The sequence below is a fragment of the Oncorhynchus nerka genome, linkage group LG9b (genome assembly GCF_034236695.1).
Source record: "Oncorhynchus nerka isolate Pitt River linkage group LG9b, Oner_Uvic_2.0, whole genome shotgun sequence".
NCBI classification, from domain to species: Eukaryota; Metazoa; Chordata; class Actinopteri; order Salmoniformes; family Salmonidae; genus Oncorhynchus; species Oncorhynchus nerka.
Window position 1 is genome coordinate 32,116,279 of NC_088424.1, and position 144,179 is coordinate 32,260,457.

Below are 144,179 nucleotides of genomic sequence, written 5' to 3' on the forward strand. Positions count from 1 at the left end.
TCTTCTGAAGTCAAATCTCATATACCCAAATACTTATCTGCAGCTGCCACAACAACATCTATTTTCTGTGATTTACATTATATTTATGCGGTTGATAACCATTGCTATGAAAGCTAAGAAGCCAACCTTACTGAAGGATATATCACTCGTTGCCCTATCGCTCTGTGCTGGCATCAGTAGTGTTAAGTACTTAAGTAAAAATACTTTAAAGTACTACTTAAGTCGTTTTTTAGTGTATCTGCACTTTACTATTCATATTTTTGGCAACTTTTACTTTTCCATTCCTAAAGAAAATAATGTACTTTTTACTCCATACATTTTCCCTGACACCCAAAAGTACTTGTTACATTTTGACAGGAAAATGGTCCAATTCACAAACTTATCAAGAGAACATCCCTGGTCATCACTACTGCCTTTGATCTGGAGGACTCACTAAACACAAATGCTTAGTTTGTAAATTACGTGTGAGTGTTGGAGCGTGCCCTGGCTATCCGTCAATAAAAAAAACATACGAAAATTGTCCAGTCTGGTTTGCTTAATATAAGGAAGTTGAAATTATTTATACTTTTACTTTTGATACTTAAGTATATTTTAGAAATTATATTTACTTTTGATATTTAAGTATATTTAAAACCAAATACTTTTACTCAAGTAGTATTTTACTGGGTGACTTTCACTTTTACTTGAGTCATTTTCTATTAAGGCATCTTTACATTTACTCTAGTATGAAAATTGAATAATTTTCCACCACTGGCTGGCATAGATCTACTATTCTCAGGGATCCTCTCAGGATCCTTCTCCCTTGACCCATCCTCCTCTACTTACTTCACTGCCTCAGCATGACACCTAATACACTACTCTGACTCTAGCTACCCCAGAAATCACACCTTTCAAGAAACATATCTTCACCCAAGTTATTTGACACTGCTCGCCTGCTCCCCCTGCTCAGAAGAAACACAAACAAATATCACAAGTCCACTACAGGTTACCTTCACGGATTCAACTGCAACTCCTTTCCCACCCACCCTGAAACCACAAATGGTTATCCACACATTCTCAAAAAATGTTATTTCTACTGGACCAGATTATTTTTTATTTCCATCGATGCCAGGCTCGGGTTCCGAGCTATTCACCACACTTTCCACCTCACTTAATTAGCCCTCATTCACTTACACTTTACCTCCAGAACTCTGTCTGGTGCACAGCTCACTCCATTCATCTTTTTCTTCTTTTTCTTCTGTGGATTTTAATATGGTGGTTGGCAAAAAACTTTAAGGCGCGTTACTACCACCAAATGGAATGGAGTGTGAAATAGAGACAGGGGTCTAAATCAGGGCAACCCAATCCTGGAGAGCAACCATCCTGTAGGTTTTCACTCCAACCCTAATCTAGTGCACCCGATTCTAATAATTAGCAGGTTGATAAACTGAATCAAATCAGTTACAACTGGGATTAGAGTGAAAACCTACTGGGAAAAAAACTCAACACCATTACTCATTAAATCTAAGACAAATGTCTCCCTTTCCCTCCCATATTGCTGGCACTGAAATTGAACGTGTTCCGCTGTATCCATCTCCTGCTGACAGTGATCACACTTCCCAGTCTGAAGTTTTCTTACCAGTTTTAATGTACTGTTGAGCCTTGTGTGTCCCATTCTCATCCTTGTGATTACACTTTCCTCCCTTCTCTCTCGACCTAAGGACCTCCCTGCCTCCACCTTTTCCTGGATCTTATACAGGTCTTCCCTTTCCATCCCTGTTCCACAACTCTTGCATTTTGTTATTAACCAGTGTTCCTATCAACCACTTGGCATCTGCTCCCACATATGAGCTGGTTCCCAGTGGAACATCACAACTACCCCATCTGTCTCACATCACACAAGCACTGAAAAATCGCATACAATACATCTAGTCTGCTCCGAGACACAAATGCATTTAAGCTCATCAGTGCTGCACAGGAGTCAGAGCAGATTACTACCCTGTCTGGCCTCACCTCCTCCACTCACTCTGCAGCCAATAGTATGGCCAGCAACTTCATTGTGTAAACAGATAAATTACCAGTTGCTCCTTTTGTCACTGCCACCTTAAACTCAGGAACACTAAAAGCTGCACCTGTCCTCCCTGTTTTATGGTGCTCAGATCCATCTGTGAATATATTCAAGACAGCATAGTACTGTGTTCTTAAATGTTCACTTACAATATTTACTGGATCTACTCCTTTCTCACCAGCTCTTACCCTCTTAAGCAACCCTAGGCATATCATTGGCTGAGGGAGCAACCAGGGAGGGATAGCAGGAAGAACCACTGAGGGGCTCTCTCTCGCCATGCCATTACCCATCCACCCCAAACTTGTATTCAGATTTTGTTCATGCTCCCAGCCCTCTAGGAGCACCTTTTTTGTAGGATGTGTAACCCTAAATTATTGTAGATTTACCCAATATGTCAAGGCTAGTTGTTGTCTTAACTTTAAGGGCATGTCTCCCCACTCTACCTGCAGAACTGCCACCGGGGAGGTCCTGATTGCTACACAACATATTCTTAGAGCTTTAGCCTGGATTACATCTAGCTTTTTCAAAGATGTCTGAGCTTCTGATCCATATGCTACAGTTCCATTGTCCAGGGATGAACTTGACAGTGCAATTCACCGAGTGTACAAAACATTAGGAACACCTTCCCAATATTGAGTTTACACCCCCTTTTGCCCTCAGAACAGCTTCAATTCGTCGGGGCATGTACTCTATAAGGTGTTGAAAGCGTTCCACAGGGATGCTGGCCCATGTTGACTCCAATGTTTCTCACAGTTGTGTCAAGTTGGCTGGATGTCCTTTGGGTGGTGGACCATTATTGATACACAATGGAAACTGTTGAGCGTGAAAAACCCAGCAGCGTTGCAGTTCTTGACACAATAAAACCGGTCGGCCTCGACTTCGGTGATGTCATCTATAAAATAGCCTCCAACACTCTACTCAACAAACTGGATGCAGTCTATCACAGTGCCATCCGTTTTGTCACCAAAGCCCCATACACTACACACCATTGCGACCTGTACGCTCTCGTTGGTTCAAATCAAATCAAATGTATTTATATAGCCCTTCATACATCAGCTGATATCTCAAAGTGCTGTACAGAAACCCAGCCTAAAACCCCAAACAGCAAGCAATGCAGGTGTAGAAGCACGGTGGCTAGGAAAAACTCCCTAGAAAGGCCAAAACCTAGGAAGAAACCTAGAGAGGAACCAGGCTAGGTTGGTTGGCCCTCGCTTCATACTCGTCGCCAAACCCACTGGCTACAGGTTATCTACAAGTCTCTGCTAGGTAAAGCCTCGCCTTATCTCAACTCACTGGTCACCATAGCAGCACCCACTCGTAGCACACGCTCCAGCAGGTATATCTCACTGGTCACCCCCAAAGCCAATTCCCCCTTTGGTATTATTTCCTTCCAGTTCTCTGTTGCCCATGACTGGAACGAATTGCAAAAATCTCTGAAGCTGGAGACTCACATCTCCCTCACTAGCTTTAAGCACCAGCTGTCAGAGCAGCTTACAGATCACTGCACCTGTACATAGCCCATCTGTAAACAGCCCATCTATCTACCTCATCCCCATACTGGTATTTATTTATTTTGCTCCTTTGCACTCCAGTATCTCTACCTGCACATTCATCCTCTGCCGATCTACCATTCCAGTGTTTAATTGCTATATTGTAATTACTTCGCCACCATGGCCTATTTATTTCCTTAACTTACCTCATTTGCACTCACTGTATATAGACTTTTGTTTTCTTTTGTTCTACTGTATTATTGACTGTATGTTTTGTTTATTCCATGTGTAACTCTGTGTTGTATGTGTCGAATTGCTACGCTTTATCTTAGCCAGGTCGCAGTTGCAAATGAGAACTTGTTCTCAACTAGCCTACCTGGTTAAATAAAGGTGAAATAAATAAATCAAATAAAAATGTATGGGGAATATTTCAACCTCTCTTCCCCAGCACCCCGTCATCCGCAAACAATGACCTCCTAATATCTGGTCTAAAACTGGGAGAATACATCGTCAATCATAATGGAGAACAAAAGACTAATGACAGTTCCCTGGGGTGGTACCATTATCTACCTCAAAACTTTCAGACATAGAAATCCTCACCCTCACTTGTACTGATCGCCCAAAAAGAAAATCCTTTATCCAGTTAAAAACCCTTCCTCCAACCCCCATGATATCCAGTTTGATAAGTAAGCCTTCCTTCCACATCATAGGCCTTCTCTACATCAAAGAAAACCACTCCCACCACTTCCTTATTTGCCTGTGCCTTCTGTATGACTGACTCTAGGCACAGTAAAGGATCCATCATTCCCCTTCCTTTCCTGAACCCACTTTGATCTGGTGACATTAGGCCTCTGCTCTCCAGGAAGAACATCAGCCCTTCCGTTATCAAATCAATCAAATTGTATTTGTCAAATGCTCCTAATACAACAGGTATTACCTTACCATGAAATGCTTACTTACAAGCCCTTAACCAACAATGCAGTTAAAGAAAGAGTTAAGAAAATATTTACTAAATAAACTAAAGTAAAAATAGTAAAATAAAAATAAAAAGTAACACAAAAATAACAGTAGCGAGGCTATATACAGGGGGTACCGGTACCTAGTCAAAGTGTGGGGGAAAGGTTAGTCAAGTTATTTTGTCCATGTAGGTAGATTGACTATGCATAGATAAAAAATAAATAGATGCATAGATAAAAAATAGCTACCCTCTGTAGCGCCTTATGGTCAGATGCCGAGCAGTTGCCATACCAGGCGGCGATGCAACCGGTCAGGATGATCTCTATGGTGCAGCTGTAGAACCTTTTGAGGATCTGGAGACCCATGCCAAATCTTTTCAGTCTCCTGATGGGGAAAAGATGTTGTCGTGCCCTCTTCGTGACTGTCTTGGTGTGTTTGGACCATGATAGTTTGTTGGTGATGTGGACACCAAGGAACTTGAAACTCTCGACCCGCTCCACGACAGCCCCGGCAATGTTAATGGGGGCCTGTTCGACCCGTCTTTTCCTGTAGTTCATGATCAGCTCCTTTGTCTTGCTCACATTGAGGGAGAGGTTGTTGTCCTGGCACCACACTGCCAGGTCTCTGACCTCCTCCCTATAGGCTGTCTAATCATTGTCGGTTATCAGGCTTACCACTGTTGTGTCGTCAACAAACTTAATGATGGTGTTGGAGTTGTGTTTGGCCACTCCGTCGTGGGTGAACAGGGAGTACAGGAGGGGACAAAGCACACACCCTTGAGGGACCCCAGTGTTGAGGATCAGCATGGCAGATGTGTTGTTGCCTACCTTTACTACCTGGGGGCGGGCCCTTAAGAAAGTCCAGGATCCAGTTGCAGAGGGAGGTGTTTAGTCCTAGAGTCCTTAGCTTTGTGATGAGCTTTGAGGGCACTATGGTGTTGAACAGTGAGCTAGTAGTCAATGAACAGCATCCTCACATAGGTGTTCCTTTTGTCCAGGTGGGAAAGGGCAGTGTGGAGTGTGATTGAGATTGCATCGTGTGTAGATCTGTTGGGGCGGCATGCAAATTGGAGTGGGTCTAGGATATCAAGGATGATGGTGTTGATGTGAGTCATGAACAGCCTTTCAAAGCACTTCATGACTACCGACATGAGTGCTACGGTGTGGTAATCACTTAGGCAGGTTACCTTTGCTTCCTTGGTCACAGGGACTATGGTGGCCTGCTTGAAACATGTAGGTATTACAGACTCGGCCAGGGACAGGTTGAAAATATCAGTGAAGACACTTGCCAGTTGGTCCGCGCATGCTTGGGTACCCGTTCTAGTAATCTGTCTGGCCCTGTGGCTTTGTGAATGTTGACCTGCTAAATGTCTTGCTCACATCGGCTATGGAGAGCGTGATCACATAGTCGTCTGGAACAGATGGTGCTCTCATGTGTCGTGACTTTGGCTATGCCGGATTAATTGATAAGACATGCTATTCTATAAAATAATTTATCCGTAATTAATATCACCTGATTGAGCTAATCATGTAAATGCAATTAACTAGAGAGTCGGGCACCACGAAATAATATTTATAGAGCTGTTATCTTCCGAATAAACTCTTAATGACCTAGTAATATTTTACATCAATAGCAGTCAATATCAATCGTCATCTTACTTCAGTCTCATAATCTGAAAGTTGTAAATTCTTGGTTATCTGCAAGAACCCTGGCTAACAAGTTGAATCAGCAATACAAAATTGGGTTTAATGATTTATTTACTAAATACCTAACTAATAACACAGAATTTACATACACACAATTAATCATAACTTGATTACAAATGACGTCATAAAGGAAAACGTCCCTAGCGGGCAGAACAGATATGACAGCTTGTTACACAAAGGAAAAGGGGCTGGGTTGAGTGAAAGAGCGGGAGACTGAGGAACAAAGGGAAAAAGCTGTGCTATCGTAAATACAGTATCTTATGCATTCTAAATTACCACCCATTTGGAAAAGGAAAATGCAATAAATATTTACTCTGAGCTGCGCTTCAGTAGGTTGGTGGTAGATGGAAGACCGTGTTGCCAAACCGAGTCCTTTGAAGAATGTCTCTGGTTGTCAATTGGATACGTTGTAGTAACGTCGTTGGATGATAGACGGGATACTCTGTCTGTTCCTTCCTAAACCTCGTTGCATCTGCTGTTGCTAACTCAACGGCTAGAAAATGTTTTTGCAATATGTAACATCAGTAGGGCAGAGAGAGGAAAAAGGGGGGAAGAGGTATTTATGACTGTCATAAACCTACCCCCCAGGCCAACGTCATGACACATGCATGCCACTAGGAGCACCGCTTCTGGATGAGCATTTTCCTGTGGCCTTAAACAGCTCGTTGAGTGCTTTGTGGTGGTAAATAGACGGCTATAAATAATATAGATGAGAACTCTCTTGATAGATAGTGTGGTCTACAGTGTGGTCTACAGCTTATCATGAGGTACTCTACCTCAGGCGAGCACGTCGCATCGGTCTCGCTAAAGAAAAAATATATTTGTCCAGTTTGAGGTGAGTAATTGCTGTTCTGATGTCCAGAAGCTCTTTTCGGTCATAGGAGACGGTAGCTGCAACATTATGTACGAAAAAAGTTTAAAAAATAAGTTACAAAACACGCAATAAAACAAACAAAATATCACAGTTGGTTAGGAGCCCGTAAAACGGCAGCCATCCCCTCCGGCGCCATTATATATCCTTTCCATAAGTTTACATGTATGAATTGCCAATGCTATCGGCCTATAGTTTGGACTAGTAGGGTCTTTCTTCCCTGGTTTGTCGGCACTACTAAAGCTTGCTTCGAACTGTCAGGCAGTTTCCTCATTGTAAAAGCCCAATACTTTCCCCATTGCAGTGTCATTGAGATGAGCCATCATGATGTAAAACATCTCATCCTTCCCATGAGATCCTACCCCAGCTTTAGCTATAACTCTCTTAATCTCAGCCAAGGTAAAAGGAGCATTCAATGCATCCTCCACCACTTCTCTCTGTTCCAGGACCCCAGGATGTTCTCCGCTGCCCCTATTCTGTCAGATTACTTGAGCTGTGTACCTTCATAAATGCCTGAGCTAACATTTCTGCCTTCTCCAGATCTCTCACTGCAACAGCCTCCCCACTTTTCTGCATTGGGAGATCCCAATCTCGTCTGACCCCACTCATCCTCTTAATTGCACTTCTGTTTAACTGGTGAGGTAAGTATTTGTTAGCGTAAATATGAGACTGCAACAGCCCTTCAAATTTGTCAGAGTTTAGCACTGGCAAGGCAAATATCAGGGTGTTTTCTAGGCCAATCGGCCACAAGATGGCAGTATGATTCCTTTTATGTCATTTGTCATCTTACAAACGGCTGTGACTAGATGTAGGACCGACAGGAAGTTACTTTTCATAGCAGGTTAGGAGAGCATTTTTGCTAACCCTAACCCTTTTCCCAACCTTAACCTAAGTGTCCTAACCTGCCACGTTAATTATCCTAACCTGCTGTGTAAGTTCTCCTAACCTGTTAGGAAAAAGTCACTTCCGGTTGTAGCTGTACTCCCTCTAGTAAGAACCCAGCTATATCTATTGACTAAAAAGAGAAGACCTTAAAGACTTTGGACAGTCTATTTTTAGTAAATATATATGGCTACATGCAGGGGAGAGTGTAATGCAGTGGCTCATATGGTTATCAATGTATAAAAGGCAATATGCATTGATAATGCACAACACACTGTGGTAAAATACAAAAACACTTCAACCATTTAAAAAAAGTAATGGTTCCTTATGAGTCTAATGATGCCTTCATGAACGATTGAACATAGGCGTCATCTCCACAGCCTAATGAAACCATTCTGAAACTGTGGTATGGTATTTATTAAAGGATTGAAAGGGGATATAACTTATTTGACACACAGTTGGGAAACAAAACTAGTTTCATAGAACCTTCAAATAAACTGAATTTCATTGTATATTTCAAGTAACTATTGCATAATACATGAATTATTGCTGATTTACATTGAGGTCCTTCTCTTTGGTTTTTAAAGGCATGTACATATATAAGTGAAGGTATTAGATATAAAGAGTATTGCATATTAGATAGTGTGTAGAAGAGAGCAAGTAGTGTTGATTGAGCTGCACGAGAGAATATGCATAACAGTACAGTAGTACTGATATACAGGTAACTGCCAAAATAAAGGAAGAACCAACATAAAGTGTTGTAATAGGGCGTTGAGCCACTACGAGCTAGAACAGCTTCAATGCACTTTGGCATAGATTCTGCAGTCTTGAACTCTATTGGAGGGATGTAACACTATTCCTCCCTGAGAAATTCCATCATTTGTTGTTTTTATTGATAGTGGTGGAAAAGGCTGCCTCAGGCCCCGCTCCAGAATCTCCCATAATTGGGTTGAGATCTGGTGACTGAGACGGCCATGGCATATGGTTTACATCGTCTTCATGCTCATCAAACATTCCGTGACCATTTGTGCCCTATGGATGAGGTCATTGTCATCCTATGGGGCACAGCCATGGTAGCCAAAACAATGTCCTGTTCCGCATTTTTATACATAACCCTAGGCATGATGGGCTGTTTATTGCTTAATTAACACAGGAACCACACCTGTTTTCAATATACTTTTGTGTCCCTCATTTACTCAAGTGTTTCCATTACTTTGGCTGTTGCCTGTATCTTTGTGAGAGTAAGTGAATTATGATTGCATGTGTGTCTGTGTGTGTATACAATAGACAGGATTCCATTGACCCAGGTTTATTCGACAAAAGCAATGTCGCAACATTGTGACGTGTAATGGAAACATAGGAGACATTTCTAAAGACATTTTAAAAGGTTCGACAGCGGTGGATTTTTATTTAGTCAAACGTCATTTATTGTTTAAGATTATGGTCAAAACACTTTTGAAAAAATGATGATTGCCGAATCATTTTTGAAGGTATGCAAGGAGCGAGATGTCACCTCGTAACTATAAAACTCCATTCACAATATGTATCAAAATGTGTATGAGTATGCTGATGGACACCCCGACACCCCTAACCACGGCTCTGGCTGTTCTCTGTGACTGATAGAGGCCCTCTCCTCCTGCTGACATTTTGGCCCTCTCACTACAGTGGAAGTCAATTGAATTTGATGTTATCTTGACTACAGGCCTGTTGTAGAACATGAAGCCTCTGAGCCTGACCCCACCGCTTTATACCCCTGACCCCGGACCATCCCACCCCTAACACACTGTCATTGTTACTCCTCACAAGTTCCGGGGTGACTGAGGTAAAAACAAAGAATAAGAAAGAGAGTTAAGACTGTTCCTACCTTCACTCTGCACCAGCACAACCAAGCAGCAGCAAGTGATAATGCAAGAAACACCTAATCTTCCCCTGTTGACTTCCTACTCTCTCTTTCTCTCTTGCGTTCTCTCTATACATCTCCCTAATTATCTCCGCCTCTGCTGATTGACAAATCATTGAACCAGTAAATCATACAAACTACCAATCATATCAATCTATTTCTCTAATCTATTTAGCCATCTACAATATGTAATGAGCCTCGATTAAGATGATCAGTGGTGTCAGTTTAGACAATGTTCACAGTAAAAGTGTAGTTTCCAGATGTAAAATGTAAAGTTGTATGAACATGTATAGCCTATTTGACTGAAATAAATATTTTATTGCCTAGTTTTGAGACTACATAAGGCATTTTAAGGCAGCATAGTAACTTCAAAATATAACTCAGAAAATCCAAATTAATTTAGTTATTAACTTGACCTGATATGACTGTCCCTTGTGGCAAGAAGTGACATCCCAGATAGTCAAATACTAACTAGACAACACATTCTAAATGGCTCCTATATAGAGTGCCTTTGGAAAGTATTCAGACCATTTGACTTTTTCCACATTTTGTTACGTTACAGCCTTGTTCTAAAATGTATTAAATCGTTTTTCCCCTCATCAATCTACACACAATACCCCAAAATGACAAAGCAAAAACAGTTTTAGAAATTGTAGCTAATTTATCAAATATAAAAACTGAAATATGACATTTACATAAGGTCTCAGATCCTTTACTCAGTACTTTGTTGAAGCACCTTTGGCAGTGATTACAGCCTCGAGTCGTCTTGGGTATGCCGCTACAAGCTTGGCACAACTGTATTTGGGGGGTTTCTCCCATTCTTCTCTGCAGATCCATTCAAGCTCGGTCAGGTTGGATGGGGAGTGTTGCATCACAGCTATTTTCAGGTCTCTCCAGAGATCGGGCTCTGGCTGGGCCACTCAAAGACATTCAGAGACTTGTCCCAAATCCTCTCCTTAGTTGTCTTGGCTGTGTGCTTAGGGTCGTTGTCCTAATATAAGTTGACCCTTCACCCCAGTCTGAGGTCCCGAGCGCTCTGGAGCAGGTTTTCATCAAGGATCTCTCTGTACTTTGCTCCGTTCATCTTTGCCTCGATCTTGACTAGTCTCCCAGTCCCTGTCGCTGAAAATCATCCCCAAGGCATGCTGCCACCACCATGCTTCACCATAGGGATGGTTCCAGGTTTACTCCAGATGTCACGCTTGGCATTCAGGCCAAAGAGTTCAATCTTGGTTCCATCAGACGAGAGAATCTTGTTTCTCATGGTCTGAGAGTCTTTAGATGCCTTTTGCCAAACTCCAAGCGGGCTGTCATGTGCCTTTAACTGAGGAGTGGCTTCCGTCTGGCCACTCTACCATAAAGGCCTGATTGGTGGAGTGCTGCAGAGATGGTTGTCCTTCTGGAAGGTTCTCCCATCTCCACAGAGGAACTCTAGAACTCTGAGTGACTATCGGGTTCTTGGTCACCTCCCTTTGGCCGGGCGGCAAGCTCTAGGAAGAGTCTTGGAGGTTCCAAACTTCTTCCATTTAAGAATGATGGAGGCCAGTGTGTTCTTGGGGACCTTCAATGCTTTAGAAATGTTTTGGTACCCTTCCCCAGATATATGCCTCGACACAATCCTGTCTCGGAGCTCTACGGACAATTCCTTCAACCTTGTGGCTTGGTTATTGCACTGGCATGCACTGTCCACTGTGGACATATAGACAGGTGTGTGCCTTTCCAAATCATGTCCAATCAATTGAATTTACCACAGGTGAAATCCAATGAAGTGGTAGAAACATCTCAAGGATAGTCAATGGAAACAGGATGTACTTGAGCTCAATTTCGAGTAACATAGAAAAAGGTCTGAATACTTATAAAAATAAGGTATCTGTTTTTATTTTTTATTTTACTTTGCAAAATCTAAAAATCTGTTTTCACTTTGTCATTATGGGGTATTTTGTGTAGATTGCTGAGATTTCTTTTTTAATTTAATCAATTTTAGAAAAAGGCTGTAACCTAACAAAATGTGGAAAAAGTCAAGGGGTCTGAATACTTTCCAAAGGCACTGTATTATTGATCTAAAAGCGCAGATTGACTCTTTCATTAAATCAGTTTGATTGAATATAATATGGTTTTATGATTTTGTGGTAGAAATACACATTGTTACCAGTTGTAAATAAGTTGTTAAAATGAAAACGAGGAGCAGACAAGAGTCAAACATGAAAATCATTTCACAAATCAATTGGAAGAAAAAGCTTATCAACATGTCTCAAAATACTTTCTGTACCACATTTTCACATAGAAAGTGTTAAAGAAAAATGATATGATTATGAACTATTTGTTCCATCTAGTCTGAGACAACATTAAACTTGTGTGTGGATCCCCAGGGTATGTGGGTGCCCCGTATTGAGACACTGGACTCTCTCCTATGTGAGTTCTTTGATGTGACTTCATTTTGGAGCGCTGGGTGAAGCATTTCCCACACTGTGTGCACTTGTAGGGCTTCTCCCCGGTGTGGACCAGAGCATGTCTGATCAAGTTGCACTGCTGGGTAAAACTCCTGCCACACTGTTCGCAGGTGTACGGTTTCTCTCCGGTGTGACTCCGGAGGTGTACTTTGAGCTCGCTGAAACGCTGGAAGCTCTTACCACAGAAGGTGCAGCTGAAACGCCTCTCGGTGGTGCTGCCTGATCTCCACTGAGTCCTCATTCTCTTCACCATGTTAAAACTACTGTGACTCAGGCTGTATCCAGAGAAGGTGGAGGTGGTGGCCATGTTTGACCCTGTCATGCACTCACTCAATCTCACTGTTGCTTCTGAAGCCCTGTATTGATGCTGCCTTGGCTGTAGAGCTAAACTATTTCCTTCATTACTTGAGTTCAGCATCTCACTGCTCTGTCCCTCTGGCATCTGTTGTCTAGTCTCATCAGCCAATGTCCTGACACGTCTTGTCATGTGTTTTGCTGCACTGAACATGTTAGCATGTGGTTTCCATATAGAAGAGTGAAGCGATGGCCCTACTTCATCTGTCATAGTAGGAACAGATGGCAGCCCACTATGAGATGGGACCATTGAGATATTCTGAGAGTACTCTTCTGTGGAATGAAAGGAGAAATCTGGGTGGCCATCAGGGTCAGTGTCTCTGCCTGGACCCACAGAGGTCCACAGCTGCCCATCAGACTCATCCATAACAAACTGGTCAGATCCTGTCAGGACCGTGGTCTGATCTAACTCCTCCTCTTTCTCATCCTTCACCATCACTAGGTCTAATGAGTCGTCGTCCTCGTCTGGCCGGTGCTGCTCTGTACTGAACACCTCTGTAGATGCGAGCCGGGGTGTTCCTGGTTCCTCTGGACGATCAGAATTGGGGTAATGTTCCACGGAGTCTCTGGGAGATATATTGGGTTGTGTGATGAAGTCCTCATCACAGTGCCGTTGCTCAAAGGATGGTGGTTTCCCAGGCTTGGAACCAGACTCTAATGATTTGGGGATCAACATCAATTAAACATTACAAAAGACCCATAACAGTTGCAAAACATGACTGCTTTTGAACTGACTGTGTGTCCATGCGCTACATATGCCAGAACACGAAACACCCAACCCCAATGCAGCGATTTGGAACGTGCATACCACCACACCCACACAGTCTTCCATTGACAGACTGAGCCGTACCCCTTATGGTCACACCCACCCTCTCCAGTGATCCTGAGCTCTTCCTGAGGGTCAGTCTTCCACACATCCTCTGCTGTCTCCTCATCTTTGATCAGTATGGGTTCAGTCTCCACTCTCTGCTCCACATCTGTAGGCTATAACAGGGGGCTGAGGTTATTACTCTGGACACACAGCATATCTAACCCTTTTCATACTCATGAATCACACAAAAGCAATAAAATCTCTTGATAATCCAATATCAGAATTGATCATAGATGTAAAATGTGATGTATCACACCTGGGGTTGAGAGTCTTCTTCAACAGCCAGCTCTTCATCTCTGCACTGTGAGCTACTCCTCTGCCTGTTCAAAACAATCTTGACTGGATATGAAGATCTCTCTGATGCCATGGGGTAAAAACCTGGAAAATAATTGTTTTCAATGAAATATCAGGGATAATCACACATTTTTGTCCCCAGTTGTTCCATGGTGCAATCAAATAGCTCTCAAGAACCCAAGGGGGCATAGCCAGTTTACAGCCAATCCCCCTTTTGGGTTCTCAGCTGATGGGACGAACCACAGCTGGCTCCATATGAACTACAATTCCGATGCGCTGTTTAATCCCAACACACTGTCTACGCAAATATGCCTCACTTGCCATACGGTTTTGGAAACCTTCAGAACATAACTTTTATAAGCGAGAAAGAATCTTTCAACTACGAAAGATACACTTACTATGCACAGTTTAGCAAAGTTGCACCCGATTGTTTTCACACACCGCCTCAGCTACAACACATCCTCACCTTGCTAGACACCACCGATCCATGTTTCATTTTCGTTTTGTCTTGATTATTTACACACCTGGTTTCCATTCCATTAATTATGTTCATTATTTAACCCTCTGATTCCCTTCTCTGTTTTGTTGCGTTATTGTTTGTCATGTGGGTTCTCGTTGTTTGTGCTTTAGTTTATTGTATATGTTCCTTGTTGGAATCTTACCATTTATTGAGTAAATTGTGGATTATTACTCAGAACTGTGTCCTGCGCCTGACTCTGCCTTTATTCAATTTTACCAACGGCCTCACAACTAATGGTTATGATTCATTATTCCTGGTATATACAAAATGTTATGATTGCAGACAGAACCCAGAGAATGGGATGGTGCAATATTGAATTAGTCATATTTTGATAGGGTGCATGCATGGAGATGTCAACGTCAGCCAGAGGTATACCCATGCTGTAGATATAGTGGGGCAAAAAGTATTTAGTCAGCCACCAATTGTACAAGTTCACCCACTTAAAAAGATGAGAGAGGCCTGTAATTTTCATCATAGGTACACTTCAACTATGACTGACAAAATTAGAAAAAAAAATCCAGAATATCACATTGTAGGATTTTTAATGAATTTATTTGCAAATGATGGTGGAAAATAAGTATTTGGTAAATAACAAAAGTTTATCTCAATACTTTGTTATATACCATTTGTTGGCAATGACAGCGGTCAAATGTTTTCTGTAAGTCTTCACAAGGTTTTCACTCACTGTTGCTGGTATTTTGGCCCATTCCTCCATGCAGATCTCCTCTAGAGCAGTGATGTTTGGGGCTGTTGCTGGGCAACACGGACTTTCAACTCCCTCCAAAGATTTTCAGACGGGCCTGGACATGTACTGGCTTAAGCAGGGGGACACGTCTGGCACTGCAGGATTTGAGTCCCTGGCGGCGTAGTGTGTTGCTGATGGTAGGCTTTGTTACTTTGGTCCCAGCTCTCTGCAGGTCATTCACTTGTTCCCCCAGTGTGGTTCTTGGATTTTTGCTCACCGTTCTTGTGATCATATTGACCCCACGTGGTGAGCTCTTGCGTGGAGCCCCAGATCAAGGGAGATTATCAGTGTGCTTACCTATTGCAGATTCAGTCTTCCCAGCCTGGTGCAGGTCTACTATTTTGTTTCTGGTGTCCTTTGACAGCTCTTTGGTCTTGGCCATAGTGGAGTTTGGAGTGTGACTGTTTGAGGTTGAGGACAGGTCTCTTTTATACTGATAACAAGTTCAAACAGGTGCCATTAATACAGGTAACGAGTGGAGGACAAAGCAGCCTCTTAAAGAAGAAGTTACAGGTCTGTGAGAACCAGAAATCTTGCTTGTTTGTAGGTGACCAAATACTTATTTTCCACCATAATTTGCAAATAAATTTATGAAAAATCCTACAATGTGATTTTCTGGATTTTTTTTCTCATTTTGTCTGTCATAGTTGAAGTGTACCTATGATGAAAATGTATTACCTGTATTAATGGCATCTCTCTCATCTTTTTAAGTGGGAGAACTTGCACAATTGGTGGCTGACTAAATACTTTTTTGCCCCACTGTATACACCTAGCGAACTGAAACGTCATAATACAGCTAGTGCTATCTAAACTAGCGCTGGCAAACAAATCCATTACATTAGCTACCTAAATGTGAAGTAAACACAACTGAGGAGTAAAAGAGAATGGAGACTTTTAACTGGGTTTTAAAAAATACTGTGTTGTGCTTGTTCACGAAGCACTCCTCACAAGCCGTTTGTATGTTTATTTGTTGGTGAGATGAAACTGCCAAAATGCTGAAAGGTATTATTGTACATCAGCATTGCAACACAAGATTTTATTTTTATTTATTACAAAAAACACAAGGAAGGGGTAACATTAAAGTATTAGAACATGAAGGACAAACAATACAGCATCAAGACATTATCAAACATGTATCAGTCTTTCCGCAACAGAGCCATCCTTATGTGTGAGGGTGTCTACTACTACTATCAAACATGTATCAGTCTTTCCGCAACAGAGCCATCCTTATGTGTGAGGGTGTCTACTACTACTATCAAACATGTATCAGTCTTTCCCCCACAGAGCCATCCTTATGTGTGAGGGTGTCTACTACTACTATCAAACATGTATCAGTCTTTCCGCAACAGAGCCATCCTTATGTGTGAGGGTGTCTACTACTACTATCAAACATGTATCAGTCTTTCCGCAACAGAGCCATCCTTATGTGTGAGGGTGTCTACTACTACTATCAAACATGTATCAGTCTTTCCGCAACAGAGCCATCCTTATGTGTGAGGGTGTCTACTACTACTATCAAACATGTATCAGTCTTTCCCCACAGAGCCATCCTTATGTGTGAGGGTGTCTACTACTACTATCAAACATGTATCAGTCTTTCCGCAACAGAGCCATCCTTATGTGTGAGGGTGTCTACTACTACTATCAAACATGTATCAGTCTTTCCGCAACAGAGCCATCCTTATGAGGGTGCGTGTGCATGATAGTGATATAAAATATATGTCATAGTTTCCTTTTTCATGATCACAATCTTGTGAAACCCGAACCCTCCAAGATCACCCCCCCCCCACAGTTCCCCAATAGCTGTCCCTCAACCATTCAAGACCCCTCCCACAGCCCCCTCCCCCCGGAAGAAAAAATGAAAAATGAATTTCATTCCACACCCCCAAGAACCCCCCAATGCACCAACAACCAAGATAATGAACTAAAGAGAAAAAAGGAAAAGACAGAAGAGAACAGCAAACAACAATGCAATAGAAATAAAACAAAATGATACATTTAAAACAAAGGACATCAAGGACAACTGAAATCATAACATCAATGCCAAATGTATATGTTTGTGTGCATGTCTGGCACTATTACATGTATGTGTGTGTTCTTGTATGTGTTTATTTGAATGAGAGTGTGTGTATATGCATGTGTACAAACACCTACAAGGCATCAGCCTCAGGCAAACCCGACATTAGTTGTAAAAACACTGCCACTTAGTGTCATTCAAATGTACTTTTATTATGTTTTATTTTGGACTTTTTTCCCCCTTTATCTTTTGACCATCATCCTCTCTCTCACATAGCAACTCCACTCCCACTTGTCTCCAATTCCACATACCAACCCTCAGCCCATCCCATCTATCTCTGCTGGTCACCCTCAGCTTCCCTCAGCCCATCCCATCCCAACCCTCAGCCCATCCCATCTATCTCTGCTGGCCACCCACTTCGTGTTTCTACGCATCACATATCTTTCAACTATGCTATGATGTTTAACGTACAATTTCAATCTATCTAATCGAATAGAATCTACAGATTGCGTGTTGAAGATAAATACTTTTACTAAGAGTATTAGTATATTATTAATTGACTGACCCGGTCTCTCCAAATCGCCTAACAGTACTATTTCTAGGATCAATTGTAGATCAATGCTATGCATTTTCAGCCATTCCTGAACCTGAGACCAGAAACAGGCTACCTGAGGGCAATACCAAAATAAATGGTCTATTGATTCTGTGTCCTCACAACAAAATCTGCAGAGCTTCGATGATTTTATGACCCAAATATTCAACATTTTGTTGTTGGCAAGAATTCTATGTAATAATTTTAGCTGAAAAGCACAAAGTTTTGAATCTTGCGTTATTTTATATATCAACTCATACACCCTGTACCATGGAATCGGTACATCAAAAATCTCTTCCTAACTATTTTGCAATCTGTATGGCACAGTTGTCAACATCCTGGTCCTCAAAAGAAACTGGTATACTTTCCTATTTATGCTATTTTTATTCCTCCGCTAGTTTTGATCCTTTATATTAGGCAGACAGACCATTTCCCTTCCTCCTCCCGCTGCCACCCGCCTCCTCCATTTTTGGGGCAATGCTGTAATCAATTGGTTGTACTCTTGGATTGAGCAGACCTTCCCGTACAATTCTGATAACTCCATGAAGGACATAACTCTACCATTACAATTTACAATATCATTTAAGAACAAAATACCCCTTTCAAACATCTTTCCCATAAATACAGGTATTTTATCAACCAGCACATTTAATTCAGCCATAATATTTGTAGTAATATTTGTTCTATCTTTTCAGGGGGATGAAAGTGAAATTGTAGCCAGCTTTGCAATGCTTGTTTGAAAAAGACAGATACTTTGAAAAATGTTTTTTGCTCATATGATTTGAAAAACGAATCATCAGGACTAGGCAGCGCCAAAAGTAAGTGAGTAAACTGAGATATGATTAAGGAGTTAATCAGGCCAATTTTTCCATATATAGACAAGTATTTACCTCTCCATGGTTGCAGGATCTTGTCTATTTTTACAAGTTTTCTATTGAAATTCACTGTGGAGAGCTTATTTATATATTTTGTGATATGAATACACGAGTATGTCTACTTCACCATCAGCCCATTTTATAGGTAAGCTGCAGGGTAATGTAAAAGTTGTATTTTTTAAGGGTCCAATAGGTTTTAGTCCAGAGAGTACAGAAAAGTTATCTAGATTTTAATGAGACATTGCAGGGATCTAGCTTGCGGACTTAACATAAGACTTGACTTGAGTCATCGGCATACATGGACACCTTTGTTTTTAAGCCTTGGATTTCTAATCCTCTAATATTGTTATTAGATCTGATTTTAATAGCTAGCATTTTGATGGCCATAAGAATAGATATGGTGACAGTGAACACCCTTGTTTAACTTCTCTTGACAATTCAAAACTCTCTGAGCAGGAGCCGTTATTTACTATTTTACACCTGGGGTTGCTATACATTATTTTTTACCCATTTTATTTACACTGCTCAAAAAAATAAAGGGAACACTTAAACAACACTATGTAACTCCAAGTCAATCACACTTCTGTGAAATCAAACTGTCCACAGGAAGCAACACTGATTGACAATACATTTCACATGCTGTTGTGCAAATGGAATAGACAACAGGTGGAAATAGGCAATTAGCAAGACACCCCCAATAAAGGAGTGGTTCTGCAGGTGGTGACCACAGATCACTTCTCAGTTCCTATGCTTCCTGGCTGATGTTTTGGTCACTTTTGAATGCTGTCGGTGCTTTCACTGTAGTGGTAGCATGAGAATGAGTCTACAACCCACTCAAGTGGCTCAGGTAGTGCAGCTCATGCAGGATGGCACATCAATGGAGCTGTGGCAAGAAGGTTTGCGGTGTCTGTCAGTGTAGTGTCCAGAGCATGGAGGCACTACCAGGAGACAGGCCAGTACATCCGGAGACGTGGAGGAGGCCGTAGGAGGGCAACAACCCAGCAGCAGTACCGCTACCTCCGCATTTGTGCAAGGAGGAGCACTGCCAAAGCCCTGAAAAATGACCTCCAGCAGGCCACAAATGTGCATGTGTCTGCTCAAACGGTCAGAAACAGACTCCATGAGGAGGGCCCAACTTCCAGAGGTGGGGGTTGTGCTTACAGCCCAACACCGTGCAGGACGTTTGGCATTTGCCAGAGAACACCAAGATTGGCAAATTCGCCACTGGCACCCTGTGCTCTTCACAGATGAAAGCAGGTTCACACTGAGCACATGTGACAGACGTGACAGAGTCTGGAGACGCCGTGGAGAACGTTCTGCTGCCTGCAACATCCTCCAACATGACTGGTTTGGCGGTGGGTCAGTCATGGTGTGGGGTGGCATTTCTTTGGGGGGCCGCACAGCCCTCCATGTGCTCGCCAGAGGTAGCCTGACTGCCATTAGGTACCGAGATGAGATCCTCAGACCCATTGTGAGACCATATGCTGGTGCGGTTGGCCCTGGGTTCCTCCTAATGCAAGACAATGCTAGACCTCATGTGGCTGGAGTGTGTCAGCAGTTCCTGCAAGAGGAAGGCATTGATGCTATGGACTGGCCCGCCCGTTCCCCAGACCTGAATCCAATTGAGCACATCTGGGACATAATGTCTCACTCCATCCACCAACGCCACGTTGCACCACGGACTGTCCAGGAGTTGGCGGATGCTTTAGTCCAGGTCTGGGAGGAGATCCCTCAGGAGACCATCCGCCAACTCATCAGGAGCATGCCCAGGCGTTGTAGGGAGGTCATACAGGCACGTGGAGGCCACACACACTACTGAGCCTCATTTTGACTTGTTTTAAGGACATTGCATCAAAGGTGGATCAGCCTGTAGTGTGGTTTTCCACTTTAATTTTGAGTGTGACTCCAAATCCAGACCTCCATGGGTTGATAAATTTGATTTCCATTGAAAATTTTTGTGTGATTTTGTTGTCAGCACATTCAACTATGTAAAGAAAAAAGTATTTAATACGAATATTTCATTCATTCAGATCTAGGATGTGTTATTTTAGTGTTCCCTTTGTTTTTTTGAGCAGTGTATAAGAGAATTACCGAAATTGAAAAAATTCAGGCATTTATAAATAAAATCCTGCCTTACTTTATCAAATGCCTTTTCAAAATCTGCTATAATATGCTACATTCCTGGCTTCTTATATGTTTCATGATGTTCTATTATTTCTAGTAGTTGTCGTATATTATCTCCAATGTATCGTCCATGTAAAAAACCTGTCTGATCAGGATGAACAATACCTGGTAAAATCCTTTTAATTCTGAGTGCTATGCATTTTGCTAGTATTTTTGCATCACAACATTTGTTCAAGCCTAAAATGTTAGTGCTATGCATTATGTTTCAGGCATGAATTTTCTTACGATACTAACAATTTACATATTGATTTTATTATGATCTTAATGATACGTACGTTCAACCTTTTGGCAGGTATCTCGCTACATAAATGCACCTCAGGTGGCAGACAGCTTCGTGAATAGACCACAATATTTAACATTTCCATCTATTGCAGGGATGGGTACCTTTGTTGTGGTGGGGGATACAAAAACTCTGAACTCATAATGAGGGGCTGCAGTGGCTGGTGGGTCTGCGTATCCACATCCACACATGCAGTTAGCATCCTCTACCTCATTCCGTCAGTAGAGGATGCCTGGTTATTCTTTGAAAGTGGTTTCCTCACCATCTTAAATAAGCATGCCACTTTCAAAAAATGTAGAACCAGGAACAGATATAGCCCTTGGTTCACTCCAGACCTGACTGCCCTTGACCAGCACAAAAACATCCTGTGGCGTACTACATTAGCATTGAATAGCCCCCGCGATATGCAACTTTTCAGGAAAGTTAGGAACCAATATACACACGCAGTTAGGAAAGCAAAGGCTAGCTTTTTCAAACAGAAATTTGCATCCTGTAGCACAAACTCCAAAAAGTTCTGGGACACTGTAAAGTCCATGGAGAATAAGAGCACCTCCTCCCAGCTGCCCACTGCACTGAGGCTAGGAAACACTGTCACCACCGATAAATCCACGATAATTGAGAATTTCAACAAGCATTTTTCTACTGCTGGCCATGCTTTCCACCCGGCTACCCCTAACCCAGTCAACAGCCCTGCACCTCCCACAGCAACTTGCCCAAGCCTCCCCCATTTCTCCTTCACCCAAATCCAGATAGCTGATGTTCTGAGAGAGCTGCAAAATCTGGATCCCTACAAATCAGCCGGGCTAGACAATCTGGACCCTCTCTTTCTAAAATTATCTGCCGAAATTCCTGCCACCCCTATTACTAGCCTGTTCAACCTCTCTTTCGTATTGTCTGAGATCCCCAAAGATTGAAAAGTTGCCGCGGTCATCCCCCTCATCAAAGGGGGTGACACTCTAGAACCAAACTGCTATAGACCTATATCTATCCTACCATGCCTTTCTAAGGTCTTCGAAAGCCAAATTTAACAAACAGATCACCGACCATTTCGAATCCCACCGTAACTTCTCCGCTATGCAATCTGGTTTCCGAGCTGGTCATGGGTGCACCTCAGCCACACAAGGTCCTAAATAATATTATAACCGCCATCGATAAGAGACAGTACTGTGCAGCTGTATTCATCAACCTGGCCAAGGCTTTCGACTCTGTCAATCACCACATTCTTATCGGCAGACTCAGCAGCCTTGGTTTCTCAAATGACTGCCTCGCCTAGTTCACCAACTACTTCTCAGACAGAGTTCAATGTGTCAAATCGGAGGGCCTGTTGTCCGGACCTCTGGCAGTCTCTATGGGAGTGCCACAGGGTTCAATTCTCGGGCCAACTCTCTTCTCTGTACAAATCAACGATGTCACTCTTGCTACTGGTGATTCCCTGATCCACCTCTACGCAGATGACACCATTCTGTATACTTCTGGCCCTTCTTTGGACACTGTGTTAACTAACCTCCAGACGAGCTTCAATGCCACACAACTCTCCTCCCGTGGCCTCCATGCTCTTCAACCGATCGCTGCCTAAACCTGCCCCCCGTCCAGTATCACTACTCTGGACGGTTCTGATGGACGGTTCTGACTGAATATGTGTACAACTACAAATACCTAGGTGTCTGGTTAGACTGTAAACTCTCCTTCCAGACTCACATTAAGGATCTCCAATCCAAAATAAAATTTGGAATTGGCTTCCTATTTCGCAACAAAGCATCCTTCACTCATGCTGCCAAACATACCCTTGTAAAACTGACCATCCTACCGATCCTCGACTTCGGCGATGTCATTTACAAAATAGCCTCCAACACTCTACTCAGCAAATTGGATGCAGTCTATCACAGTGGCATCGTTTTGTCACCAAAGCCCATATACTACCCATTACTGCGACCTGTACGCTCTCGTTGGCTGGCCCTCGCTTCATACTCGTCACCAAACTCACTGGCTCCAGGTCATCTATAAGTCTTTGCTAGGTAAAGCCCCACCTTATCTCAGCTCACTGGTCACCATAGCAGCACCCACTTGTAGCATGCGCTCCAGCAGGTATGTTTCACTGGTCACCCCCAAAGCCAATTCCTACTTTAGCTGCCTTTCCTTTCAGTTCTCTGCTGCCAATGACTGGAACGAACTGCAAAAATCACTGAAGCTGGAAACTCATATCTCCCTCAATAACTTTAAGCACCAGCTGTCAGAGCAGCTCAAACATCACTGCACATGCACATAGCCCATCTGTAAATAGACCATTCCAACTACCTCATCCCCAAACTGTTATTTATTTTGCTCCTTTGCACCCCAGTATCTCTACTTGCACACTCATCTTCTGCACATCTATCACTCCGGTGTTTAATTGCTATGTTGTAATTATTTTTGCCACCCTGGCCTATTTCTTGCCTTTACGTCCCTTATCCTACCTCATTTGCACACACTGTATATATATATTTTTCTATTGTATTATTGACTGTATGTTTGTTTATTCCATGTGTAACTCTGTGTTGTTGTTTGTGTCGCACTGCTTTGCTTTATCTTGGCCAGGTCGCATTTGTAAATAGCCTACCTGGTTAAATGAAGGTTAAATAAATAAAAAATTGCATTTTTTTTGCCATAGGGTGGAGAGAAATGTTTGGCGTTTTTAATATGATATATGAGCGAGAGTGACGAACAAAATCAATGCAGATTCCATCGGTAATTCAACCATGATTACTACAAGTTTATTCAGGCTCTTATGGAAAAAGATTGCAGTCAGAGTGCAGTATAACTGTAGTTAGAATGCGGTATAACTGCAGTATGCTGCAGTTGTGAACAAAATAGCACTTTTTTTTTACTGCAGTAATTTTGCAGTTCAACTGCAGTTATTCTGCAATTACTGCACACAAAATACCACAGTTGACAGCAGTTACTGCACTTTTACTGCAGTTTCAAAACTGCAATCTTCTTTTCTAAGTTGCTGGCTAGACTAATTTACCAGTCTAAAAAAATGTTAGCTGACATGGGCTGATTGAGTGACTGTCAGTGACTGACATACGATAACTGCTGATGCACAACTCAATTTCACCTTGTGTATTCTACTATTCTAACTCTTCAACAGTAAATTGAGACCCCGCTAGTTGCCCATCCCTGGTCTATTGAATGTGCAAGCAATCAAATTACCATGAATAAGACGTCATCAACTACCTTTTCTCCTGACTCGTTGTGTTTTCTTCAGCTCGCTCTCCATCACTTGACACTTCCTTTTCAGTATGCCAATATCTCGCTGGCTTTGGGTCATTTCCAAACGTATAACAGCACAGCTATCATCTACACGTTGGTTTATTTCTGCTACAGCTGCTTTAGCTAAAACCTCCATGAAGGAGACCAACTGCGCCTGAAAATTGCAGCTGGCCATCTTGTTCAGCCAATATTCTCTGTGATTAAGTAAATAGCCTACAAATCTCGAGCCAATGTGCAATAAACAATCCGTTAATATCAATTTCTCACACTATGGTAAATGTTATTTGCCCAATTTGGCATTTGTTAAGAGATCGATTGAAGCAATAGATGTTGATCAATTCCAACAATGTTCAAAAGGGAGATACGTGCGCAATCGCACTTCCGTTCAACTTGTGACGTAAATATTTATTACCGTAAATATGAGACCGCAAAAGCCCTTCAAAAATGGGCAGAGTTTAGCACTGGCAAGTGAAATACCAAAGTGTATAGGACAGCCATATCTATCGACAAAAAAATGATACGTTAAAGTCCAGTGGCTCACATGGTTAGAACTGCATAAAAGGTTATATGCATTTATAATGCACTATTTAAATGTATAATGCACAACACACTGTGATAAAATACAAAAACACTTTATTCAACCATTATTCAAAGTTATGGTTCCTTATGAGTCTAATAATGCCTTTATAAAGAATTGAACACAGGTGTCAGGAAATTGTTAAACATTTAAAATATTGCCATCTCTGTTGTCATCCACACAACCTAATGAAACCATTCTGAAAATGTGGTATAGTATTTATTAAAGGGATATAACTTGTTTGACACAGCTGGGGATCAAGGACAATAATCTAGTTTCATGTAAACTTAAAATAATATGCATTATAGCTGATTTACATTGAGGTTCTTCACTTGTACGTGTTTTTAAGGCACATACATATATAAGTAGAGGTATTAGATATAAAGAGTATGCATATTAGATAGTGTGTAGAAGATAACATTGATGGAGCTGCCTGAGAGAATATGCATACGATTACAGTAGTACTGACATATCCGTGTGAGAGTTAGTTAATTATGATTGGATGTATATGGAGCAGTGTGTGTATACAATGGACTGTGTGTGTACACTGGGTGGTTATTCTCTCCAGGAGAGGAAGTAGAGCTCGCCCAGTGCATCGCCACACACCAGTTCACTGGAGCAGTGGGGGTTCAACTCCAAGACCATAACAGGACCCACACACCCACCTGTACAGAGTTAGAGAGAGAGGGAGTGTAAGCATATATAAACAAAAAGTGCATTGGTCTGACTTTTCATTTGAGTGTGTGGAAACTGAAGAGTTAAAATGACATGAACCTGTTTCTTGGTGTTTCTGTCCCACAGTTTTGTCATGGGATGCTGAGATCATCGTGCTGTTGTTGAGTCACAGTACACTTATCCTGTCACTGTGTGCCTAGGGAAAATCAATCTTCAGTTTCATCAGAGGAAAAGGGAGAGCTCTTACAGGTTTCCTGCTGCTCCAGGAGTTGATGTTTGGTGGCTGCTTGAACCACGTTTCCCTTGGAATCTCCACACACCACCAACTCTGGAGACAGGACACAAATTACAGTGCAGTTAACAAATTATTCATATAACAATTTGTTTACAGATGCTTCACAATATGTATCAAAATGTGTATGATTATGCTGATGGTCACCCTGACACCCCAAACCATGGCTCTGGCTGTTATCTGTGACTGATAAGAGCACCTCTCCTCCCTGCATCTCGTGGCTATTTTTGCCTTCTCATGAAAGCGGACATCAATTGAACTGTACGTCGTTCTGACTGCAGGCCTGTCGTAGATCATGAACCTTCTGAGCCTGACCCCACCACGTCCCCATCCCCCTGACCCCTACCATTCCACCCCTAACACACCGTTACTGTTACTCCTCTCAAATTTCAGAGTGAGTTTGAGGTATAAACAAGAATGAGAAAGAGTAAGAAAAAGAGTTAAACTATTCCTTACCTTCACTCTGCACCGGCACAACCAAGCAGCAGCAAGCGTTGACGTAAGAAACCACTAAACTTCCCCTGTTGACTTCCTGAGTCTCTCTCTTTCTCTTTCTCTCTCCCCCATTATCTCTGCCTCTGGCAAATCAATGAAACAGTAAATCCTTCAAACTACCAATCAATTTCTCTCATCTATTTAGCAATATACAGCATCTAATGACCTTTGATTTAGATTACCAGTTTTATACAGTACCTGTCATGCCCTGACCATAGAGAGCCATTGTTTCTCTATGGTATAGTAGGTCAGGGCGTGAATAGGGGGTGATCTAGTATTTCTATGTCTATGTTGTGTTCTAGTTTCATTTTCTATGTTGGTGTTTTGTATGATTCCCAATTAGAGGCAGCTGGTAATCTTTGTCTCTAATTGGGGATCATATTTAAGTTGTTATTTTTCCCACCTGTGTTTGTGGGATCTTGTTTATGTTTAGTTGCCTGTTAGCACTTCATTGACTTCGTTCATTCTTTATTGTTTTGTGCGTTTCACTAGATAAATATGTGGAAACCATATCACACTGCACCTTGGTCCGATGATTCTTACAACGAACGTGACAGTACCAGTGGTGTCAGCTTAAATAAGTGTGTCGTTTCCAGATTTAAAATCTAAATTTGTATGAACATGTATAGCCTATTACACTGAAACAAAAAAAATGTTGTCTAGTTTTGAGAAGACATACTTAACATTTTAAGGCAGCAGAATAACTTCAAAATCTAACCGAAAATCAAGTTGAATTGAGTTATTAATTAACCTGACCTGATATGAGACTGTCCCTTGTGGCAAGACGTGACATTCCAGATAGTCAGACACTACCTAGACAATACAGACTAAATTACTCCTACATATTATTCATCTAAAAGCACAGATTGTACTTTCTGGAGAAATGTCCTCTGGTCTGATGAAACAAAAATAGAACTGTTTGGCCATAATGACCATTGTTATGTTTGGAGGAAAAAGGGGGAGGCTTGCAAGCTGAAGAACACCACCCCAACTGTGAAGCAAGGGGGTGGCAGCATCATGTTGTGGGGGTGCTTTGCTGCAAGAGTGACTGGTGCACTTCACAAAATAGATGGCATCATGAGGAAGGAAATATATATTGAAGCAACATCTCAAGACATCTGTCAGGAAGTTAAAGCTTGGTTGCAAATGGGTCTTCCAAATCGACAATGACCCCAAGCATACTTCCAAAGTTGTGGCAAAATGGCTTAAGGACAGCAAAGTCAAGGTACTGGAGTGACCATCACAAAGCCCTGACCTCAATCCCATAGAACATTTGTGGGCAGAACTGAAAAAGCATGTGCGAGCAAGGAGGCCTACAAACCTAGCTCAGTTACACCAGCTCTGTCAGGAGGAAGCCAAAATTCACCCAACTTATTGTGGTGTCATGACGTTGCCCTCTTTGGGTACAGCAAGCCCATACCCCTCTCCCTGCCTCCTTCAACTAGACTGTTGTGGTCAGATAGAGGTCGTAAATTCCTGAGAAGACCCTGCCTCATGGCCACACAGTATAAGAGACCGAGTGAATTTTCATAGAGAACAAAGGAATTTCTTCCACCTCACAGAACTTGAGGTTCGAACAAATTTCATGTTCTGGATAAGGTATAAAAGTTCGGTGAAGAATCCAGCTACGAACTGGTCCGTTTGTTACATTTTGGGGAAGCTCATGGGAGACGGTGTGGCCACATTGCCATAACGCTGTTTCTATAATAGCCTCAGATATGAGATTTACATCTAATTGTTGTATAAGATGAATGAGTGAGAATGATACTGTTTGTAAAATTGTGTGATGTGATTTTGGACTGTTTAATGAAGGAAACTCCAATTCCCTTTTGAGTTTAATTAAATCAGAGGAACGCCCCTGAGCCCAGTTAGGGTCAGGCATGCTGGGACAGCCCTTTTCTGCAATTCTGAATAAAACCCAACGTTGAGAAATTATCACCAGACCATGTTTCTCTCAATCACGGGAGTACAAAGGTTGTAGACCATTGCTGAATCTTTTAACCATACCACGTGGTTAAACTCTTAGACTATCGAACAAGTCTTTGATATTAATTACTAGTCTGCAGCTAAGAATTTGATATCATTGAACGCGAAGGACAACCGCCGAAACATCCATTCTATTACGGACATGAATGAATGCCACTCTGAACGATCCATTATAACCACAGCAGAGAGAGAGAAACGGACAATTCTACAAAAGAAACAAACTTTTCAACAGCGATCAAGACGAGACACTGAGCGTAAATATATATATTGATTGCAATTGTTCCCGAATGAGTGAGCGTTCATGCGTAAAGGATTAGCATTTCAATTGTTATAATTATCAACTCTGTAGTGACTTCTCAACTGACCATCCTACCGATTCTCGACTTCGGCGATTTCATTTACAAAATAGCCTCCAACAGTCTACTCAACAAATTGGATGCAGTCTATCACAGTGCCATCCTTTTTGTCACCAAAGCACCATAAAAGCCCCATATACTACCCACCACTGTGACCTGTACGCTCTCGTTCGCTTGCCCTCGCTTCATACATCTACAAGTCTCTGCTAGGTAAAGCCCCGCCTTATCTCAGCTCACTGGTAGCAGCACCCACTCATAGCACGCGCTCCAGCAGGTATATCTCACTGGTCACCCCCAAAGCCAATTCTTCCTTTGGCTGCCTTTCCTTCCAGTTCTCTGCTGCCAATGACTGGAACGAACTGCAAAAATCACTGAAGCTGGAGACTCATATCTCCCCCACTACCTTCAAGCACCAGCTGTCAGAGCAGCTCACAGATCACTGCAACTGTACATAGCCCAACTACCTCATCCCCAAACTGTTATATATTTTGCTCCTTTGCACCCCAGTATCTCTACTTGCACATTCATCTTCTGCACATTTACCATTCCAGTGTTTAATTGCTATATTGTAATTACTTTGCCACCATGGCCTATTTATTGCTTTACCTCCCTCATCCTACCTCATTTGCACACACTGTATAGACTTTTTCTACTGCATTATTGACAGTATGTTTGTTTATTCCATGTGTAACTCTGTGTTGTTGTATGTGTCGAACTGCTTTGCTTTATCCTGGCCAGGTCGCAGTTGTAAATGAGAACTTGTTCTCAACTAGCCTACCTGGTTAAATAAAGGTGAAATAAAAAAATGATATAAGGTGATGTACCACACATTGGGTTGAGAGACCTCTTCAACAGACATCTCGCTGTCTCTACACTGTCTCTACATAGCTGTGCTGTACTCCTTTGCTTGTTCAAAACAATCTCGACTGGATATGAAGATCTCTTTGATGCCACGTGGTAAAAATCTGGAAAATAACTGTATTCAGTGAAATATTAGGGCTATTCACACATTCTTGTTTTGCACATGCAATCAATATTATAATGAATAACACATCGATTAACAGTACCTTTTCATCTGCACGTTTTCTTCAGCTCGCTCTCCATCATTCGACACTTCCTTTTCAGTACATTAATATCTCGCTGGCTTTGGGTCATTTCCAAACGTATAACAGCACAGCTATCATCTACACATTGGTTTATTTATGCTACAGCTGCTTTAGCCAATACCTCCATAATGGATAATAACTGCAGCTGAAAATTGCAGCCCACCATATTGTCCAGCCTAAAATATAGATTTTTATTCTTTATTTGAAGTAAAAAGTCTACCATTTCCAAGCTAATGAGCAATAAACAGTTCGTAGAAGTTGCTAAATGACAACAATGTAGTGAAGTGGGAGATGCATGAGCAATTGCAATCACACTTCCGTTCAACTCATGATGCAAGTATTTATTACCATAAATATGAGACTACAACAGACGTTGAAAATTCTTAGAACTAGCACTGGAAAGGCAAATACTGTACCAGACTATATTCTAGTCTGAATGTACAGTGTAGGGTAGCCATGTCTATTGACTAAAAAATAAGACGCTTTACTATCTGAATAAGTTCTTCAGAATTTACCCCATGGCTATGGCTCACATGGTTATCAATCATAAAAGGCTATAGATGCATAATGCACGACACTGTGGTGAAACGTAAAATACAGAAACACTTCAGCCATTCATAAAAACTAATGCTTTATATATGATCAAATATTGTCATTTCCATTCTCATGAACACAAGCTAAAGAAACCCGTCTGAAAATGTGGTATGGTATTTATTAAAGGATAGAAAAAGGTAGAACTGATGAGACACGCTGTACCAAAATAAATGAATGTCGGGAATCAATGCAATTGCACATTAGATGAGGCCTTCTCAGTAGGAGCCTAGTATTTCTTGCTTGCGGCATTCAATTAACAAAACAGTACGTTCTAAATACTATGTAATACGATTAGTACACAGTATGTAGTTTACGTAATTGTTACAGAAAAACTATGCAATTATGAACTATTTATTCCATCTGTTCTGAGACAACAATAAATTTGTGTGTGGATCCCCAGGGAATGCGGGTACCACGTATTGAGAGACTGGACCCTCCCCTATGTGAGTTCTTTGATGTGACTTCATTTTGGAGCGCTGGGTGAAGCATTTCCCACACTGTGTGCACTCATACGGTTTCTCCCCGGTGTGGACCAGAGCATGTCTGATCAGGTTGCACTGCTTGGTAAAACTCCTGCCACACTGTTCACAGGTGTACGGTTTCTCTCCGGTGTGACTCCGGAGGTGTACTTTGAGCTGGCAGAGACGCTGGAAGCTCTTCCCACAGAAGGTGCAGCTGAATCGCCTCTCAGTGGTGCCGCCTGATCTCCACTGAGTCCTCATTCTCTTCACCATGTTAAAACTACTGTGACTCAGGCTGTATCCAGAGAAGGTGGAGGTGGTGGCCATGTTTGACCCTGTCATGCACTCACTCAATCTCACTGTTGCTTCTGAAGCCCTGTATTGATGCAGTCTTGGCTGTAGAGCTAAACTATTTCCTTCATTACTTGAGTTCAGCATCTCACTGCTCTGTCCCTCTGGCATCTGTTGTCTATTCTCATCAGCCAATGTCCTGATATGTCTTTTCATGTGTGCTGCTGCACTGAACATGTTAGCATGTGGTTTCCATATAGAAGAGTGAAGCGATGGCCCCACTTCATCTGTCATAGTAGGAACAGATGGCAGCCCACTATGAGATGGGAAAATGGAGATATTCTGAGAGTACTCTTCTGTGGAATGAAAGGAGAAATCTGGGTGGCCATCAGAGTCTGTGTCTCTGCCTGGACCCACAGAGGTCCACAGCTGCCCATCCGTCTCATCCATAACAAACTGGTCAGGTCCTGACAGGGCCGTGGTCGGATCTAACTCCTCCTCTTTCTCATCCTTCACCAGCACTAGGTCTAGTGAGTCCTCGTCTGGCCGGTGCTGCTCTGTGTTGAACACCTCTGTAGATGATAGCCAGGGTGTGCCTGGTTCCTCTGGATGATCAGAATTGGGGTAATGTTCCACTGAGTCTCTGGGAGATATATTGGGTTGCGTGATGAAGTCCTCATCACAGAGCTGTCGCTCAAAGGATGGTGGTTTCCCAGGCTTGGAACCAGACTCTAAAGATTTTGGGATCAACATAAAATAAACGTTACAAAAGACCCTTAACAGTTGAAAACATGACTGCTTTAGAACTGACTGTGTGTCCGTGTGCTAAATATGCCAGGACATAAAACACCCAACCCCAATGTAGCAATTTGTAAAAGTGCACACCACCACACCCACAGTATTCCATAGACAGACAGAGCAGTACCCCTTATGGTCACACCCACCCTCTCCAGTAATCCTGAGCTCTTCCTGAGGGTCAGTCTTCCACACATCCTCTGCTGTCTCCTCATCTTTGATCAGTATGGGTTCAGTCTCCACTCTCTGCTCCACATCAGTAGGCTGTAACAGGGACTGAGGTTATTACTCTGGACACACAGCATATCTAACCCTTTTCATACTCATGAATCACACAAAAGCGGTAAATTCTCTTGATAATCCAATATCAGAATTGATCCAAGAGGTCAGGTCTCTGTAATTGTAAAAGGTGATGTATCACACCTGGGGTTGAGAGTCCCCTTCAACAGACATCTCGCTGTCTCTCCACTGTGAGCTACTCCTCTGCTTGTTCGAAACAATCTTGACTGGATATGGAGATCTCTCTGATGCCATGGGGTAAAAACCTGGAAAATCATTATATTCAGTCAAATATTATGGCTATTCACACATTTGGGTTTTGCATATTCAATCAATTTACCACGAATAATAACACAACAACTACCCTTTCGTCTGCGCGTTTTCTTCAGCTCGCTCTCCATCATGTGACACTTCCTTTTCAGTACATCAATATCTCGCTGGCTTTGGGTAATTTCCAAACGTATAACAGCACAGCTATCATCTACGCGTTTGTTTATTTCTGTTACAGCTGCTTTAGCCAATACCTCCATAATGGATACAAACTGAGCCTGAAAATTGCAGCTGGCCATCTTGTCCAGCCCAAATTACAGATGTGTATTCTCTGTGTGAAGTAAATAGCTAATGTGCAATAAACAATCCGTAGATCTTGCTAAATAACAACAATGTAGTGAAGTGTGAGATGAGTGCGCAATTTCAATAGCACTTCCGTTAAACTCTTGACGTAAGTATTTATTACCGTAAATATGCGACTGCAACAGCCCTTAAAATTGTTAGAATTAGCACTGGCAAGACAAATACAAGGTCGATTATAGTCTGCAGATACCGTGTTGGGTAGCTATCTCTATTGACAAAAAAATAACACGTTTAACTTTCTGAATAAAGAATTCAGATTGTAAAACGCCGTGTTTTTTTGCCAATAGGTATGGCTACATGTAGGAGAGAGTGCAATGCAGTGGCTCACATGGTTATTAATGCATAAAAAGGCTATCAATACATAATGCATTCCTCACTGTGGTAAAACGTAAAATACAAAAACCCGTTCTTCAACCATTCATAAAAACTCATGAATGATCAAATATTGTCATTAATGTTATCATCTACACTCTCATCAACACAACCTTATGAAACCATTCTGAAAATGTGGTATGGTATTTATTAAAGGTTAGAAAAGGTATATAACTTTTTTGACACACAGCTGGGGAACAAAGATGATAAACTATTTTCATGTTAACTTCAAATAAACTTAATTTCATGATATATTTCAAGTAACTATTGCATACTATATACAGTGCCTTGCGAAAGTATTCGGCCCCCTTGAACTTTGCGACCTTTTGCCACATTTCAGGCTTCAAACATAAAGATATAAAACTGTATTTTTTTGTGAAGAATCAACAACAAGTGGGACACAATCATGAAGTGGAACGACATTTATTGGATATTTCAAACTTTTTTAACGAATCAAAAACTGAAAAATTGGGCGTGCAAAATTATTCAGCCCCCTTAAGTTAATACTTTGTAGCGCCACCTTTTGCTGCGATTACAGCTGTAAGTCGCTTGGGGTATGTCTCTATCAGTTTTGCATATCGAGAGACTGAAATGTTTTCCCATTCCTCCTTGCAAAACAGCTCGAGCTCAGTGAGGTTGGATGGAGAGCATTTGTGAACAGCAGTTTTCAGTTCTTTCCACAGATTCTCGATTGGATTCAGGTCTGGACTTTGACTTGGCCATTCTAACACCTGGATATGTTTATTTTTGAACCATTCCATTGTAGATTTTGCTTTATGTTTTGGATCATTGTCTTGTTGGAAGACAAATCTCCGTCCCAGTCTCAGGTCTTTTGCAGACTCCATCAGCTTTTCTTCCAGAATGGTCCTGTATTTGGCTCCGTCCATCTTCCCATCAATTTTAACCATCTTCCCTGTCCCTGCTGAAGAAAAGCAGGCCCAAACCATGATGCTGCCACCACCATGTTTGACAGTGGGGATGGTGTATTCAGGGTGATGAGCTGTGTTGCTTTTACGCCAAACATAACATTTTGCATTGTTGCCAAAAAGTTCAATTTTGGTTTCATCTGACCAGAGCACCTTCTTCCACATGTTTGGTGTGTCTCCCAGGTGGCTTGTGGCAAACTTTAAACAACACTTTTTATGGATATCTTTAAGAAATGGCTTTCTTCTTGCCACTCTTCCATAAAGGCCAGATTTGTGCAATATCCTATGGACAGAGTCTCCCACCTCAGCTGTAGATCTCTGCAGTTCATCCAGAGTGATCATGGGTCTCTTGGCTGCATCTCTGATCAGTCTTCTCCTTGTATGAGCTGAAAGTTTAGAGGGACGGCCAGGTCTTGGTAGATTTGCAGTGGTCTGATACTCCTTCCATTTCAATATTATCGCTTGCACAGTGCTCCTTGGGATGTTTAAAGCTTGGGAAATCTTTTTGTATCCAAATCCGGCTTTAAACTTCTTCACAACAGTATCTCGGACCTGCCTGGTGTGTTCCTTGTTCTTCATGATGCTCTCTGCGCTTTTAACGGACCTCTGAGACTATCACAGTGCAGGTGCATTTATACGGAGACTTGATTACACACAGGTGGATTGTATTTATCATCATTAGTCATTTAGGTCAACATTGGATCATTCAGAGATCCTCACTGAACTTCTGGAGAGAGTTTGCTGCACTGAAAGTAAAGGGGCTGAATAATTTTGCACGCCCAATTTTTCAGTTTTTGATTTGTTAAAAAAGTTTGAAATATCCAATAAATGTCGTTCCACTTCATGATTGTGTCCCACTTGTTGTTGATTCTTCGCAAAAAAATACATTTTTATATCTTTATGTTTGAAGCCTGAAATGTGGCAAAAGGTCGCAAAGTTCAAGGGGCCGAATACTTTCGCAAGGCACTGTACATTATAGCTCATTTGCATTCAGAGGTTCTTCTCTGGGTTTTTAAGGCACAGTGTTTTCAGAAAGTATTCATACTCCTTGACTTATTCCACATTTTGTTGTGTTACAGCCCAAATTTTAAATGGATTAAATGGATTTTTTTCTCACCCATCTATACACAATACCCCATGATGACAAAGTGAAAACATGCTTTTAGAAATGTTTGAAAATGTATTGAAAATGAAAAACTGAAATAAATTATTTACATAAGTAATCACACCCCTGGGTAAATACATGTTAGAATCACCTTTGGCAGCGATTACAGCTGTGAGTCTTTCTGGGTAAGTCTTTAAGAGCTTTGGATTGTAAAATATTTTCCCATTATTCATTTCAAAATTCTTCAAGTTCTGTCAAATTCGTTGTTGTTCATTGCTATACAACTATTTTCAAGTCTTGCCATAGACTTTCAAGCTGATTTAAGACAAAACTGTAACTTGGCCACTCAGGAACATTCACTGTCTTCTTGGTAAACAACTCCAGTGTAGATGGAATAAGTACAATGATGTTGATCCATCCTCAGTTTTCTCATATCACAGCCATTCAACTCTGTAACTGTTTAAGTCACCATTGACCTCATGGTGAAATCCCTAAGTCGTTTCCTTCCTCTACGGCAACTGAGTTAGGAAGGACGCCTGTATCTTTATAGTGACTGTGTGTATTGTTACACCATGCAAAGTGTAATTAATAACTTCACCATGCTCAAAGGGTTAAGCACATTTTTACTCATGAACTTATTTAGGATTTCCATAACAAAGGTGCTGAATACTTATTGACTCAAGACATTTCAGCTTTTTATTTATTTATTAATTTGTAAACATAAAAAAAAACATAATTCATTATGATATTATGGGGTAATGTGTGTAGGCCAGTGACAAACAATCTCAATTTAATCCATTTTAAATTTAGGCTGTAACACAACAAAATGTTTTAAATGAGGCGACAGTACAGAATGTCTCCATTTTATTTTCTGTTTTTCTGTTTAGAAATGAATGCACTTTATGCATCTAGTCTCCCAATTTGAAGGTGTCTTAAGTATTTGGACAAACTCACTTATAGTCTATTACTAAAATACATAAAGTTAATTCATTTCTAAACGGTAAAACAGATATGTATGAAAATATCCTAAAATAAAAGGTGAAATTCTGTACTGTCACCTCATCTAAAACATTTGATCTCAAATCCAGAATGCTGGAGTATAGAGCCAAATTAAATATTTTAGCTTCACTGTCCAAGTAAATACGTAGGGGAGTGTATTATTGATCTTAAACCGCAGATGGACTCTTTAATTAAATAAATGTTATTGAATATAACATGTTTTTTTACAATTTTGTGGTAGCAATACACAATGTTACCAGGTGTAAATAAATAGGTTAATAAAATAAAAGTGATGATCCGTTAACAGTCAAATATAAAAACCATTTCACAAATCAATTAGGAGAAAAATCTTGTCAAAATATCTTCTTTCCTATATTTTCCCATAGAAAATGCAATTATGGTTCTATTTGATCCATCTGTTCTGAGACTACATTAAACTTCTGCGTGGATCCCCAGGGTATGCGGGTGCCACATATTGAGACACTGCGCTCTCTCCTATGTGAGTTCTCTGATGTGACGTCATTTTGGAGCGCTGGGTGAAGCATTTCCCACACTGTGTGCACTCATACGGTTTCTCCCCACTGTGGACCAGAGCATGTCTGATCAGGTTGCACTGCTTGGTGAAACTCTTGCCACACTGTTCACAGGTGTACGGTTTCTCTCCGGTGTGACTCCGGAGGTGTTCTTTGAGCTGCCAGAAACGTTGGAAGCGTTTCCCACAGAAGGTGCAGCTGAATCGCCTCTCGGTGGTGCTGCCAGAACTCCACTGAGTCCTCATTCTCTTCACCATGTTAAAACTACTGCGACTCAGGCTGTATCCTGAGAAGGTGGAGGTGGTGGCCATGTTTGACCCTGTCGTGCACTCACTCAATCTCACTGTTGCTTCTGAAGCCCTGTATTGATGCTGCCTTGGCTGTAGAGCTAAACTATTTCCTTCATTACTTGAGTTCAGCATCTCACTGCTCTGTCCCTCTGGCATCTGTTGTCTAGTCTCATCAGCCAATGTCCTGACATGTCTTTTCATGTGTGCTGCTGCACTGAACATGTTAGCATGTGGTTTCACAATAGAATAGTGAAGTGATGGCCCGATATCATGAGATGGGAAAATTGAGATATTCTGAGAGTACTCTTCTGTGGAATGAAAGGAGAAATCTGGGTGGACATCAGGGTCAGTATCTCTGCCTGGATCAACAGACGTCCATAGATGCCCATCAGTGTCATCCATTACAAATTGGTCAGGTCCTGCCGGGACCGTGGTCTGATCCAGCTCCTCCTCTTTCTCATCCTTCACCATCACTAGCTCTAGTGAGTCCTTGCTCTTGGCTGGCCGGTGCTGCTCTGTACTGAACACCTCTGTAGATGCGAGCCGGGGTGTTCCTGGTACCTCTGGACGATCAGAATTGGGGTAATGTTCCACTGAGTTTTCGGGAGATATGCTGGGTTGTGTGATGAAGTCTTCATCACAGTTCCATTGGTCAAAGGATGGTGGTTTCCCAGGCTTGGAACCAGACTCTAAAGATTTTAGGATAAAAATAATGAACATTACAAAAGACACTTTATGATTTTGTCAATGAGGCCCTTTATCTACTTCCCCAGTCAGATGAACTTGTGGATACAATTTTTTATGTATCTGTGTCCAGTATGAAGGAAGTTAGAGGTAGTTTGCGAGACAATGTTAACTAGCGTTAGCGCAATTAATGACTGGAAGTCTATGATTATCTACTACTGTAGTATACTAGAAGATACCCAGAGACTTCCAGTCATTGCGCTAATGCTAGTTAGCATTGGCTCGCAAATCTACTTTACCTTCATTCATACTGGATAGAGACAAAAAAATGGTACCCACGAATTCATCCGACTCTGGGGAAGTAAGTAAAAGGCAAAATTCTGAAGTATCCCTTTAACAGTTGCATACCATGTCTGCTTTAGGACATACTATGGCTGTACGTTGGCACCTTAAATGATAACATAAAACACAGAACATCAATGTAGCCATTCGGAACGTGCATACCACCACACCCACACAGTCTTCCATAGACAGACAGAGCAGTACCCCTTATGGTCACACCCACCCTCTCCAGTGATCCTGAGCTCTTCCTGAGGGTCAGTCTTCCACACGTCCTCTGCTGTCTCCTCATCTTTGATCAGTATGAGTTCAGTCTTCACTCCCTGCTCCACATCGGTAGACTAACAGGGGACTGAGGTTATTACTCTGGAAACACACCATATCTAACCCTTTTCATACTCATGAATCACACAAAAGTACATTCTTCTGACGTTACAATAACAGAAATGAATCAATAGGTCAGTTCTCTGTAATTGTAATTGTAAAAGGTGATGGATCACACCTGCGGTTGAGAGTCCCTTTCAACAGCACTCTCTCGGTCTCTCCGCTGTGAGCTACTTCTCTGCTTGTTCAAAACAATCTTGACTGGATATGAAGATCTCTCTGATGCCATGGGGTAAAAACCTGGAAAATAATTGTATTCAAATATTCGAGCTACATTTCACACAATTCGGTTTTAAATATGCAATGCATTCAATTGACTATGAATAACACATCAACTACCTTTTCTCCTGACTCGTCCATGTGTCTTCTTCAGCTCGCTCTCCATCATTTGCCACTTCCTTTTCAGTACATCAATATCTCGCTGGCTTTGGGTCATTTCCAAACGTATAACAGCACAGCTATCATCTACACGTTTGTTTATTTCTTCTACAGCTGCTTTAGCTAATACCTCCATAATGGATAATAACTGCGTCTGAAAATTGCTGCTGGCCATCTTGTCCAGCCCAAATTACAGATTTGTATTCTCTGTGTAAGGTAAATGGTCTACAATGTCCAAGTTAATGTGCAATAAACAAACCGTAGATGTTGATAAATGGCAACAATGTCTAATGTCTGAAGTGGAGCTGCGTGCGCAATTGCAATCCGACCTCCGTTCAACTCGTGACGTAAGTATTTATTACCGTAAACATGAGACTGCAACAAACCTTCAAACTGTAAGAATTAGCACAGGCAAGACAAATACTGTACCAGGGTTTATTCAGGTCTGCATGTAGGGTTGCCTTATCTATTAAATAAAAAACGTCTTCAGTTTTAGTCAATTGTTATGGCTACATGTAGAGGAGAGTGCATTGTGCAGTGGCCCACATGCATGGTTATTAATGCATAATGCATGACGCACTTTGGTAAAACGTAAAATACCAAAACACTTTCTACCATTCATTAAAACTCATGGTTTATATATGATCAAATATTGACATCGACACAACCTAATGAAACTATTCTGAAAATGTGGTATGGTATTTATTAAAGGATTGAAAAAGGTATACAACTTGTTAGAAACATAGCTGGGGAACAAAGATATTAAACTAGTTTAATGTACATTTCCTTCAATGATACTGTATATTTCAAGTAACTATCGCATTATACATGCATTATAGCAGAGTTACATTAGGAGGTTATTCTCTTAGGGTTTTAAAGGCACATGCATATACTCCCCTATGTATTCTTTTGGACAATGAAGCTACAACTTTTAATTTGGCTCTATACTCCAGTATTTTGAATTTGAGATAAAATGTTTTATATCAGGGGACAGTACAGAATGTCACCTTTTATTTGAGGATATTTAATGCATATCTGTTTATGCACGTCATATATCTAACCACCGCATTTAGAATAATAATTTTGGGGGTGATTATATTTGTCACACAAGTGTGTAATGAAAATGTATTTCTTGCATATCCCAACTCCCGAGACACCCGCAGGGAGTGGAGTCACAGGCAGGCTCTCCATTGTCTAGTGCCCCTGGGGCAATTTGGATTAAGTGCCTTGCTCAAAGGCACAAGCGTGAAAGATTTCCTTGTCTGCTCCCTTATTTGAACCAGCAACCGTTGGGTTATTGGCCCAATGCTCTAACCTCGAGACTGCTTGCAACCCCCATTCCAAGGTGTCATAAGTATTTTGGACAAATTCACTTAACTTTTGACTAAATTAAATAAACTAAGTATTTGGTCACACATTCCTACCACACAATGACTACATCAAACTTGTGACTATACAAAGTTGTTGGTTTCATTTGCAGTTTGTTTTGATTGCTTCGGTTGATGTCGTGGCCAATAGAAATGAATGGTAAATATTGTATTGCTTCACAGTCACTTTTATTGTAAATAAGAAATTAAGAATGTAATCTACATTAATGGGGATGCTACCATGATTATGAATAATCCTAAATTAATCGTAGATAATGATGAGTGAGAAAGTTACAGATGCACATAGATCATGCCCCCAAAACATGCTAACCTCTCACCGTTACCAATAACATGGGAGGTAAGCGTCTATTTGTGTGGTATGATATTCATGCCTCTAACTTTCTCACTCATCATTTGCTAGGATTCATTCATGATTATCCGTAATCATGGTAGCATTCACCTTAATGTAAAAGGGTTCAGAAACATATTCTATTCTTCTTTACAATAAAAGTGACTCCAAAATGGCACAATAAATGATTTACCATTCATTTATACAGGGCACAACATAATCCAAAACAAACTGCAAATGAATCCAACAAGTTTGTAGTCACAAGCTTGATGTAGTCATTGTGTGCTAAGAATATGGGACCAAATATCAAACTTTTGAGAATATGTAATACATCATACGTGAATTTGTCAAAATACTTATGCCTCCTTCAAATGGGGGGAGAGTACATACATACAGTGCTTTCATTTCTAAACTGTAAAATATACGTCTGAAAATATCCTCAAATAAAAGGTGACATTCTGAACTGTCGGCTCATATAAAACATTTGATCTCAAATCCAAAATCCTGGAGTATAGAGCCAAATATAAAGTTTTAGCTTCACTGTCCAAATAAATACATAGGGGAGTGTATCAGTAGAGGTATTAGATACAAAAACAAAGCACATCAGATAGTGTAGAAGATAGCGAGAAGTGTTGATGGATCTACATTTTCACATTGAAAGTGTTTTCCGAAGCATAATGCAATTATGTTCCTATTTGTTCCATCTGGTCTGAGACTACATTAAACTTGTGTGTGGATCCCCAGGGTATGCGGGTGCCACGTATTGAGACACTGGACTCTCTCCTATGTGAGTTCTCTGATGTGACGTCATATTGGAGCGCTGAGTGAAGCATTTCCCACACTGTGTGCACTTGTAGGGCTTCTCTCCGCTGTGGACCACAGCATGTCTGATCAAGTTGCATTGCTTGGTGAAACTCCTGCCACACTGTTCGCAGGTGTACGGTTTCTCTCCGGTGTGACTTCGGAGGTGTTCTTTTAGCTGCCAGAAACGCGGGAAGCTCTTCCCACAGAAGGTGCAGCTGAAACGCCTCTCGGTGGTGCCGCCTGATCTCCACTGAGTCCTCATTCTCTTCACCATGTTAAAACTACTGTGACTCAGGCTGTATCCAGAGAAGGTGGAGGTGGTGGCCATGTTTGACCCTGTCATGCACTCACTCAATCTCACTGTTGCTTCTGAAGCCCTGTATTGATGCTGCCTTGGCTGTAGAGCTAAACTATTTCCTTCATTATTGGAGTTCAGCCTTTTACTGCTCTGTCCCTCTGGCATCTGTTGTCTAGTCTCATCAGCCAATGTCCTGACATGTATTTTCATGTGTTTTGCTGCACTGAACATGTTAGCATGTGGTTTCCATATAGAGTGAAGCGATGGCCCTACATCATCTGTCATAGTAGGAACAGATGGCAGCCCACTATGAGATGGGACCATTGAGATATTCTGAGAGTACTCTTCTGTGGAATGAAAGGAGAAATCTGGGTGGCCTTCAGGGTCAGTGTCTCTGCCTGGATCCAAAGAGGTCATCAGCTGCCCATCAGACTCATCCACGACAAACTGGTCAGGTCCTGCCAGGGTCATGGTCTGATCAAGCTCCTCCTCTTTCACCATCACTAGGTCTAGTGAGTCCTCGTCCGAAAGGTGCTGCTCTGTGCTGAACACCTCTGTAGTTGCGAGCCGGGGTGTTCCTGGTTCCTCTGGACGATCAGAATTGGGGTAATGTTCCACTGAGTCTTCGTGAGATGTATTGGGTTGTGTGATGAAGTCCTCATCACAGTGCCGTTGCTCAAAGGATGGTGGTTTTCCAGACTTGGAACCAGACTCTAATGATTTGAGGAAGAACAGAAATTAAACATTATAAAAGACCCTTAACAGTTGCAAAATGCAACTGCTTTAGAACTGACTGTGTGCGTACATTCCCTCCATATGCCAGAACACAAAACACCTAACACCAATGTTGCAATTTGCAACGTGCATACCACCACACCCACAGTCTTCCATAGACAGACAGAGCAGTACCCCTTATGGTCACACCCACCCTCTCCAGTGATCCTGAGCTCTTCCTGAGGGTCAGTCTTCCACACATCCTCTGCTGTCTCCTCATCTTTGATCAGTATGGGTTCAGTCTCCACTCTCTGCTCCACATCTGTAGGCTGTAACAGGGACTGAGGTTATTACTCTGGACACACGCCATATATTTATTTATATTACCTTTATTCAACCAGGAAAAGCCCATTGAGACAGTCTCTTTTGCAAGGGAGACCTGGCCAGAAGGCAGCAGCAATCAATACATTACAACACTTAAATCATACAATACAATACAATCAAATCAGCACAGCAATTACAATCCAGCCTACAGGAAACATTTACACTCCTCCTGAACAGAGTTTTGTACCAGAGTTTTAAAGTCATCGAGGGCCACTAGACTACTACATCTAGTTGAAGCATACTTTCCAGAACATTCCATGCCTCTCGTGCACAATAGGAGAAGCAGTCTTGCCTAACACAGTAAGGGCCCTGGGGACTTTAAGTAGCAACCACCTAGTAGATCGTGGTTGCTACTTGCTACTTATTTTCCACCATAATTTGCAAATAAATGCATTAAAAATCCTACAATGTGATTTTCTGGATTTTTTTCTTCTCATTTTGTCTGTCATAGTTGAAGTGTACCTATGATAAAAAAATTACAGGCGTCTCTCAAGTGGGAGAACTTGCATAATTGGTGGCTGACTAAATACTTTTTTGCCCCACTGTACATGCCTTAGTTATAAAAAAAATATATAGAATCTTAGCTTTAATTTTACGTGCTTCTATGAACTTCACATATTGGTGCTCGTGGGTCCTTTTAGATGGAAAGCTTCTAGTGGTGAGGGAGAGCAGGCTACAGAGAGAGTTTATCCAGGGCTTTGTATATGAACACATAGCTAATGTATTTCATACTCAATCACACAAAAACGGTAAATTCTCCTGATATTCCGATAACAGAATTGATCCAAGAGATCAGGTCTCTGTAAATGGTCATGTATTACACTCCTTAAGTTCCAAGGATCTTATGTTATTTTCAGAGGTAGACGGACTCTGGCTGCCAAAACAGCCAAATACTCCAAACTAAACGTAAATCGATTCTCAATTGCGATACGGTTCTAGAAACATAACGCCCTTTACTTTGATATCACAACAAAATAATTCCATAAATGCAAAATATACACTTACTGTACACTGTTTTAACGGGTTTTATCACAGTTGCATCCGACAATATTTTTCAGTGACAACACGTTTCTGGCGGCCTTCTTCCATTACACACTAGGTGTTCTTAGCAGCCTTGGTAACCTTAGCTAAATAGCTCTGGTGGTCCCTCTGTCTTCCGTAAACACGTACTGTTACATGGGGATATGGCCTTATGGGAGCACTAACCCTAAACCTATAAAAAGGTGTGTATCAATTTAACCCTTTGGTGTTTTTAAAATTATTTATCGCTTATATGAAAGTTAAGTTCCTTATGCTTCCAAAACCGTACCTCAAGCGATGCATAGTAATGTAGGGTCCCCTGTACAGAAGACGCCTTCATCCAATGACTCTTATGTGTAATGGAATTGCGAGTCATGATCAAGGGCTACACCTGGGGTTGAGAGTCCTCTTCAACAGCCTTCTCTCCGTCTCTCCACTGTGAGTTACTCCTCTGCTTATTCAAAACGATATTGACTGGATATGAAGATCTCTCTGATGCCATGGGATAAAAAAATAAAAAAATATTCAGTCAAATATTAGGGCTATTCACACATTTGTTTTTTGCATATACAATCAATTTACCACGAATAACGAATAAATCAACTACCTTTTCTCCTTACTCGTCCTCGTGTCTTCTTCAGCTCGCTCTCCATCATTTGACACTTCCTTTTCAGTACATCAATATCTCGCTGGCTTTGGATAATTTCCATGCGTATAACAGCACAGCTATCATCTACACGATTGTTTATTTCTGCTACAGCTGCTTTAGCCAATACCTCCAGAATGGATACCAACTGTGCCTGGAAATTGCAGCTTGCCATCTTGTCCAACCCAAATTACAGATGCGTATTACCTGTGTGAAGTAAATAGTATTCAATATCCAAGATAATGTGCAATAAACAATCCGTATATGTCCATAAATGACAACAATGTAGTGAAGCGGAAGATACGTGCAATCCTTCTTCTTCTTCTATGGTATAATGTCGTTCGCAATAACTTGATGTGCATTTCGCCACCTATTGTGCGGGTGAACAATTTCCAAGCTAATGTGCGATAAACAATCCGTAGATGTTGTTAACTGGGAGACTGCGTGCGCAATTGCATTTCTTGGTCTGCTTCTCGTTCTTCCGCAAACATACGTTAGAAGTGCATCCCGCCTCCAACTGTGTGGGGTAAAAACTGTGGAACTGCTACTTCAACTTCATTCACCCTAACAGGGCACTCCTGAAACTCGAGCACGTGGTTCTCACCACAAATGCAGCACGGTGTTTCCATCCAATTACTCTTTCACAACATATTTATATATGATCAAATATTGTCATCAACACAACCTTATAAAACTATTGTGAAAATGTGGTAAAGTAAAAGGTAAAGTAAAACACACTGAACAAAATATAAATGCAACACACAAAATTTCAAATATTTTACTGAGGTACAGTTCATATAAGGAAATCACAAATCAATCAATTGAAATAAATCAATTAGGCCCTAATCTATGTATTTTACATGACTGGGAATACAGATATGCATCTGTTGGTTAGATACCTTTAAAAAAGGTAGGGGCGTGGATCAGAAAACCAGTCAATGGTGTGACCACCATTTGCCTCATGCAGCACGACACATCTCCTTCAAATAAAGTTGATCAGGCTGTTGATTGTGTTCTGTGGAATATTGTCTCACTCCTCTTCAATGACTGTGAGAAGTTGCTGGATATTGGCAGGAACTGGAACACGCTCTCCGACACGTGGATACAGAGCATCCCAAACATGCTCAATGGATGACATGTCTGGTGAGTATGCAAGCCATGGAAGAACTGGGACATTTTTAGATTCCAGGAATTGTGTACAGATCTTTGCAACATGGGGCCGTGCATTATCATGCTGAAACATGAGGTGATGGCGGCGGATGAATGGCACAACAATGGGCTTCAGGATCTCGTCATGGTATTTCTGTGCATTCAAATTGCCATTGATAAAATGCAACTGTGTTCGTTATCCGTAGCTTATACCCGCACATACCAGAATCCCACCGCCACCATGGGGCACTCTGTTCACTCCAAAGTGACACAAGTTTATTATTTGGTCCCATATTCCTAGCATGCAATGACGACATCAAGCTTGTGACACTACAAACTTGGATGCATTTGCAGTTTTTTTGGTTGTGTTTCAGATTATGTTGCGCCCAATATAAATCTATGGTAAATAATGTCTTAACACACCATAAGTACTTATGACACTTTTAAATGGGGGGACTAGATACAGTGCCTTGCGAAAGTATTCGGCCCCCTTGAACTTTGCGACCTTTTGCCACATTTCAGGCTTCAAACATAAATATATAAAACTGTATTTTTTTGTGAAGAATCAACAACAAGTGGGACACAATCATGAAGTGGAACGACATTTATTGGATATTTCAAACTTTTTTAACAAATCAAAAACTGAAAAATTGGGCGTGCAAAATCTTCTCCCCTACCAACCCACACGCTTACTCCATTTCACTACAGCAGGCCTCCTTGCCGTTCCTAAGTCCAAGCTCCAGATCTTCGGCGACAGGGCCTTCTCCAGGGTTGCACCAAGGCTCTAGAACTCTCTCCCACCAAGAATGGCGGAGCCGGAGGGGATGGCTGCCGTTTTACGGGCTCCTAACCAACTGTGCTGTTTTGTTATTTATTTTGCGTTTTGTAACTTGTTTTTTTATTTGTTTGGTACATAATGTTGCTGCTACCGTCTCTTATGCCCAAAAAGAGATTCTGGACATCAGAACACCTTGAACTGGACAAAGAATGTTTCTTTAATGAGTCCGATGTGAAGTATATACTGCTTTCTCGAAGAAAAAGCCCAAATCCCTTTCATTTGAGTGAAGACGGAGAAAAAGGAGGTCAGGCTGCCTTCTGAGAATTCGTAGGCGAGTGAGTAAACCTCCACTACCATCCGTTCTATTGGCCATGTGCAATCATTGCATGCAAACTTAAATCAGTTTTACCTCATTTCTACCAGCATGTCACATGTGCAACCAGAGGGAAAAGCACCTTTACTCCACACACCCTGTGTATAGCCTCGTTATTGTTATTTTAGTGTTTTATTTATTTTAATTTTATTTAGATAGGCTAGTTGAGAACAAGTTCTCATTTGCAACTACGACCTGGCCAAGATAAAGCAGTGTGACACAGACAACAACACAGAGTTACACATCGAGAAAAAATAAACAAGCCAATAACACAATAAACAAATCAATGACACAGTAGAAAAAATAAAGTATATATAGAGTGTGTGCAAAAGGCACGAGGAGGTAGGCAATAAATAGGCCATAGGAGCGAATAGTTACAATTTAGCAGAATAACACTGGATTGATAAATGAGCAGATGATGATGTGCAAGTAGAGATACTGGTGTGCAAAAGAGCAGAAAAGTTAATAAAATAAAAACAGTATGGGGATGAGGTAGATAGATTGGATGGGCTATTTACAGATGGACTATGTACAGCTGCAGTGATCCCTTAGCTGCTCAGGGCTTGTAAATAAGCAATTTACTGTGAGGTCAACCTGTTGTATTCGGCGCATGTGTACATCAACATCTTTCAGTCCCTCCTAAAGTCTCACCTCTTCAGCATAGCCTACCCCTTGTGACACATTTGAATGCGGGTCAAAAGAGAAATAAAAGTATTATCTGAGTTGTATCTCAGTCCACCTGGCCATGCTGCTGCTCCAGTTTCAACTTCCATCTGACTGTGCTGCTGCTCCAGTCTTAACTGTTCTGCCTTATTATTATTCGACCATGCTGGTCATTTATGAACATTTGAACATCTTGGCCATGTTCTGTTATAATCTCCACCCGGCACAGCCAGAAGAGGACTGGCCACCCCACATAGCCTGGTTCCTCTCTAGGTTTCTTCCTAGGTTTTGGCCTTTCTAGGGAGTTTTTCCTAGCCACTGTGCTTCTACACCTGCATTGCTTGCTGTTTGGGGTTTTAGGCTGGGTTTCTGTACAGCACTTTGAGATATCAGCTGATGTACGAAGGGCTATATAAATACATTTGATTTGATTTGTTTCGCTCCTACCGGCTCTCACCGTCATTAACAGAACTGAGGGAAAACAGTGCCTGACATGAAGGGTCGAAAGACACCGTCTACCGGTTAACCTCGCTTCCCGCTAGCACGGCAGGCGTGAGGATGGGGCGACAGTATGTGCTAGTTAGCTTGTTAGTGACACCATGTGCTAGCTTGCTAGTTAGCTTAAACAGTGTGTTGCCCCCGCGTGCCGGAGAAAACTGTGCCTGAGAGGCACCGGCGAAGAATACTGTCTACCGGTGTCTCCCCCGCCTATCGCTAGCACAGCAGGTGGGAGGATGAGGGGGCACCATGTGCAAGCTAACTTGCTAGTTAGCTGGGACACAGTGTGCTAGCTAACTTGCAGTATAAAGAAAGATTCCTGCAGATGCATGAATGCCACGAATTTCAGGCCGCAATTGGGCCCTTCTCAAGAGTTTTGATATCTGCCACACCCCCTTTGAATCAGCAGCTGTAATGTCGGAGGAGAAAAGCATGAACACATTTAAAGAGGATAGATTCTAGAACCAACTTCTCTGGTTATAAACGGCTTATGTGGCATGATATGAGTTAAAAACATAAATTCTAGTGTCAAAATGTTCTACAAAGTGTAAATGAGAAAATTTTGTTACACCAGACAAAATGCTGATACTGTATTTTTAACAGCTGTGAATGACAATAGAATATGAAAGACCAGTGTAATATTTGAACATTGTTATATTAGAACACTCACTGCTTCTACAGTATTATGTGAATGATGGTTTATTCTACATGGAACTGTTACACTTGCAAGTTATCAAAACACTTTGTTTAGGATATCTACATAAGTTCAGCAATTGCACTCTTCTCATATTACTCTGTAGGCTACTAACCGATACATGAGATGATAAAACTTCAAGTATCAAGCTACTTTTTCATTTTATTTAACGAGGCAAGTCAGTGTAGCAAGGTGTAGAACTAGTTTCTCATTACACATTCCAGACACGGGTACTCCTTGCTATCTTGGCATACAGTGCCTGCAGAAAGAATTCCCACCCCTTGACTTTCCCCCCACATTTTCCCTGAATTTAAAATGGATTAAATAGATATTGTGTGATTGGCCTACACACAATACCCCATAATGTCAAAGTGGAATTATGTTTTTAGACATTTTACAAATGAAAATTTGAAATGTCTTCAGTCAATAAGTATTCAACCCTTATGTTATGGCAAGCATAAATAAGTTCAGGAGTAAAAATGTGCCTAACAAATCACATAGGTTGCATGGACTCATTCGGTGTGCAATAAGTGTAACATGATTTTTGAATGACTACCTCATCTCTATACCCCACACATACAGATAATTGTAAGGTCCCTCAGTCGCGCATTGCATTTCAAACCGATTCAACCACAAAGACCAGGGAGGTTTTCCAATGCCTCAAAGAAAGGAAACTATTAGTAAACTCAGCAAAAAAAGAAACGTCCTCTCACTGTCAACTGCTTTTATTTTCAGCAAACTTAACATGGGTAAATATTTGTATGGACATAAGATTCAACAACTGAGACATAAACTGAACAAGTTCCACAGACATGTGACAAACAGAAATTGAATAATGTGTCCCTGGACAAAGGGGGGAGGGGTCAAAATCAAAAGTAACAGTCAGTATCTGGTGTGGCCACCAGCTGCATTAAGTACTGCAGTGAATCTCCTCCTCATGGAGTGCACCAGATTTGCAAGTTCTTTCTGCGAGTTGTTTCCCCACTCTTCCACCAAGACACCTGCAAGTTCCCGGACATTTCTGGGGGGAATGGCCCTAGCCCTCACCCTCCGATCCCAGACATACTCAATGGGATTGAGATCAGGGCTCTTCACTGGCCATGGCAGAATACCGACATTCCTGTCTTGCAGGAAATCACGCACAGAACGAGCAGTATGGTTGGTGGCATTGTCATGCTGGAGGGTCATGTCAGGATGAGCCTGCAGGAAGGGTACCACATGAGGGAGGAGGATGTCTTCCCTGTAACGCACAGCGTTGAGATTACCTGCAATGACAACAAGCTCAGTCCGATGATGCTGTGACACACCGCCCCAGACCAACACCTCCAAATCGATCCCGCTCCAGAGTACAGGCCTCGGTGTAACGCTCATTCCTTCAACCATAAATGCAAATCTGACCATCACCACTGGTGAGACAAAACTGTGACTCGTCAGTGAAGAGCACTTTTTGCCAGTCCTGTCTGGTCCAGGGACGGTGGGTTTGTGCCAATAGGCAACATTGTTGCCCGGTGATATCTGGTGAGGACCAGCCTTACAACAGGCCTACAAGTCCTCAGTCCAGCCTCTCTCAGCCTATTGCGGACAGTCTGAGCACTGATGGAGAGATTGTGCGTTCCTGGTGTAACTCGGGCAGATGTTGTTGCCATCCTGTACCTGTCCCGCAGGTGTGATGTTCGGATGTACCAATCCTGTGTAGGTGTTGCCACACGTGGTCTGCCACTGCGAGGAAGATCAACTGTCCGTCCTATCTCCCTGTAGCGTCTCACAGTACAGCCATTGCAATTTATTGCCCTGGCCAAATCTGCAGTCCTCATGTCTCCTTGCAGCATGCCTAAGGCACATTCACACAGATGAGCAGGGACCCTGGGCATCTTTCTTTTGGTGTTTTTCAGAGGCAGTAGAAAGGCCTCTTTAGTGTCCTAAGTGTTCATAACTGTTACCTTAATTGCCTACTGTCTGTAAGCTGTTAGTGTCTTGACTGTTCCACAGGTGCATGTTCATTAATCGTTTATGGTCCATTGAACAAGCATGGGAAACAGTGTCTAAACCCTTTACAATGAAGATCTGTGAAGTTATTTGGATTTTTGACGAATTATCTTTGAAAGACAAGGTCCTGAAAAAGGGACGTTTCTTTTTTTGCTGAGTTTAGATGGGTAAAAAAAAGCAGACATTGAATATCCCTTTGAGCATTAATTACACTTTGGGATGGTGTATCAATACACCCATTCACTACAAAGATAAAGGCGTCCTCAGTAGCCAGACTTCCTAACTCAGTTGCCAGAGAGGAAGAACACTGCTCAGGGATTTCATGGCAAGGCCAATGATGACTTTAAAACAGTTAGAGTTGAATGACTGATAGGATCAAATGGAGGACAGCTTAACATTGTAATTACTCCACAATACTAACCTAAATGACAGAGTTAAAAGAAGGAAGCCTGTACAGAATTTAAAAAATCCAAATCATACATCATGTTTGCAATAAGGAACTAAAGTAAAACTGCAAAAAATGTGGCAAAGAAATAAACTTTATGTTCTGGATATAATAACAATAACCTAAAACACAACGCCAAATATACACTGGAGTTGCTTACAAGACAACATTAAAATGTTAATGGGTGGTTACAATCTGCTTGAAAATCTATGGCAAGACTTGAAAATTGCTGTCTAGCAATGCTCAACAACCAACTTGCCAGAGCTTGAAGAATTTAAAAAAGAATAATGTGCAAATATTGTACAATCTAGGTGCAAAGCTCTTAAAGACTTACCCAGAAAGACTCACAGCTGTAATCGCTGCCAAAGGTGATTCTAACATGTATTGACTCAGGGATGTGAATACTGTATTTAATTTTCAATGCATTTGCAAAAAAATATGTTATCACTATCATTATGGGGTAGTGTGTAATTTTTTTAAATAATACATTTTGAATTCAGGCTGTAACACAAAGTGTGGAATAAGTCAATGGATATGAATACTTTCTGAATGCACTGTAACTGATTTGACAGAGAAATATCACCCAGCTAGCCTATCTCGAAACTGTGCTAGCTAGCTAGCTGCTGTCAGGTTGGCTAAACACAAGATCAACACAGGCTTTAGTCTACACATAGAACTGAATTAGCAGATCATCTTGAGATCAAGAGAAGTTAACTTCAAAACTTCTAAGTCAGGCAGGTAGCCTGGTGGGTAGGAGCGTTTGGCCAGTCACCAAAAGGTTGCTGGACCGAATCCTTGGGCTGACATGTTAAAAATCTGTCATCCTATCCCTGAGCAAGACTGTTCCACAGGTGCCGATGACGTGGATGTCGATTAAGGCAGCCCCCCGCTCCTCTCTGATTGATTACCCCTAAAAATACACATTGCAGTTGAATGCATTCAATTGTGTCAAAACTAGCTTAACTCACTGTTACTCAGCCTTGTCCCCGTTTGTTTGTTGTGATTGAAGGGGCAAAGAAACATCCACATTAAACCACAAAGACAACTATTTTGGCCTTGAGGAATGGCTGCTGTATTTCTTAATGAGCACCGGAAGTATCACAAGCGCAATCAGTGAGTGCAGTTCACCTTTAAAAATGATATGCTATTTATCCTTTAATCTATAAAATGTCTTGCACAACTAACTTAAACAAATTATCACTTTACTCATTTATTTTGGGATCCATCCCTGTAACCGTCCTTCCCTGATGATGCTCAAGTGGACAAGGACTGTCTCATTAAATACAAGCACATTTATGTCCATCACTCTCCTCGTCGCTACTCCTCCATTACCTTGGACCTTTCTCAAAAAGAGACGAGGACTGAGGACACATCACACTATTTTCCCTACTTTAAGGCCCTCCCCCTTCTTTTCATTTTTTAAAGTTTCTCCCTGCTGTTGTTGTCTTGTAGTTTTTTTTTAGTTTCTACAATTCTAAATCGACTTTGGGTCATTGAGAAGCGCTTTATAATTGTCCCATGTATTATCATTCATCTAAAAGTGCAGATTGACTCATGAAATCAATATGATTATTTATTATATAACGTTGTTTTTATGATTTTGTGGTACAAACACACATTGTTACCAGTTGTAAATAAGTTGTTATAATGAAAGTGATGAGCCATCAGTCAAACATATTCACATATCAATTCGTAGGAAAAACTTGTCAAAACGTTTCAAAATACCTTCTGTACCACAATTTCACATAGAAAGTGTTAGCGAAAAACAATGCAATTAAGTTTCTATTTGTTCCATCTGTTCTGAGACTACATTAAACTTGTGTGTGGATCCCCAGGGTATGCAGGTATCACGTATTTAGACACTGCATTCTCTGCTATGTGAGTTCTCTGATGTGACGTCATTTTGGAGCGCCGGGTGAAGCATTTCCCACACTGTGTGCACTCGTAGGGCTTCTCCCCACTGTGGACCATAGCATGTCTGATCAGGTTGCACTGCTTGGTAAAACTCCTGCCACACTGTTCACAGGTGTACGGTTTCTCTCCGGTGTGACTTCGGAGGTGTTCTTTGAGCTGGCAGAGACGCTGGAAGCTCTTCCCACAGAAGGTGCAGCTGAATCGCCTCTCGGTGGTGCCGCCTGATCTCCACTGACTCCTCATTCTCTTCACCATGTTAAAACTACTGTGACTCAGGCTGTATCCAGAGAAGGTGGAGGTGGTGGCCATGTTTGACCCTGTCATGCACTCACTCAATCTCACTGTTGCTTCTGAAGCCCTGTATTGATGCAGTCTTGGCTGTAGAGCTAAACTATTTCCTTCATTACTTGAGTTCAGCATCTCACTGCTCTGTCCCTCTGGCATCTGTTGTCTAGTCTCATCAGCCAATGTCCTGACATGTCTTTTCATGTGTGCTGCTGCACTGAACATGTTAGCATGTGGTTTCCATATAGAAGAGTGAAGCGATGGCCCTACATCATCTGTCATAGTAGGAACAGATGGCACCCCACTATGAGATGGGACCATTGAGATATTCTGAGAGTACTCTTCTGTGGAATGAAAGGAGAAATCTGGGTGACCATCAGGGTCAGTGTCTCTGCCTGGATCCACAGAGGTCCACAGCTGCCCATCAGTCTCATCCATGACAAACTGGTCAGGTCCTGCCAGGGTCATGGTCTGATCCAGCTCCTCCTCTTTCACCATCACTAGGTCTAGTGAGTCCTTGTCTGGCCGGTGCTGCTCTGTACTGAACACCTCTGTAGATGCGAGCTGGGGTGTGCCTGGTTCCTCTGGACGATCAGAATTGGGGTAATGTTCCACTGAGTCTCTGGGAGATATATTGGGTTGTGTGATGAAGTCCTCATCACAGTGCCGTTGCTCAAAGGATGGTGGTTTCCCAGGCTTGGAACCAGACTCTAAAGATTTGGGGATCAACATAAAATAAACATTACAAAAGACCCTTAACAGTTGCAAAATATGACTGCTTTAGAACTGACTGTGTGTGTATGTGCACTCCATATGCCAGAACATGAAGCACCCAACACCAATGTAGCAATTTGGAATGTGCATACCACCACACCCACACATTCTTCCATAGACAGACAGCAGTACCCCTTATGGTCACACCCACCCTCTCCAGTGATCCTGAGCTCTTCCTGAGGGTCAGTCTTCCACACATCCTCTGCTGTCTCCTCATCTTTGATCAGTATGGGTTCAGTCTCCACTCTCTGCTCCACATCAGTAGGCTGTAACAGGGACTGAGGTTATTACTCTGGAAACACCATGTCTAATGCTTTTCATACTCATGAATCACACAAAAGCGCAAAAATCTCCTGATAATCCAATATCAGAATTGATCAAGATGTTAGGTCTCTGTAATTGTTAAAGGTGATGTATCATACCTGGGGTTGAGAGTCCTCTTCAACAGCCAGCTCTTCGTCTCTGCACTGTGAGTTACTCCTCTGTTTTTTCAAAACAATCTTGACTGGATATGAAGATCTCTCTGAAGCCACGGGGTAAAAACCTGGAAAATAATTGTTTTCAGTCAAATATTAAATATTAGGCTATTCACACATTTGGGTTTTGCATATACTATCAATTTACTAGTCTGGAGATGCGACGTAAAATTTCCTTGAATTCTATATCGGGCATAAATGAGCGTCAGGATCAGGAAAGTTCTCTCACGACCTCACAAGCCAGAATGTTGAATAAAATCATATTTTAACTTGTCGTTGATCCTTGTGCTGGTAGGAAAAGCGGTACGGCAAGCGCCAAGTCTGGGAACAAAAGGCTCCTGAACAGCTTCTACCCACCAAGCCATAAGACTGCTGAATAGTTAATCAAATGGCTTCCACATATGTAGTGTATGTGTGTGTTGGAGTGTGAGTGTGGATAGAGCTGGTGCAAGAGAGTCAGTGCAAGTAGACTCTCTTGCACCAGATCTATCCACACTCACACTCCAACACACACATACACTACATCAGCTCACAAAACACACTTCATATACGCCGCTACTACTCTGTATCATTTATCCTGATTGCCAAGTCACTTTTCCCCCTACCTGCATGTACATACAGTTGAAGTCAGAAGTTTACATACACCTTAGCCAAATACATTTAAACTCAGTTTTTCACAATTCCTGACATTTAATCCTAGTAACAATTCCCTGTCTTAGGTCAGTTAGGATCACCACTTTATTTTAAGAATGTGAAATGTCAGAATAATAGTAGAGAGAATGATTAATTTCAGCTTTTATTTCATCACATTCTCAGTGGGTCAGAAGATTACATACACTTAATTAGTATTTGGTAGCATTGCCTTTAAATGGTTTAACATGGGTCAAATGTTTCGGGTAGCCTTCCACAATAAGATGGGTGAATTATGGCCTATTCCTCTTGACAGAGCTGGTGTAACTGAGTCAGGTTTGTCGGCCTCCTTGCCCACACATTTTCTATGGGATTGAGATCAGGTATTTGTGATGGCCACTCCAATACCTTGACTTTGCTGTCCTTAAGCCATTTTTCCACAACTTTGGAAGTATGCTTGGGGTCATTGTCCATTTGGAAGACCCATTTGCGACCAAGCTTTAACTTCCTGACTGATGTCTTGAGATGTTGCTTCAATAAATCCACATAATTTTCCATCCTCATGATGCCATCTATTTTGTGAAGTGCACCAGTCCCTCCTGCAGCAAAGCACCTGCACAAGCCCCTTTTCCCTCCAAACACAACGATGGTCATTATGGCCAAACAGTTCTATTTTTGTTTCATCAGACCAGAGGACATTTCTCCAGAAAGTACAAACTTTGTCCCCATGTGCGGTTGCAAATCCATAGTCTGGCTTTTTTTTAATGGCGGTTATGGAGCAGTGGCTTCTCCATGCTGAGCGGCCTTTCAGGTTATGTCGATATAGGACTAGTTTTCACTGTGGATATAGATACTTTTGTACCCTTTTCCTCCAGCATCTTTACAAGGTCCTTTGCTGTTGTTCTGGGATTGAATTGCACTTTTCACACCAAAGTACGTTAATCTCTAGGAGACACAATGAGTCTCCTTCCTGAGAAGTATGACGACTGCATGGTCCCATGGTGTTTATACTTGCATACTATTGTTTGTACAGATGAACGTGGTACCTTCAGGCGTTTGGAAATTGCTCCCATGGATGAACCAGACTTGTGGAGGTGTACAATTGTTCATGTCTAAGATCACTTTAGCACCACCCTAAAAACCCGATTCAAATTCGACACAAACCTTCAAATAGGTATGTAATGACACATTATATAAAAACTCTTTATAGTGTTTTATTTACATTTTAGAGGCGATAAGGTGATACGTTTGACAGATCAAGTGAAAAAAAGCAATTTTCCCACACAACATCTCTCCTTCTCACTATCACGCATTAGTTTCGCTTCCCCACCCGCCGTTTTTAAAAAGACCCGACGGGGCTCATTGCCTGCTTGAATTATGCAGAACAGGGCAGCGTTTAGGTCATGTAATTGATTCTGTTGGAAAGGGGATAAACTGTGCTTTACAATGGTAATGACATTACAGTTGATCTGGAAGTATTACGTTTTTGGGGCGCTAAAGTAAGGGCAATTTTACAGACCAAGGCGATGTAAGAGTTTATGTTACACCTGTTGTATTCGGCGCATGTGACAAATATAATTTGATTGTGAGACAATATCCACAGGAAAGTATAATTAAATCAACCTTTCAAAGTGCTCTCGAGTGGCGCAGCATCACTACAGACCCTGGTTCAATCCCGGGCTGTATCACAAATGGTTGTGATCGGGAGTCACATAGGGCAAAGCACAATTGGCCCAGCATCATCCTGGTTTAGGGGAGGGTTTGGTCATCATTGTAAAATAAGAATTTGTTCTTAGTATTAACTAACTTGCCTAATTAAATAAATAGTGCATTCAGATTTCTATAAACTGAAGCATGCACAAAACCATTACGGAGCTAGGCAAGTATGCATGGTGGTGTGTATGTATTTTCAAATTGTGTGCATGCTTCAGGTGATAGAAATATGAATAAACTACAAGCACTTTGAAAAGTTGATTTTATTATACTTTCCTGTGGCTCACACATATTCCTACATGCCAACGCCCCAACCGGTAAAGTAAATTTAAAAAAATTACATTCTGATTGGTAGAGATCGTGAGTCAACTTTCCTGATCCAAACGCTCATTTATGCCGGACGTTGAATCCAGTATAATTCAGACGTTCCAGGCTATACATTTACAATAAAAAGTAACACATCAACTAACAGTACCTTTTCGTCTGCGCGTCTTCTCCAGCTCGCTCTCCATAATTTGCCACTTCCTTTTCAGTACATCAATATCTCGCTGGCTTTGGGTCATTTCCAAACGTATAACAGCACAGCTATCATCTACACGTTTGTTTATTTCTGCTACTGCTGCTTTAGCCAATACCTCCATAACCGATACCAACTGCGCCTGAAAATTGCAGCTCGCCATCTTGTCCAGCCCAAATTACAGATGCGTATTTCTTGTGTGAAGTAAATACTATTCAATTTCCAAGATAACGTGCAAAAAACAAGCCGTATATGTTGATAAATGACAACAATGTAGTGAAGCGGGAGATACGCGCAATTGTTCTTCTTCTTCTGTGGTATAATGGCGTTCGCAACAATGTGATGTGCATTCCGCCACCTACTGTGCGGGTGAATAATAAAGATCCCAAAAATTGAAATATGTAAGTAAAATATGAATTAAAAAACACCAACCTGCTTTTCTGTTTTAAAAAAAAGAAGAAAAAAAAGTTCTTATCAGGTCCCTACACAGGCTCGAACGACTCCTGTTAGGGCGGGACATTTCCTAGCGACAATAGTCCTTGTAGTGTTTCTGCTGTGAAGTCTTGAAGCCCCTGCCAGTTTATTTATTACCGTAAATATCAGAGTGCAACAGCCTTTCAAAAATGTTATGAATTAGCACTGGCCAGCAAATAACAGGGTATATTCTAATTTGCATATACAGTGAAAGGTAGCCATATCTAGAAGACAAAAAAAATGCAGGTGGCACACTTGGTTATTAATGCATAATAGGCCTTCAGAAAGTATTCACAGCCCTTGACATTTTCCACATGATGCTATGTGACAGCCTGCATTTAAAATTCATTACATTTGGATTTTGTATCACTGGCATACACACAATACCCCATATTGTCAAAGTCGAATGATGTTTTTAGACATTTTTACTAATTAATTCAAAATGAAAAGCTCAATTCTCTTATGGCAAACCTAAATAAGTTCAGAAGTAAACATTTGCTTGAGTCACATAAGTTGCATGGACTCACTCTGTGTGCAATAATAGTGTTTTAACATGATTTTTGAATGACTACCTCATCTCTGTACCCCACACTTACAATTATCTGTAAGGTGCCTCAATCGAGCAGTGAATTTCAAACACAAATTCAATCACAAGACCAGGGAAGTTTTCCAATGCTTCACAAAGAAAGGCCCCTATTGGTAGATGGGTAAAATAAAATCATTCTAAAAGCAGACTGCACCTGTACATAGCCCATCCAACTACCCCATCCCCATACTGTTATTTATTTTGCTCCTTTGCACCCCAGTATCTCTACCTGCACATTCATCTTCTGCACATCTATCACTCCAGTGTTTAATTGTTTTATTGTAATTGTTTCGCCACTATGGCCTATTTATTGTCTTACCTCCCTCATCTGCTAACACTGTATATAGACTTTTTCTATTGTATTATTGACTGTATGGTTGTTTATTCCATGTGTAACTCTGTTGTTGTATGCGTCTAACTGCTTTGCTTTATCCTGGCCAGGTCGCAGTTGTAAATGAGAACTTGTTCTCAACTAGCCTACCTGGTTAAATAAAGGTGAAATAAATAAATAAAAACATTGAATATCCCTTTGAGCATGGTGAAGTTAATACTTATACTTTGGATGGTGTATCAATACACCCAGTCACTACAAAGACACAGGTGGCCTTCCTAACTCAGTTGCAAGAGGAAGGAAACAGCACAGGGATTTCACCATGAGGCCAATGGTGACTTAAAAACAGTTACAGTGGGGCAAAAAAGTATTTAGTCAGCCATCAATTGTGCAAGTTCTCCCACGTAAAAATATGAGAGGCCTGTAATTCTCATTATAGGTAAACTTCAACTATGACAGACAAAATGAGAGAAAAAAATCCAGAAAATCACATTGTAGGATTTTTAATGAATTTATTTGCAAATTATGGTGGAAAATAAGTATTTTTAAGTGGGAGAACTTGCACAATTGGTGGCTGACTAAATAATTTTTTGCCCCACTGTATAGTTTAATGGCTGTGATCGGAGAAACAGAGGACAGCATAACATTGTAGTCAGTGGTGGAAAAAGTACCTAATTGTCAACCTTGAGTCAAAGTAAACATACCTTAATAGAAAATGACTCAAGTAAAAGTGAAAGTCAACCAGTAAAATATTTAAAGTATTTGGTAATAAATATACTTAAGTATCGAAAGTAAACATATAAATAATTTGAAATTCTTTACATTAAGCAAACCAGATGGCACAATGTTCTTGTTTTTTTTAGCCAGGGGCACACTCCAACATTCAGACAACTTATAAATGAAGTGTTTGTGTTTAGTGAGTCGCAGATCAGACGCAGTAGGGATAACCAGGGTTGTTCTCTTGATAAGTGTGTGAATTGGACCATTTTCCTGTCCTGCTAAGCATTCAAAATGTAACAAGTACTTTCGGGTGTCAGAGAAAATGTATGTAGTAAAAAGTACATTATTTTCTTGAGGAATGTAGTGAAGTAAAAGTAAAAAGTTGTCAAAAATATAAATAGTAAAGATTCCCCCAAAAACAACTTAAGTGGTACTCTAAAGTATTTTTGCATAAGTACTTTACCCCACTGATTGTAGTTACTCCACAATACTAACCTAAATGACAGAGTACATTTTATATTTAACCGTTATTTTACTAGGTAAGTTGACTTCTATTTTTTTTTTATTTCACCTTTACTTAACCAGGTAGGCAAGTTGAGAACAAGTTCTCATTTACAATTGCGACCTGGCAAAGATAAAGCAAAGCAGTTTGACACATACAACAACAACACAGTTACACATGGTGTAAAACAAACATACAGTCAATAATACAGTAGAAAAATAAGTCTATATACAATGTGAGCAAATGAGGTGAGATTTGGGAGGTAAAGGCAAAAAAGGCCATGGTGGCGAAGTAAATACAATACAGCAAGTAAAACACTGGAATGGTAGATTTGCAGTGGAAGAATGTGCAAAGTAGAAAAATAGATAATGGGGTGCAAAGGAGCAAAATAAATACAGTAGGGGAAGAGGTAGTTGTTTGGACTAAATTATAGGTGGGCTATGTACAGGTGCAGTAATCTGTGAGCTGCTCTGACAGTTGGTACTTAAAGCTAGTGAGGGAGATAAGTGTTTCCAGTTTCAGAGATTTTTGTAGTTCGTTCCAGTCATTGGCAGCAGAGAACTGGAAGGAGAGGCGGCCAAAGAAAGAATTGGTTTTGGGGGTGACCAGGGAGATATACAGTACCTGCTGGAACGCGTGCTACAGGTGGGTGCTGCTATGGTGACCAGCGAGCTGAGATAAAGGGGGACTTTACCTAGCAGGGTCTTGTAGATGACCTGGAGCCAGTGGGTTTGGCGAGGAGTATGAAGCGAGGGCCAGGCAACGAGAGTGTACAGGTCGCAGTGGTGGGTAGTAGATGGGGCATTGGTGACAAAACGGAGGAACTGTGATAGACTGCATCCAATTTATTGAGTAGGGTATTGGAGGCTATTTTGTAAATGACATCGCCGAAGTCGAGGATCGGTAGGATGGTCAGATTTACAAGGGTATGTTTGGCAGCATGAGTGAAGGATGCTTTGTTGCGAAATAGGAAGCCAATTCTATATTTAACTTTGGATTGGAGATGTTTGATGTGAGTCTGGAAGGAGAGTTTACAGTCTATCCAGACACCTAGGTATTTGTAGTTGTCAACATATTCTAAGTCAGAACTGTCCAGAGTAGTGATGCTGGACGGGCGGGCAGGTGCAGGCAGCGATCGGTTGAAGAGCATGCATTTAGTTTTGAGTTTGTGTTGCAGGAAGCAAATTTCGGCTTGAAAAAGCTAGCCTTGGCTTTTCTAACTGCCTGTGTATATTGGTTTCTAACTTCCCTGAAAAGTTGCATATCACGGGGGCTGTTCAATGCTAATGCAGAACGCCATAGGATGTTTTTGTGTTGGTTAAGGGCAGTCAGGTCTGGAGAGAACCAATGGCTATATCTGTTTCTGGTTCTAAATGTCTTGAATGGGGCGTGCTTATTTAAGATGGTGAGGAAGGCATTTAAAAAAAAAAAACAGGCATCTTCTACTGACAGGGTGAGGTCAATATCCTTCCAGGATACCCAGGCCAGGTCTATTAGAAAGGCCTGCTCGCTGAAGTGTTTGACAGTGATGAGTGGAGGTAATTGACCACTGACCCATTACGGATGCAGGCAATGAGGCAGTGATCTTGGTTGAAAACAGCAGAGGTGTATTTAGAGGGCAATTTGGTTAGGATGATATCTATGAGGGTGCCCGTGTTTAAGGCTTTGGGGTGGTACCTGGTAGGTTCATTGATAATTTGTGTCAGATTGAGGGCATCAAGCTTAGATTGTAGGATGGCTGGGGTGTTAAGCATGTTCCAGTATAGGTCACCTAGGTCACTAGCAGCACGAGCTCTGAAGATAGATGGGGGGCAATCAGTTCACATATGGTGTCCAGAGCACAGCTGGGGGCAGAGGGTGGTCTATAGCAGGCGGCAACAGTGAGGGACTTGTTTTTAGAGAGGTGGATTTTTAAAAGTAGTAGTTCAAATTGTGTGGGTACAGACCTGGATAGTAGGACAGCACTCTGCAGGCTCTCTCTGCAGTAGATTGCAACACCACCCCCTTTGGCCTTTCTATCTTGTCTGAAAATGTTGTAGTTAGGGATGGAGATTTCAAGAGTATTTGGTGGTCTTCTTTTGGTGGACTGAGAACCCATTCTCATTTACAGCAACAACCTGGGGAATAGTTACAGGGGATCGGATGAAGGAGTCAATTGTAAGCTCGGTTTGATTAGGTGACCGTATGAGGGCAAGATTGGGATTTTAGCCTGGACACCGGGGTTAACAACCCTATTCTTACGATAAGTGCCATGGGCTCTTTAGTGACCACAGAGTCAGGACACCCATTTAACATCCCATCCGAAAGATGGCACCCTACACAGGGCAATGTCCCCAATCACTGCCCTGGTCCATTGGGATATTTTTTTCAGACCAGAGGAAAGGGTGCCTCCTACTGGCCCTCCAACACCACTTCCAGCAGCATCTAGTGTCTGATGCAGGGTGGTATGCTGCTGCTGGAAATGAAGGATGCTTGTACAGAATAAAATTATCCCAAAACACGCATCCTGTTTGCAATAAGGTACTATAGTAAAACTGCAAAAAATGTGGCAAAGAAATTAACTTTATGTCCTGAATACAAAGCGTTTGGGGCAAATCCAACAACACATCACTGAGTACCACTCTTCATATTTTCAAGCATGGTGGTGGCTGCATCATGTTATGGGTATGCTTGTCATAATTTACTATATCCACAGTAAAACGAGTCCTATATCGACATAACCTGAAAGGCTTTGGAGAAATGTCCTCTGGTCTGATGAAACAAAAATAGAACTGTTTGGCCATAATGACCATTGTTATGTTTGGAGGAAAAAGGGGGAGGCTTGCAAGCCAAAGACACCATCCCAACTGTGAAGCACAGGGGTGCAGCATCATGTTGTTGGGGTGCTTTGCTGCAGGAGGGACTGGTGCACTTCACAAAATAGATGGCTTCATGAGGGAAATTATCTGGATATATTGAAGCAACATCTCAAGACATCAGTCAGGAAGTTAAAGCTTGTTCTCAAATTGGTCTTCCAGATGGACAATGACCCCAAGCATACTTCCAAACTTGTGGCAAAATGGCTTAAGGACAACAAAGTCAAGGTATTGGATTGGCCATCACAAAGCCCTGACCTCAATCCTATAGAAAATGTGTGGGCAGAACTGAAAAAGTGTGTGCGAGCAAGGAGGCCTACAAACCTGACTAAGTTACACCAGCTCTGTCAGGAGGAATGGGCCAAAATTCACCCAACTTATTGTGGGAAGCTTGTGGAAGATTACCTGAAATGTTTGACCCAAGTTAAACAGTTTAAAGGCAAGGCTACCAAATACTAATTGAGTGTATGTGAACTTCTGACCCACTAGGAATGTGATGAAAGAAATTAAAGCTGAAATAAATCATTCTCTCTACTACATTTACATTTAAGTCATTTAGCAGACGCTCTTATCCAGAGCGACTTACAAATTGGTGCATTCACCTTATGACATCCAGTGGAACAGTAGTGCATCTAAATCTTTTAAGGGGGGTGAGAGGGATTACTTTATCCTATCCTAGGTATTCCTTAAAGAGGTGGGGTTTCAGGTGTCTCCGGAAGGTGGTGATTGACTCCGCTGTCCTGGCGTCGTGAGGGAGTTTGTTCCACCATTGGGGGGCCAGAGCAGCGAACAGTTTTGACTGGGCTGAGCGGGAACTGTACTTCCTCAGTGGTAGGGAGGCGAGCAGGCCAGAGGTGGATGAACGCAGTGCCCTTGTTTGGGTGTAGGGCCTGATCAGAGCCTGGAGGTACTGAGGTGCCGTTCCCCTCACAGCTCCGTAGGCAAGCACCATGGTCTTGTAGCGGATGCGAGCTTCAACTGGAAGCCAGTGGAGAGAGCGGAGGAGCGGGATGACGTGAGAGAACTTGGGAAGGTTGAACACCAGACGGGCTGCGGCGTTCTGGATGAGTTGTAGGGGTTTAATGGCACAGGCAGGGAGCCCAGCCAACAGCGAGTTGCAGTAATCCAGACGGGAGATGACAAGTGCCTGGATTAGGACCTGCGCCGCTTCCTGTGTGAGGCAGGGTCGTACTCTGCGGATGTTGTAGAGCATGAACCTACAGGAACGGGCCACCGCCTTGATGTTAGTTGAGAACGACAGGGTGTTGTCCAGGATCACGCCAAGGTTCTTAGCGCTCTGGGAGGAGGACACAATGGAGTTGTCAACCGTGATGGCGAGATCATGGAACGGGCAGTCCTTCCCCGGGAGGAAGAGCAGCTCCGTCTTGCCGAGGTTCAGCTTGAGGTGGTGATCCGTCATCCACACTGATATGTCTGCCAGACATGCAGAGATGCGATTCGCCACCTGGTCATCAGAAGGGGGAAAGGAGAAGATTAATTGTGTGTCGTCTGCATAGCAATGATAGGAGAGACCATGTGAGGTTATGACAGAGCCAAGTGACTTGGTGTATAGCGAGAATAGGAGAGGGCCTAGAACAGAGCCCTGGGGACACCAGTGGTGAGAGCACGTGGTGTGGAGACAGATTCTCGCCACGCCACCTGGTAGGAGCGACCTGTCAGGTAGGACGCAATCAAGCGTGGGCCGCGCCGGAGATGCCCAACTCGGAGAGGGTGGAGAGAGGATCTGATGGTTCACAGTATCGAAGGCAGCCGATAGGTCTAGAAGGATGAGAGCAGAGGAGAGAGAGTTAGCTTTAGCAGTGCGGAGCGCCTCCGTGATACAGAGAAGAGCAGTCTCAGTTGAATGACTAGTCTTGAAACCTGACTGATTTGGATCAAGAAGGTCATTCTGAGAGAGATAGCGGGAGAGCTGGCCAAGGACGGCACGTTCAAGAGTTTTGGAGAGAAAAGAAAGAAGGGATACTGGTCTGTAGTTGTTGACATCGGAGGGATCGAGTGTAGGTTTTTTCAGAAGGGGTGCAACTCTCGCTCTCTTGAAGACGGAAGGGACGTAGCCAGCGGTCAGGGATGAGTTGATGAGCGAGGTGAGGTAAGGGAGAAGGTCTCCGGAAATGGTCTGGAGAAGAGAGGAGGGGATAGGGTCAAGCGGGCAGGTTGTTGGGCGGCCGGCCGTCACAAGACGCGAGATTTCATCTGGAGAGAGAGGGAGAAAGAGGTCAGAGCACAGGGTAGGGCAGTGTGAGCAGAACCAGCGGTGTCGTTTGACTTAGCAAACGAGGATCGGATGTCGTCGACCTTCTTTTCAAAATGGTTGACGAAGTCATCTGCAGGGAGGGAGGAGGGGGGGGGAGGGGGAGGAGGATTCAGGAGGGAGGAGAAGGTTGCAAAGAGCTTCCTAGGGCTAGAGGCAGATGCTTGGAATTTAGAGTGGTAGAAAGTGGCTTTAGCAGCAGAGAGAGAAGAGGAAAATGTAGAGAGGAGGGAGTGAAAGGATGTCAGGTCCGCAGGGAGGCGAGTTTTCCTCCATTTCCGCTCGGCTGCCCGGAGCCCTGTTCTGTGAGCTCGCAATGAGTCGTCGAGCCACGGAGCGGGAGGGGAGGACCGAGCCGGCCTGGAGGATAGGGGACATAGAGAGTCAAAGGATGCAGAAAGGGAGGAGAGGAGGGTTGAGGAGGCAGAATCAGGAGATAGGTTGGAGAAGGTTTGAGCAGAGGGAAGAGATGATAGGATGGAAGAGGAGAGAGTAGCGGGGGAGAGAGAGCGAAGGTTGGGACGGCGCGATACCATCCGAGTAGGGGCAGTGTGGGAAGTGTTGGATGAGAGCGAGAGGGAAAAGGATACAAGGTAGTGGTCGGAGACTTGGAGGGGAGTTGCAATGAGGTTAGTGGAAGAACAGCATCTAGTAAAGATGAGGTCAAGCGTATTTCCTGCCTTGTGAGTAGGGGGGGAAGGTGAGAGGGTGAGGTCAAAAGAGGAGAGGAGTGGAAAGAAGGAGGCAGAGAGGAATGAGTCAAAGGTAGACGTGGGGAGGTTAAAGTCGCCCAGAACTGTGAGAGGTGAGCCGTCCTCAGGAAAGGAGCTTATCAAGGCATCAAGCTCATTGATGAACTCTCCGAGGGAACCTGGAGGGCGATAAATGATAAGGATGTTAAGCTTGAAAGGGCTGGTAACTGTGACAGCATGGAATTCAAAGGAGGCGATAGACAGATGGGTAAGGGGAGAAAGAGAGAATGACCACTTGGGAGAGATGAGGATCCCGGTGCCACCACCCCGCTGACCAGAAGCTCTCGGGGTGTGCGAGAACACGTGGGCAGACGAAGAGAGAGCAGTAGGAGTAGCAGTGTTGTCTGTGGTGATCCATGTTTCCGTCAGTGCCAAGAAGTCGAGGGACTGGAGGGAGGCATAGGCTGAGATGAACTCTGCCGTGTTGGCCGCAGATCGGCAGTTCCAGAGGCTACCGGAGACCTGGAACTCCACGTGGGTCGTGCGCGCTGGGACCACCAGATTAGGGTGGCCGCGGCCACGCGGTGTGGAGCGTTTGTATGGTCTGTGCAGAGAGGAGAGAACAGGGATAGACAGACACATAGTTGACAGGCTACACAAGAGGCTACGCTAATGCAAAGGAGATTGGAATGACAAGTGGACTACACGTCTCGAGTGTTCAGAAAGTTAAGCTTACGTAGCAAGAATCTTATTGACTAAAATGATTAAAATGATACAGTACTGCTGAAGTAGGCTAGCTGGCAGAGGCTGCGTTGTTGACTATGTAGGCTAGCTGGCATTGGCTGCGTTGTTGACACTACACTAATCAAGTCGTTCCGTTGAGTGTAATAGTTTCTACTGTGCTGCTATTCGGGGCTAGCTGGCTAGCTAGCAGTGTTGATTACGTTACGTTAAAAGAGCGACAATAGCTGGCTAGCTAACCTAGGAAATCGCTCTAGACTACACAATTATCTTTGATACAAAGACGGCTATGTAGCTAGCTATGTAGCTAGCTACGATCAAACAAATCAAGCCGTTGTACTGTAATGAAATGAAATAAAAAATGTGATACTACCTGTGGAGCGAAGCGAAATGCGACCGGATTGTTGAGTGCAGAAGTTCTGTTCGGTAGACGTTGGCTAGCTGTTGGCTAGCTAGCAGAGTCTCCTACGTTAAGGACGACAAATAGCTGGCTAGCTAACCTCGGTAAATTAAGATAATCACTCTAAAACTACACACTCTAAACTACACAATTATCTTGGATACGAAGACAGCAAAGACAACTATGTAGCTAGCTAACACTACACTAATCAAGTCGTTCAGTTGAGTGTAATAGTTGTGCTGCTAATCGGTAGACGGTGGACTAGCTAACGGTGGACGTTAGCTAGCTGGCTAGCTGCAGGGCAGTGTAGACTGCGTTAGGACGACGAAATACGATAATTACGCAATTATCTATGATACAAAGACGGCTATGTAGCTAGCTAAGAAGAAATTGCTAAGATTAGACAAATCAAACCGTTGTACTATAATGAAATGTAATACTACCTGCGGACCGAGTGCAGATGCGACCGCTCGCTCCAACCCGGAAGTGGAGACCACTATTATTCTGACATTTCACATTCTTAAAATAAAATGGTGATCCTAACTGACCTAAGACAGGGAATTTTTACTATGATTAAATGTCAGGAATTGTGAAAAACTGAGTTTAAATGTATTTGGCTATGGTGTATGTAAACTTCTGACTTCATCTGTAGTGTATTACATTTAGTCAAATGTTTAGTATTTGGTCCCATATTCCTAGCACGCAATGATTAAATCAAGCTTGTGACTCTACAAACTTGTTGGATGCATTTGCAGTTTGTTTTGGTTGTGTTTCGGATTATGTTGTGCCCAATAGAAATTCATAGTAAATCATGTATTGTGTGTCATTTTGGAGTCACATTGTAAATGAGAAATGTTTTATTTTAAAAATAGGTTATTGAAATCAAATAAAAATGAGGAACCCTTAACAGTCAAACATGAAAAACATTTCACAAATGAATTCGGAGGAAAATCTAGTCAAAATGTCTCAAAATACCTTATGTACCAACTTTTCCCATAGAAAATGTTATCCAAAAAATTATCCAATTATTAACTTTGTTCCATCTGGTCTGAGACGACATTAAACTTGTGTGTGGATCCCCAGGGTATGCGGGTACCATGTATTGAGACTTTGGAGGCTGCTTATGGTAGAGAAATTTATATTAAATTATCTGGAAACAGCTCTGGTAGACATTTCTGCAGTCAGCATGCCAATTGCACGCTCCCTCAAAATTTGAAGCATTGTGTTGTATGACAAAACTGCATATTTCAGAGTGGCCTTTTTTTGTCCCCAGCACAAAGAGCACCTCTGTAATGATCATGCTGTTTAATCAGCTTCTTGATATGCTACCTAACCCTAACAGGTGGATGGATTATCTTAACGTTTTGATAACCATGTAAATCTCTCGGACAAGGTAACTTTAATCAATATATTCGACTCTATTTACTCAGATTCGAAAATGCTAATTAGCGTCAACGTAGGCATTATGCAAAACTACAAATCCCTGCAAGCTCCTGCATGTCATCTCTAACTCACGCCTTTGCTAACAGGTATTGTGTCAATTTAAAACTTGCACAAGACAGTTCACAGAACTGTCAATTGAAAAACATTTTGCGAGTTTATTCATTACTACATTTAGCTAACAGATAGTTAATCCAGAGATTCTTTCCTTTGCCTCGACAGTCTCGTCTAGATCATCATGGCATTTGTAGTTCTTATGATAGCCACATTAGCAGCTAATTAGCATTACATTTGGGGGGGGTAAATACTTAATTGAGATATTTACATGGTTATCAAAATGTCATGTCAGGGTAAGCCTACATGAAACGGAGCCCTTATTTGAAGTGTTTCTAAAATCCCCAATGGGAACAATTTATGGTGGAATAACAATAGAAACCATGTTAGTTTGACCTCTAGGTTTTATGGGTATTATGACTCATACTGTGGTACTCTATTCGTTATTAGGCAAACTAAGACGTCTCCCCCTTCTTGATAGCCCCCCTTTTGGACGAGGAAGCACAAGTGTATCCTAGCACAGAAGAGTTTTAACATTTCTTCCACACACCCTTTGAATCAGCTGTTGTATTGTCGTTGGAGGAAAAGCATGCACACATTTAAAAACAATATGCTACTTAACCTTTTATGTATAAAATGTATTGCAAAACTTACATTTTTTTCATCGCTTTACACATTTATTTTGGGATCCACCCCGGTAAACGTCCTTTGCCTGATGGATAAGGACCATCTCATTCCATAAAAGCACATTTTCGTCCACATCACTCTCCTCTCCCCCTCTCCTCCATTATTTTGACCTTTTTTCCAAAGGAGGCGAGAGAGGACTAGGATGAAAAGACGCAGGAGATGAGCAAATCTAATTGAAAAAAAGCACCTACACACACCCTTGTCCTTACTTTAAGCTCCCCCCCTTCTCTTTGTTTCTCCTGCTGTTAGTCTGGTGCCGTCTTGTGATCATTTTGTTCAACAATTGTAAAGCAATTTTGGGTCATTGAAAAGCTCTACATATAGGTCTCATGTATTAGTATTATTGATCTAAAAGACGGATTCACTCTCAAAATCAAGCCGTCAACAATCAAACAAGAAAAGCACAAATCAATTTGGAGGAAAAGCTTGTCAAAATACCTTCTGCACCACATTTCCATGTAGAAAGAGTTACAGAAAAACTGAAATTACGTTCCTATTTGTTCTGAGACTACATTAAACTTGTGTGTGGATCCCCAGGGTATGCAGGTATCACGTATTGAGACACTGGACTCTCTCCTATGTGAGTTCTCTGATGTGATGTCATTTTGGAGCGCCGGGTGAAGCACTTCCCACACTGTGTGCACTTGTAGGGCTTCTCCCCGCTGTGGACCATAGCATGTCTGATCAGGTTGCACTGCTGGGTAAAACTCCTGCCACACTGATCGCAGGTGTACGGTTTCTCTCCGGTGTGACTCCGGAGGTGTACTTTGAGTTGGCAGAGACGCTGGAAGCTCTTCCCACAAAAGGTGCAGCTGAAACGCCTCTCGGTGGTGCCGCCCGACCTCCACTGAGTCCTCATTCTCTTCACCATGTTAAAACTACTGCGACTCAGGCTGTATTCTGAGAAGGTGGAGGTGGTGGCCATGTTTGACCCTGTCATGCACTCACTCAATCTCACTGTTGCTTCTGAAGCCCTGTATTGATGCTGCCTTGACTGTAGAGCTAAACTATTACCTACATTATTTGAGTTCAGCGTCTCGCTACTCTGTCCCTCTGGCATCTGTTGTCTATTCTCATCAGCCGATGTCCTGACATGTCTTTTAATGTGTTTTGCTGCACTGAACATATTAGCATGTGGTTTCCATATAGAAGAGTGAAGCGGTGGCCCCACTTCATTGGTCATCGTAGGAATGGATGGCAGCCCACTATGAGATGGGAAAATTGAGATATTCTGAGAGTACTCTTCTGTGGAATGAAAGGAGAAATCTGGGTGGCCATCAGGGTCAGTGTTTCTGCCTGGACCCACAGAGGTCCACAGCTGCCGATCATTGTCATCCATGACAAACTGGTCAGGTCCTGCCAGGGTTGTGGTCTGATCCAGCTCCTCCTCTTTCTCATCTTTCACCATCACTAGGTTTAGTGAGTCCTCGTCTGGCCGGTGCTGCTCTGTGCTGAACACCTTTGTAGATGAGAGCCGGGGTGTTCCTGGTTCCTCTGGACGATCAGAATTGGGGTAATGCTCCACGGAGTCTCTGGGAGATATATTGGGTTGTGTGATGAAGTCCTCATCACAGTGCCGTTGCTCAAAGGATGGTGGTTTCCCAGGCTTGGAACCAGGCTCTACAGATTTGGGGATCAACATAAATTAAACATTATAAAAGACCCTTAACAATTGCAAAATACGACTGCTTTAGAACGGACTGTGTGCGTACTGGCACGCCATATGCCAGAACGTAAAACACCCGACACCAATGTAGCAATTTGGAACGTGCATACCACCACCCTCACACATTCTTCCATAGACAGACAGAGCAGTACCCCTTATGGTCACACCCACCCTCTCCAGTGATCCTGAGCTCTTCCTGAGGGTCAGTCTTCCACATGTCCTCTGCTGTCTCCTCATCTTTGATCAGTATGGGTTCAGTCTCCACTCTCTGCTCCACATCTGTAGGCTATAACAGGGGGCTGAGGTTATTACTCTGGACACACAGCATATCTAACCCTTTTCATACTCATGAATCACATGAAAGCGGTAAATTCTCCTGATATTCCAATAACAGCATTGATCCAAAAGGTCAGGTCTCTATAACTCTAAAAGGTGATGTATCACACATGGAGATGAGAGTCCTCTTCAACTGCCATATTGTCTTCTCCCCACTGCGAGTTACTCCTCTGCTTGTTCAAAACAATCTTAACTGGATATGAAGATCTCTCTGATAACATGGGGTAAAAACCTGGAAAATAATTGTATTCAGTCAATTATTAGGATTATTCACACATTTGTGTTTTTATTCATTTGTTCAAGATGCAATCAAATTACCGTGAAGTACTACCTTTTCTCCTGACTCGTCCTCGTGTCTTCTTCAACTCGCTCTCCATCATTTGACACTTCTTTTTCAGTACATCAATATCTCGCTGGCTTTGGGTCATTTCCAAACGTATAACAGCACAGCTATCATCTACACGATTGCTTATTTCTGCTACAGCTGCTTTAGCCAATACCTCAAGAATGGATACCAACTGCGCCTGAAAATTGCAGCTGGCCATCTTGTCCAACCCAGGATTCTCTGTGATTAAGTAAATATAATTACAATTCTCTAACTAGCCAATGTGTAAGAAACAATCCGTTTATTTATAGTTCTAACACTATGGCAAATGGCTCAATTTGGTATGTGTAAGAAGAGAACGAGTCGCGCAAACAATGTTGTTGATAAATAGCAGCAATGTTGGAAGTGGGATATTCGTATGTAATCGCACTTCCGTTCAACTCATAAGGTATTACCGTAAATATGAGACTGCAACAGCCCTTCAAATGTGGTATAGTTTGACACTGGCAAAGTACCAGGGTGTATTCAGGCCCAACCGACCACAGGATGGCGGTATTATTTATTTTACGTCGTGTGTCATGTTACAAACGACGTAAAGGGAAAAGTACCGCCATCATGCAGCGTTTGGGGCTAGGTGTCTGCACGTAGAGCAGCCATATCTATTTACAAAAAAATACGACAAAGAATTCAGATAGTAAAACGTATTTTTTTAGTTAAATAGATATGGCTACATGTTGGAGAGAGTGCAGTGGCAGACATTATTATAAATGCAGCCAAGGCGATTTGCATTTATAATGCACAACGCATTGTGTTAAAATACAAAAACACTTTTCAACCATTCATACAAATTCATTATTTATATCTGATCAAATATTGTCATCTCCATTCTCATCCACACAACCTAATGAAACCATTCTGAAAATGTGGTATGGTATTTATTAAAGGAGAGAAAAGAGAAATAACATGTTTGACACAGCTGGGGAACAAAGGAAAAAAACTAGTTTAATGTGAACTTAAAATATATTTCAAGTAACTATTGCATACTACATGCATTATAGCTGATTTACATTGAGGTCCTTCTCTTGGGTTTTTAAAGGCATGTACATACAGTTGAAGTCGGAAGTTTACATACACTTAGGTTGGAGTCATTAAAACTCGTTTTTCAACCACTCCACAAATTTCTTGTTAACAAACTATAGTTTTGGCAAGTCAGTTAGGACATCTACTTAGTGCATGACGCAAACAATTGTTTCACAATTCCAGTGGAACAGAAGTTTACATACACTAAGTTGACTATGCCTTAAAAACAGCTTGGAAAATTCCAGAAAATGAAGTCATGGCTTTCGAAGCTTCTGATAGGTTAATTGACATAATTTGAGTCAAGGCCTACCTTCAAACTCAGCACCTCTTTGCTTGACATCATGGGAAAATCAAAAGAAATCAGCCAAGACCTCAGAAAAAAAATGTAAACCTCCACAAGTCTGGTTCATCCTTGGGAGCAATTTCCAAACGCCTGAAGGTACCACGTTCATCTGTACAAAAAATAGTACGCAAGTATAAACACCATGGGACCAGGCAGCCGTCATACCGCTCAGGAAGGAGACGCGTTCTGTCTCCTAGAGATGAACGTACTTTGGTGCGAAAAGTGCAAATCAATCCCAGAACAACCGCAAAGGACCTTGTGAAGATGCTGGAGAAAACAGGTACAAAAGTATCTATATCCACAGTAAAACGAGTCCTATATCGACATAACCTGAAAGGCTGCTCAGCAAGGAAGAAGCCGCCATAAAAAAATCCAGACTACGGTTTGCAACTGCACATGGGTACAAAGATTGTATTTTTTGGAGAAATGTCCTCTGGTCTGATGAAACAAAAATTGAACTGTTTGGCCATAATGACCATCGTTATCTTTGGCGGAAAAAGGGGGAGGCTTGCAAGCCGAAGAACACCATCCCAACCGTGAAGCACAGCTTTAAAAGGCTAACTGTTTTTTAGAAAACCCTTTAGCAATTATGTTAGCACAGCTGAAAACTGTTGTGCTAATTAAAGAAGCAATAAAAACAGCCTTCTTTAGACCAGTTGAGTATCTGGAGCATCAGCATTTGTGGGTTCGATTACAGGCTCAAAACGGCCAGAAACAAATACATTTTTTCTCAAACTCATCAGTCTATTCTTTTTCTGAGAAATGAAGGCTATTCCATGTGATTAATTGCCAAGAAATAGAAGATCTCGTACAACGCTGTGTACTACTATCTTCACAGAACAGCGCAAACTGGCCCTAACCAGAATAGAAAGAGGAGTGGGAGGCCCCGGTGCACAACTGAGCAAGAGGACAAGCACATGAGTGTCTAGTTTGAGAAACAGACGCCTCACAAGTCCTCAACTGGCAGCTTCATTAAATAGTACCAGCAAAACACCAGTCTCAACGTCAACAGTGAAGAGGCGACTCCGGGATGATGGCCTTCTAGGCAAGAACATTTCTAAGTGACCCCAAACTTTTGAACGGTAGTGTAAGTAGAGGTATTAGATAAAGAGTATGCATATTAGATCATGTGTAGAAGATAACAGGTGGTGTTGATTGAGCTGCATGAGAGAATATGCATAACAGTACAGCAGTACTGATATATCTGTGAGAGAGTAAGTTAACTAGGGCTATGTGTGTGTATGGAGCAGTGTGTGTATACAATGACTGTGTGTACACTGGGTGGTTATTCTCTCCAGGAGAGGAAGTAGAGCTCACCCAGTGCATCACTACACACCAGTTCACTGGAGCAGTGTGGGTTCACCTCCAAGACCAGAACAGGACCCGCACACACAAACCAACCCACCCGTACAGTAGCACAGCGAAATAGTGTAAGCACACACACACACACACACAAAGTACTTAAGTAAAAATACTTTAAAGTACTACTTAAGGTTTTTGGGGTATCTGTACTTTACTATTTATATTTTTTGCCAACTATTACTTCACTACATTCCTAAAGAAAATAATGTACTTTTTACTCAATACATTTTCCCAGACACCCAAAAGTACTCGTTACATTTTGACAGGAAAATGGTCAATTTCACAACTTATCAAGCGATCATCCCTGGTCATCCCTACTGCCTCTGATCTGGCGGACTCACTAAAAACAAATGCTTTGTTTGTAAATTATGTCTGACTTTTGGAGTGTGCTCCTGGCTATCCGCCAATAAATAAATCAAATAGAATGTTGCCATCTGGTTCGTTTAATATAAGAAATTTGAAATGGTTTCTACTTTTGATACTTAAGTACATTTGAGCGATTCCATTTACTTTTGATACTGAAGTATATTTAAAACCAAATACTTTTATACTTCTCAAGTCGTATTTCACTGCGTGACTAGTCATTTTATATTAAAGGTATCTTTACTTTTACTCAAGTATGACAATAGAGTACTTTTTCCACCACTGCCTGTACAGAGATGCAGATAGTGTAAGCATACAAACATAAACAGTATATTGCTGTGACTATTCATCCATTCTTTGAGAAATTATTTGAGTGCGTGAACATTTACGAGTTAGAATAACATCCACCTGTTTCTTGGTGTTTCTGTCCCACATTTTGACAGTTCTGTCATGGGACTTTGAGATCACCATCGTGCTGTTGGCGAGTCACAGTACACTGATCCTGTGCCTAGGGAAAAATCCATCCAAAATAATATTCATCATCATCGAAAAAAGACATCAGTTTCATCAGCGGAAAAGGGAGAGCTCTTACAGGTTTCCTGCTGCTCCAGGAGTTGATGTTTGGTGGCTGGTTGAACCACATATTCCCCTTGGAATCTCCACACACCACCAACTCTGGAGACAGGACACAAATTACAGTGCAGTTAACAAATTATTCATATAACAATGTGTGTACACATGATTTGTTTACACAATATGTATCAAAATGTGTATGAGTATGCTGATGGACACCCCGACACCCCAAACCACAGCTCTGGCTGTTCTGAGGCCCTCTCCTCCCTGCCTCTTGCAGCCATCTCACTACAGTGGAAGTCAATTGAATTGCACATCGTTGTGCCTGCAGGCCTGTCGTAGAACATGAAGCCTCTGAGCCTGACCCCACCTCTCCATACCCCTGACCCCTACCATTCCACCCTTAACACATGGTCACTGTTACACCTTTCGAGTTTCGGGATGACTGATGTAAGAACAATAAATAAGAAAGAGTAAGGAGATGTAAGACTGTTCCTACCTTGACTCTACACAGGTACACACAAGCGATGAAGTATGAAATCACTAAATTTGTTGACTTCCTGCTCACTCCATTATCTCCGCCCCTGTTGATAGGCAAATCAATGAAGAGGTAAATCTTTGAAACTACTAATCATATAAATCTTTTTCTCTTCTCTATTTAGCCATCTACAGCATCTAATGAACCTAGATTCAGATGACCAGTTTCATACAGTCCCAGTGGTGTCAGTTTAGACAATGTACACAGTAAGTGTAGTTTCCAGATGTAAAATATAAAGTTGTATAAACATGTACAGCCTATTACACAAACAGATATTTTATTGCCTCGTTTTGAAAAGACATACAGTAACTTAACACTTTGGGGCAGCAGAGTAATTTCCAAACCTTAACTGAAAATCAAGTTGAATTGAGTTATTAACCTGATCTGATATGAGACTGTCCCTTGTGGCAAGACGTGACATTCCAGATAGTCAGACACTACCTAGACAATACAGACCAAAATGGCTCCTACATATTATTCATCTAAAAGCACAGATTGACTCTTTCATTAAATACATTTGCTTGAATATAATATGGTTTTATGATTTTGTGGTAGAAATATAAAATGTTAGTAGATGTAAATAAATAGGTTATTAAAAAAAGTGAGGATCCGTGAACAGTGAAACATGAAAATCATTTCACAAATCAATGAGGAGGAAAAGGTTGTCAACATTTCTCAAAATACCTTCTAAACCAAAATTAACATAGAAAGTGTTTCCGAAGCATAACGCAATTATGTTCCATCTGGTCTGAGACTACATTAAACTTGTGTGTGGATCCCCAGAGTATGCAGGTGCTACGTATGGAGACACTGCACTCTCTCCTATGTGAGTTCTCTGATGTGATGTCATATTGGAACGCTGGGTGAAGCATTTCCCACACTGTGTGCACTCGAAGGGCTTCTCCCCACTGTGGACCACAGCATGTCTGATCAAGTTGCACTGCTTGGTAAAACTCCTGCCACACTGTTCGCAGGTGTACGGTTTCTCTCCGGTGTGACTCCGGAGGTGTACTTTGAGCTGGCAGAGACGCTGGAAGCTCTTCCCACAGAAGGTGCAGCTGAAACGCCTCTCAGTGGTGCCGCCCGACCTCCACTGAGTCCTCATTCTCTTCACCATGTTAAAACTACTGTGACTCAGGCTGTATCCAGAGAAGGTGGAGGTGGTGGCCATGTTTGACCCTGTCATGCACTCACTCAATCTCACTGTTGCTTCTGAAGCCCTGTACTGATGCTTCCTTGGCTGTAGAGCTAAACTATTTCCATCATTATTTGAGTTCAGCATCTCACTGCTCTGTCCCTCTGGCATCTGTTGTCTAGTCTCATCAGCCAATGTCCTGATATGTCTTTTCATGTGTTTTGCTGCACTGAACATGTTAGCATGTGGTTTCCATATAGAAGAGTGAAGCGGTGGCCCCACTTCATCTGTCATAGTAGGAACAGATGGCAGCCCACTATGAGATGGGAAAATGGAGATATTCTGAGAGTACTCTTCTGTGGAATGAAAGGAGAAATCTGGGTGGCAGACAGGGTCAGTGTCTCTGCCTGGATCCACAGAGGTCCACAGCTGCCCATCAGTCTCATCCATGACAAACTGGTCAGGTCCTGCCAGGGCCGTGGTCTGATCCAGCTCCTCCTCTTTCACCATCACTAGGTCTAGTGAGTCCTCGTCCGGCCGGTGCTGCTCTGTGCTGAACACCTCTGTAGATGCGAGCCGGGGTGTTCCTGGTTCATCTGGACGATCAGAATTGGGGTAATGTTCCACTGAGTCTCTGGGAGATATATTGGGTTGTGTGATGAAGTCCTCATCACAGTGCCGTTGCTCAAAGGATGGTGGTTTCCCAGGCTTGGAACCAGACTCTAAAGATATGGGGATAAACATAAAATAAACATTACAAAAAGACCCTTAAGAGCAAAACATGACTGCTTTAGAGCTGATTGTGTGTACGTGCGCTACATATGCCAGAACATAAAACAACAATGTAGCAATTTGGAACTTGCATACCACCACACCCACACAGTCTTCCATAGACAGACAGAGCAGTACCCCTTATGGTCACACCCACCCTCTCCAGTGATCCTGAGCTCTTCCTGAGGGTCAGTCTTCCACACGTCCTCTGCTGTCTCCTCATCTTTGATCAGTATGAGTTCAGTCTTCACTCCCTGCTCCACATCGGTAGACTAACAGGGGACTGAGGTTATTACTCTGGACACACAGCATATCTAACCCTTTTCATACTCATGAATCACACAAAAGCGATAAAATCTCCTGATAAGCCAATATCAGAATGTATCTTAGTTGTTAAAGGTGATGTATCACACCTGGGGTTGAGAGTCCTCTTCAACAGCCAGCTCTTCATCTCTGCACTGTGAGTTACTCCTCTGCTTATTCAAAACCATTTTGACTGGATATGAAGATCTCTCTGATGCCATAGAGTAAAAAGCGAGAAAATAATTGTATTCAGTCAAATATTAGAGCTATTCACACATTTGGGTTTCCCATATCCAATCAATTTACTAGCCTGGAGACCCGATGTTGAATTTCATAGAAATTTCATAGAAATAGAGCAGGAAAGTTCTCTCACGACATCTACAAGCCAGAATGTCAAATAAAACAATAGTTTAACTTACTTTACTGGTTGTCGGTGTATTGGTTCCTTTTGCAGGTACATTACATGACCAAAAGTATGTGGACACCTGCTCGTCGAACAACTCATTCCAAAATCATGGGTATTAATATGGAATTGGTCCCCCTTGGCTGCCACAATAGCCTCCACTCTTCTGGGAAGGCTTTTAGCAATGTTCCAACCAGATGTTGGAACATTGCTGCAAAGACTTGCTTCCATTCAGCCACAAGAATATTTGTGATATTTGGACACTGATGTTGGGCAATAAGGCCTAGCTCGCAGACGGCATTCTAATTCATCCCAAAGATGTTCGATGGGGTTGAGGTCAGGGCTCTGTGCAGGCAAGACAAGATATTCCACACCGATCTCATACCATTTCTGTATGGACCTCCCTTTGAGCACGGAGGCATTGTCATTCTGAAACAGGAAAGGGCCTTCCCCAAACTGTTGGAAACACAGAATCATCTAGAATGTCATTGTATGCTGTAGCGTTAATATTTCCCTTCACTGGAACTAAGGGGCCTAGCTGAACCATGAAAAAAACAGCCCCAGACCATTATTCCGCCTTCACCAAACTTTACAGTTGGCACTATGCATTTGGGCAGGTAGCGTTCTCCTGGCATCCGTCGAACTGCTAGATGGTGAAGCGTGATTTATCACTCCAGAGAAAATGTTTCCATTGCTCCAGAGTCCAACGGTGGCGAGCTTCATGCCACTCCAGCCGACGCTTGGCATTGCTCATGGTAATCTTAGGATTGTGTGTGGCTGCTCGTCCATGGAAACTAATTTCATGAAGCTCCCGACAAACAGTTATTGTGCTCACGTTGCTTCCAGAGGCAGTTTCGAACTCGGTCGTGAGTGTTGCAACTGAGGACAGACAATTTTTACGCCATGCTCGCTTCAGCACACCCGATCTGTGAGCTTGTGTGGTCTACCGCTTGGCGTTGTTGCTCCTAGATGTTTCCACTTCACAATAACAGCACTTACAGTTGACCGGCACAGCTCTAGCAAGGCAGAAATTTGACGAATTGACTTGTTGGAAAGGTGGCATCCTATGAGGGTGCCACGTTGAAAGTCACCAAGCTGTTCATTAAGGCCATTCTACATGCCAATGTTTGTCTATGGCAATTGCATGGCTATGTGCTCGATTTTATACACCTGTCAGCAACAGGTGTGGTTGAAATTGCCGAATCCACTAATTTGAAGGGGTGTCCACGTACTGTTGTATTTATAGTATAGGAATGTGAGACAATATAACCCACAGGAAAGTATAATTACACTTTTCAAATCCAATCAACAGGACCTGAAGAATTGTAATATCCTATGTTTCTCAAGAGTCGTGGTTGAACGAGGACATGAACTCAGCAAAAAAGAAACGTCCTCTCACTGTCAATTGTGTTTATTTTCAGCAAACTTAACATGTGTAATATTTGTATGAACATAACATGATTCAACAACTGAGACAAACTGAACAAGTTCAACAGACATGTGACAGAAATTGAATAATGTGTTCCTGAACAAAGGGGGGGTGGTCAAAATCAAAAGTAACAGTCAATGCAGCTGTTGGCCACACCAGATACTAAGTACTGCAGTGCATCTCCTCAAAGACTGCACCAGATTTGCCAGTTCTTGATGTGAGTTGTTTCCCCACTCTTCCACCAAGACACCTGCAAGTTCCCGGACATTTCTGGGGGGAATGGCCCTAGCCCTCACTCTCCGATCCAACAGGTCCCAGACGTGCTCAATGGGATTGAGATCCGGGCTCCTCACTGGCCATGGCAGAACACCGACATTCCTGTCTTGCAGGAAATCACGCACAGAACGAGCAGTATGGCTCGTGGCATTGTCATGCTTGGAGGGTCATGTCAGGATGAGCCTGCAGGAAGGGTACCACATGAGGGAGGAGGATGTCTTCCCTGTAACGCACAGCATTGAGATTGCCTGCAATGACAACAAGCTCAGTCCGATGATGCTGTGACACACAGCCCCAGACCATGACGGACCCTCCACCTCCAAATCTATCCCACTCCAGAGTACAGGCCTCGGTGAAACGCTCATTCCTTCGACCATAAACGCAAATCCGACCATCACCCCTGGTGAGACAAAAACGCAACTTGTCAGTGAAAATCTTTTTATGCCAGTCCTGTCTGGTCCAGGGACGGTGGGTTTGTACCCAGTGGTCTGTCTTAGTGGTCTGTACGCTGTTGTCTGTGATGTCTGGTGAGGACCTGCCTTACAACGGGCCTACAAGCCCTCAGTACAGCCTCTCTCAGCCTATTGCGGACAGTCTGAGCACTGGTGGAGGGATTGTGCGTTCCTGGTGTAACTCGGGCAGTTGTTGTTGCCATCCTGTACCTGTCCCGCAGGTGTGAGGTTCGGATGTACCGATCCTGTGCAGGTGTTGTTACATGTGGTCTGCCACTGCGAGGATAATCAGCTGTCCGTCTTGTCTCCCTGAAGCGCTGTCTTAGGCGCACAGTACAGAGGTTGCAATGTATTGCCCTGGCCACATCTGCAGTCCTCATGCCTCCTTGCAACATGCCTTCGGCATGTTCACGCAGATTAGCAGGGACCCTGGGCATCTTTCTTTTGGTGTTTTTCAGAGTCAGTAGAAAGGCCTCTTTTACTGTCCTAAGTTTTCTTAACTGTGACCTTAATTGCCTACCATCTGTAAGCTGTTAGTGTCTTAATGACCATTCCACAGGTGCATGTTCATTAATTATTTATGGTTCATTGAACAAGCATGGGAAACAGTGTTTAAACCATTTACAATGAAGATCTGTGAAGTTATTTGGATTTTTACAAATCATCTTTGAAAGAAAGGGTCTGAAAAGGGGACGTTTCTTTTTTTGCCGAATTTACATCTCGCTGGTTTTTCCATGCATCATCAAGCCCAGATGGCAGATTCAGGTAAGGCGAAGGGAGGAGGTGGGTGTCTCTTTGTTAACAACAGCTGGTGAGTGACCTTTAATGTTAAGGAAGTGTTGAGTTGTTGCTCGCATGACTTAGAATACTTCCTGATAAGCTGCAGACCATAATATGTACTATATTTCTCGTAGCCATTTAACACCAAACAGATGCTGGCAATAAGATCACACGCAACAAGCTGTATAGGGCCATAAGCAAACAAGAAAATGCACATTCAGAGGCGGCGTGTCTTGTGGCCGCTGATTTTAATGCAGGGAAACTGAAATTCGTTTTACCAAATTTTTACCAGTATGTCATCACCTGTGCAACTAGAGGCGACAGAACTCGAGATCACCTTTACACCACACACAGCAATGCATACAAGGCCCTCCATCGCCCTCCCTCTTGCAAATCAGACAATAACTCTATCTTCCTGCTTACAAAAAAATAAAACAGAAAGTACCAGTGACAAGCTCAATACGGAAGTGGTCAGATGAAGCGGATGCTAAGCTACAGGACTGCACAGATTGGAAAATGTTCCGGGATTCATCTGGTAACGCTGAAGAATCATCGGCTTCATTAATAAGTGCATCAACGATGTTGTCCCCACAGTGACTGTACATACATACCATAACCAGAAGCCATGGATTACATCCGCACTGAGCTAAAGCCTACAGCTGCCGCTTTCAAGGAACGGGACACTAATCCAGACGCTTTTAAGAAATCCTGCTATAAACTCTGACGAGCCATCAAACAGGCAAAGCTTCCATAGAGGACTAAGATCGAATCCCACTATGCTGGCTCTGACGCTTGACAGATGTGGCAGGGCTGGCAAACTATCACGAATTAGAAAGGAAACTCAGCCGCGAGCTGCCCAGCGACACGAGCCTACCAGACAAGCTGACAGGTGGTGCTCTCATGCATATGGTTCAGTGTTGCTTGACACTGAACCATGCATGAGAGCACCAGGTGTTCCGGATCACAGTAGTGATCTTGCTCTCTGTAGCCAATGTGAGTAAGACCTTTAAAACAGATTAACATTCGCAAGGCTGGGGCCAGATGGAATAGCAGGACGAGTACTCAGACCATGCGCTGACCAGCCGGTCTGTAATAACAACCTGTTTCAATCAGACCACCACTGTCCCCATTCCCAAGAACGCCAAGGTAACCTGCCTAAATTACTATCGCTTCGAAGCATTCACATCTATAGCAAATAAATGGTTTGAAAGGCTGGTCATGGCTCCCCTCCTGTACTCCCTGTTCACTCACCATTGCGTGGCGGTGCACGACTCCAACACCATCAATTTGCTGAAAACAACGGTGGTAGGACTGATCACCAACAACAAGACCTGGTAGTGTGGTGCAAAGACAGAAACCTCTCCTTTAACGTCAGCAATTATTGTTGACTACAAGAAACGAAGGAGCGAGCGCTTCAAATTCCTCAGTGTTCACATCAACTAGGAATTAACATGATCCACACACACATAGTTGTGAAGGACATGACAGCGCCTCCTCCCCCTTAGGAAGGATGGGCCCTCAGATCCTCAAAAGATTCTACAGCTGCACCATTGAGAGCATCATGACTGGCTCCATCACTGCTTGGTATGGCAACTGCAAGGGGCCCGACCGCAAGCCGCTATTGAGGGTGGTGAGTACTGGGGTCGAGCTCCCTGCCATCCAGGACCTTTATACCAGGCGGTGTCAGAGGAAGAATCCAGTCACCATAGCCATAGACCGCGAGGCAAACGGTACCAGTTCACCAAGTCTGGAACCAACAGGACCCTGAACAGCTTCTCCCACGAACCAATAAGACTGCAAAACAAGGCTGCTAAATAGCTAATAAAATGGCTACCCAAACTACCTGCATTGAATCTTTAACTAACCATCTTGCATTGACTCTATGCGCGCGAATGCATGCACGCACACACTAGAGGTCGACCGATTCATCGGAATGGCTGATTAATTAGGGCCAATTTCAATTTTCATAACAATCGGAAATCTGTATTTTTGGGCGCCGATTTTGCCAATTTTATTGAACTAGGCAAGTCAAATAAGAACACATTCTTATTTTCAATGACGGCCTAGGAGGCAGAACGACAGATTTTTACCCTGTCAGCTCGGGGGATTCAATCTTGCAACCTTACAGTTAACTAGTCCAACGCTCTAACCACCTGATTACATTGCACTCCACAAGGAGCCTGCCTGTTACGCGAATGCAGTAAGCCAAGGTAAGTTGCTAGCAAGCATTAAACTTATCTTATAAAAAACAATCAATCAACGACTGTCGTTGCTCCAATGTGTACTTAACCATAAACATCAATGCCTTTCTTAAAATCAATACACAAGTATATATTTTTAAACCTGCATATTTAGCTAAAAGAAATCCAGGTTATCAGGCAATATTAACCAGGTAAAATTGTGTCACCTCTTGCGTTCATTGCACGCAGAGTCAGGGTATTTGCAACAGTTTGGGCTGCCTGGCTCTTTACGAACTAATTTGCCAGAATTTTACGTAATTATGGCATAACATTGAAGGTTGTGCAATGTAACAGGAATATTTATACTCATGGATGCCACCTGTTAGATAAAATACGGAACGGAATAAACGTTTTGTTTTCGAGATGATAGTTTCCGGATTTGACCTAAGGCTTGCATTTCTGTGTGTTTATTATAGTACAGTCTATGATTTGATATTTGATAGAGCAGTCCGAGGGTTGGTAGGCAGCAGCAGGCTCGTAATAGTCAAAGGTATATAGTTTAGAGAGAAATAATAATTATTTTCTTTCACCAGTAGAGAAGGCTAAGCACTGCTAGTACAGTATTCAGGAGCTGCCAAGTAGCAAGACTATTGGAGTCCAGAATAGCGACACTGCCCTCTGGTGGTTAAATTTAAAAAACTGTCATTGAACCCATTGAAATTAGGCGATCTCAGTGGAGAAATATTGTCAAGAAAAAAAGAAGGAAGAAGGAACGTAACACGGTGTGTACATTATTACAAATGAGTGCAGTGAATGAAGTAATTGCAGAAATTTCTGAAGTGAAGAATTAGATGAAAATTAAGGAATACAAGGAATAAGGAAACTGAAAAATTAAATGTGAAAATGGCAACCATTGGTTGAGTATCAGAGTTTGAGGCTACAAAAGAGGATTTTGATTCCTATTTGGAGCGTTTTGAGCGTTGGCTGGCTGCAAATGAAATCAATGATGAAAAGAAAGCAGACTTATTTCTCAGTGTTTTGGGTCCAACTGAGTACGGATTGCTGAAAGGTCTCATTGAACCAATAAAAGCAGTGGAGTTGAACTATGCAGAACTGACTGAACCTCTTTCAAGGTATATCAAGCCTAAGCCAATTCTCATTGCAGAACGTTTCAGATATTACCAACGTCACCAGGGTCAAGGGGAAACCGTGGCTGACTACATCCTTGCTTTAAAAAGGCTGGCAAGTACATGTGAGTTTGCACGATTTCTTGATGATGCTCTCCGGGACAAGTTTGTATGTGGTCTCACAGGTGAAGCATATCAAAGAAGGCTCCTGTCAGAGAAGGACCTGACCTTTAAGAAAGCCTGTGATATAGCACTTGGAATCGAGCTTGCCCACAGGGATACTATTGAGCTATCGGGACATGCAGAACGTCAGAAAGGTGTTCACAAGGTCAGTGATGCACGTGGTGAAAAAAGCTCACAAAAGTCACACTTTTTTCAGTCCCGTCCTCAAGGTTACACAAGAACAAAGCAGCCACATCTCAAAGGTCTAAGCCAAGTTGCTACAGATGTGGGGGAGATAATCATCAGCACAGTGAATGTCGATTCCAAAATGAAAAGTGCCACAATTGTGGAAAGGTTGGACATTTACAGAGAGTGTGTAAGGCCTCAAAATGCACAGCAAGAGTGCACAAAGTGTCCGACGCAGCACAAGAAGAGGAAGGTACAACTGAAACATTAGTGGAACTGTTCACAGTGTACACAGCTCAACAACAAAAATATGGAATCTATCTCAACATGGAGTTAGGGGGAAAACCAGTAAAAATGCAGCTGGACACCGGAGCATCTGTATCTCTGGTTCCAGAGAGACTCTACAAAGAAAAACTGAAAGAGTGCCCTCTTCAGCCCACGTCCATCCGCCTTTCTTCATACACTGGTGACACTATTCCTGTGTTAGGGCAGATCCAGTCCGGTATGAGGAAAAGGAGTGGACGCTACCGCTTGTCATTGTTACAGGATTTTTTTTAAATCAGCCTTGCTAGGCAGAAAATGGCCACAAAAGATCAAGTTAAACCGGGGAGAAATCTTCAGTCTGAAAAATGACAAACCAGTGAGTGAATGACAAACCAGTGAGGCTACACTCACTAACATGCTGGAGACGCACAAAGAACTTTTCAAAGATGGGTACGGTGAAATACATGACTTCACAGCAAAAGTCAGAGTGCAAGAAGGAACCAAGCCTCTTTTTCACAAACCACGTCCGGTTTCCTATGCTCTTAAGGAAGCAGTAGAGAAGGAACTGGACCGCCTACAGAAGAATAACATAATCACGAAAGTAGCGAGGAGCAACTGGGCCGCTCCGATTGTTGTAGTTCCAAAGAAAGACAAGACCGTCAGAATGTGCGGTGACTACAAGGTCACAGTAAATCGCTGCATACTACCAGAGGAATATCCACTACCAAACGCTGAAAATCTGTTTGCCACTCTAGCTGGTGGGAAGGTTTTCAGTAAGCTGGACCTGGCATTCGCTTATCAGCAACTGAAGCTGGATCCGGAGTCAGAACAGTATCTGACCATCAATACACACAAGGGGCTATTCAGATTCAATCGCTTGGCCTATGGAATCTCGACAGCTCCAGCGATATTCCAACACACAATGGATCAGATCTTGGACGGTATAGACCATGTTGTGTGCTTCATGGACGACATCCTCGTGTCAGCACCAACCATTGGAGCACCTTGTAGTGCTGGACAAAGTGATGTCAAGACTGGAGAAATATGGAGTGAGAATGAAACGCAGCAAGTGTGAGTTCCTCCAGGACTCAGTGGAGTATCTCGGATACAAGATTGATGCACAAGGCCTGCACCCAACCAACAGCAAGGTGGAAGCAATCGTTAACGCACCAGCACCCACAAATATCTCAGAGCTGAGGTCATTTTTGGGGCTCCTGAACTATTACGGAAAGTTTGTGGCAAACTTGTCCACATTGTTGCATCCGCTTCACCAACTGCTGCAGGCCGATACAAAGTGGAATTGGTCCCCACAATGCGAAGAAGCATTCAAGACTTGCAAACAGCGTCTGCTAAAGAGCAAGTGGCTTGCCCACTATAACACAGAGATGAAGTTGAGACTCGCGTGTGATGCATCTCCATACGGAGTAGGAGCCGTCATCTCACATGTTCTACCGTCAGGTGAAGAACACCCTATTGCATTTGCATCACGGACTCTGTCACCAAGTGAGAAAAATTATGCTCAAATTGAGAAGGAAGCCCTGGGCATAATATTCAGAGTGAAGAAGTTTCACAAATACCTCTACGGAAGGAAGTTCCAACTGCTGACAGATCACAAGCCTCTGTTGGCCATCCTTGGACCAAAATCAGCTATATCAACCTTTCCTGCACTTCGAATGAAATGTTGGGCTCTGATATTGTTAGCCTACGACTACGAGATTGAGTACAGACGATCCAGTGATCACGCAAATGCCGATGCACTATCGAGACTACTGTGCAATAGTGACTCCGACAGTGAAGATGATAGAGCAGTCTTCCAGATCTCTCTCATTGATGAACTGCCCATATCTGCTTCTGACATAGCAGAGGAAACAAGGAAAGACCCAGTGCTTTCCAAAGTCTTGGACTTAACATTAGGCGGTTGGCCAACCTTCGTAAATGACGATAACCTTCGTCCATTCATCGACAAGAAAGACCAGTTGTCCACTGATCAAGGGTGTGTTCTGTGGGGATTAAGGGTGGTGGTACCTCACAAATTCCAGAGGAGACTGCTATCTGACCTGCATGAGGGACATCCAGGGATCACTCAAATGAAAGCACTCGCTCGCAGTTATCTGTGGTGGCCTGGACTGGATCAGGACATTCAACAGCATGTAGGCCACTGCTCACCTTGTGAAGCTGTTCGCAACAAGCCTGCTGCTGCACCTCTTCATCCATGGTCCTGGGCTGCTACACCTTGGGAACGCATCCATGTGGATTATGCCGAAATTGACAAGCAACATTTCCTTGTTGTCATCGATGTCCATTCCAAGTGGATGGAAGTGTTCCCTACTCAACTGACCACAGCTGAGAAGACCATCAATCTTCTCAGACACCTGTTTGCATCCTTTGGACTAGTCAAGGAGCTCGTATCGGACAATGGCCCTCCGCTCACGTCAAACGATTTTGAAATGTTTCTCAAGAACAACGGAGTAAGGCACATCCTGTCACCACCTTACCATCCGCAATCAAACGGAGCAGCAGAGAGAGCCATGCAAACCTTTAAGAAGGCCTGGACTAGACTAGAGGTTCAGTCTGTTCCCACCCACCAAAGGCTTCCCCGGTTCCTGTTTACTTACCGTAACACACCACACACAGTAACGGAATGTACACCAGCTGAACTGTTTCTGAAACGCCAACCACGTACCCGCCTGACATTGTTGAAACCAGACTTGTCAAGCACTGTGGCAAAGCACCAGCTACAGCAGAAGAAAGCTCATGACAGACACTCAAAGACTGTCAGAGAATTCAAAGAGGAAGAGAGGGTGATGGTACGTGATTTCAGACACCCCAAGCGCCTGTGGAACTCAGGTGTGATCTTGCAACGCAGAGGACCTTTGACTTACCAAGTTCAAATTGGTCATCGCCAGGTCAACGTTCATGTGGATCATCTGCTACGGTCCAACGCACCAGCAGAGACATGCCGAGAGAACAAGAACAATAACGACCCCCAGTACTATTCTCCTGACTGTGGACGTAAGGGAGAGCAAGTGGCCTGACCTTCCACCCGAACCTGGCCCACCACAGGAAGCCCAGGAGGAGCCGGAGATATCCTATTCGACAGCGAAGGGCACCTCAAAAGCTTGACCTGTGAGTTGAGCTGGTTAAGGAGGTAACAGACAGTAAAACAAACAAACACTTTAATATGTCCTAGATAAAAGGAAAGAAAAAGGACATTACCTGGGTTAGTTATTAGGACACAAACTCAATCTTCGGGGTAGAATAATCCCCTGGATTTGTGCTGGGCTCTGAAAAGTCTGCTTCCATCAGCAAGGGCATTGAAGATGAAACGTGGCTGGGTCTTTCAGCATGACAATGATCCCAAACACACCGCCCGGGCAATGAAGGAGTGGCTTCGTAAGAAGCATTTCAAGGTCCTGGAGTGGCCTAGCCAGTCTCCAGATCTCAACCCCATAGAAAATCTTTGGAGGGAGTTGAAAGTCCGTGTGGCCCAGCAACAGCCCCAAAACATCACTGCTCTAGAGGAGATCTGCATGGAGGAATGGGCCAAAATACCAGCAACAGTGTGTGAAAACTTATAGAAAACGTTTGACCTCTGTCATTGCCAACAAAGGGTATATAACAAAGTATTGAGATAAACTTTTGTTATTGACCAAATAATTATTTTCCACCATAATTTGCAAATAAATTCATTAAAAATCCTACAATGTGATTTTCTGGATTTTTTTCTAATTTTGTCTGTCATAGTTGAAGTGTACCTATGATGAAAATTACAGGCCTCATCTTTTTAAGTGGGAGAACTTGCACAATTGGTGGCTGACTAAATACTTTTTTGCCCCACTGTGTATATATATACATAAATACATTTTCTTTATTCTTTTTAATATAAATCGGCCGATTAATCGGGATCGGCTTTTTTTGTCCTCCAATAATCAGTATCGGCATTGAAAAATCATAATCAGTCTAGCACACACACACACACAAAGTTCATAGGAGCATATCGAATTGGGTGTCAGATGAAAGCTACTAGCCTATATTTTGTGAAATGAAGGCAAATATACAATTTTCAACCATTTTCCATCTTAAAAATTAGGCATAGGTAAAGGCTTTGATTTCTGGATAACAAACAAAAATGGGATCTTAGAAAACAACTACCAGAAAGTCTTATAAGGTATTAGAAATACATCAAAACACAATGTTGATGTAAAGACCCCTGCCAACCAATATCAACACAGAATTAGTTTGAGAAATAGTTTACCTTCTGTAAGTTAAGAGATATTGCCTTGTGATTTGTAATTCCATTTCCAAGAAACCATACATCTTCAAGACATGTTCTAATATCTCTCTCCCTCACGAGGGAGAATAATGAACGTTCACAGAAGTAACAAGTAATGGTAGACCTGTCATTTTACTGATATCAATTTGGTTTTAGAATTATTAAGTGATTAATACTCTTAATTCCCCCACCCCCCAAAAATACAGTAATGGAATAACTGCAACTGAATTGGCTAAAATGAGAAATCATAATAGTCACAAACCAGTTGTGTCACCTGCTACTGTCCTCCCTTCCACTGGCATACTGTTACTTTCAGCTCATTAACTGTTTTCTTTGTCTTTCTGTTGTCTGGTGGTCAAAACAAGAGTGTATGAGTCTGGACAACCCATCTCTCTCTCTGACTTTCTCACTCTCCAGTTAATGTCACCTCTCCTAGCTCTTACTGACACCTACCCATGAGCCCACTCTTTCCATTTACTTTAACAAGCATCCTCACCCACTGAGAACCAACTGACACCGGAAGTTGAAAAGTAGTTACTGAACACTACTGCACTGTACTCTACTGCACTGTACTCTACTGCACTGTACTCTACTGCACTGTACTCCACTGCACTGTACTCCACTGCACTGTACTCCACTGCACTGTACTCCACTGCACTGTACTCCACTGCACTGCACTCCACTGCACTGCACTCCACTGCACTGTACTCCACTGCACTGTACTCCACTGCACTGCTGTATTGTACACTACTTTTTTGTGATGTCCAAACTTGTGAAACATGAGGAGAATGACATTCATATCCATAATGATGCATTTTTGTGTGGTACAGATCAGGGAGCCTTGATGTAATTCTGTTATCATAGTTTTTTTCTAACGCAAGGTGCCATGTCATAGCTGACACCCCATTCTTTTGCAGACACTTTTGATCTTAATTCAGAACAGATACAGTATTAAAATGAGTTTTGGGAAAATGTGTTCGCATAAAAACATGTGGGAGATTTTACAGTAATTCCATTACCAAGATTGCATCAGTTCTTCTACTAAATTATTTTTTGTAAATGTTTCAGTGGAAATTGTTAAAAGTAGTCCTTGTGCATAGAGTTGTATGGTTTGTTAAACTTTGAAATGAATGGTTTTTGTTTGGCATACATTTCAAAGTAAAATAGTAAAATGAGTCAAAGTGTCATTCTGTTATAGTTGAATTGCCATGCTGCTACTGCTTCACATACGCTGCTGCTACATCTCTGTCTTTCATCTATCCTGTAGCCTAGTCACTTTACCCCTACCTAGATGTACATACAGTGCCTACAGTAAGTATTCACAACCATTGACTTTTTCCAAAACAAATTGTTACAGCCTGAATGGATTATACTGAGATTTTGTGTCACTGGCACACACACAACACCCTATAATGTCAAAATGGAATTATGTTTTTCAAAATGTTAACAAATTGTCTTGAGTCAATAAGTATTCAACACCTGTGTTATGGCATGCCTAAATAAGGTCAGGAGTAAACATTTGCTTAACAAGTCACAATAAGTTACATGGACTCATTCTGTGTGCAATAATAGTGTTTAACATGATTTTTTTGAATGACTACATCATCTCTGTGCCCCACACATACAAATATCTGTAAGGTCCCTCAGTCGAGCAGTACATTTCAAACACAGATTGAACCACAAAGAACAGGTAGGTTTTCCAATGCCTTGCAAAGAATGGCACCTATTGGTAGATGGGTAAAAAAAAAAAAAAATAGACATTGAATATCCATTTGAGCATGGTGAAGTTATTAAATGACACGTTTGATGGTGGATCAATACACCCAGTCACTACAAAGATGTAGGTGTCCTTTCTAACTCAGTTGCTGATGAAAGGAAGGAAACCTCTCAGGGATTTCACCATCCATTACACCTTGATCACACCTACAGAGTCTTGCGCAAAAGGGTATGCATCATCATCTGGATATGTGTGCAACAAAAGTTCAACATTCACTTTATGCTAGCATTTATGTCAAGTCTTCTACGCATACAATTTGGTGTATACTTTTGATAAATCCACGGTATGCGCCACATAGAACACAATGCAATGCAACACTGCAAGGCAAACGTAGCATTCTATTGGAAATTAATGTACTTCTGGTGGACCAAAACGCAATTACCCTGTCAAAACGCAAAACCCTGTCAGTGTGATCGAGGCGTTAAGCTCATACTTCAGGTGATATAAATCTGAACACACAACCAGCACTATGAAAAGTTAATTTAATGATATTTTCCTGTGGATATATTTCTCACATTCCTACCTGCAAATAGACTAACTGCACGGACAACCGGTAAATTAAGTTCAAATATAACTTTATTCAAAATTATAGCTTGTAAGGTAACATTATAGATCGTGAGAGGAAACTTCCCTGATCCAAACGCTCATTTATGCCCGACGTTGAATCCAATTAAATTCAACGTCGGGGTCTCCACTCTCCAACATTAATTTACCATGAATAATAACACAACTACCTTTTCGTCTGCGCGTCTTCTCCAGCTCGCTCTCGATCATTTGCCACTTCCTTTTCAATACATCAATATCTCGCTGGCTTTGGGTCATTTCCAAACGTATAACAGCACAGCTATCATCTACACGTTTGTTTATTTCTGCTACAGCTGCTTTAGCTAATACCTCCATAATGGATACCAACTGCGCCTGAAAATTGCAGCTCGCCATCTTGTCCTGCCCAAATTACAGATGTGTATTCTCTATGTGAAGTAGATAATATAAAATGTCCAAGATTATGTGCAATAAACAATCCGTAGATGTTGATAAATGGCAACAATGTAGTGAGTGGGTAACTTGTGAGCAATCGCCCTTCCGTTCAATTCGTGACGTAAGTATTTATTACCGTAAATATAAGACTACAACAGCCCTACAAAATTGGTGGTATTAGCACTGGCCAGTAAGTACCAAGGTATATACCAGACTGCATGTAAGGTAACCATATCTATTTACAAAAAAATACGAATTCGAAAAAATAAAGAATTCGGATCGTAAAAACGTAATCTGTTTTTAAGTTCATAGATATGGCTACATGTAGGGGAGAGTGCAGTGCAATGCAGTGACAAACATGGTTATTAATGCATAAAATACTATTCAGTGCTTAATTTGAACCGGGTCCAGCACCTCTATGTTTCGTTCCGGAACCTATTTGGCCAGATCCGGTACCTCTCGTGGCACGAAAAAGAATTGTCCGTTGTATAAATTCGAATAAAAGCGATCGAAGTTCATTGAACTTAAATTTAAAATTATTTGCCAAAGTTATAGAATAACTGCTGTCTGTTCAGAAATAAATGAAATAATTCAGAATAGCCTACTACACCATGAAAAAGACCATAATTTAGCCACAGAGGAGCAATAGCTTTTCTTTGTTGCCAATTATTTATTTATTTTCACCTTTATTTAACCAGGTAGGCAAGTTGAGAGCAAGTTCTCATTTACAATTGCGACCTGGCCAAGATAAAGCAAAGCAGTTCGACACATACAACGACACAGAGTTACACATGGAGTAAAACAAACATACAGTCAATAATACAGTAGAAACAAGTCTATATACGATGTGAGCAAATGAGGTGAGATAAGGGAGGTAAAGGCAACAAAAAAAAGGCCATGGTGGCAAAGTAAATACAATATAGCAAGTAAAACACTGGAATGGTAGATTTGCAGTGAAAGAATGTGCAAAGTAGAAATAAAAATAATGGGGTGTAAAGGAGCAAAATAAATCAAATAAATACAGTAGGGAAAGAGGTAGTTGTTTGGGCTAAATTATAGGTGGGCTATGTACAGGTGCAGTAATCTGTGAGCTGCTCTGACAGTTGGTGCTTATAGCTAGTGAGGGAGATAAGTGTTTCCAGTTTCAGAGATTTTTGTAGTTCGTTCCAGTCATTGGCAGCAGAGAACTGGAAGGAGAGGCGGCCAAAGAAATAATTGGTTTTGGGGGTGACCAGAGAGATATACCTGCTGGAGCACGTGCTACAGGTGGGTGATGCTATGGTGACCAGCGAGCTGAGATAAGGGGGGACTTTACCTAGCAGGGTCTTGTAGATGACATGGAGCCAGTGGGTTTGGCGACGAGTATGAAACGAGGGCCAGCCAACGAGAGGGTACAGGTCGCAATGGTGGGTAGTATATGGGGCTTTGGTGACAAAACGGATTGCACTGTGATAGACTGGATCCAATTTGTTGAGTATGGTATTGGAGGCTATTTTGTAAATGACATCGCCAAAGTCGAGGATTGGTAGGATGGTCAGTTTTATAAGGGTATGTTTGGCAGCATGAGTGAAAGATGCTTTGTTGCGAAATAGAAAGCCAATTCTAGATTTAACTTTGGATTGGAGATGTTTGATGTGGGTCTGGAAGGAGAGTTTACAGTCTAACCAGACACCTAGGTATTTGTAGTTGTCTACGTATTCTAAGTCAGAGCCATCCAGAGTAGTGATGTTGGACAGGCGGGCAGGTGCAGGCAGCGATCGGTTGAAGAGCATGCATTTAGTTTTACTTGTATTTAAGAGCAATTGGAGGCCACGGAAGGAGAGTTGTATGGCATTGAAGCTTGCCTGGAGGGTTGTTAACACAGTGTCCAAAGAAGGGCCAGAAGTATACAGAATGGTGTCGTCTGTGTAGAGGTGGATCAGAGACTCACCAGCAGCAAGAGCGACATTATTGATGTATACAGAGAAGAGAGTCGGTCCAAGAATTGAACCCTGTGGCACCCCCATAGAGACTGCCAGAGGTCCGGACAGCAGACCCTCCGATTTGACACACTGAACTCTATCAGAGAAGTCGTTGGTGAACCAGGCGAGGCAATCATTTGAGAAACCAAGGCTGTCGAGTCTGCCGATGAGGATGTGGTAATTGACAGAGTCGAAAGCCTTGGCCAGATCAATGAATACGGCTGCACAGTAATGTTTCTTATCGATGGCGGTTAAGATATCGTTTAGGACCTTGAGCGTGGCTGAGGTGCACCCATGACCAGCTCTGAAACCAGATTGCATAGCAGAGAAGGTATGGTGAGATTCAAAATGGTTGGTAATCTGTTTGTTGACTTGGCTTTCGAAGACCGTAGAAAGGCAGGGTAGGATAGATATAGGTCTGTAGCAGTTTGGGTCAAGAGTGTCACCCCCTTTGAAGAGGGGGATGACCGCAGCTGCTTGCCAATCTTTGGGAATCTCAGACAACACGAAAGAGAGGTTGAACAGGCTAGTAATAGGGGTGGCAACAATTTCGGCAGATCATTTTAGAAAGAAAGGGTCCAGATTGTCTAGGTGACAAGGTGTAACAGTATAGCTTCCGTCCCTCTCCTCGCCTCGAACCATGGACCCTCTGCACACATCAACAACTGACACCCACGAAGCATCGATACTCATCGCACACAAAAGCAACAGCCCTTGCATAGCAAGGGGAGCAGCTACTTCAAGGTCTCAGAGCAAGTGACGTCACCGATTGAAACGCTATTAGCCCCCGCTAACTAGCTAGCCATTTCACATCGGTTACCAAAGCTCCCTCCTGTGATCTAAGAGGTATGTATCAGATGCTCAACATGCTCTGCTCACACCTACTGTAATGGTTGAGCCTTAACACACGAAAACAACACTAGACACTATGGAACACAAAGATTTTACTATCTCATCCTGGAATATACAGGGACTGAGGTCATCTGCCTTTGGCCCAAAGAGCAGGAACCCAGACTTCATCAAATGAATTGGAAATACATACATTGTCATCCTACAAGGAGACGGACCCACTCGTTTCCCTCTAGGTTACAGAGAGCTGGTAGTCACATGCACCAAACTACCAGGTGTGAAACAGGAAAGAGACTCAGGGGGTATGCTAATTTGATATAGAACAGACATAACCCACTATTAAATGAGTCAAAACAGGAACATTTGACATCTGGCTAGAAATGAATAAGGAAATTATCTCAACAGAGAAAAATGTCCTTATGTGTGCTACCTATATCCTCCAATAGAATCCCTACACTTTAATGAAGACAGCTTCTCCATCAGTTTTTCCACCCTCTGGTTGGGGTATGTACGTAAAGTCACTGTGGGGATGACATCCTCGATGCACTTATTGATAAAGCCTGTGACTGGTGTGGTGTACTCCTCAACACCATCGGAAGAATCCCGGAACATATTCCAGTCTGTACTAGCAAAACAGTCCTGTAATTTAGCATCTGCTTCATCTGACCACTTTTTTATAGACCGAGTCACTGGTGCTTCCTGCTTTAATTTTTGCTTGTAAGCAGGAATCAGGAGGATAGAGTTATGGTCAGATTTGCCAAATGGAGGGCGAGGGAGAGCTTTGTATGGAGTAGAGGTGGTCAAGAATGTTTTTTCTCTGGTTGCACTTTGGACATGTTGATAGAAATTCGGTAAAACTGATTTAAGTTTCCCTGCATTAAAGTCCCCGGCCACTAGGAACGCCGCCTCTGGATGAGCGTTTTCCTGTTTGCTTATGGCGGTATATAGCTCATTTACTGCGGTTTTAGTTCCAACATCACTCTGTGGTGGTATGTAGACAGCTACGAAAAATACAGATAATTTTCTGGGTAAATAGTGTGGTCTACAGCTTATCATTAACATAAGGTACTCAACCTCAGGCAAGCAACAATTTTGTGCACCAGCTGTTGTTTACATAAATGCATAGGCCCCCACTCCGTGTCTTACCAGAGGGTGCTGTTCTGTCTTGCCGATAGAGTGTATAACCCGCCAGCTCTATGTTCTTAATGTCGTCGTTCATCCACGACTCGGTGAAGCAGTTTTTAATGTTACGTTGATAGGATATACATGCTTTCAGTTCGTCCCATTTATTTCCTAGCGATTGAACGTTAGCTAGCAGAATGGGGGGCAAGGGCAGATTAGCTACTCGTCGCCTGGTCCTCACAAGGAACCCTGATCTTTTGCTTCAAAATCTCTGTTTCCTTCTCCAGCGAATCACGGGGATCGGGGCCTGGTCAGGTGTCAACAGTATATCCCCCGCGTCCGACTCATTGAAAAACTTCTTTGTCCATTTCGAGGTGAGCAATCCCAGTTCTGTTGTTTAGAGGATCTTTCGGTCATAGGAGACAGTAGCAGCAACATTATGTACAAAACAAGTTACGAACAACACGAAAAAACAAACAAAATAGCATGATTGGTTGAGGGCCGATAAGTCATCTTGTCAGAGTGAGATTTGGTTATCATAACGCCACGCCAGAGTAAGCCTACACGTAACACAGCCTTTATTTTAAGTGTTTCTAAAATCAACTATGGGAAAAATGAATGGTGGAACAATGATTGGAACCATTTCCCTGTTTGACCGCTAGGTTTTATGGATAATATGAAACCTCCACTGCGGGGCTCTATTATGTGACTTGTTAAGCTAATCTTTACTCCTAAACTTATTTAGGCTTTCCATAACAAAAGGGTTGAATACTTATTTCAGCTTTTCACTTTTAATTCATTCAGGCGTTTATTTTTGTATTTTTTTTTTTACAATATGAGGTCATGTGTGTTTGCCAGTGACAAAAGCTCTCAATTTAATTGATTTAACGATTTCAATTCTGTCTGTAACACAATAAAATGTGGAAAAAGTCAAGGGGTATAAATACTTTCTGAAAGGAATAAGAAATAGGTGGGAGAAACAGACTGAAGGCTTGGACCAGGGAATTTAACCCCGGTGTCTAAGCCGGGTGTGTTATCACTAGAACACTAGCTCTGTTTGACTTGCATTCATTTTTATGAAGTATATGTTGGTTGTTTGAAGATAAAAAATAAAAATCACCTGAGAATCATTTCTTACAGTGTGGTTGAGTGGGTAAAATTCCAGAGAAATGTACCATCTTACTGCCCCTCCTATTTCTAGTCCATCTAAATAAAGCATTGAAAAAATTAAGGTGGAGTTCCACAAAAAAATATTCTCCATAGGCCCTTATATCAATGAATATTTGGGACGTTAACCATTTTAATTTCTAAAAAATTGACTGTATGAAAAACACCTTTTTTTTATGCTGCCCTTTACATGCACTGAAACCCTCCAATTGTTTTCAAAACACTCTCTTAAAAGCACCAATATTAAGGTTGAAGAACCACATTGGATGTTTCACAGTTCTTAATTTCTATTTTAAAAAACATTCTGTGCATTAAAATATTTATATTGGGTTTACATTCAAACACCCTCCAAACACCAGATCTCAGCTTAGGTGCACTAATTTTCATGGTTTCATCACACAATCATGGTGTTTTGAGACTTTATATTTTTACAGTGTAGCTGTCTGCTCCATAGACCTACAGTATATACTGTATAGTGTCAACCCGTCATTCAGGGCAGGTGGGGCAGAGCCTCACAGGTTTTGAGCCCCACCGGTTTATTGCCTGTTTTGCATGTTATTTTGGTATTAATACATGTCACATACCAGTATGAAAACAATATCACCCCCCCAAAATTTTGTTAATAAAGCCACATACAGACATGGTCTCTTTTTTGCTTTCTTGAGTAAGGCAGGTCCAAAATGCAGGTGTTTCAGCCTAGCTCAGTGTTTTCTGTGGTGGTGGGGCAGCTAGCGGAAAATACGTAGTGTATTATTTATTTTTATTTATCCGTTATTTTACCAGGTAAGTTGACTGAGAACACGTTCTCATTTGCAGCAACGACCTGGGGAATAGTTACAGGGGAGAGGAGGGGGATGAATGAGCCAATTGTAAACTGGCGATTATTAGGTGACCGTGATGGTTTGAGAGCCAGATTGGTTTGTAATGTAATGTATAGGTTGGTAATGTTCTCTGGTTGCGCCGTGATTGGCTCAGTGTTCTGTCACTCATGGGGACACTACGTCACCTCAAAATATACAGGGAGAGCTCATAAATTCAAGGTCATTGGCCACAGATAAAATGACGTCAAATCATGTTATATCTACCGTAGCTTTGATTGGACTGATCCTGTCAACATCATACTTTCACAATCGTAGCTAGCAAGCTAGACAAGCAGTCATCATCATGAATTATGTCGACAATCTACAGGCAAATCCTTCTCAATCCTTGTCATATAAAGACATAGTTATAGATAAAACGTATCGGTGCTCATCGGCCATTGGACATTACACAACAAGTTGGAAATCGCAAATTCAACAATGTGGAAGGAATCAGTGGCTAACTGCAAGCGTTGCAAAGCAATCAATAGCCTGCTATTCAGTGGAGTGGATGTGTGACCCAAGTCTGACTTTATGGGTCTCTTTTCAGAGCTTAAAAGGATAAACATTCAACACCATGGGCCAAAAAAGGTTAAATATATTGGCCATGCTGTCAAACCAGCATGACGTCTGCCGCGTTCAAAACAACTGGAACCTTGGAACTGGGAAATCTCAGACTTCAGTGAGTTCAAGACAACTGGGAACTCTGAAAAATGAGCTCCGACTGGGAAAATATGTTTTGAACGGTCATCCAACTCGGAAATCCAAGTCGGGAGCACGGGCCTCTTTCTAGAGTTCCGACCTTAAGACCACTGATGTCATGGTTCGACCTTGTTTTTTTCAGAGTTCCCAGTTGTCTTGAAAGCACCATAAATCCAGAGAATGCCAGACATTGATGACAAAGTTTGATGACAAAATTTGCCCACAAGAAGGATTACTAGCTACATAGCCGTCTCTGTATCAAAGATAATTGTGTAGTCTAGAGCGATTTTCTAGGTTACCTAGCCAGCTATTGTCGTTCTTTTAACGCAACGTAACGTAATCAACAACGCAGCCACTGCCAGCTAGCCTACAAAGTCAACAACGCAGCCACTGCCACCTAGCCTACTTCAGCAGTACTGTATCATTTTTAATCATTTTAGTCAATAAGATTCTCGCTACGTAAGCTCAACTTTCTGAACATTCGAGACGTGTAGTCCACTTGTCATTCCAATCTCCTTTGCATTAGCGTAGCCTCTTCTGTAGCCTGTCAACTATGTGTCTGTCTATCCCTGTTCTCTCCTCTCTGCACAGACCATACAAACGCTCCACACCGCGTGGCCGCGGCCACCCTAATCTGGTGGTCCCAGCGCGCACGACCCACGTGGAGTTCCAGGTCTCCGGTAGCCTCTGGAACTGCCGATCTGCGGCCAACAAGGCAGAGTTCATCTCAGCCTATGCCTCCCTCCAGTCCCTCGACTTCTTGGCACTGACGGAAACATGGATCACCACAGATAACACTGCTACTCCTACTGCTCTCTCTTCGTCCGCCCACGTGTTCTCGCACACCCCGAGAGCTTCTGGTCAGCGGGGTGGTGGCACCGGGATCCTCATCTCTCCCAAGTGGTCATTCTCTCTTTCTCCCCTTACCCATCTGTCTATCGCCTCCTTTGAATTCCATGCTGTCACAGTTACCAGCCCTTTCAAGCTTAACATCCTTATCATTTATCGCCCTCCAGGTTCCCTCGGAGAGTTCATCAATGAGCTTGATGCCTTGATAAGCTCCTTTCCTGAGGACGGCTCACCTCTCACAGTTCTGGGCGACTTTAACCTCCCCACGTCTACCTTTGACTCATTCCTCTCTGCCTCCTTCTTTCCACTCCTCTCCTCTTTTGACCTCTCCCTCTCACCTTCCCCCTACTCACAAGGCAGGCAATACGCTCGACCTCATCTTTACTAGATGCTGTTCTTCCACTAACCTCATTGCAACTCCCCTCCAAGTCTCCGACCACTACCTTGTATCCTTTTCCCTCTCGCTCTCATCCAACACTTCCCACACTGCCCCTACTCGGATGGTATCGCGTTGTCCCAACCTTCGCTCTCTCTCCCCGCTACTCTCTCCTCTTCCATCCTATCATCTCTTCCCTCTGCTCAAACCTTCTCCAACCTATCTCCTGATTCTGCCTCCTCAACCCTCCTCTCCTCCCTTTCTGCATCCTTTGACTCTCTATGTCCCCTATCCTCCAGGCCGGCTCGGTCCTCCCCTCCCGCTCCGTGGCTCGACGACTCATTGCAAGCTCACAGAACAGGGCTCCGGGCAGCCGAGCGGAAATGGAGGAAAACTCGCCTCCCTGCGGACCTGGCATCCTTTCACTCCCTCCTCTCTACATTTTCCTCTTCTGTCGCTGCTGCTAAAGCCACTTTCTACCACTCTAAATTCCAAGCATCTGCCTCTAACCCTAGGAAGCTCTTTGCCACCTTCTCCTCCCTCCTGAATCCCCCTCCCCCTCCTCCCTCTCTGCAGATGACTTCGTCAACCATTTTGAAAAGAAGGTCGACGACATCCGATCCTCGTTTGCTAAGTCAAACGACACCGCTGGTTCTGCTCACACTGCCCTACCCTGTGCTCTGACCTCTTTCTCCCTCTCTCTCCAGATGAAATCTCGCGTCTTGTGACGGCCGGCCGCCCAACAACCTGCCCGCTTGACCCTATCCCTCCTCTCTTCTCCAGACCATTTCCGGAGACCTTCTCCCTTACCTCACCTCGCTCATCAACTCATCCCTGACCGCTGGCTACGTCCCTTCCGTCTTCAAGAGAGCGAGAGTTGCACCCCTTCTGAAAAAACCTACACTCGATCCCTCCGATGTCAACAACTACAGACCAGTATCCCTTCTTTCTTTTCTCTCCAAAACCCTTGAACGTGCCGTCCTTGGCCAGCTCTCCCGCTATCTCTCTCAGAATGACCTTCTTGATCCAAATCAGTCAGGTTTCAAGACTAGTCATTCAACTGAGACTGCTCTTCTCTGTATCACGGAGGCGCTCCGCACTGCTAAAGCTAACTCTCTCTCTCTGCTCTCATCCTTCTAGACCTATCGGCTGCCTTCGATACTGTGAACCATCAGATCCTCCTCTCCACCCTCTCCGAGTTGGGCATCTCCGGCGCGGCCCACGCTTGATTGCGTCCTACCTGACAGGTCGCTCCTACCAGGTGGCGTGGCGAGAATCCGTCTCCTCACCACGTGCTCTCACCACTGGTGTCCCCCAGGGCTCTGTTCTAGGCCCTCTCCTATTCTCGCTATACACCAAGTCACTTGGCTCTGTCATAACCTCACATGGTCTCTCCTATCATTGCTATGCAGACGACACACAATTAATCTTCTCCTTTCCCCTTCTGATGACCAGGTGGCGAATCGCATCTCTGCATGTCTGGCAGACATATCAGTGTGGATGACGGATCACCACCTCAAGCTGAACCTCGGCAAGACGGAGCTGCTCTTCCTCCCGGGAAGGACTGCCCGTTCCATGATCTCGCCATCACGGTTGACAACTCCACTGTGTCCTCCTCCCAGAGCGCTAAGAACCTTGGCGTGATCCTGGACAACACCCTGTCGTTCTCAACTAACATCAAGGCGGTGGCCCGTTCCTGTAGGTTCATGCTCTACAACATCCGCAGAGTACGACCCTGCCTCACACAGGAAGCGGCGCAGGTCCTAATCCAGGCACTTGTCATCTCCCGTCTGGATTACTGCAACTCGCTGTTGGCTGGGCTCCCTGCCTGTGCCATTAAACCCCTACAACTCATCCAGAACGCCGCAGCCCGTCTGGTGTTCAACCTTCCCAAGTTCTCTCCCACGTCACCCCGCTCCTCCGCTCTCTCCACTGGCTTCCAGTTGAAGCTCGCATCCGCTACAAGACCATGGTGCTTGCCTACGGAGCTGTGAGGGGAACGGCACCTCAGTACCTCCAGGCTCTGATCAGGCCCTACACCCAAACAAGGGCACTGCGTTCATCCACCTCTGGCCTGCTCGCCTCCCTACCACTGAGGAAGTACAGTTCCCGCTCAGCCCAGTCAAAACTGTTCGCTGCTCTGGCCCCCCAATGGTGGAACAAACTCCCTCACGACGCCAGGACAGCGGAGTCAATCACCACCTTCCGGAGACACCTGAAACCCCACCTCTTTAAGGAATACCTAGGATAGGATAAAGTAATCCTTCTCACCCCCCCTTAAAAGATTTAGATGCACTATTGTAAAGTGGCTGCTCCACTGGATGTCATAAGGTGAATGCACCAATTTGTAAGTCGCTCTGGATAAGAGCGTCTGCTAAATGACTTAAATGTAATGTAAATGTAATGTAATGTTAATGAATTACCGTCATGTGTTTTGAAGGACTCTATTGCTATATATGACAACACTGAAATGCTGAATTGTTTCAATGAGCACTTTGTATCATCTGGTAGGCTGTTTGATTCAGTGTCTCTGTACAACCCTGTGTGGATGAACCAGTGAGAGCTGGTCAAACTTTGAGCTTTTTGCCATTCTCAGTGCAGGTGGTACATAAAACCCTGGACTCCTTAGATCAGAGAAAGCCTGCAGGTCCTGATCTTTTGGATCCCTGCTTTTTAAATCTGGCAGCTGATTTCATATCTGGACCACTTACATCTCTGTTCAATCTACCCCTGGAATGTAATGAAATTCCAAAGATCTGGAAATCAGCATTTGTCCTACCACTTTTAAAAGGGGGAGATCCAACTTTTTAAAATAATTATAGGCCAATCTCAAAGCTGTCACCCCTGGTGAAAATACTTGAAACCCTTGTAAGTGAACAGCTAAAAGAGTTTTTATTTACTAACTCTATTTTATCAATGTACCAATCGGGCTTCAGGAAGAAGCATAGCACAATTACAGCAGCCATGAAGGTTTTAAATGATATCACTGAAGCCATTGACAAAAAACAGCACTTTGTCTCACTTTTTATTGATCTCTCTAAGGCTTTTGATAGATCTCTCTAAGGCTTTTGATACAGTTGATCATGCTATACTAAGGCAGAGATTGTCGAGTGTAGGTCTTTCGGAGTATACAGTTGCATGGTTTGCTAACTATCCGTCTGATAGAACTCAGTGCACTCAATTTGATGGGCTTATGTCTGTTAAATTGTCTGTCTTGAATGGTGTGCCCCAAGGATCTGTACTTGGTCCTCTCTTATTCACTATTTATATAAATGATTTAGACAAAAATGTCCAAAATGCACAACTTCATTTTTATGCTGATGATACTGTTATTTACTGTTGTGCCTCATCTCTTACAAAAGCTTTCCAGAACATGCAAACTGCTTTTTATACTGTTCAACATACCTTGTGTCAATTGAAGCTTATCCTCAATACTGAGAAAACTAAACTAATGGTGTTTTCTAATGCAAAACCTGTCAGGGCAAGGAGATTGAGGTTGTAACCTCATATAAATATCTTGGAATTTTAATTGATGACGGCCTCTCTTTTGAATTGCATATTCAACAAAAACAAAAACATTGAAGCTGAAATTGGGATTTTATTTTAGGAATAAGGCCTGTTATTCTTTTGAAGCCAGAAGGAGGCTAGTATCAGCTACATTTATGCCTTTACTAGACTATGGGGATATTTTATATATGAATGCCTCCGCTCAGTGTTTGAGATCAATTGACACTCAATCAATGGCACTTTGAGATTTATTTTAAACTGCAAAACCCTTACGCACCACTGCATTCTAGTCACTCGTAGGCTCAGTCACTGGTATACTTTTATTTACAAAGCCATTTTGGGTTTACTACATTTTTACTTGTGCATTTTTATTGTTCAGAAATGTGGTGGGTACTCTCTTTGTTCGCTGGACTTTATCCTGCTAACTGTTCCAAATGTCCCGAACTGAATTTGGTAAAAGGGCTTTTATGTACTCTGCGCCATCGTCTTGGAACACCTTACAAAATACTTTTAAACTGGAAGAACTTGTCCCGATTGGTGTTTTTAAATCACTGATGAAGGATTTTGAGGCTGATTCCCTGACCTGTCAATGTTTTTAATTTGCTGTTTTAGACTCTTGTGAATTCAATGGTTTTTACTAGATTACTTGTAGTTTTTCATGTTGTCTGTCTGTAATTTTTTTGTAATGACTTGGTGCTTGCCTATCTTGGCCAGGGCGCCAATATAGGTTTTTTAATCACAATGAGCCCTTCCTGGTTAAATAAAGGTAAAATAAATAAATAAAAAGGTCCTTTGCTGTTGTTCTGGGATTGATTTGTACTTTTCGCACCAAAGTACGTTCAACTCTAGGAGACAGAACGCGTCTCCATCCTGAGCGGTATGACGGCTGCGTGGTCCATTGGTGTTTATACTTGCATACTATTGTTTGTACAGATGGTACCTTCGGGCGTATGGAAATTGCTCCCAAGGATGAATCAGACTTGTGGAGGTCTACAATTTCTTTTCTGAGGTCTTGGCAGATTTCTTTTGATTTTCCCATGATGTCAAGCAAAGAGGCACTGCGTTTGAAGGTAGGCCTTGAAATACATCCACAGGTACACCTCCAATTGACTCAAATTATGTCAATTAGCCTATCAGAAGCTTCTAAAGCCATGACATAATTTTCTGGACTTTTCCAAGTTGTTTAAAGGCACAGTCAACTTAGTGTATGTAAACTTCTGACCCACTGGAATTGTGATATAGTGAATTATAAGTGAAAATATAAATATAAGTGAAATAATCTGTCTGTAAACAATTGTTGGAAAAATTACTTGTATCATGCACAAAGTAGATGTCCTAACTGACTTGCCAAAAGTATAATTTGTGGAGTGGTTGAAAAACAGGTTTTAATGACTCCAACATAAGTGTATGTAAACTTCCAACTTCAACTGTACATGCTAATATTATCACTGACACTGTACCTATAATAACAAGCTGCACTGATGCAGCACTAAATGCTTTATAGCTCAATGAAAAGTAGTGTATCATTAACCGGAAATAAGTGTTTTTACACTTTCAAGTGTCATCTTCTTGTCACGATCGTTGGAAGCATACTCGGACCAACGTGCAGCGTGATCTGGGTTCAACATCTTTTTTTATTTAAAGTAAGTGAACCACACAACAAAACAATAAAGAATAAACGAAACGTGACAACAATGGAGTGCTAACATGCAACTACACATAAACAATATCCCACAAAACACAGGTGGAAAAAAAGCGACCTAAATATGATCTCCAATTAGAGACAACGATTACCAGCTGCCTCTAATTGGGAATCATACAAAATCACCAACATAGAAAACAAAACTAGAACCCCACATAGAAATAATAAACTAGACTAACCCCCCAGTCACGCCCTGATGTACTCCACCATAGAAAATAAGGTCTCTCTTGGTCAGGACGTGACACGTCTGGATTTTCTTGTTCTTAAATTATGTTTTTTTTTAACTGTACAATGTGTTTTACCTAAAAATAAAATCAATCAATACTCTCTGCTCTTTTTCTTCACTTTTTCTTAACCAAATGCTCAATACATCATGGGAACCCCCACCACCACTCTCAGCATCAGACCTTATTTATCAGTGGAGGAGGGAGGGACAAGATCAAAGTTTCCCACACACCTGGTGGAGCAGTGAATGGTTGATTGACTGAACGAGAAGGATAGGCCTACAGTATACTCTATACTATCAAATTAAAATGACAGAGAAAAGGCTTTGTTATTATTATGCAGAAATATGAAAAAATATATAAACGCAACATAAACAAATATATAAACACAACATGCAATAATTTTAAAGACTTTACTGAGTTACAGTTCATATAAGGAAATCAGTCAATTGAAATAAATTCATTAGGCCCTAATCTATGGATTTCACATGACTGGGAATACAGATATAAATCTGTTGGTCACAGATACCTTATAAAAAAGGTTGGGGCGTGGATGAAAAAAACTGTCAGTGTCTGATGTGACCATCATTTGCCTTATGCAGCGGGACAGATCTCCTTCACATTGAATTGATCAGGCTTTTGTGGCCTGTGGAATGTTTCACTCCTCTTCAATGGCCATTCAAATCTGCTAGATATTGCTTGGAACTGGAACAAGCTGTCATACACATCGACCCAGAGCATCCCAAACTTGCTCAATGAGTGACATGTCTGGTGAGTATGCAGGCCATGGAAGAACTAGGACATTTTCAGCTTCCAGGAATTGTGTGCAGATCAAGTTTCAAATTTTAATGTCACATGCACAAGTACAGTGAAATGCCTTTCTCACAAACTCAAAACCCAACAATGCAATAGTCAATAACAGTGTAACACTAGAAGAAAAAAAACAATAATAAAAAAAAAAATGAAGAACACTAAGTAAGTAAGCATACTATATACAGGGTCAGTTCCAATACCATATTTACAATGTGCAGGGATACTGGAGTGATGGAGGTAGATATGTATAGGGGTAAGGTGACTAGGCATCAGGATATAAGATAAACAGAGTAGCAGCAGCTTATATGTGAGTGGGTGTGCATGTGTGTAGAGTCAGTATATATGTACAGTGGGGAGAACAAGTATTTGATACACTGCCAATTTTGCAGGTTTTCCTACTTACAAAGCATGTAGAGGTCTGTAATTTTTATCATAGTTACACTTCAACTGTGAGAGACAGAATCTAAAACAAAATCCAGAAAATCACATGGTATGATTTTTAAGTAATTAATTAGCATTTTATTGCATGACATAAGTATTTAATACATCAGAAAAGCAGAACTTAACATTTGGTACAGAAACCTTTGTTTGCAATTACAGAGATCATTTGTTTCCTGTAGTTCTTGACCAGGTTTGCACACACTGCAGCAGGGATTTTGGCCCACTCCTCCATACAGACCTTCTCCAGATCCTTCAGGTTTCGGGGCTGTCGCTGGGCAATACGGACTTTCAGCTCCTTCCAAAGATTTTCAATTGGGTTCAGGTCTGGAGACTGGCTAGGCCACTCCAGGACCTTGAGATGCTTCTTACGAAGCCACTCCTTAGTTGCCCTGGCTGTGTGTTTCGGGTCGTTGTCATGCTGGAAGACCCAGCCACGACCCATCTTCAATGCTCTTACTGAGGGAAGGAGGTTGTTGGCCAAGATCTCGCGATACATGGCCCCATCCATCCTCCCCTCAATACGGTGCAGTCGTCCTGTCCCCTTTGCAGAAAAGCATCCCCAAAGAATAATGTTTCCACCTCCATGCTTCACGGTTGGGATGGTGTTCTGGGGTTGTACTCATCCTTCTTCTTCCTCCAAACATGGTGAGTGGAGTTTAGACCAAAAAACTATATTTTTGTCTCATCAGACCAAATGACCTTCTCCCATTCCTCCTCTGGATCATCCAGATGGTCATTGGCAAACTTCAGATGGGCCTGGACATGCGCTGGCTTGATCAGGGGGACCTTGCGTGCGCTGCAGGATTTTAATCCATGACGGTGTAGTGTGTCACTAATAGTTTTCTTTGAGACTTTGGTCCCAGCTCTCTTCAGGTCATTGACCAGGTCCTGCCGTGTAGTTCTGGGCTGATCCCTCACCTTCCTCATGATCATTGATGCCCCACGAGGTGAGATCTTGCATGGAGCCCCAGATCGAGGGTGATTGACCGTCATCTTGAACTTCTTCCATTTTCTATTAATTGCGCCAATAGTTGTTGCCTTCTCACCAAGCTGCTTGCCTATTGTCCTGTAGCCCATCCCAGCCTTGTGCAGGTCTACAATTTTATCCCTGATGTCTTTACACAGCTCTCTGGTGTTGGCCATTGTGGAGAGGTTGGAGTCTGTTTGTTTGAGTGTGTGGACAGGTGTCTTTTATACAGGTAATGAGTTCAAACAGGTGCAGTTAATACAGGTAATGAGTGGAGAACAGGTGGGATTCTTAAAGAAAAACTAACAGGTCTGTGAGAGCCGGAATTCTTACTGGTTGGTAGGTGATCAAATACTTACTTATGGCATGCAATAAAATGCTAATTAATTATTTAAAAATCATACAATGTGATTTTCTGGATTTTTGTTTTAGATTCCGTCTCGCACAGTTGAAGTGTACCTATGATAAAAATGACAGACCTCTACATGCTTTGTAGGTAGGAAAACCTGCAAAATCGGGCAGTGTATCAAATACTTGTTCTCCCCACTGTATGTGCATGTTATGTGTGAGTGAGCAGATGATGAAGCGAGTGTGTGTGTGAGTATGTAGGACCCTGTGAGTGTGCATAGAGCCAGTGCAAAAATACAAATAAAAAGGTCAATTAGGATACAAGGTTAACTCAGATAGTCCGTGTAGCTATTTTGTTAGCTATTTATCAGTCATATTGCTCGGGGATGGAAGCTGTTCAAGAGCCTGTTGGTGCCAGACTTGATGAACCGGTACCACTTGCCGTGCGGAAGTAGAGAGAATAGTCTATGGCTTGGATGGTTGGAGATCCTTGTGACATGTGACCTTGCATTATCATGCTGAAACATGAGTTGATGGCACGAAAATGGGCCTTGGGATCTCGTCACAGGATCTCTGTCCATTCAAATTGACATCAATAAAATGCAATTGTGTTCGTTGTCCGTAGCTTATGCCTGCCCATAACATAAACCCACCGCCACCATGGGGCACTCTGTTCACAACGTTGACATTAGCAAACCGCTTGGCCACACGCCATACATGTGGTCTGCGATTGTGACGCCAGTTGAACGTACTGACAAATTCTCTAAAACAACGTTGAAGGCGGTTTATGGTAGAGAAATGTACATTATATTATCTGGCAACAGCTCTGGTGGACATTCCTGCAGTCAGCATGCCAATTGCACGCTCCCTCCAAACTTGAGACATCTGTGGCATTGTGTTGTGTGACAAAACTGCACAAGATGCACCTGTGTAATGATCATGCTGTTTAATCAGCTTCTTGATATGCCACACCTGTTAGGTGGATGGATTATCTTGACAAAGGAGAAATTGTCACTAACAGGGATGTAAACAAATTTGTGCTCAAAATTTGAGAGAAATAAACTTTTTGTGTTTAGGGAACATTTTTAGGATATTTTATTTCAGCTCATGAAACATGGGACCAACACTTTACATGTTGTGTTTATATTTTTGTTCAGTGTACATTCCTCTCTGTTTGAATTAACACTTTTCATCTATTCCACACCCAGTGATATTCCACACATCCGTTCTGCAGCTATGTTTAATTTTCCCCTGCTTTGACTATGGCAATAGTACATTTCTTTCTGACAGCCTGCGTGAGTTTAGTGGTTGAATTTGAATCACATTTCTCAATAAAAATGACAGGCTAGGTGTGCGTTCCAGATGGCATCCTATTCCTTATTTATTTATATATTTTTTATTTAACCTTTTTTTAACTAGGCAAGTCAGTTAAGAACAAATACTTATTTACAATGACAGCCTACACTGGCCAAACCCGGACGACGCTGGGCCAATTGTGCATCATCCTATGGGACTCCCAATCACGGCCGGTTGTGATACAGCCTGGAATAGAACCCGGGTGTCTGTAGTGACGCCTCCAGCACTGAGATGCAGTACCTTAGACCGCTACGCCACTCGGGAGCCCCGTTAAAATCAGGGTATCTGTAGTGACGCCTCTAGCACTGAGATGCAGTACCTTAGACCGCTGCGCCACTCGGGAGCCCCGTTAAAATCAGGGTATCTGTAGTGACGCCTCTAGCACTGAGATGCAGTATCTTTGACCGCTATGCCACTCGGGAGCCCCGTTAAAATCAGGGTATCTGTAGTGACGCCTCTAGCACTGAGATGCAGTACCTTAGACCGCTACGCCACTCGGGAGCCCCGTTAAAATCAGGGTATCTGTAGTGACGCCTCCAGCACTGAGATGCAGTACCTTAGACCGCTACGCCACTCGGGAGCCCCGTTAAAATCAGGGTATCTGTAGTGACGCCTCCAGCACTGAGATGCAGTACCTTAGACCGCTGCGCCACTCGGGAGCCCCGTTAAAATCAGGGTATCTGTAGTGACGCCTCCAGCACCGAGATGCAGAACCTTAGACCGCCACTCGGGAGCTCCGTTAAAATCAGGGTATCTGTAGTGACGCCTCCAGCACCGAGATGCAGTACCTTTGACCGCCACTCGGGAGCTCCGCTAAAATCAGGGTATCTGTAGTGACGCCTCTAGCACTGAGATGCAGTACCTTAGACCGCCACTCGGGAGCTCCGTTAAAATCAGGGTATCTGTAGTGACGCCTCTAGCACCGAGATGCAGTGCCTTTGACCGCCACTCAGGAGCCCAAAGAGTGCATTACTTTTGACCAGCAATTGCAAATTGTGATTTTGATGTGTGCTTGGGGTTATTGCCTTGCTGGAAATTCAACTTCCTGGTGTGACAGAGTGGATACAAACCCTGAGTCTACTGCAGGAGTAACCAACTTTTTACCATTAAACCAAACCAACTCCCTCTTGGGCCGAGGGCAGACATTGATTTTGAAGACGCAGGTGGGGCTTCACCTTCACGTGACCATGAGCAACCATTCTTCAGCTTATGTCCGCTACACTGGCAGAGGTAACCAGGTTTTTGGCTAAATAGTGTACATTAGAAATGTGTTATAAACATTATGCTGACCATGGTATCACAAGACAGCCTTTTTCTTCTAAGCAATTTGATCTGAAAAAGCATCACTGACTCTAGAACTGAAAAATGACAGCATGTTGAGAACATGATTTTATCATTTGGATACATAAGGATTACATTCATATCCGTCATTCAAAACAGCAACTCTTGATCTTTGATAAAATAAAGTCAATATGTCATCATTTACCTTGCTTAAATATACACTGCTCAAAAAAATAAAGGGAAGACTAAAATAACACATCCTAGATCTGAATGAATGAAATATTCTTATTAAATATTTTTTTCTTTACATGGTTGAATGTGCTGACAACAAAATCACACAAAAATGGAAATCAAATTTATCAACCCATGGAGGTCTGAATTTGGAGTCACACTCAAAATTAAAGTGGAAAACCACACTACAGGCTGATCCAACTTTGATGTAATGTCCTTAAAACAAGTCAAAATTAGGCTCAGTAGTGTGTGTGTGGCCTTCACGTGCCTGTATGACCTCCCCACAACACCTGGGCATGCTCCTGATGAGGTGGGTGATGGTCTCCTGAGGGATCTACTCCCAGACCTGGACTAAAGCATCCGCCAACTCCTGGACAGTCTGTGGTGCAACGTGGCGTTGGTGGATGGAGCGAGACATGATGTCCCAGATGTGCTCAATTGGATTCAGGTCTGGGGAACGGGCGGGCCAGTCCATAGCATCAATGCCTTCCTCTTGCAGGAACTGCTGACACACTCCAGCCACATGAGGTCTAGCATTGTCTTGCATTAGGAGGAACCCAGGGCCAACCGCACCAGCATATGGTCTCACAAGGGGTCTGAGGATCTCATCTCGGTACCTAATGGCAGTCAGGCTACCTCTGGCGAGCACATGGGCTGTGCGGCCCCCCAAAGAAATGCCACCCCACACCATGACTGACCCACCGCCAAACCGGTCATGCTGGAGGATGTTGCAGGCAGCAGAACGTTCTCCACGGCATCTCCAGACTCTGTCACGTCTGTCACATGTGCTCAGTGTGAACCTGCTTTCATCTGTGAAGAGCACAGGGCGCCAGTGCCGAATTTGCCAATCTTGGTGTTCTCTGGCAAATGCCAAACGTCCTGCACGGTGTTGGGCTGTAAGCACAACCCCCACCTGTGGACGTCGGGCCCTCATACCACCCTCATGGAGTCCGTTTCTGACCGTTTGAGCAGACACATGCACATTTGTGGCCTGCTGGAGGTCATTTTGCAGGGCTCTGGCAGTGCTCCTCCTGCTCCTCCTAGCACAAAGGCGGAGGTAGCGGTCCTGCTGCTGGGTTGTTGCCCTCCTACGGCCTCTTCCACGTCTCCTGATGTACTGGCCTGTCTCCTGGTAGCGCCTCCATGCTCTGGACACTACGCTGACAGACACAGCAAACCTTCTTGCCACAAGTGACGATTAGAGTCTGCCTGATGTTGCAACAAACTAGCCAAGTCCGACCATCCTGATATCCTGAACATACAGTGCCAGACAAATGTATTGACACCCTTGCACTTTTATGAAACGGTTTCCTATTTCCTCTAAAGTACTTGGTGTTTTAGGAAGAGGAAGGACTCCCAAGGATTCCTTATTTCCATGTTAGAAAGGCATGTTTGTTCTACGGTACGGTGTAATTCTATGTTAACTCAAACTTTATTTATAGAGCACATTTCTACAAGTGAATGCATTTCAAAGTTTTTAAAACAAAAAGTAAAATAATAAATAAAAATTACAAAGATAAAATAGATGATCTAGACAAATGGAAATGTTCAAATTAAACAGATAACAGGAGTAATAAAACAACACTGAAACCAGAGACTGTTGGAAGGAAAATAAGATAAATAAAATTGAATAAAGCAAATAAAATTATATCAGGTAGATAAAATAGCACAATAAAATGACCCTAAATAAAAGCACAGATAGAAAGGTATGTCTTGAGCTCTCTCTTAAAAATGTCTACTGTCTCTGAGGCCGTCAGATCCTCCAGCAGGCTGTTCCAACAGCCTGGTCTCATAGACTAGACATAACATAGTAAATATACCTCCGGGACTCTCAAATTAGTATGATATGATATGTTACATTTGGTTACACAAGACAGATGGTTACTTAGGGCAAAAATGAAAGTAGGGTGGTTTGTCGGGGTGGATGCATAACGTTAAACGTTGCGAGTTTGAATCTTATCAAGGACAAGTTTAGCATTTTAGAAACGTTTTAACTACTTACTACTTTTTAGCTACTTTGCATGTTAGTTAACCCTTCCCCTAACTCTTTTAGCTAACCCTTCCCCTAACCCTTTAACTTAACCCTAACCCCTAGCCCAGCTAATGTTGGCCAGCTAACTAACGTTAGCCACCTAGCTAGAATTCGTAACATATCATACGTTTTGGAAATTCATAACATATTGTACATTTTGAAAATTCGTAAGATATTATTTGAATTGTAATTCGAAACATATCATATGAAATAGGTGATGGACATCCTTAAATGAATACATACCATACAAAATGTAACATATCATACCAAATGGAGTGTCTCAGATTTACCTGCAGAATAATATGAAATGCTCTTAGACCAGGTTGGTTCCAAAGGTACAAATGTTTTAAAACGTTGCATCCTGCTGAACGCACCCGAGAACAGCAGAGTGGAGAAGAGTCAGGATGTTATAGGATGAACAAGGACGGAGCGTTGGCTGTCGCGGTTCCGAAAGACAAAACTATGTTGAAAAGCTATGACATATTTCATGAACCAAAATAATATTATGAAAATATGAATGTGCATTTTGTTATAAAGTGGGTGATCGGCATCTTGAAGGGAAGGTTCCATATTCTTAATGGGCCACTTCCTCTTCAGTTTGTGAAGACTCCGCGGGACAAAATGGAAAACAGGGAGGTGGCCACAATTGATAAAACTGTACTTGTGTGCAGCTTTGATATTGTCATCTCCATTCTCATCGACACAACCTAATGAAACCATTCTGAAAATGTGGTATGGTATTTATTAAAGGATAGAAAAAAGTATATAACTTGTTTGAAACACAGCTGGCAAACAAAGACCATAAACTAGTTTCATGTAAACTTAATTTCATGATATATTTCAAGTAACTATTGATGCATTATAGCTGATTACATTGAGGTTCTTTACTTAGGGTTTTTAAGGCACATACATAAACACTCCCCTACTATTTATTCGGACAGTGAAGCTAAAACTTTTTATTTTGGCAAATTGACTCTTTCATTAAATATATGTTATTGAATATAGCATGGTTTTTATGATTTTGTGGTACAAACACACATTACCAGTTGGAAATAGGTTGTTGAAATTTAAGTGAAGAGCCGTCAACAGTCAAACATGAAAACCATTTTACAAATCAATTTGGAGGAAAAGCTTGTCAAAATGTCTCAAATGACCTTCTGTAACACATTTTCACATAGAAAGTGTTACAGGAAAACTATGCAATTATTATCTATTTGTTTCATCTGGTTTGAGACAACATTAAAGAGCGACTGAACGCACTAATTCCACATTTCTCTGTTGCTCTTTTAAGAAAAAACAGATTTCAGACTTGGGGGGTGAGGTTCGATGTGGCAGTTAATAATGTTTGTCCCCCATGAAACCCCATAGGAACGATGCAAGCATTATGAATCTAAGATAGACTTCTTGAGTTAACTTGGACGAGGAGGTTTTAGTTGAGTAATTTTACTTATAGTTAAGATGTTTGGTGCTGTATTTCTCAAGTTAAACAAAGTGAGGTGGGCAGGTGTGTCTGAAAAGCTGTGTGTTCTACGGTGGATTGGATAGAGCGCAATCACCACAGCTGTGTATCCGGTGTTAGTGGGCAAGTGAGCATTGGTAAAATCAAAACCCAACCCAAAAGTAAGTTCTGTCGAACCTACTTACAAAACTCCGTTTTGGATGAGACTGAATTTATGAACACAATTATCCTATTTACAATTTGACAATAGAATAAATGTTTCTGACTCATCGGTGATACATAGCCTTTTTATATCAGAAGATGTTTATTGCCTTCAGTTGCGCTTTAAACTTGTGTGTGGATCCCCAGGGTATGTGGGTGCCCCGTATTGAGACACTGGACTCTCTCCTATGTGAGTTTTCTGATGTGACTTCATGCTAGAGCGCTGGGTGAAGCATTTCCCACACTGTTTGCACTCGAAGGGCTTCTCCCCGCTGTGGACCACAGCATGTCTGATCAGGTTGCACTGCTGGGTAAAACTCCTGCCACACTGTTCGCAGGTGTACGGTTTCTCTCCGGTGTGACTCCGGAGGTGTACTTTGAGCTGGCAGAAACGCTGGAAGCTCTTCCCACAAAAGGTGCAGCTGAAACGCCTCTCGGTGGTGCCGCCCGACCTCCACTGACTCCTCATTCTCTTCACCATGTTAAAACTACTGTGACTCAGGCTGTATCCAGAGAAGGTGGAGGTGGTGGCCATGTTTGACCCTGTCATGCACTCACTCAATCTCACTGTTGCTTCTGAAGCCCTGTATTGATGCTGCCTTGACTGTAGAGCTAAACTATTTCCTTCATTATTGGAGTTCAGCCTTTCACTGCTCTGTCCCTCTGGCATCTGTTGTCTAGTCTCATCAGCCAATGTTCTGACATGTCTTTTCCTGTGTGCTGCTGCACTGAACATGTTAGCATGTGGTTTTCCTATAGAAGAGTGAAGCGATGGCCCTACATCATCTGTCATAGTAGGAACAGATGGCAGCCCACTATGAGATGGGAAAATTGAGATATTCTGAGAGTACTCTTCTGTGGAATGAAAGGAGAAATCTGGGTGGCAGACAGGGTCAGTGTCTCCACCTGGATCCACAGAGGTCCACAGCTGCCCATCAGACTCATCCATGACAAACTGGTCAGGTCCTGCCAGGGCTGTGGTCTGACCCAGCTCCTCCTCTTTCTCATTCTTCACCATCACAAGCTCTAGTGAGTCCTCGTCCTTAGCTGGCCGGTGCTGTTCTGTGCGGAATAACTCTGTAGAAGCGAGCCGGGGTGTGCCTGGTTCCTCTGGACGATCAGAATTGGAGTAATGTTCCACTGAGTCTTCGGGAGACATGCTGGGTTGTGTGATGAAGTCCTCATCACAGTGCCGTTGCTCAAAGGATGGTGGTTTCCCAGGCTTGGAACCAGACTCTAAAGATTTAGGGATAAAGATAAAAAATAAACATTACAACAGACCCTTAACTGTTGCAAAACATGACTGCTTTAGAACTGACTGTGTGTCCGTGCTCTACGTATACCAGAACATAAAACACTCAACACCAATGTAGCAATTTGGAACGTGCATAGCACCACATCAACACAGTCTTCCATAGACAGAGCAGTGCCCCTTATGGTCACACCCACCCTCTCCAGTGATCCTGAGCTCTTCCTGAGCATTAGCCTTCCACACGTACTCTGCCGTCTCCTCATCTTTGATCAGTATGGGTTCAGTCTCCACTCTCTGCTCCACATCTGTAGGCTGTAACAGGGACTGAGGTTATTACTCTGGACACACCATTTCGAACACTTTTCATACTCATGAATCACACAAAAGCAATAAATTCTCCTGATATTCCAATAACAGAATTGATCCTAGAGGTCAGGGGCCTCATTTAAAACCATGCGTACGTACAAAATATACCCCAAAACATGTGTGGCCATTTATAAATACTTAACTTGGCCAGAGAATGTGCTCACCTTCCTGCAAAATTTAGACCATGCCAATGCAGTTTCTATGTGGTTGAAGCATTGCATTGCAAGCACGCAAGTAGCCTAGTATTTCTTGCAAATGGGGGTTAAGATGGCCATGTTTTTTCATAACAAATAACAGGTTAATAACCAGATACAATTGTTTGCCGTTAGTAAGAAGAGAACATCAATTGAGTTTATCTTTGTATTTTTAAATAATTAGAAATAGGCAATTGCCTAGGCTATTATGTATTTAATTTCAATGATCATTGCAGATTAAATGAATCACCTCTTCTGTGATGGTTTCATACTCATCAGGTAGCCTACAGGCCTACAACAAGTTAGATTCCATTCTCCCTGTCTCTCATTTAATTGGCCCACTTCACAGTAGTAATTAGATAAGCTATTTCAAGTATTTTGCTCCATGCCATCTGATCCAGAGCACAGTTTAACAATAGAACAAACGATTGTAGGCTCCTTCTGTACGGTCTGAAAAAATGTAATTCAACATTTCTCCAGTAGACAATATTTAATTTGTAACATAATAGATATTTTCATAACCTTACCAGAATAAATCCCTCACCTTTTCTGCCCATGATGGGTTCATATTCATTAAGTATCTATCCTAAAACAAATGACCATGTCATCTCTCATTTAATTGGGCCTATTAAATATACCACGGCTTTCAAACAATCAGCATTCAGGGCTCAAACCACCCAGTTTATAATGCTCAATCACGCACTCACTGTTTCACGACGGGTCTGGTGTATACCTGGAAAAATGTGTGCGCCAAGTTCATAAATGTATATATGTTTGTATATGCGCAGTCTTGTCAGTAATGGCACACGCAGATAGTGTGAATGAATGCAACAGTTACGAGGCCCTTGGATTTCTGTAATTGTACAGGTGTTGTATCACACCTGTGGCTGAGAGTCTTCTTCAACAGCCAGCTCTTCGTCTCTCCACTGTGAGCTACTCTGCTTGTTCAAAACAATCTTGACTGGATATGAAGATCTCTCTGATGCCATGGGATAAAAAACTGGAAAACAATTGTATTCAGTCAAATATTCACTCGTGCTTTTCTTCAGTTGCTCCATGATGCAATCAAATGACCATGAATAACAACACATCTATATATACCTTTTCTTCTGACTCGTCCTCGCGTCTTCTTCAGCTCGCTCTCCATCATTTGCCACTTCCTTTTCAGTACATCAATATCTCGCTGGCTTTGGGTCATTTCCAAACGTATAACAGCACAGCTGTCATCTACACGTTTGTTTATTTCTGCTACAGCTGCTTTAGCTAATACCTCCATAACGGATACCAACTGTGCCTGAAAATTGCAGCTAGCCATCTTGTAGCAGCTAGCCAGCCCAGTATTCTCTGTTAAGTAAATATGTTACAATTTTGTAGCTAGCCAATATGCAATAAATAATCAATTAATAAAAATTCTTACACTATGGCAAATGTTGATAGAGGTCCAATTTGGCATATGTAAAAGATCGATTAAGGCCCAACAATGTTTCAAGTAAGAGATGCGTGCGTAATCACACTTCCGTTCAACTCGTGACGTAAACATGCATTACCGTAAATATGAGACTGCAACAACCCTTCAAAATTGGTAGAGTTTAGCGCTGGCAAGGCAATTTTTTACGCTTTAGTCACACAGGCGCCATTTTGAAACGAAAACGAGGCTGAGGTGGGAAATACTACAGTCGTGGACAAAAGTTTTGAGAATGACACAAAATATTAATTTTCACAAAGTCTGCTGCCTCAGTTTGTATGATGGCAATTTGCATATACTCCAGAATGTTATGAAGAGTGATCAGATGAAATGCAATTAATTGCAAAGTCCCTCTTCGCCATGCAAAGTAACTGAATCCCAAAACAACATTTCCACTGCATTTCAGCCCTGCCACAAAAGGACCAGCTGACATCATGTCAGTGATTCTCTCTTTAACACAGGTGTGAGTGTTGACGAGGACAAGGCTGGAGATCACTCTGTCATGCTGATTGAGTTTGAATTACAGACTGGAAGCTTCGAAAGGAGGGTGGTGCTTGGAATCATTGTTCTTCCTCTGTCAATCATGGTTACCTGCAAGGAAACACGTGCCGTCATCATTGCTTTGCACAAAAAGGGCTTCACGGGCAAGGATATTGCTGCCAGTAAGATTGCAGCAAAATCAACCATTTATCGGATCATCAAGGATCAGTTTCAGGAGTTAAGGGAGTGGGTGATGGCTCGGGTGGATTTGAGAGGGGAAGTGGATAGTACGAATAACTGGGTGAGAGCAGCTTTAGTGGGGGTAGCTACTGAGGCGAAAGAGAGAACAAGAGAGGAGCATCCTGGAGTGCTGGATAGGAAGGTGGATGTAAATGATGCATTGAATATGTTGGTCAATTTCTTCAACACATGATCAGGTCTATATAATTATCAAACATAAACTCAGCAAAAAAAGAAATGTCCTCTCACTGTCAACTGCGTTTATTTTCAGCAAACTTAACATGTGTAAATATTTGTATGAACATAACAAGATTCAACAACTGAGACATGAACTGAACAAGTTCCACAGACATGTGGCTAACAGAAATTGAATAATGTGTCCCTGAACAAAGGGGGGGGGGGGGGGGGGGTCAAAATCAAAAGTAACAGTCAGTATCTGGTGTGGCCAGCTGCATTAAGTACTGCAGTGCATCTCCTCCTCATGGACTGCACCAGATTTGCCAGTCCTTGCTGTGAGCTGTTACCACACTCTTCCACCAAGGCACCTGCAAGTTCCCGGACATTTCTGGGGGGAATGGCCCTAGCCCTCACCCTCTGATCCAACAGGTCCCAGATGTGCTCAATGGGATTGAGATACGGGCTCTTCACTGGCCATGGCAGAACACTGACATTCCAGTCTTGCAGGAAATCACGCACAGAAAGAGCAGTATGGCTGGTGGCATTGTCATGCTGGCGCGTCATGTCAGGATGAGTCTGCAGGAAGGGTACCACATGAGGGAGGAGGATGTCTTCCCTGTAACGCACAGCATTGAGATTGCCTGCAATGACATTTACATTTACATTTAAGTCATTTAGCAGACGCTCTTATCCAGAGCGACTTACAAATTGGTGCATTCACCTTATGACATCCAGTGGAACAGTAGTGCATCTAAATCTTTTAAGGGGGAGGGGGGGGTGAGAGGGATTACTTTATCCTATCCTAGGTATTCCTTAAAGAGGTGGGGTTTCAGGTGTCTCCGGAAGGTGGTGATTGACTCCGCTGTCCTGGCGTCGTGAGGGAGTTTGTTCCACCATTGGGGGGCCAGAGCAGCGAACAGTTTTGACTGGGCTGAGCGGGAACTGTACTTCCTCAGTGGTAGGGAGGCGAGCAGGCCAGAGGTGGATGAACGCAGTGCCCTTGTTTGGGTGTAGGGCCTGATCAGAGCCTGGAGGTACTGAGGTGCCGTTCCCCTCACAGCTCCGTAGGCAAGCACCATGGTCTTGTAGCGGATGCGAGCTTCAACTGGAAGCCAGTGGAGAGAGCGGAGGAGCGGGGTGACGTGAGAGAACTTGGGAAGGTTGAACACCAGACGGGCTGCGGCGTTCTGGATGAGTTGTAGGGGTTTAATGGCACAGGCAGGGAGCCCAGCCAACAGCGAGTTGCAGTAATCCAGACGGGAGATGACGAGTGCCTGGATTAGGACCTGCGCCGCTTCCTGTGTGAGGCAGGGTCGTACTCTGCGGATGTTGTAGAGCATGAACCTACAGGAACGGGCCACCGCCTTGATGTTAGTTGAGAACGACAGGGTGTTGTCCAGGATCACGCCAAGGTTCTTAGCGCTCTGGGAGGAGGACACAATGGAGTTGTCAACCGTGATGGCGAGATCATGGAACGGGCAGTCCTTCCCGGGAGGAAGAGCAGCTCCGTCTTGCCGAGGTTCAGCTTGAGGTGGTGATCCGTCATCCACACTGATATGTCTGCCAGACATGCAGAGATGCGATTCGCCACCTGATCATCAGAAGGGGGAAAGGAGAAGATTAATTGTGTGTCGTCTGCATAGCAATGATAGGAGAGACCATGTGAGGTTATGACAGAGCCAAGTGACTTGGTGTATAGCGAGAATAGGAGAGGGCCTAGAACAGAGCCCTGGGGGACACCAGTGGTGAGAGCACGTGGTGTGGAGACGGATTCTCGCCACGCCACCTGGTAGGAGCGACCTGTCAGGTAGGACGCAATCCAAGCGTGGGCCGCGCCGGAGATGCCCAACTCGGAGAGGGTGGAGAGGAGGATCTGATGGTTCACAGTATCGAAGGCAGCCGATAGGTCTAGAAGGATGAGAGCAGAGGAGAGAGAGTTAGCTTTAGCAGTGCGGAGCGCCTCCGTGATACAGAGAAGAGCAGTCTCAGTTGAATGACTAGTCTTGAAACCTGACTGATTTGGATCAAGAAGGTCATTCTGAGAGAGATAGCGGGAGAGCTGGCCAAGGACGGCACGTTCAAGGGTTTTGGAGAGAAAAGAAAGAAGGGATACTGGTCTGTAGTTGTTGACATCGGAGGGATCGAGTGTAGGTTTTTTCAGAAGGGGTGCAACTCTCGCTCTCTTGAAGACGGAAGGGACGTAGCCAGCGGTCAGGGATGAGTTGATGAGCGAGGTGAGGTAAGGGAGAAGGTCTCCGGAAATGGTCTGGAGAAGAGAGGAGGGGATAGGGTCAAGCGGGCAGGTTGTTGGGCGGCCGGCCGTCACAAGACGCGAGATTTCATCTGGAGAGAGAGGGAGAAAGAGGTCAGAGCACAGGGTAGGGCAGTGTGAGCAGAACCAGCGGTGTCGTTTGACTTAGCAAACGAGGATCGGATGTCGTCGACCTTCTTTTCAAAATGGTTGACGAAGTCATCTGCAGAGAGGGAGGAGGGGGAGGGGGATTCAGGAGGGAGGAGAAGGTGGCAAAGAGCTTCCTAGGGTTAGAGGCAGATGCTTGGAATTTAGAGTGGTAGAAAGTGGCTTTAGCAGCAGCGACAGAAGAGGAAAATGTAGAGAGGAGGGAGTGAAAGGATGCCAGGTCCGCAGGGAGGCGAGTTTTCCTCCATTTCCGCTCGGCTGCCCGGAGCCCTGTTCTGTGAGCTTGCAATGAGTCGTCGAGCCACGGAGCGGGAGGGGAGGACCGAGCCGGCCTGGAGGATAGGGGACATAGAGAGTCAAAGGATGCAGAAAGGGAGGAGAGGAGGGTTGAGGAGGCAGAATCAGGAGATAGGTTGGAGAAGGTTTGAGCAGAGGGAAGAGATGATAGGATGGAAGAGGAGAGAGTAGCGGGGGAGAGAGAGCGAAGGTTGGGACAACGTGATACCATCCGAGTAGGGGCAGTGTGGGAAGTGTTGGATGAGAGCGAGAGGGAAAAGGATACAAGGTAGTGGTCGGAGACTTGGAGGGGAGTTGCAATGAGGTTAGTGGAAGAACAGCATCTAGTAAAGATGAGGTCGAGCGTATTGCCTGCCTTGTGAGTAGGGGGGGAAGGTGAGAGGGAGAGGTCAAAAGAGGAGAGGAGTGGAAAGAAGGAGGCAGAGAGGAATGAGTCAAAGGTAGACGTGGGGAGGTTAAAGTCGCCCAGAACTGTGAGAGGTGAGCCGTCCTCAGGAAAGGAGCTTATCAAGGCATCAAGCTCATTGATGAACTCTCCGAGGGAACCTGGAGGGCGATAAATGATAAGGATGTTAAGCTTGAAAGGGCTGGTAACTGTGACAGCATGGAATTCAAAGGAGGCGATAGACAGATGGGTAAGGGGAGAAAGAGAGAATGACCACTTGGGAGAGATGAGGATCCCGGTGCCACCACCCCGCTGACCAGAAGCTCTCGGGGTGTGCGAGAACACGTGGTCGGACGAAGAGAGAGCAGTAGGAGTAGCAGTGTTATCTGTGGTGATCCATGTTTCCGTCAGTGCCAAGAAGTCGAGGGACTGGAGGGAGGCATAGGCTGAGATGAACTCTGCCTTGTTGGCCGCAGATCGGCAGTTCCAGAGGCTACCGGAGACCTGGAACTCCACGTGGGTCGTGCGCGCTGGGACCACCAGATTAGGGTGGCCGCGGCCACGCGGTGTGGAGCGTTTGTATGGTCTGTGCAGAGAGGAGAGAACAGGGATAGACAGACACATAGTTGACAGGCTACAGAAGAGGCTACGCTAATGCAAAGGAGATTGGAATGACAAGTGGACTACACGTCTTGTGTTCAGAAAGTTAAGCTTACGTAGCAAGAATCTTATTGACTAAAATGATTAAAATGATACAGTACTGCTGAAGTAGGCTAGCTGGCAGAGGCTGCGTTGTTGACTATGTAGGCTAGCTGGCAGTGTCTGCGTTGTTGACACTACACTAATCAAGTCGTTCCGTTGAGTGTAATGGTTTCTACTGTGCTGCTATTCGGGGCTAGCTGGCTAGCTAGCAGTGTTGATTTACGTTACGTTGCGTTAAAAGAACGACAATAGCTGGCTAGCTAACCTAGGAAATCGCTCAAGACTACACAATTATCTTTGACACAAAGACGGCTATGTAGCTAACTATGTAGCTAGCTACGATCAAACAAATCAAGCCGTTGTACTGTAATGAAATGAAAAATGTGATACTACCTGTGGAGCGAAGCGAAATGCGACCGGATTGTTGAGTGCGGAAGTTCTGTTACGTTAAGGACGACAAATAGCTGGCTAGCTAACCTCGGTAAATTAAGATAATCACTCTAAAACTACACACTCTAAACTACACAATTATCTTGGATACGAAGACAGCAAAGACAACTATGTAGCTAGCTAACACTACACTAATCAAGTCGTTCAGTTGAGTGTAAGTTGTGCTGCTAATCGGTAGACGGTGGACTAGCTAACGGTAGACGTTAGCTAGCTAGCTAGCTGCAGGGCGGTGTAGACTGCGTTAGGACGACGAAATACGATAATACGCAATTATCTATGATACAAAGACGGCTATGTAGCTAGCTAAGAAGAAAAATTGCTAAGATTAGACAAATCAAACCGTTGTACTATAATGAAATGTAATGAAATGTAATACTACCTGCGGACCGAGTGCAGATGCGACCGCTCGCTCCAACCCGGAAGACAACAAGCTCAGTACGATGATGCTGTGACACACCGCCCCAGACCATGACGGACCCTCCACCTCCAAATCGATCACGCTCCAGAGTACAGGCCTTGGTGTAACGCTCATTCCTTCGACGATAAACGCAAATCCGACCATCACCCCTGGTGAAACGAAACCGTGACTCGTCAGCGAAGAGCACTTTTTGCAAGTCCTGTCTGTTCCAGCGACGGTGGGTTTGTGCCCATAGGCGACGTTGTTGCCGGTGATGTCTGGTGAGGACCTGCCTTACAACAGGCCTACAAGCCCTCAGTCCAGCCTTCCCTCAGCATATTGCCGACAGTCTGAGCACTGATGGAGGAATTGTGCATTCCTGGTGTAACTCGGGCAGTTGTTGTTGCCATCCTGTACCTGTCCCGCAGGTGTGATGTTTGGATGTACCGATCCTGGATGGACAGGTCCACCAGCTGGTCCAATGAGAGGGTGGTGTCTCGGCAGGCCAACTCCCGACAAAGCGAAATCATGCGCGCTCCTTGTTCCCTGCCTCAGGTGGAACAGACGTTCAGGTGAACTCTGCACAATGGTCCCACTCCAGCGCTTTGCCTGAGAGGCAAGAGACGAGGACGGACACGCTCTCACGTCCCGAAGGAGCCGGGTGGACGGTCGAATCCCGCTGGGACCGGGTGAAGGAGGGGTGGACAGTGGGGCCTGCTGTAGTGGGGCTGGTAAGGCGCTGGAAGACCTCCTCTCTCCCAATGATCCATCTTCTGCAGCAGGCGATCCATGGCGGTGCCCAGACGTTGCAACATGGTCGCGTGCTGCTGGACGCGCTCCTCTACCGCCACAGGGAGGGTGTCTGCTCCTGCTGACTCCATTCGGTGGTGAGTGATTCTGTAATAGTGCCTGTGTGTAGCTAGTGTAGAGGAGTCAGGCGCAGGACAGCAGATATGAGTAATAAACGTAATTTACTCAAATATTCACAAATACAACACAATAATTCGAGCCCACAATAACGGACCGTATTACAAACCAACCAACAATCACTCACAAACAAACATGGGGGAAAAGAGAGTTCAGTAATTCATTCCCCTGACGTTCTACACACCTGGTTTCACCCACCCCGTGGGTCAGGCAAGACACAGAGGAGACGAGAGGCAGAGGCAGAACTGGTTTGCCAGAGAGTGATTGTCTCCATAGGCCATCAGGGCCCTAAAGCAACCTCTAGACTCCCACAAAGGGTGATTAAGTGTATCCTTAGCCTGGTGTTGGTCCATTTCACTGTAAGGTCTACACCTGTTGTATTCGGCGCACGTGACAAATAAACTTTGATTTGATTTGAGATCAGTGATTTCAGACGTACACGGAGAGGCAAGCAAAACAGCATGAGTATGGCAGCGGGAAGCAGCATTCTTAGCAGCAGCATCAGCAGCTGCATTACCCAAACTAACACTGTCAGTGTTACCTGTGTGGGCACGGACCTTAAGAATAGCTAACTTGGCAGGAAGCAACATAGAAGCCCTGCTTGAAGCTATCTGTAAACGGTGTTTAGTAGGGGTACCAGATGCGTAAACAAAGTCCCAACCTTTCCAAACACCTATCCAAGACAGGCAAACGCCAATGTCGTATGCAGAGGCAGAATAAATGTTAACATTCAAATCACTACCTAATTACATGCTTTAGTAAGTGCTAGAAGCTCAGCTTGTTGTGCTGAGCAATGTTCAGGCAAGGGCTGTTCAATTAACAATGACCTATCCATTGAGACTCTACCAAACCCTGCATGTTTCCTACCAGTCTCCCTATCAATAAAGGCAGAGCCATCAACAAAGAGAGTTACATCAGGGAGCTCAAGAAGTTCTTCATAAAGGTCAGGTCGGGCCTTGGAATCGCGTTGGACTTGATCAGGACAGTAGTGTGGTTCTCCATCCTCCAGAGACACATGCCCTTGTGCTGGGTTAACAACAGAGCATCGTTGAATCGTAAGGTGAGGCTGTAATGATTGGTTCTTTGGTACCATCCGGAAATATGTACTGGTGACACTGGAGAAGGGGGTCAGGGCATCCCTATTGCTGATTATTCTGCAGTGGGAACCACGCCTGGTTTGTCGCAGGAGGCTGGTGGGGCCATTCATATTGTCGACCATTCATTGGTTGAGTCTTAGAAAAAGCAGGTTGAGGCTGTCCAGCGTAGGCATGTCTTCCACCAAGTTCCCCCTGCCAGCATTCCCTCTCCATTGACCTTTCCCTCTGCTGCCAGTGTGGCTGCTGCTGCTGTGGTTGGTGAGGGCACATGTTTCTCGTATGGCCTGCCACACCGCAGTACCAGCATACCAGCGGTTGTCTGTGTGGGTGGGTATGGTTGTGGGTTCCCATATGGTTGAGGAGGGAACTGAGTAGCAGGGGCAACGGCTACCATGAGATTGCTGGTTTTTCCTTCGTCCAGTTGGGCCAGTTGGGCTTTTTTAAGCTGTGTGTCAAGTCCAATCTTTCTTACTTTTTCTTCAGTCTTCATCTTTTTCCAGGCTCTGCAGTGATGCAGGGCAATTGTTTCGCTGCTGTGTCCAAGTCCCCAAAACTCCATGGTTTGTAAACATGCACGATTGTCCTGTACCAGAGGTCTTTATTACCAGGGGATACGTTCCCATGGGATGGTAATCTTCACCTGGCTGTGTCTTCATCCATTCAGTCCGTTTCATCTCCAGTCTCTCTGATGTTCTCTGTTCGTTTTTAAATCGACCCTGTAATGTTGTCACCTCATTTTCAAACAAGGTTGATAGGCGCCTCAATGTCTCCCTCGATTGATCAAGTTGTTGTTTTATGTTCTGTTTCCCGCTGGCACGCGCTCGGGAGTCCTTAGGTCTCGCGAGAGTCACATCTTCTTCATCTTCAGCTCCACTTTCGTGTTCTTTCAATTGTTCACGTTCTCTCTCCTCTCTCTTCTTTTCTTCCCACTGCCTTATGTATTGTTCACTTCTCGCTCTTTCTTCACTTTCCGCTCTCTCTCGTCTTATCTTCTCTTCCTTTACTGTGTAATTACCACTTAGACTTTGCTCTTTATCATTATGACCTCATCTGATAACCTCAACAGCGTTATCCATTTCTCTGTGCACCTTTTCTTGAGTTGCCATGAGGGCCTTTGCCACGGTAACTCTAGGGTAGAGAGGTGTTGATTGTATCTTGGCATCAGTCCATATTTCTCCAAGTTCTTGATACATTCTACCTGGTGGTGGAGAAGAGTCATCGCCTTGGTCTGACATGGAAACAGGTCCCTGCGTCTTCGTACTCAGAAGAAAAGTCTCTCCTGAAGACAACCTTCCTGGTAACTTCCGACTCCCCTCCTTTGCTCGGGACATTGTCTCTTTCAGACCCTGGAGAACAAACACCTGGATCCAGTAGTTCGTTCGGGAGTAATGGATAGATTCCTTCAAATTTATCTCCACAGTGGGGAGGGGGTGGGTGTGGAGCATATGGTGGAGCGCTGCATTCTAGAGGAAACTTCTCTGTCTTGACGGAGGCAGGGTCTTTGATATTTGTTACCTGTTTCTTTAAGCAGGTAGCCTTCTGCTGAGTCCAGAATAGGTTACCTACAGTTTTCAACATGGCTACAGCAGTCACAGAAAACAGGGTGGATTTTATTTTTACCCCTTGGTCTTATTTTCCTGTCTTCTCTTCACGATATTCTGCACATGTTGATACTTGGTTTTATTAAATTACCGATCTGTAGGCCATCTATATTCAGAGGCTTCTTTGGTCCAATCATGGCATTTCTTGAAAACCCAGGTTAAGTCTTTCCCATAGTGGGGTATTGTCCTACTAAAAACTGTAGAGGGGTGGCGGGTTTCATAGCGACTGGTCCCCCAGGCAACTCTGAGCTCCCGTCTGCCATATCCCAAAAATGTTTTTAAAAAAAAAATAATGTTATTAGGCTCTACATGTAATTTGAATACAGATAAATTAATGCCAAATAACCCTATACTTGTATAGTCTATCCCTTAACTTGCATAAGTTTATTTAAAGAAGGGTGACAAGTAAATGATAACTGAATACCATGTAATGTATGGATGGTGTAAAATAAACGTCTTCTATGGAGCAACCATGAAATTGTAAAGGGTTCAAGATGATTTATAACTGGTACAAACTTTTGTGTAACAACCACAACAATCCTGGTATCTATGTGATGATCTTCTCCTTCCAAGGGAGAAACTATTATTTCCAAACTATTTATTTTGAATTAAAATAGCGTGGGTCAGTAACACACGGGCAGGTGTATTCCCTAACACAGCAATGATGTATGCTTTAAGGTTTATGCCCTCTTTGAGCATCTGATTTGAATGTCCACTCAGTTAAGTCAAATACACGGGTATTATATTGTTTATAACTAACTCCTGATTTAGTGTCCCACCATCCAGTCATATCATACAGAAAACATCATAAACAGAACAATTACAAATTCAGTTATAAGAAAATATTTAACCCTCAATTCTATCAACAATCGGCATTTCATACTTAGAATTTGTGCCCTATCACCAAGTCTCATAATCATGAACATTTAACCCAAGAATTGATATCCTATTTCCACCGAGGTGATCTGTGCTTCCTCCCACGGGTTGTGTAACAATAATTTCACACTGTCTATTATTCCACTATTAGAAAGAAATGTAGGTTCTTTAACAGCGAGGCGCCACTTACTTGCCAGAATGACTCATTAACCACCATGTGCTAGAGGAAATTACAGACTTTAGCTATAACAGGCACCTTATAATTTTGTAGCGTTTGCACGTGGATCAATGGTCAGTCCAGCGAAGTGGTCACTCGCTCCTGGCAAGCTCGCCAAAGTGTTGGTCAATTTCTTCAACAGATGATCAGTATCAAACATATATTAGTAATGGAAACACACACTGTCACGCCCTGACCGTAGAGAGCTTTTTATGTCTCTATTTTTGGGTTGGTCAGGGTGTGATTTGGGTGGGCATTCTATGTTATTTTTCTATGTGTTTGTATTTCTTTGTTTTGGCCGGTTATGGTTCTCAATCAGGGACAGCTGTCGATCGTTGTCTCTGATTGAGAACCATACTTAGGTAGCCTTTTCTCACCTGTGTCTTGTGGGTAGTTTTCTGTATCAGTGTTTGCACCTTAAGGAACTGTTTCGGTTTAATTTATTCTCTTGTTATTTTTGTATTTAGTGTTCAGTTCAATAAATAAACATGAAAACGTACCACGCTGCACGTCACACATACTCTTTGTTAAAGTATTAAAATGCTCCTTTAGTAATACAATTGTAGGCAGAAGTTGGTATAGAGTACAGTATATCAAATCAAATGTATTTATATAACCCTTCTTACATCAGCTGATATCTCAAATTGCTGTACAGAAACCCAGTCTAAAACCCCAAACAGCAAGCAATGCAAGTGTAGAAGCACGATGGCTAGGAAAAACTCCCTAGAAAGGCCAAAACCTAGGAAGACACCTAGAGCGGAACCAGGCTATGAGGGGTGGCCAGTCCTCTTCTGGCTGTGCCGGGTGGAGATTATAACAAAACATGGTCAAGATGTTCAAATGTTCATAAATGACCAGCATGGTCAAATAATAATAATCACAGTAGTTGTCGAGGGTGCAGCAAGTCAGCACCTCAGGAGTAAATGTCAGTTGGCTTTTCATAGCCGATTATTAAGAGTATCTCTACCACTCCTGCTGTCTCTAGAGAGTTGAAAACAGAAGGTCTGTGACAGGTAGCACGTCCGGTGAACAGGTCAGGGTTCCATAGCCACAGGCAGAACAGTTGAAACCGGAGCAGCAGCACAGTGAGGCATGGTCCTAGGGCTCAAGTCCTCCGAGAATGAGAAAAGAGGAGAGAAAGAGAGAAATAGAGAGAGCATACTTAAATTCACACAGGACACTAGATAAGACAGGAGAAGTGCTCCAGATATAACAGACTGACCCTAGCCCCCTTACACATAAACTACTGCAGCATAAATACTGGAGGCTGAGACAGGAGGGGTCAGGAGACACTGTGGCCCCATCCGATGATACCCCCGGACAGGGCCAAACAGGCAGGATATAACCCCACCCACTTTGCCAAAGCACAGCCCCCACACCACTAGAGGGATATCTTCAACCACCAACTTACCATCCTGAGACAAGGCAGAGTATAGCCCACAAAGATCTCCGCCACGGCACAACCCAGGGGGAGGCACCAACCCAGACAGGAAGATCACGTCAGTGATCCCACTCAAGTGACGCACCCCTCCCAGGGACGGCATGGAAGAGCACCAGTAAGCCAGTGACTCAGCCCCTGTAATAGGGTTAGAGGCAGAGAATCCCAGTGGAGAGAGGGGAACGGGCCAGGCAGAGACAGCAAGGGCGGCTTGTTGCTCCAGAGCCTTTCCGTTCACCTTCACACTTCTGGGCCAGACTACACTCAATCATATGACACACTGAAGAGATGAGTCTTCAGTAAAGACTTGAGACCGAGTCTGCGTCTCTCACATGGGTAGGCAGACCATTCCATAAACATTGAGCTGTATAGATGTTTGCTTAGAAATTCTAGGGACAATTAGGAGGCCTGCTTCTTGTGACCGTAGCGTATGTGTAGGTATGTACGGCAGGACCAAATCAGAAAGATAGGTAGGAGCAAGCCCATGTAATGCTTTGTAGGTTATCAGTAAAACCTTGAAATCAGCCCTTGCCTTAACAGGAAGCCAGTTTAGGGAGGCTAGCACTGGAGTAATATGATCACACTTTTTGGTTCTAGTCAGGATTCTAGCAGCTGTATTTAGCACTAACTGAAGTTTATTTAGTGCTTTATCCGGGTAGCCGGAAAGTAAAGCATTGCAGTAGTCTAACCTAGAAGTAACAAAACAATTTTTCTGCATCATTTTTGAACGGAAGGTTTCCAATTTTTGCAATGTTACAGTAGATGGAAAAAAGCTGTCCTTGAAACAGTCTTGATATGTTCGTCAAAAGAGAGATCAGGGTCCAGAGTAACGCCGAGGTCCTTCACAGTTTTATTTGAGACGACTGTACAACCATCAAGATTAATTGTCAGATTCAACAGAAGATCTCTTTGTTTCTTGGGACCTAGATCAGGCATCTCTGTTCTGTCAGAGTTTAAAAGTAGAAAGTTTGCAGCAATCCACTTCCTCATGTCTGAAACACAGGCTTCTAGCGAGGGCAATTTTGGGGCTTCACCATGTTTCATCGAAATGTACAGCTGTGTGTCATCTGCATAGCAGTGGAAGTTAACATTATGTTTTCGAATGACATCCCCAAGAGGTAAAATATATAGTGAAAACAATAGTGGTCCTAAAACAGAACGTTGAGGAACACCGAAATTTACAGTTGATTTGTCAGAGGACAAACCATTCACAGAGACAAACTGATATCTTTCCGACAGATAAGATCTAAACCAGGCCAGAACTTGTCCGTGTAGACCAATTTGGGTTTCCAATCTCTCCAAAAGAATGTGGTGATCAAGGGTATCAAAAGCACTAAGGTCTAGGAGCACGAGGACAGATGCAGAGCCTCGGTCTGACGCCATTAAAAGGTCATTTACCACCTTCACAAGTGCAGTCTCAGTGCTATGATGGGGTCTAAAACCAGACTGAAGCAGTTCGTATACATTGTTTGTCTTCAGGAAGGCAGTGAGTTGCTGTCCAACAGCTTTTTCTAAAAGTTTTGAGAGGAATGGAAGATTCGATATAGGCCGATAGTTTTTTATATTTTCTGGGTCAAGGTTTGGCTATTTCAAGAGAGGCTTTATTACTGCCACTTTTAGTGAGTTTGGTACACATCCGGTGGATAGAGAGCCGTTTATTATGTTCAACATACAGTGGGGCAAAAAAGTATTTAGTCAGCCACCAATTGTGCAAGTTCTCCCACGTAAAAAGATGAGAGAGGCCTGTAATTTCATCATAGTCACACTTCAACTATGACAGACAAAATGAGGAAAGAAAAAAATCCAGAAAATCACATTGTAGGATTTTTTATGAATTTATTTGCAAATTATGGTGGAAAATAAGTATTTGTTCAATAACAAAAGTTTATCTCAATACTTTGTTATATACCCTTTGTTGGCAATGACAGAGGTCAAACGTTTTCTGTAAGTCTTCACAAGGTTTTCACACACTGTTGCTGGTATTTTGGCCCATTCCTCCATGCAGATCTCCTCTAGAGCAGTGATGTTTTGGGGCTGTTGCTGGGCAACACGGACTTTCAACTCCCTCCAAAGATTTTCTATGGGGTTGAGATCTGGAGACTGGCTAGGCCACTCCAGGACCTTGAAATGCTTCTTATGAAGCCTCTCCTTCGTTGCCCGGGTGGTGTGTTTGGGATCATTGTCATGCTGAAAGACCCAGCCACGTTTCATCTTCAATGCCCTTGCTGATGGAAGAAGGTTTTCACTCAAAATCTCACGATACATGGCCCCATTCATTCTTTCCTTTACACGGGTCAGTCGTCCTGGTCCCTTTGCAGAAAAACAGCCCCAAAGCATGATGTTTCCACCCCCATGCTTCACAGTAGGTATGATGTTCTTTGGATGCAACTCAGCATTCTTTGTCCTCCAAACATGACGAGTTGAGTTTTTACCAAAAAGTTATATTTTGGTTTCATCTGACCATATGACATTCTCCCAATCTTCTTCTGGATCATCAAAATGCTCTCTAGCAAACTTCAGATGGGCCTGGACATGTACTGGCTTAAGCAGGGGGACACATCTGGCACTGCAGGATTTGAGTCCTTTTGGCGGCGTAGTGTGTTGCTGATGGTATTCTTTGTTACTTTGGTCCCAGCTCTCTGCAGGTCATTCACTAGGTCCCCCCGTGTGGTTCTGGGATTTTTGCTCACTTGTGATCATTTTGACCCCACGGGGTGAGATCTTGCGTGGAGCCCCAGATCGAGGGAGATTATCAGTGGTCTTGTATGTCTTCCATTTCCTAATAATTGCTCCCACAGTTGATTTCTTCAAACCAAGCTGCTTACCTATTGCAGATTCAGTCTTCCCAGCCTGGTGCAGGTCTACAATTTTGTTTCTGGTGTCCTTTGACAGCTCTTTGGTCTTGGCCATAGTGGAGTTTGGAGTTTGGAGTGTGACTGTTTGAGGTTGTGGACAGGTGTCTTTTATACTGATAACAAGTTCAAACAGGTGCCATTAATACAGGTAACGAGTGGAGGACAGAGGAGCCTCTTAAAGAAGGTCTGTGAGAGACAGAAATCTTGCTTGTTTGTAGGTGACAAAATACTTATTTTCCACCATAACTTGCAAATGAATTAATTTAAAATCCTACAATGTGATTTTCTGGATTTTTTTCCCTAATTTTGTCTGTCATAGTTGAAGTGTACCTATGACAGGCCTCTCTGATCTTTTTAAGGGGGAGAACATGCACCATTGGTGGCTGACTAAATACTTTTTTGCCCCACTGTAGGAAGCAGGAAGCAGCTCTTTCAATAGTTTAGTTGGAATAGGGTCCGATATGCAGCTTGAAGGTTTAGAGGCCATGATTATTTTCATCATTGTGTCAAGAGATATAGTAATAAAACACTTGAATGTTTCTCTTGATCCTAGGTCCTAGCAGAGTTGTGCAGACTCATGACTGAGCTTTGGAGGAATACGCAAATTTAAAGAGGAGTCCGTAATTTGCTTTCTAATGATCATGATCTTTTCCTCAAAGCCAATCTCTCTTGGGGAATGCTGCTTTTTAGTTAGCTTTGCAACAGTATCAAAAATCATTTTCCTCAATTAAGTTGGAAAAATAGGATGATCGAGCAGCAGTGAGGGCTCTTCCATACTGCACGGTACTGTCTTTCCAAGCTAGTCTGAAGACTTCCAGTTTAGTGTGGCGCCATTTCCGTTCCAATTTTCTGGAAGCTTGCTTCAGAGCTCGGGTATTTTCTGTATACCAGGGAGCTAGTTTCTTATGACAACTGTTTTTAGTTTTTAGGGGTGCAACTGCATCTAGGGTATTGCGCAAGGTTAAATTGAGTTCCCCAGTTAGGTGGTTAACTGATTTTTGTCCTCTGACGTCCTTGGGTAGGCAGAGGGAGTCTGGAAGGGCATCAAGGAATCTTTGGGTTGTCTGAGAATTTATAGCATGACTTTTGATGCTCCTTGGTTGGATTCTGAGCAGATTATTTGTTGCGTTTGCAAACATAATAAAATGGTGGTCCGATAGTCCAGGATTATGAGGAAAAACATTAAGATCCACAACATTTATTCCATGGGACAAAACTAGGTCCAGCGTATGACTGTGACAGTGAGTAGGTCCAGAGACATGTTGGACAAAACCCACTGAGTCGATGATGGCTCCAAAAAAGCCTTTTGGAGTGGGTCTGTGGACTTTTCCATGTGAATATTAAAATCACCAAAAATTTGAATATTATCTGCTATGACTACAAGGTCCGAAAGGAATTCAGGGAACTCAGTGAGGAACGCTGTATATGGCCCAGGAGGCCTGTCAACAGTAGCTATAAAAACTGATTGAGTAGGCTGCATAGATTTCATGACTAGAAGCTCAAAAGACAAAAACGTCTTTTTCTTTTTGTAAATTGAAATTTGCTATCGTAAATGTTAGCAACACCTCCTTGTTTGCAGGATGCACGGGGGATATGGTTACTAGTGTAACCAGGAGGTGAGGCCTCATTTAACACAGTAAATTCATCAGGCTTAAGCCATGTTTCGGTCAGGCCAATCACATCAAGATTATGATCAGTGATTAGTTCATTGACTATAACTGCCTTTGAAGTGAGGGATCTAACATTAAGTAGCCCTATTTTGAGATGTGAGGTATCACGATCTCTTTCAATAATGGCAGGAATGGAGGATGTCTTTATCCTAGTGAGATTGCTAAGGCGAACAACGTCATGTTTAGTTTTGCCCAACCTAGGTCGAGGCACAGACACGGTCTCAATGGTGATAGCTGAGCTGACTACACTGACTGTGCTAGTGGCAGACTCCACTAAGCTTGCAGGCTGGCTAACAGCCTGCTGCCTGGCCTGCACCCTATTTCATTGTGAAGGAGTTAGAGCCCTGTCTATGTTGGTAGATAAGATGAGCACCCCTCCACCTAGGATGGAGTCCGTCACTCCTCAGCAGACCAGGCTTGGTCCTGTTTGTGAGTGAGTCCCAGAAAGAGGGCCAATTATCTACAAATTATATATTTTGGGAGGGGCAGAAAACAGTTTTCAACCAGCGATTGAGTTGTGAGACTCTGTTGTAGAGCTCATCACTCCCCCTAATTGGGAGGGGGCCAGAGACAATTACTCTATACGACACATCTTTCTAGCTGATTTACACGCTGAAGCTATGTTGCGCTTGGTGACTTCTGACCTCTGTTTCATCCTAACATTGTTGGTGCCGACGTGGATAACAATATCTCTGTACTCTCTACACTCGCCAGTTTTAGCTTTAGCCAGCACCGTCTTCAAATTAGCCTTAACGTCGGTAGCCCTGCCCCCTGGTAAACAATGTATGATCGCTGGATGATTAGTTTTAAGTCTAATACTGCGGGTAATGGAGTCGCCAATGACTAGGGTTTTCAATTTGTCAGAGCTAATGGTGGGAAGCTTCGGCGTCTCAGACCCTGCAACGGGAGGAGTAGAGACCAGAGAAGGCTCAGCCTCAGACTCCGACTCGCTGCTTAATGGGGAAAAACGGTTTAAAGTTTCAGTCGGCTGAATGAGCAACACTGGTTGAGCATTCCTACAGCATTTCCCTCCAGAAGCCATGAGAAAGTTGTCCGGCTGCGGGGACCGTGCGAGGGGATTTATACTAACGTTACTATCTGTACTTACTGGTGGCACAGACGCTGTTTCATCCTTTCCTACACTGAAATTACCCTTGCCTAACGCTTGCGTCTGAAGCTGGGCTTGCAGCACAGCTATCCTCGCCATAAGGCGATCGTTCTCCTGTATATTATGAGTACAGCGACTGCAATTAGAAGGCATCATGTTAATGTTACTACTTAGCTTCGGCTGTTGGAGGTCCTGACGAACCATGTCCAGATAAAGCGTCCGGAGTGAAAAAGTTGAATGAAATTTTTTTTGAGTGAGGGAAAAACTACAAATATAAACGGTAATTAAAAAGTAAAAACCGTTAAGTTGTCAGGTAGCAAAGTAAGGTTGGCAACAAAAAGCACAGAAACACATAAACAAGTCTGCAAGTTGTGACCGGAAATGACGGTATATGATAGTTTAGTCCAACGGTAGCTATCCCTGTGAATCCACCATGGCTACTCCCACCTCCAGTAGTAGATCTGGAAGTACTGGAGAGACTAGGGAAAGATAGGGATGGTGTTGATCCATCTGATTTGTTTAAGAGATGTCTGGATACTGTATCAGAATTGCGTGGCCATATACACAGATGTTTCAAAAGATCCAAGGACAGGACGTACTGGGTCAGCATTTGTAGTGCAGAAACGTGGGGTGAGAGTCAGGAAACATATCACAGATCATCTGGCTGTCTATATGGTGTAGATGATGGCCATACTGTTAGCCTTGCAGTGGGTGGAGGAAGTTAAGCCAGAAAGAGTAGTTAATTGCTCTGATTCACGTGCAGTGCTAAGGAGTCTCCAGTCCTTTATATCACGTAGCAGACAAGACCTGCTTTATGAGGTGCTACAAACTCATGGCAGGAGTAAACAAATGGGTATACAGATAATATTTACATGGGTCCCAGCTCATGTGGGAGTGGAGGGGAACAAGGCAGTTGATGTACTGGCTAAACAAGCACTAAGTAGTGGGGATGTTGATGTGGTAGTTTCAATGAGCAAGGCAGAGGCAAAAAGCATGATATGGACAGTGATGGTGGAGAAATGGCAGGAACAGTGGAATAGAGATACTAAGGGCAGGCATTTATTTAAAGTACAGAGGAAAGTTGGGGAAGGAGAACGGCAGGAAGGGACAGAAGAGAGGAGGCTATATTTACAAGATTAAGGGTGGGACACAGCCAGTTGAATAAGACCTTACATGTGATTGAAAGCATCCAATAGGAAAATGTGAGTATTGCCAAGAAACAGAGACAGTGTATTGATACAGTGTGGACATTATTGGAGGGAAAGAGAGAGGATGAGATCTAGTATGAGGGAGAAGGGGATACAGAAAATTAGTCTAAAGAGTATATTGAGTAGAACGTCACTAGATATAGTCTCAAATATTTTATATTTTTTAAGAGCAATGGGGCTGGCAGGTATGATTTAGTTTCTCCCTGTCTCTGGCCCACACTCCAGTACAGTAGGTGGCGGTAATGCACCATAACGTTGGAAGCCAACCGCCAATAAACCCCACCGAAGGAGAAGAAAATGGCGGTAAATATTTAGCCGAACTAAAACGAGAGCGAATTCAAATTCATTGCTTTAACTAATTATGACAAATGTTAAGAAAATGTTGAGCAATGTAATAAAGTAATGACATTTCAAATAAGTTACCTTACACGTTATGTTGGCTGACAATTTGTTAGCTACGCTGTCCTTACGAACCACATAGCATATCATTACAGCATTATGTACCGGTATATTAGATAGCTAACTAACGTTAGAAGTTATACCTCAAATTTGCCACTATATTAACTATAGGCTATCTAACGACCCAACGTTTATTGACTTGATTATTCTCGTCATTCTTAGTTTAGCTAAATGGTATAGTCGTGCGTTCTTAATGGACATTCGGGTGCTTTCGTAAATTAGCTCTGACTATCTATTCCGATTTCAGGGCACTCTAGTCTGAGTGTACCAGAGCACAGAATAATGAATTTACGAGCACTCAACACCCGTTGAATATGGCCGGTGTTAGTAAACATCGGCAAAAAAGCATAATTAAATTGTTGCCAGCAGCACAATTACATTCACCAACGCTGTGGATAACATGAAAACAGCCTAACCAGGGGCCTGTTGCACAAAACTAGGATAAGGGATTAAGCCAGGATATCTTGGTGATCCTGGCTCAATTGATCCGTAATCCGGTTGCACTAAAGATGGATAGGGGGCAGGAGGATATGTTATGGTATAAATTACCATGGAGATTTATTCTGTGGAGCTAGCCTGCTCCAGACCAGGCTAAATTCCAGGATCTATTTAATCTCATCCCTAATGTCAGTCAGCAGTCACCACAAATGGAAACCAATAGTTATTTCACTGCTCACTATACATTGTTATCACATATAACTAGACCCACTGTTATTATTTAAACGTTTGTGATCATTAATTTCAATGATTTTGGATAAAAAATGATTTTTAGATGATGTTGCTATCATTAGATAATTTACAGTTTCCCATAGACTATAAGGCTATATATAAAATGATAGAATATTAGGGCCACAGAGGGGAAAAAAAACACAAGTCATAATATTGTAACCAGTTGTTTTAAAGGAGGACAGTTGTTAAAATGACAGATGTGGGGCATTTCGTGAAATTGTACTTTAGTATGGTTTCATAAACAAAGACATGCTGATGTGCCAGAATATTAAGTATCACATTGTCATAAGTATCAAAACTGTAAAAACAATATGTAGCTTTTCTGCAGAAAGAACCAGCCTCATAAATTTATGACTTTATCCTTTTTCTTCAGTGTGGCCCTAGTACTCTGTCATATAAACAAATACACATTCCATATGAATATAAAAACACAATGTGTAACATTATGTTCCTTTATTGAATAAGGACAAAACAAAGCAGGTAAACCATCAGCTCCTTTCGAAACTGAAGTCACAGTGACTCTACAAGATGGAAAGCACAGAATCCAAGCATATTATACAAAATGATACATACACATTCAAAGGTCTGTATATAACACACCCTGCATGTCTGCACACTAAAATAAATGCAGGACAAATCCATACACATCAACTGAACAGACAAATGAATGGATGCAGTAGCCTCCCTGCAGCCTTGTATTACACACAGTATACCGCACAAACATCATAAGAGGCCAAATTCGTCAAAAACGAACCCAAAAAATCCAAATTCCTCTGCCACCGCAGGACATATTTAACCAAAATTGAAAGCACACATACTAACTAAAATAATTCAACACATATTGGTCCTTCAGCAGCCGACCACTGTCGTCATCAGGGAAGATTGCCGGATTGTCCCAGTCCATGGCTGGTGGCACTCTGGGGGCCCTCTCCTTCCTCAGGCAGGCCACATTGTGGAGGACAGCACAAGCCACAGTAATATCACATGCCCTAACAGGGCTGACCCTTAATTTGTGAAGGCAGTGAAAGCGTGCCTTCAGGAGGCCAAAGGTCATTTCAACTCTGGCCCTGGTCCTGGCATGGGCATGGTTGTAGGCCTGCTGTGCTTCCTGGGGGTCTGTGAAAGGTGTCAGGAGAAAAGGCTGGCAGCCATACCCCTGTCTCCCAGCAACACACCAGAGAATTCACCTGTCAACACAAAATCTCATCATTACTACCTCATAAACACAGTGATATTCTTGACACAGCCATGATGGTTATAAATAGGGGTTGTGTGGCTTACCTTGTGATAGGCACTGAGAGATTTCAGAGGCCCGAAAGATTCTGGAGTCATGGACTGAGCCAGGCCATTTTGCCACAACATTGCTGATCACACAGTCAGCATTGCAGACCATCTGAAATCATAAGATGAGGAATATTACACCAATCAATGCACATCACTGGCAATGCAGAGTGTTCGTCAATGGACAATATCAAAAAGTTATGTTCACCTGAACATTAATGCTGTGAAAGGATTTCCTATTCACAAAATCGGCCTCATGGGCACCTGAGGGGCTTTTATCCTTATGTGTGTGCAGTCCACTGCACCAATGACATTGGGGAAACCTGTCACACAAAGTAATGAGTATCCTACTATGTGTTAACAGTTGTCCTGTAATTTGTAGATCCTCTTACCTGCAATCCTATAAACTCCTCTTTGATGTCACAGAGTCTTCTGTGGCCAGGGAAGGAGATGAAGACATCTGCTAATGCTTTGATAGCCAGACACACACTCCTTATTGTGCGGCAAATTGTGGCCTTGTTCAGCTGTTCTGCATCCCCCACTGAGTACAGGAAGGCTCCACTAGCAAAAAGCGCAAGGCCACACAAACCATTTGCTCCACACTCAGTGCATGGCTCCGTGCAGTGCGGTGCTTAATCCTGGGACCCAGTAGTCTGCATAGATACCTGATGCCATCTGCAGAAAACCTGTATCTTTCATATAGATGGTCATCAGGGAAGGCCAGTGGGTCCAACCGGTCCCTGAAGACCCTTTCTCGCCTGAAGGCTCTCCTCAGCACAAGTGCTTCTTCATCCACCACATCTCGCACGAATGGGCATGCCATTGTCAGAGCAGAAAGGAACACACAATTTTGGGCCTTCATATAGGCTAGTGGCCACACCTGGTGCTGGGGGTGGGCAAAAGAGGGCGATGCCTTATAACGATGACTTGGTTGTACTGATTGCTGGGAAAATAAAAAAACTCAGAAAGATGCCACCGTCCTGTGTGCTCACAATAAGAGCTCATATGTCATGGCTCACTTGACTTTACGAGAATATACCTAATTTTTATTTTGAGCTGTGTCATCTTCTTGGAGCTGGGGAGGAAAGAAAAATAATGATTAATACATTTGTGTTACAGTTAGCATACAGTGTACATTGAAGGCATATCTCACCTCCCTCTCAAGTTTTTTTATTTCAAGGTCCAGTTTCCTAATTGTCCTCTTTTTTATTTCGGACTCCAGTGCAAGATTTTCCATCTTTTTCTTCTTGTACTGAATGTCTATGTCTGCCAGTTCTATTTGGCGCCGGAGGTGGTTGCCATACAACTTTCTGATAGCTTGTGAGCTCTGTGAACACAATACAATTAGCGCAGCTGGAATGTGGCAGGATGTGGTGTCCTTTTATTAATACGCACTATGTTGCCAGGCTGGTTTTCCCACTGTATAGCATCTGGGTCCTGTAAAAGAAATTAGATTTTTTGATTTTGATGAGGACTCCTCACCATTGTAGAGTAAATAGTACTTTCACAGTCTTAACATGATACCTCATGCCTTCTGGAATCCAGAGAGATGGTCTCCTCCTCATCATCGTCTCCATCATGTGCTGTTGCTGCTGCACTGGGGCCTTCACCCTATCACATTTAATCGGATTCATATTGAAGCTAGTAGACAAGACATGCCAGGCCTACAGTATGCCTTTGATGGAGTACTCACTGGATCAGCATCGTCTGGTGCTTGTGCTGGTGGCTCTAACAGGAACACAGTGCTGCCAGGCACTGCAAGGCAATAGGTAAACCAAAGTCAGACAGTCCAAATTGATTCAATATGAATGTGGTTGTATCCCATGTAGAGATGGAAGGACATACCTTGAATGAAGCGGGTGGCATCTTGGGAGGAACCTATGCTCGTCTCTTTCCCCCCAGGGATCCCCTCTAAGACGGGCCTGCCTTTATTTAGCTCCAAGGCCATGTCCTCTGCTGGGGTAAGGTCAGCCTTTGGTGACCCACCACCCGTGCCTTGTCTGTGGGTATTCTTTTTCACTGCTAAAACAGTACAGACAATGTGTGAGCAGGCACCTTCTGGGTACAATATATGCTTGTGCTTTGTTAAATATTAGTCAGGGACCATACCATTCTGCAGAATGTTCTTGTATTTGATTTTGACCTGCTGCCATGTCCGTTTTGGCCCGTTCATGTTTAATCTACACACACACACACACACACACACACACACACACACACACACACACACACACACACACACACACACACACACACACACACACACACACACACACACACACACACACACACACACACATTTAATGGAGTCACACTGCAAAAAATTACTTGGTATTTTTGTCTTGTTTTCAGTAAAAATATCAAAAAATTATCATAGCTTTATACAGTGTGATGGAGTTACTTTACACAATTTCACTCATATCTGCAGTGCATTTCAATTAAAAATTTAACCGTTTCATAATTACAGTACAACTGCATTTTTGGAGATGTGAATTAAATATTTGAATTGTAATTGTGATGTTTCAGCGGAGCGGTGAGTGTGTAATTGTGCACTACTTACGCATTCAGGCGGTCTGCAATACGTATGCCTCCATGAGGATTTGTGCTTCCGACGGGGAAAAGTACGCGGCTCTAGTTGCCATGGTAAATCAGTTCATCTGTGATCTGTGGCGGGGTCTATTTGAGTGAGCCGTGAGCGCGCACCTATCCAGGATTGGTTTCACCTGGCTTAATGAATCCGTGTCTGCTCATCCTGGCTTGGTCTTTGTGCAACCAATTAAGCCTGGACGCACATGTTTTGGCTTCATTGAGCTCAGCTGAGTCATTTATCCCGGATGTCTTAATTCTACTTTTGTGCAACAGGCCCCAGCTCTACTAGGGCGAGTAAAATGGTCAGAGTGGTCTCAGTTGTGTCTGGAAGTAGCTAGCAAGCTAACCAACGTTAGCTTGGGTGATTGACTGCCATTGTCAGGTCAGAACGCTCAAATCAACCCTACTTCTCAGCCTGAGCGTTCAAATCAAATGTTATTGGTCACATACACATGGCTAGCAGATGTTAATGCGAGTGTGGCGAAATGCTTGAGCTTCTAATTCCGACAGTGCCGTAATATCTAACAAGTAATCTAAAAACTCCACAACAATGACCTAATACACACATCTAAAGGGATGGAATAAGAATATATACAGTTGAAGTCGGAAGTTTACATACACTTAGGTTGGAGTCATTAAAACTTGTTTTTCAACCACTCCACAAATTTCTTGTTAACAAAATATAGTTTTGGCAAGTCGGTTAGGACATCTACTTTGTGCATGACACAAGTCATTTTTCCAACAATTGTTAACAGACAGATTATTTCACTTATAATTCAATGTTTCACAATTCCAGTGGGTCAGAAGTTTACATACACTAAGTTGACTATGCCTTTAAACAGCTTGTAAAAGTCCAGAAAATGGCTTTAGAAGCTTCTGATAGGCTAATTGACATAATTTGAGTCAATTGGAGGTGTACCTGTGGATGTATTTCAAGGCCGTCCTTCAAACTCAGTGCCTCTTTGCTTGACATCATGGGAAAATCAAAAGAAATCAGCCAAGACCTCAGCAAAAAAATTGTAGACCTACACAAGTCTGGTTCATCCTTGGGAGCAATTTCCAAATGCCTGAAGGTACCACGTTCATCTGTACAAACAATAGTAAGCAAGTATAAACACCATGGGACCACGAAGCCGTCGTACCGCTCAGGAAGGAGACATTCTGTCTCCTAGAGATGAACGTACTTTGGTGTGAAAAGTGCAAATCAACCCCAGAACAACAGCAAAGGACCGTGTGACGATGCTGGAGGAAACGGGTACAAAAGTATCTATATCCACAGTAAAACGAGTCCTATATCGACATTACCTGAAAGGTCGCTCAGCAAGGAAGAAGCCACTACTCCAAAACCACCATAAAAAAGCTAGACTACGGTTTGCAACTGCACATGGGAACAAAGATCGTACTTTTTGGAGAAATGTCCTCTGGTCTGATGAAACAAAAATAGAACTGTTTGGCCATAATAACCATTGTTATGTTTGGAGGAAAAAGGGGGAGGCTTGCAAGCCCGAAGAACACCATCCCAACCGTGAAGCATGGGGGTGGCAGCATCATGCTGTGGGGGTGATTTGCTGCAGGAGGGACTGGTGCACTTCACAAAATAGATGGCATCATGAGGCTGGAAAATTATGTGGATATATTGAAGCAACATCTCAAGACATCAGTTAAAGCTTGGTCGCAAATTGATCTTCCAAATGGACAATGACCCCAAGCATACTTCCAAAGTTGTGGAAAAATGGCTTAAGGATAACAAAGTCAAGGTATTGGAGTGGCCATCACAAATCCCTGAACTCAATCTTGTGGGCAGAACTGAAAAAGAGTGTGCGAGCAAGGAAGCCTACAAACCTGACTCATTTACACCAGCTCTCTCAGGAGAAATGGGCCAAAATTCACCCAACTTATTATGTGGAAGCTTGTGGAAGGCTACCCGAAACGTTTGACCCAAGTTTAAATGGCAAGGCAATGCTACCAAATACTAATTGAGTGTATGTAAACTTCTGACCCACTGGGAATGTGATGAAAGAAATTAAAGCTGAAATAAATCATTCTCTCTACTATTATTCTGACATTTCACATTCTTAAAATAAAGTGGTGATCCTAACTGACCTAAGGCAGGGATTTTTTTTACTATGATTAAATGTCAGGAATTGTGAAAAACTGAGTTTAAATGTATTTGGTTAAGGTGTATGTAAACTTCCGACTTCAACTGTACATATAAATATATGGATGAGCGATGGCCGAGCAGCATAAGCAAGATGCAAAAGATGGCATGAGTTACAGTATATACATATGAGATGAGTAATGTCAGATATGTAAACATTATTAATGTGGCATTATTTTAATGTACCTAGTGATCCATTTATTAAAGTTGCCAATGATTTGAGTCTGTATGTAGGCGGCAGCCTCTCTGAGTTAGTGATTGCTGGCCTTGAGATAGAAGCTGTTTTTTCAGTCTCTCGGTCCCAGCTTTGATGCACCAGTACTGACCTCGCCTTCTGGATGGTAGCGGCGTGAACAGGCAGTGGCTTGGGTGGTTGTTGTCCTTGATGATCTTTTTGGCATTCCTGTGACATCAGGTGCTGTAGGTGTCCTGGAGGGCAGGTAGTTTCAAATCAAATGTTATTTGTCACATGTGCCGAATGCAACAGGTATAGATAGACCTTACAGTGAAATGCGGTACCACTTGTATGTGCGGTAGCAGTGAGAAGAGT

General features: G+C 42.9%; 5 protein-coding genes, 2 long non-coding RNA genes and 4 pseudogenes across 11 annotated transcripts; all 11 read right to left on the reverse strand.

Moving 5' to 3' along the window:
* Positions 1-8,355: 8,355 nt before the first annotated feature.
* LOC115114625 (zinc finger and SCAN domain-containing protein 2-like) lies at positions 8,356-24,677 on the reverse strand. 2 transcript variants are annotated; one of them, XM_029643028.2, is made up of 4 exons: positions 24,249-24,677; positions 13,785-13,906; positions 13,527-13,641; positions 8,356-13,311 (listed from the first exon to the last, which is right to left on the reverse strand). In XM_029643028.2, the coding sequence occupies exons 1-4, from the start codon at positions 24,457-24,459 to the stop codon at positions 12,170-12,172; spliced, it is 1,590 nt and encodes a 529-aa protein (XP_029498888.1). In that variant the 5' UTR covers positions 24,460-24,677; the 3' UTR covers positions 8,356-12,169. The 2 variants fall into 2 exon arrangements, with proteins under 2 accessions (XP_029498888.1, XP_029498889.1); XM_029643029.2 differs by having other exon boundaries at positions 24,225-24,311.
* Positions 24,678-24,900: 223 nt separating this feature from the next.
* LOC115114644 (uncharacterized) lies at positions 24,901-26,391 on the reverse strand. Its single transcript, XR_003861255.2, has 3 exons — positions 26,285-26,391; positions 25,636-25,864; positions 24,901-25,526 (listed from the first exon to the last, which is right to left on the reverse strand). It is a non-coding gene; the product is annotated as an uncharacterized LOC115114644 (long non-coding RNA).
* Positions 26,392-30,463: 4,072 nt separating this feature from the next.
* LOC115114637 (zinc finger and SCAN domain-containing protein 2-like) lies at positions 30,464-32,908 on the reverse strand (annotated as a pseudogene).
* A 3,005-nt stretch (positions 32,909-35,913) lies between these two features.
* Positions 35,914-39,145, reverse strand: LOC115114633 (zinc finger protein 184-like). The gene is made up of 4 exons (XM_029643044.2): positions 38,796-39,145; positions 38,575-38,696; positions 38,299-38,413; positions 35,914-37,738 (listed from the first exon to the last, which is right to left on the reverse strand). Exons 1-4 carry the CDS (start codon positions 39,007-39,009, stop codon positions 36,654-36,656), a joined length of 1,536 nt encoding a protein of 511 aa, XP_029498904.1. The 5' UTR covers positions 39,010-39,145; the 3' UTR covers positions 35,914-36,653.
* A 361-nt stretch (positions 39,146-39,506) lies between these two features.
* LOC115114635 (zinc finger protein 263-like) lies at positions 39,507-44,910 on the reverse strand (annotated as a pseudogene).
* Positions 44,911-49,280: 4,370 nt separating this feature from the next.
* On the reverse strand, positions 49,281-57,827 carry LOC115114632 (zinc finger protein 263-like). Its single transcript, XM_029643043.2, has 4 exons — positions 57,270-57,827; positions 54,398-54,519; positions 54,127-54,241; positions 49,281-53,911 (listed from the first exon to the last, which is right to left on the reverse strand). Exons 1-4 carry the CDS (start codon positions 57,472-57,474, stop codon positions 52,809-52,811), a joined length of 1,545 nt encoding a protein of 514 aa, XP_029498903.1. The 5' UTR covers positions 57,475-57,827; the 3' UTR covers positions 49,281-52,808.
* A 9,896-nt stretch (positions 57,828-67,723) lies between these two features.
* On the reverse strand, positions 67,724-71,867 carry LOC115114630 (zinc finger protein 782-like). Its single transcript, XM_029643039.2, has 4 exons — positions 71,399-71,867; positions 71,178-71,299; positions 70,903-71,017; positions 67,724-70,685 (listed from the first exon to the last, which is right to left on the reverse strand). Exons 1-4 carry the CDS (start codon positions 71,610-71,612, stop codon positions 69,574-69,576), a joined length of 1,563 nt encoding a protein of 520 aa, XP_029498899.1. The 5' UTR covers positions 71,613-71,867; the 3' UTR covers positions 67,724-69,573.
* Positions 71,868-75,911: 4,044 nt separating this feature from the next.
* LOC115114636 (zinc finger protein 37-like) lies at positions 75,912-92,255 on the reverse strand (annotated as a pseudogene).
* A 21,402-nt stretch (positions 92,256-113,657) lies between these two features.
* LOC115114626 (uncharacterized) lies at positions 113,658-117,950 on the reverse strand (annotated as a pseudogene).
* A 20,089-nt stretch (positions 117,951-138,039) lies between these two features.
* Positions 138,040-139,270, reverse strand: LOC135565701 (uncharacterized). Of its 2 annotated transcripts, XR_010461804.1 has the most exons (3): positions 139,091-139,270; positions 138,883-138,994; positions 138,040-138,788 (listed from the first exon to the last, which is right to left on the reverse strand). It is a non-coding gene; the product is annotated as an uncharacterized LOC135565701 (long non-coding RNA). The 2 variants fall into 2 exon arrangements; XR_010461803.1 differs by lacking the exon at positions 139,091-139,270 and having other exon boundaries at positions 138,883-139,054.
* Positions 139,271-139,293: 23 nt separating this feature from the next.
* Positions 139,294-141,739, reverse strand: LOC135565700 (uncharacterized). 3 transcript variants are annotated; one of them, XM_065013545.1, is made up of 9 exons: positions 141,443-141,739; positions 140,992-141,062; positions 140,728-140,904; positions 140,576-140,637; positions 140,407-140,493; positions 140,278-140,319; positions 140,036-140,209; positions 139,922-139,957; positions 139,294-139,825 (listed from the first exon to the last, which is right to left on the reverse strand). In XM_065013545.1, the coding sequence occupies exons 2-8, from the start codon at positions 141,053-141,055 to the stop codon at positions 139,922-139,924; spliced, it is 642 nt and encodes a 213-aa protein (XP_064869617.1). In that variant the 5' UTR covers positions 141,056-141,062; positions 141,443-141,739; the 3' UTR covers positions 139,294-139,825. The 3 variants fall into 3 exon arrangements, with proteins under 3 accessions (XP_064869617.1, XP_064869616.1, XP_064869618.1); XM_065013544.1 differs by having other exon boundaries at positions 140,992-141,739; XM_065013546.1 differs by lacking the exon at positions 140,407-140,493 and having other exon boundaries at positions 140,992-141,739.
* Between the last annotated feature and the right edge of the window lie 2,440 nt (positions 141,740-144,179).

Excerpts from the sequence above, each read along its gene's own strand:
- LOC115114625 (XM_029643028.2), bottom strand. The coding sequence starts at position 24,459 with ATGGCCAGCTGCAATTTTCAGGCGCAGTTGGTCTCCTTCATGGAGGTT. Across the intron at positions 13,642-13,784 it reads AAGAAGACTCTCAACCCCAG|CCTACAGATGTGGAGCAGAG; the intron begins GTGTGATACATC and ends CCCCTGTTATAG. Across the intron at positions 13,312-13,526 it reads GCTCAGGATCACTGGAGAGG|AGTCTGGTTCCAAGCCTGGG; the intron begins GTGGGTGTGACC and ends CCAAATCATTAG.
- LOC115114633 (XM_029643044.2), bottom strand. The coding sequence starts at position 39,009 with ATGGCCAGCAGCAATTTTCAGACGCAGTTATTATCCATTATGGAGGTA. Across the intron at positions 38,697-38,795 it reads TGGACGAGTCAGGAGAAAAG|GTTTTTACCCCATGGCATCA; the intron begins GTAGTTGATGTG and ends ATTATTTTCCAG. Across the intron at positions 37,739-38,298 it reads GCTCAGGATCACTGGAGAGG|AGTCTGGTTCCAAGCCTGGG; the intron begins GTGGGTGTGACC and ends TAAAATCTTTAG.
- LOC115114632 (XM_029643043.2), bottom strand. The coding sequence starts at position 57,474 with ATGGCGAGCTGCAATTTTCAGGCGCAGTTGGTATCGGTTATGGAGGTA. Across the intron at positions 54,520-57,269 it reads GAAGACGCGCAGACGAAAAG|GTTTTTACCCCGTGGCTTCA; the intron begins GTACTGTTAGTT and ends ATTATTTTCCAG. Across the intron at positions 54,242-54,397 it reads AAGAGGACTCTCAACCCCAG|CCTACTGATGTGGAGCAGAG; the intron begins GTATGATACATC and ends TCCCTGTTACAG.
- LOC115114630 (XM_029643039.2), bottom strand. The coding sequence starts at position 71,612 with ATGGCCAGCTGCAATTTTCAGGCGCAGTTGGTATCCATTCTTGAGGTA. Across the intron at positions 71,300-71,398 it reads AGGACGAGTCAGGAGAAAAG|GTTTTTACCCCATGTTATCA; the intron begins GTAGTACTTCAC and ends ATTATTTTCCAG. Across the intron at positions 70,686-70,902 it reads GCTCAGGATCACTGGAGAGG|AGCCTGGTTCCAAGCCTGGG; the intron begins GTGGGTGTGACC and ends CCAAATCTGTAG.
- LOC135565700 (XM_065013545.1), bottom strand. The coding sequence starts at position 141,055 with ATGAACGGGCCAAAACGGACATGGCAGCAGGTCAAAATCAAATACAAG. Across the intron at positions 140,320-140,406 it reads TGGATTCCAGAAGGCATGAG|GACCCAGATGCTATACAGTG; the intron begins GTATCATGTTAA and ends TTTCTTTTACAG. Across the intron at positions 140,210-140,277 it reads AAAACCAGCCTGGCAACATA|AGCTCACAAGCTATCAGAAA; the intron begins GTGCGTATTAAT and ends TTGTGTTCACAG.